Source organism: Pseudorca crassidens, chromosome 12, assembly GCF_039906515.1.
Source record: "Pseudorca crassidens isolate mPseCra1 chromosome 12, mPseCra1.hap1, whole genome shotgun sequence".
NCBI classification, from domain to species: domain Eukaryota; kingdom Metazoa; phylum Chordata; class Mammalia; order Artiodactyla; family Delphinidae; genus Pseudorca; species Pseudorca crassidens.
Window position 1 is genome coordinate 68,902,537 of NC_090307.1, and position 116,476 is coordinate 69,019,012.

Consider the following 116,476-nt stretch of genomic DNA (forward strand, 5'->3'; position numbering starts at 1 on the left):
AGGTGCCCCCGCCCCCCAGTGCTCCTCCTTCCATGGAGCCACTCGATTCCTTGCCCTCTGCGCCCACAACCCTGGGCACGGCCCCTCGTCCAGGCCCTTCCTTCCTCAGGCTTCTTTTTTGGTTTTTCTTTTAGAGGAGGGTTGCATGTTTGAGTTTTCACCCCCAGGCAAGGGTTTCGCCATGAGAAAGGGAGAAGCAGATGTAGGAAGTGGACAGCAGACAGGAGACCAGCACGTGCAGAGGCTCCGGTGGGGAGGCTTGGTGTCGGGGGTTGAGGGGGGTGGACCTGAAGGAAGCGGGTGCAGATGGAAGGTGGAGCCCAAGGAGGGGAGAGGGGAGAGGGGAGAGGAGCCTGGTGAAGCTGTGGGGCCAGGCCCTGAGGGCCCTATGGTCTGGGGTAGGAAGCTCTGACCTTGTCCCAAGAGCAGTGTGGAGCCACACAAAGAGTGTGTTTTAGGAGATGCCCCCAGGGCTGCGGGAAGATGGCGTGCAGGGGCCGGAGCAGAGGGCTGGGGTGTGGGCCTGGCCAGGCCCCGGTTGGTAAGGCGGGAAGGGGGTCCTCGTTTCCTTGTGGGCAGCTGGCAGCTATCGGCCCTTGGCTGCCACCCCGAGGAATGACACAGGTGTACAAGCAAAAATAGTTTATTTGAGGACGGAAGACCCAAAATTGGGGGGCCCAGGGCTGAGGCCACAGCAGCTGCCTGGAGTTGGCACAGACGACCCCAACTCCCTAGGGAAGCCCAGCAGCAAAGAAGCCCTTCCCTGGGCCTCCTAGCTGCCTCCCCAATTTCTTGGAGGAAGGATTGTGCGACCCCCCCAAGAATCATCATCATCATCATCACCATCATCATCATCTTCATCATTAGAACATGGTGAGGTTTTCAAAGTTTGGCCAGCAGTTTTCGGCGTAGTAGTTGATACTAATCGTAATAATTACTCTGACAAGCACAGTGACTGTGCCGGGCTTGGACCCACCATCCAGTGGTGAGTGGGGTCTGTGATGAGGAGAGGCAGGCAGGGACAGGAGGTGGGTCTCTCTGGGAGTCCCCATTCCAGCCTCCAAGGTGGCCCTGCAGGAAGACCCATCTCCCCCGACAGCCCCAGAGGCTGCCCACTCTCCCCGTTTTCCCATGGCCATGGGCCAAGGCTGGATTCAGGCTGAGGCAGTCCCGCGTGGTCCCTGTGCTCCCTCAGGTCTCAGAGACCCTTGCCAGGCTGGTCTCTCCGCCAGAAGCCCCGGCGGGCAGCCCAAGAAGCCACGAACTCGCAGTTGTGGTAAAGGAACATTCCTGAAAGGGTAAGCGCAATGCCCACATAGCTGAGGGTGCTGAGGCGGCTGCCAAACAGGAGCCGGGAAAGGATGAGGTTGCCCACGACAGTGAGGTTGCCCAGGACGTGGACAGTGAGGGCTGAGGTGAGGGCCAGCAGGGAGAAGCTGGCCAGGTTGTAGAGCACAGACAGGAGGCAGCTGAGCAGGATACAGACCCAGAGGCGGGAGTCGGTGGGGGCGGGCGGCGGTGCCACGCCAGCCTCCAGCACCAGGGCCGCGCCTGCCAGCAGGCAGAAGCTGGGCAGCGAGGTGGCATACAGCAGGGTCACCGCATCCAGCCTCTCCTCCTGCAGCAGGGCACCTGCAACCAGGACAGCAGCCATCAGCACCTGGCGCGAGACAACCCCCACGAGGCCAACCCGGCACAACCTCCTCCTCGGCCCATCCTCCAGGAAGCCTGCCTGCCCCAACCCCTCAGGCGGAATTAGTGGCTCCGGCTCTGTAACGAGAAGGTCACGAATCCAGAGTCAGACTGCCTGAGTGGTGACCCGGGTCCGCTCCTGACTACCTGTGACCAGGCACTTAACCTCTACAGGCCTAGGTTTCCTCACCTGCAAAATCGGAGGATAATAAAACCTTAAACATGCAGGGTTGTTGTAAAGATTAAAATAGATAATGTACACAAAGCCCTTAGAAGGTAAGTGCTCAGTAAATGTAAAAAGATAAAACAAATAAGCGTTATCACCTACTCCTCCCACAGGCTGAAACAATAATCTGCTTGTGATGTCCCACTGATCAATAACCGTGAAAAAAAAAATTCTTCAGGGGCTCCCCAGGCCCTGGAGAAAAACATCCTGGGCTCTTAACCAACTTTGAAGGCCCTGAACCAAGCGGCCCGACCCACCTTTCTTGGATTCAGCCCTTCTCGCACCCTCAGCCCCACAGTGCAGCTCCCATGCCAGAGTAGGGACAGGCCACCAGCAGGCCAGTTCTGCCACTTACTAGCTATGTGGCCTTTAGCTTAAAAAAGATAGAGAGTTTGAAATAATAAAAACCGTTTGAACCAAATGTTCAATCACTTATGACCATTGGGATGACAGGGAACAACAAGGTCACTGTTTGCTCCCGGCTGTCACTCACTGTTTATCGCTGATAATCAGCATCTTTTGCTACCAACGCTGGGGCTTGTCAAGATGAATCCAGGACACAGAGGAAACCTTAGTCTTTGCGAGGGAAGAGGGGATCCTACCACCTTGCACATGTGTGCCTGTGTGTGTGTATTCATATTACCACCCAGCTGGTTCACAAAACCAGTGGTGCCCATCATAGAATCACACCCGGCTCAGATGAAATGATAGTACTTGCATGAAGGCAACGAGACAGTTTCTGTGGAGAGAGATGAGTCATGGCTCCCCATCCCCTCCCAGGGCTCTCTGAGCCTCTATGCATTTTCTGACACACACTTTCCAAAGAACCACAGAGGCGCTTACTCATAGGCTATGCTTAGAATAGGAAATCTTATTTCTCCCTCCATTTCATTCTGATGTTTTGGCTTTGTTCTCTAGGCAACAGTCCTTCTGTCAAGCATTTCTAGAAATGAACAGATAACTGGAATGCCTCCTGTTCGTCCGCTCCAAATTTAGCACCATTACGAGCTGCCTGTGGCCTGCCTGTTAAAGGTGCGATCACTGGAAGGTGTTTAGGATTTCAGGTGAACTTCACCTTTGGCAAATTTCACCCTCTGAGAGGCAGCCAGGCAGGAAGGTCCTAACTTCCTCCCCCTGCCACTTGCTCCTGTTCTGCATCCCACCCAGCCCTCTGCCTCCCTCTGCTGCAGTCCAGGGAAAGAGCAGGGATCCTCTGCCAGAGGCCACCCACCCGGGGCCCCAAAATGCCAGCCTGTCATACTGCCTCCTCAGCGACCCCTCCTCTGCCAGCTCCCACCAAAGCCTGCATTTCAACCTCTCCTGGGACTTCCCTGGCGGTCCAGCAGTTAAGCCTCTGTGCTCCCAATGCAGGGGGCGTGGGGTTGGGGAACTAAGATCCCACATGCCACACGTGTGGCCAAAAACAAACAAAAAACAAACAACTTCTCTTCCTCCAAAGACACTTTTGTTTCAGCATCTGAACACGCCAAGCTTCAGTCACCTGTGGACAAATGTTCTCTAGACCCCATTCCGCTGGCTTCTGGCTTATCCCGTCTCTGCTCCGTCACGAGCTGTGTGATATGACACAAGCCGCCCTCTCTCTATGCCTGTCCTCTTGTGGGAGCATGGGCAAGGTGACAACATGCCCCTCACGGGGGCCTGTGAGGTGCTGAGCGCAGGGCCTGGAGCCCAGCAGCAACTGCTGGCCACCGCAGCTGTCACCATCCCCCACATGCTGCCCCGGCTGGCTGACACCCGTGCCCTGGCAAGCCCTGCTTCCCCCTCCCAGAACGCCCTTTCCTACTCTGGCTGTATGAAGAGCTGGGCATGGTGTGGGCACACAGTGAGGGCTCAGCAAGTGTTCGCCACTATTATTACATTATTGCCACCAGCACTGCCTGCCTCCTCCCCCAGGCAGCCTTCTCTGGTTTCCCCTAGAAGTAGCCACCCAACCACAGCTATGCCCACCTTGGCTCCAGCACTTCTCCCCTGCCTTGTGATCTCTACTTCTCCTCACCAGCCTGAGAGCTCAGTGGGCAGGGTCAGGCTGTTCCCTCATGCAGGTGGATGTAGCTGAGGACAAGTCTCAGCACACTGGCACCCCACTTCCCAGCCTTTCTGTGAGTGGGAAGGTGGCATCACTCCTCTCCCCGTGTAGCCCCCCAGGTCCACAACTGGCCCAGGAAGGAGAGAAACTGCTGGACCTGCCCGTGGCTGCTGGGCACTCCTCTTTCTGGACTTTCATCCTCTGCTCCCATGGAGTCTGCCCTCAGGGAAGGAGCTGGTGTCAGCCATTCACACGCTAGTCTAAATTTGGCCCTGATGACTTTCCTGGAAAGTCTGGCAGTAGAAACCTCCTCTTGTCCAAAACCCATCTCACCCCTTATCTCTAGTCTGTTCTTCCCCACCTCTGCTGGGCTCCCATCTCTGTTGGTGGGGCCTCCAGCCTCCTAAGCTCCCTCCTTAGCACCCTGAGCCAAGGAGTTTAACCAGCCTGCCAATTCTGCCATCAGACCATTAATAAATCCACCATTTAAGGGGTACCTTACCTGGGACAGGCCCCAGGCTATGTGCTGGGGACATGGAGCTGCCTCAAAACCAGGCCATGCCCTCTCAGAGCTCCTGTCTGGTGGGAGGCAGACAGGTAAACAAGAGGCTATAATACAAGGCATGTGGAGTCCTGATGGAGGAAGCAGAGGATGCTGTGGGCACCTGGAGCAAGCAACCAACCTGCCTCAGGGGCAGGCAGGAGACAAGGAGAGAGCTGGCAGAGCCAAGGAGCAGCCTGATGCCAGGCACCTGCCACCCCATGTCCATGTGCCTGAGGCCTGGCCGGCCATAGCCTGTCCTGCAGGCTGGGGCTCCTCCTGTGTGAGAAGCACTGGGCCTTAGCAGGCGTGATGTGAACCCTGAGGCTGGGGCCTTCCCAGCCTTCTGGCCCTGCCCAGGGCAGGGTACAAGGTCAAGTTTCCCACTGACTCATGCCCAGAGCTCAGGTCCCAGCTCTCATGTAACCTGAAGGCAAAAATAGAACTGGGCTCTGGCCCTACCTCAGGGCCCTGGAGGATGGGTACAGGGACTCTGGGTCCTGGCTCCGATGACTGTAAGGCAGGGCTGAGCTCTGACTTCAACCTTCTCTGGCTGCAGGCTGCCCTAACCCCAGCCCAGGGTCCTTGGAGCAGCCCCTTCTCTCTCCCAGGCCTGGGTCACAGGATCTCAGAGCTGAAAGGGAGGGAGACCAAGAAAGCCCTGTGACTATCAACTCTGACCTCCTCCACCAAACAGATGGGGCCCAGACAAGATCCAGATCTCCCCTTCTGCCCAAGGTTGCCCAGGAAGCACAAGCCCAGGTGTGGCTGGAACCCAGGCCTCCCCAACCTGAGTGGGCACCCTTGGGTTGAGGCAGAGAGATGGTGGAGGCTGTGACTCAAAGGACCCTCAGTAGGACAGGCAGGAAGGTGGTCTCCACCCTCAGGCAGAGTGATTTAGCAGGGTCTAGGCCTGGAGCCTCCACCTTACCCTCTGTCCAGAGCCCCCAACCCCCTTTCATCAGAGCTGAGGTCCAGAGTCACATGGACTAGGATTCCAGTCCTTAGGAGCTGTATGCCTGTGGGCAAATCATGAACCTCTCTGGGTCTCAGTTCCAGCATCTTGTAAAATGGGGATGAAGGTGGTAGTTGCCATGAAGACCCAAGGTCAACACCTAGCATGGGACCAGTTACACTGCAGCTCCCAGTAAACACCAGCCCTTCCCAGACTTAGCAAAAGCCCTCAACTTCCAAATCCCAGCTCATGGCCTTGCCCTCTTTCTCTTTCCCTAGTCTCCACTATCAGGCCTCCCTCGGGTCCACAGCCTTATGCCACATCACTTGGACGGCATGAAGTCTGCCTGCCTGGGTTCAAATCTTGCCTCTGCTGCTCACATGGCCCAGGGCAAGCCCCTCTACCTGTCAAATGGGGACAATACAGTGACTTCCTCGATCAGGTATGGAGATCCAGGCTTGACAAAACATGGACCACAGATTTATGGCAGCCAACTGGATGAAACACTGGTTGGGCCTCTAGAGCCTAAGTCTGGGGCCTGGAACTCACTGAGCGGTTGGCCCTTTCTGAGCCTCAGTTCCTGACTCTTCCCAAGCCATGCGCCTCAGTTCCTTTATCTGTAAAACTGGATAATGGCCATAGCCCCTCACAGGGCCACCCAGGCCACACTCCCACCCCGATCCCCAGCTCCTCGACCAGTGTCCTGGGTACTCACTCTGCTGGATGGACTTGAGCCCACGGAGGCAGGTGGCCGCCAGCAGGAAACCACAGCCAGCTGGGGGTGTCCGGAGCTCTCCCGCCAGGCTGCAGGCGGCCCCCAGGCAGAGCGGGCCCATGGCGGCGAACTGCAGTGGGTGGTGGCGGCGGCCGAGCAGCAGCGCGGACAGGGCCAGCGTGATCAGTGGCGTGGTGGTGGTGGCCAGCTGCGCCAGGTCCAGGGGCACAGCGCTCAGGCCCACATTGCCACAGGCCATCGAGGCGCCCAAAGTGAGGCTGAGCAGCAGCACTTGGCGGCGTGTGCGGCCGGGCATGGGGCGCCGTGCCCCCGGGTGGCATGCCAGCGCAGCTGCCAGCATGTGCAGTGCCGAGAGCAGCAGGGGCCGCCCGAAGCCGTGCACCGTGAAAATCCACTTGTTGAGGCTCGACATGCTGGCTCCCGCCAGTAGCCACACCAGCGCTGCCACGGCCACCCAGGCCCGGCCAGGCCGCCGCAGCGCCTGCGGGGTGTCAGGGGGCCACTGGGGGATCCCGGCCCACCGAGCACCGCCAGCCACCGCCACTGCCTCAGCTGAGGTCATCCTGCCGTCATGGCGCTCCCGCGGGCAGCGGCACATCCGTACCAGTGGGGCCGGGTCAGGAGGCCGGCTCCCCAGCGACCAGCTCTGGGCCACCAGAGAGCCCCACTGTAGATCCCGCTCGGTCTCAGGTGAGGACACTGCTTCTTGTGCCCGGCCTACGACAGCCGAGGTCCAAGAGCTATGCTGTGTCCCCGGCTCAGGCAGGGCAGAGCCTAGGTCGCTTCTGCTGGGATGCCAAGCTCCCTGGTGCTCAAGCCTGGCCTAGTAAGCGCCGGGCACCTCTGCCCCGTGCCAGGCGAAGTCTCCACTCTTCTCCCCTTCTAGTGCCCACGCTATGGTTACATGTAATCCTCCATCCCTTTTCTCTTCAGTCCAAACCCCAGGTCCTCCAGCGTGCTCAGGCCAGGCCTGCAAGGGCGATCCGGGCTCCCGCGCCCGGTGGTGCCGGTGGTCCCGGTGGACGGGCTCGCTACCTCCGACAGTGCCCAGACCCTGCGGCGGGCTGACGCGCCGGCCTGCGCTGCGGCCGGTGTCAGGCGGCGAGCTCGACTCAGCTCGGCTCCGGCAGGGCCTCCGCGCCAGCTCCGGCTCCCGGCGGCTCAGGCTGCGGCGGGGTCTCTCGCCAGGTTCGGGCGGAGAGCGAGGCTCCGTGCTCTAGGCCCCGCCTCCGCGGCCGCCCCTCGAGCCTCACCCGGAAAATTGGGCTGAGCCCCAGGCGCCACCTCCGTCCAGGCTCCGCCCCCGAAGCCGAGAGGGATGTCTCGCCCCTCCCCCACGCCGCCCGCTCGCAGCTCCTCCTCCATCAGCCTAGCTTTACCTCCGTCAGCAGACCTCCTCCTAGCTGGAGTGGTCAGCCTGTCTGTCCCCCCTCCCCACACCGGTGGGGGATCAGGCCCCTCCCCACGCAGCGCCAAGGCAGGCCCCCCATAGAGATGAACACAGGGCGGGAGACCCTGGGGTATCTTTCTGAGGGAGCCTAATAAAAAGCCCTAGCCTCTCAGGAGATTTCATTTTCAAGGACACCCTCCCCCCAGGAGACCTCATCCTAGGACCAGTCTCGGAACCACCCAATCTCTGGCCACAGTTATCCCGTGGGGCCTCTGCATCCGGAAGAGTTGGACCACGGGGCCCCTTAATACCCCTCCCTCGCCCCTCCCTAACCCGAACACCTCCTCCCTCTCCCAGCCCAGGGCGGGCCCCCTCTAGGCAGGCAGAGGGAAGCTGAATCACCAAGGCCACCCACAGCTGCGGAAGCAGGGTCCCGCCGGCCAGCATCTATCCCTGGCCAGCAGCCCCTGTCCCATCCCCTGGGCACTCAGAGCTGACTCACAGCTGAAATTCCTGGGGTCCACCCTCTGCCCCCACCCCTGACAGGACAAAGAGCCCTAGGTGGGCTGGGAGCCAGAGCAGCTGCCACTATGCCTTTGCCCCTGCATCGGTGTTGGGTAAACAGCACACTCCAGAGCAGGACAGGCTGATAGGGATTCCAGGCTGGGCCCTGGCCTCTCTGAGCTCAGGAGTCCAAGTGTGCAAGAATCACTGCCCACTGTGAGCCTCTTTCCTGACGTCCAGCTTCCTTCTCTATGGAAGCTCCTTCCCACTGGGACACGGTTCACCCCTAGCCTGTCGTCTGACCAGCAAGTCCTTGATGGAGGAACCAGCAACCTGTCTGGAGGAACAAGACCGCAAAGGGAGACCGCTCATCCCGGTCCACGGCGCCCTCTGGTGGACAGAACACAGAATGGCTGCAAGTGTCCCCTAATCCCCATCACAATCCTTGGACTGGGATTAAAATTCCCCAGCCTCACTACTGTTTCAGACCTGCTGAATTCAGATACCCTCTGGTGGGCCCAGGGATGTGAATTTTTTTCATTTGCCTCTGGTGATTCTGACACCCGCATAAGCCTGCAAATCACTGCTGAATAGTCCAAACTGTAGGGCAGGAGATTTCCAGGTGAAAGACCAAAATATGCAGGTATTTAGATGGCGTTTTTCCAGGAGTGGTTGTGGGAGGGAAACTGAGCCAGCCAAGGGGGAAGCCCCCCTAGCCCCACATTTCCTGAAGAGGAGGAATCAGGGCCCCTAAGGGTTAGATTCTTTTTGAGATTTTGTCAGTTTTCCAGTTAAGCTTCCTTTAATTAAAAAAACAGCAATGAATTAAAAAATAGTAAACACCCCCCAATCTTCTAAGAGCTGAGCTACTGTGGAGTGGTAGGCAGTGTCTACACCTCCTCCAAGACTGCCAAAAAGCACTCCCACCTGCCCGGCCTGGTGAGGGGTGAGCTATGAGGAATGAGGATTAACCAAGATGAGGCCTGTGTTGGCCTTGGTGGGAGGGAGAGCGCTGTACACCCTTGTGGGGGAGCGGGGGCGAGGGGGAGGCTGAGGGCAGAGCCCAAAGCAGGGATCGTGCAGCTTGAGTGGTGGTGGGGGATTCAGACCACATCTACCTGGCTCCCGAGCCCCAGTTTTTACCCTGCCTTGACCTGCAGGCAGCAAGACTCTCCATAGGATGTTCCCTTGTGGGAGAATGGTGGGGGTGGGCACCCAGCTTCACAGAGGGCAGGGCAGCAGGGGCTCCTTCACACCCGTTGGGGTCCACCTGAATGCCCAGAGCAGCCCCGAGCAGCCTGCCCCTGCCCACAGGCTCTCATATCCCTCCGGTCTGAGTGCTGCCCTTCACCTGCCGGCCCCCACCGCTGCTGCGGGAAGCAGGTGATTCGGGGCGGGACCCTGAGAGGCACCAGGAGGGAAGAAGAACCCATTTCCAGCAACTGAGCTGCAGAGGCTTGGGATGGGTCTCTTCTCTTGTCGCTGCATGTCTCTAGACTAGTCACTTCACTGCGGGGCCTCAGTCTCCCCACCTGTGATCTATGATGAGCTCACAGGCATGAATGTAAACCAAGGCGCCACCCCACAGATGTGAGTTAGGAACAGGCTGCACGAGGGGACGGGGCTTGTCTGGAGTCACACAGCTCTAAATGCAGGCCAGACGCAAACCTGGGCCCCCATTCCAGAGCGGCCGCTGCTTGTCAAACTCTTACTGTGGACATGACTGTCCTCCCACCCATGCCCCTTCTCGGGGTCCCTGCTGATGGAGCCAGACTAGACACATGACCCAGGGCCCAGAAGCGGGCTGTGCCGGTCAGACCCCTCTCCAGGCTTTGGGACACAGGCTAAGAAGATAAGAGGGCCTGGGGAATTAAACTGGAAGTCAGCAGATTCACTGCTGGGGCCACGTTCAGAGGAAGCTGACAGAGGGGGAGGACACGGAGAGGAGAGAGCCTGAGGGTAGTGGAGGGATGGAGCCCTGAGCCCCAACTTCCATTTCCCTACTGCCCTTGGCTGCCCTTAAATTGGTGCGCTGAGTCTTTTCAGCAAATATCCTTTTTTATTTTTTATTTTTTTGCCACCCCGAGCAGCATGTGGGATCTTAGTTCCCTGACCAGGGATCAAACCCATGCCCCCTGCAGTGGAAGCATGGAGTCCTAACCACTGTACCGCCAGGGAAGTCCATCAGCAAATATCCTTTGATTTGAGCAGGATTCAGTAGCTCCCTGTTGCTCAGAGCCAAACACACCCCGACTAAGACAGTTCCTTCAGAGGGAGGCTCACATCCAGACCATGGACGCTGAAAGCCCAGTGCAGGGGTGCTCCCTTCAGTTAAGTCCACCCTCCCCCTAGCCTGGCCTGGGACCTGCCACAGCTGGCCTCTCCTATATGGGAGGGCCCTGGCTTCCTCAGGAGGTGAGGAGGCAGCAAGGCGGTGCAGGGGAAAGGGCTGGGGTCAATGGGTAGGGACCTTGGCTCTGACACCCACAGGCTGTGTGACCTGAGGGAAGCTGCAGGTCTCTCTGAGCCTCCACCCTTCTGTGAGGAGAGGGTCCCAGGGCAGGTCCTGAATCCTCTCTAAAGTGCCCTTGGCCGAGATTAAGAAAGGACAGGCGAACAAGCACTCTGGGGATCTGAGCAGACATCTCACCTTCAAAACGGAGGCGGCGGGCTTCCCTGGTGGCGCAGTGGTTGAGAGTCCGCCTGCCGATGCAGGGGACACGGGTTCGCGCCCCGGTCCTGGAAGATCCCACATGCCGCAGAGTGGCTGGGCCCGTGAGCCATGGCCGCTGAGCCTGCGTGTCCAGAGCCTGTGCTCCACAACGGGAGAGGCCACAGCAGTGAGAGGCCCGCATACCGAAAAAAAAAAAAAAAAACAGGCGGCTTTTTCATTTGGCTTTTAGGTACTTGGATGTCTGTAAAGCACTTTTTTTTTTTTTTTTGCGTTACGTGGGCCTCTCACTGTTGTGGCCTCTCCCGTTGCAGAGCACAGGCTCCGGACGCGCAGGCTCAGCGGCCATGGCTCACGGGCCCAGCCACTCCGTGGCATGTGGGATCTTCCCGGACCGGGGCACAAACCCGTGTCCCCTGCATCGGCAGGCGGACTCTCAACCACTACGCCACCAGGGAAGCCCTGTAAAGCACTTTTTAAATCGCTTACTTCCCCTACTTGCCCAGACCCTAAATATCGGAGGAAGAAGCACATGTTTAATCCATGGCGTGGACGGCCCTGTGAGAGTCACTCTGAAACCTGACATGCTGCCAGAGGGCCCCTCCAAGGGCAGACCCCTTTCCTAACCTCGGTGGGGTGGGGCTTGTGGGGTGCCTGCCTGGCCTGAACCCTACTTCCCAGAGGGCAGCCCAGAGCCCAGGCCCTCCCACAGAGAGGCAGGGTCCCCACCCCACTGGCCGCTGAGGCCTGGGGTGGCGCCTGACTGTGCCTTAGGGAAAAGCTCTAGGGTCCTGGGCCTCCAGTTGCATTTGGACTCTGCCATGTAATCCTAACACTTGCCAACTAAAACTTGTCAACCGCCATCTGCCTCTACGAGGATTAGGTCACTAGCTCCTGTAGCCGCTGACCTTCGACACACCCTGAAAGGAGTTCAGGGTGGAGATCAGGAATGAGGCACTCTGTCCTCTGGGAAAAACAGGCAGAACAGGCAGATATTTTTAGGAGAAGATTTTATGAGCCCAATTCTTGCATCTTCTCTTATCTAGAAAAGGACTAAAATCATTAATGGAGCCTAGCAGTAATGGTGACTAGCAGTAACCTTCACGAGACGAGCAGCAGATCTCTGCCCAAATGTGTGTTTGACCACATGTACCCCCTTCGCTAAGATCATATATAGTGCTGACCCTTCCCCTACCTCTTCAGAGCAGTTTCTCAGAGCTATCTGAAATGCTGTCTCCTGGGCTATAGTCCTCATTTTGCCCCAAAGAAAACTTAACTCGCTACTCTCATGTTATGCTTTTTTTTGTTTGTTTTTTTAAGTCGACACAATCATGAAAGCCCCTGATTTTCAGTGTTTGAGTGGAGGAACCAGGAGGCCTCCCCAGGCCAGGTCTGTCGTCTCCTAAGCCACGCCCCCCCCACCAGACACTCTCCCTCTGTAAAGCAGAGAGGAAAACAGAAACATCAACAACCTCAGAGTTGTGCAAGAGAGCGTCCAGCAAGTACACACTCCCTGAACAGTAATCAGCGTCACCACCGCCAGCACCGTTCCTGTGCACCCCTCACCCGTACCCAGGAGAATGCTTACCCCCCTCCTCTGCTCCCCACGGGCCTCTCTCCTCCTTCTCTGCTCCCAGCCCCCGCACTGGCTCCAAGCATGAGACATCAGGACCCTGGGGCATGTGCACAATCAATTCTTTAATCATTTTGGAAGTGGGCTGACAGCAGCCCCGCAGAGCCCTCGCCAGCTGCTATGCCGCAGTCAGCTCTGGGGCAGCAGCCCCGATGGAGTAAAGAGTGGAAAGCTAGGGTCAGGGCCACAGAGCTCTCCTTGCGGGACCCCCATCCCAGAGCAAGCGGTACTCACAACGCCAGCGGCCGGTGGCCTCCTCCTGCCAAGGAGTCAGATGCTCACGCCCTCCAGCCTATGAGTGGCCTTCATGGGACACCTGCGGGGCCAGGTGGGGCCAGACCTGGGCAGACAGACCTGCTGCGGAAGGTGCTGGGCTCCCTGCTCCAGGGTGGGTGGTAGTTTAGGACCCCCGCAGGGGTGGTGGCTGTGGCGATCCGGGGACAAGTGCACAAGAGGAGGCAGCAGGGTCAGGCGTGTGCCTGTTACAGGGATGTCTGGAGGGAGGGCAGAAGCCCAGGAAGTGTGGGAGGCAGCTGGGGTGGTGAGCCTGGGGTCTACCAGCCAACCAGCCTCAGCTCGATGGTTTCTCCATCCCTGGGTCTGTAGTCAGCAATACCTGCAGAAATATTGTGGGCTGGGAGTTAACAGGGCGGAGTGTTCCCCCCACCAACCTCACCTTCTGGACCCCTGCCCTGAGGCCACGGTCTGTAAGATGGGCTCAGGGCTTGGTGGAGGGAGACTGGGGGCCTGTCCAGAGCCAGTCTGGAGACTCTGAACTCAGTTGTGACCTCAGGGTCGCTGAGACCCACAGGCTCATTTTGCAGTGGGGGACCCCCAGAGGGTGTGGGAGGGTATGGGACAGCACGCCGGAAAACCAACATGGGGCCAAAAGAACCAGAGACCCTGACAACACCTGACCAGCAGGGTCACTGTCTTCATAGTCCCCCAAAGGGCCATCAGGAAGAGGGACCTGCTCGGTGTGGTCTGGGGACCATGAGTGAAGTGAGCCTTTGCTCACTAGGGACAATCCAGGCTCCAGCATGACACCTTGGTCAAGCCCCAGCTCTGCACTCACTAGGGGTGTGACTCTGGGCAGGTTATTTAACCTGAGTGCTGGTGTTCCCATTTCTAAAATGAGGATAATAGTGATATCAACAACCGGGCCCTCCTTTTTCCCCATGGGAGTGGGCTTCCTGCTGGAGTGGGAGTCGAAGGGGGTAGGTAGAGGACACGACCATCCATGTCTGCCTCATGGCCGAGTCCATTGGGCTCTCCCCCTCGGCTACCTCCTCTGTCCAGTCTTTCTCAGTAATAGAGGCCAGATCTGGTCTCTCCATCTGTCACCTCTTGGTTTTATTTCTCCATTTGTCCAGAAGCCAGGCAGGAAAAGAGAATGCTTTTTACTGGGCTCCCTCAGCAAGTCCCACCTTCTGTAAAGCAATTGGCCCAATGCCCGGCCCATGGCAAATGCCCACTAGAAGTTTCAGGTAGCAGGAGTGGGGACAGATGACCCTTAAGAGTCTGTCTGGTAACTGGGCTGATGCTCAGGGATGCTTATGACAGCTTGGGGCATAAGAGTTAAAACTGGAGACACCCTAAAGGTCCAGCAGGAGTTGATAAGCTGTGGTCCACCCATCCCACTCCACGCCAGGGCTGGGCCCTAATTGGCCTAAGCCAGTCTTGCCATGGTCCCTTCTCTCTAGCCAATGATGGGCGCAGAATCTGGGCCATCTCCTAGCAACAGGGATGGGTCCAGGAACGCGCCTGTGTCCCAAGTCCGCCTTCAGGATGCCAGGAGACATTTGCTGGGGGTTTCAGAGACAAGTTTCCCAAGTCATAAAAGGGAGCAGCCCCAGGAAGACACAGAGTAGCCTCTCTGGAGGTAGGAAGCCAGCAAAGAGAGGAGGAGAGTCACAGGGAGGTGGGGCTGAGGCTGAAGTCCTTGCTCCCACTGGAATCTGGTCACATGAGCCAATGGATGAGCCAATGGATGTCGTGGAAACTAGTTTGTATTACATTTCTGTTACTTGCAGCCCAAAGCACCCTGCTGAATGAGATATCCTATGTGGCTATTACAAAGAAAGGGGAAGACCTACATATACCAACATAGAAAGATGGCTACAATATGTTACAGCTGAAAAAAATAAATTGCAAAACAGTATATAGAGCTGTGCCATTCGATATGCCAGCCATCAGCCACATGTGGCTACTGAGCACTTGAAAAGTACAAAAACCAGGCATGCAAAATATGTCATTAATAATTTTGCATTGATCACATCTTGGAATTATATTTTGGATGTATTGGACTAAATAAGATATATTATTAATGTTACTTTCACCAACTTCAGAATTTAGAGTTACACATGTGGCTCACATTTTATTTCTATCAGAGAGCACTGCTATAGAGTATGGCTTCATTTCTATGAAAAAACAAACGTACATATTTTAAGAATTATCTGGAAGAAAATACACCAAAAGTTAAAAGAAGTTATTTCTGGGTAGTGGATTACGAGCAATTTTAATTTTCTTATTTTTTGCCTATCTGCTTTCCTAGAGTTGCCACAATAACGTATATAAAAATTCTTCAGAATACAGTTAAATATATTATATGCAAACTTGAGCATCAGTGGTTATCTGAGGCTGAGGCCCAGGAAGGTTCAGGGGAAAGCTGGCGTGAGTCGACAAAGCCTCAGTGCTGGGACAGGGCTGGGCTGGGGGACACGTCCAGAGGGGGCTGGCCACCAGACTCACCTTGCAGCAGGGGGGTGTCGGGGGCTCGGAGGAGTTGCCAGAACTCACGTTCCCCAGCTTTGTTCCCCATCACAGAGGTCAGGTAGGGGCCTGACAAGGAGGCCTGTGTTCCATACCTACCAAAGCGACAGGCAAAGAGGGAGGAAAGGTGACTTTTGCTCCCCTCGACCCAAGGGCAGAAGTAGAACCACCCACACAAGGCAAGTCCTGCCCTCGCTCTCAGGGCAGCGCTAGCCAAACCCTTCCTGGGCCACCTCACCATGGGTCTCTCCTCCACGCCTCCTCTCCAGCCCGAAGGACACCGCCCACTCGGGGGACTGCATCCCCTCTGGGGGCTGACATTGCAGGGGGTGGGAATCAGAAGCTGACAACGGCCCACGAGAGACAGGGAGGCCAGCGTGAGAAAGAAGCAGGAACAGGCAAGACAGAGGCAGAGACGCCCAGTGGTGGCTCTGGGTCTCTGGTTCCGTAAGTTTCTGTGGCTCAGGGGCACCCCCATCGTTATGGCTGGGTTGCTCAGTCTTCTCTCCGACTGTACACACCCCATGCTCCCCACTACCAGAGAGGCTTGGATTAGATTCCTGGCTTTTGCAACCAAGAGACTCCTTCTTCACGCCACCCCTCCCTGACGCCACTGCCACAAACACAAAGGGATCCCGGATCCTAGTTCCCGGACGAGGGATCAAACCTGCACCCCCTGCAGTGGAAATCTGGAGTCTGAACTACTGGACCGCCAGGGAAGTCCCCAAAGGGATCCTCTTAAAACACTGTGGCCCTGTCCTTCCTGTCTCCTTATCAATGGTGTTGTTCTTAGAGAGGGAGGGTTTTCGTAGTTTTAAGAAACAGAAATACCCTCAGGGTGACCTGGTCAAAGGGAAGGTTTTAGGGAGCAGCCCGTCCCCAGTCCTCCCTTAAGTGCGGGGCCACATGGCTGCCCGGAGAACCGCTCTGGACCAGCCTCTCTCCGTTTCTCTCTCTCCTCTTTCTGTCTCTTTCTCTCCGTCTCTCTCTCTTTTCCTCTCTCTTCTAGAATCCAGCTTTCTCTGCTGTGCACTTACATGCCTCAAATGTGCCTCCACACCCCCTCCACCACCAAGAGAATTATTTCTCAGATTGGTATCCCTGACGTTTTCTCAGAGGTCCTGGAGTTCTGAATAGAAATGTTAAGTTCAAATTTTTTTCCATTTTGATGACAATATCCAAACACGAATACCAGCAGGTTCTAGGTAATCCCAGGGCCTGCCGGACTAAGGCCTCCCAAGGGTGCCCAAGGGTGTGTGGCCCCCAGAGGACTGAGGTCGGCTTGGTAATAAGTGGCATGTTCGGGGCCAGGGAAGAGTGTACAAGCTGCAGCTGCCTGTGCAAACTCCGCCTGACAGCAGCTCAAACCCAAGAAAGTGCTGAGCACGTCGGGCTCACTGGCACTGGTGTGTACACCTGCTCCTCAGCAGACAGTCCCTATTTGAATGTTATTGGTTTCACAGTTTTCTTTGTACTTAATTTGCAAAGCTATTTAGGATTTATAGCCGTCTAAGAGCCAAAAAGAGAAAGGACTTTAAATAGTAAACATTAGTACACATCTAAGTCATATTATTACAGAAATAACCTGGGGTCTGGGAGAATTTTCAGCCTTTATAGGGGTTTTTGCATATCTCTGGCCTGAAATTCCCTGCCCCAGATGACCCCAAGGTGCCAGCTGTGGGTCCTCCCTGGCAGCAGGATGCTGTCCTTTGGGGGCTTCAGTTGGGAACGGAAATTGGGACCCTCTCAAACTGAGGCACATTTTTCTAGAAGAGAAGTCTGGGGTCTAGTGGGGTCTGGTGGAAGGTACTCATTCTCTGGGCCAGATCCCCATTGGTGATCCCTCCCATCTTATTTAGGCACAGACACAGCTGGCACAGAGCAGTGCTCTGGAAATGCTTGTCCTCAGATCTGTCAAATCTCAGGGTGAGAAGCAAGTTTAAGGCTGTTGTCCCACCTCCACATTCTGCAGAGGGCTTGTTGCCCAGGTAATTAAATAATCACAGGGATTAGACCAAGATCGTTTGATAATAAAAATTCTTATTCTTCTGAAAGCTAACATGTATCAAGCACTTCTAAGTGCGGGACCCTGCACACAAAAAGCATGTACCATGTCCTCTCTGCGCACTAATTCCTGGACTCCTGCATGGTCTCTGGTGGATGTGGGGAGCACAACTGCCATCCTCATGAGCTGCAGGAAAATAACTGGCCTGGTCCCTAGCTGGACAGAGGCGGAGCTGGGATTCCAGATGTGGAGGGTTTGCCTCGGGAGCCTGCTCTCCTAATCATGATGCCTGTTTCCGCCACAGCGTGGGTGAGTCGGCAGCGGAGAAGGTGGAAGAGAGCCCGGGCCTCTCCCAAGGGAACCCTCTCTTCATCCCTTGCCCCATCCACGTCCCATTTTGGGGATGTGGGGTCGAGTTGGGTGAGGGCTGGGAGATGCGGGGGGTGGGGGGGCAGTCTCACGTGAATCTGCTGTGCTCCTGGGCCTTCTTCAGGACATCTTCCAAAGAGGAGCTGACAGGGACAGAGACGGAGTGTCTGTACGAAAGAAAGGTGCTGGAGACCTTCAGCGTGACATGGATGAACTCTGGGACTTGGGTCTGTGAAGGGGTCTCCGTAGCTGGTTCCAACAGGACTGTGCCAGGGAGAGGGGAAGGGGCAGCTGATCTGAGGGCAGGGGGCAAGGCCTTAGTCCTCCTTTCTTCCCTGGAAGACACTGTGGCCCATCGAGACCTCCTCCTTCCCCTCGGTCCCATTCCGGTCAACACCACCACCATCTGGCTGCCTTCCCAGCCTCCCGTCTCTCAGCTCCCACCACCCTCGCCACCCAAGGTCAGGCCCCTCACTGGTTTTTCTGCCTCTAGTACCCCCCTCCCACCTCTCTGCCACAAGCACCCCCCACCCAGGGTTATTTCTAGAACATACATGTTACCTCTGAGGGCCTCCCCTCCTTTTCACCCTCCTGCCTGCCACTCCAGCTCATTCTCTCAAACCCCACTCTTTAGTGAGACCCTTCCCCCCAACTCCAGTCTTGTACACCTCTGAGCCTTTGCCCTTGCTGCCCCCTCCCTGCTCTGCCTTTCCTCCCCTCTTCTCCACTGGCAAATCTCACCCACCCACCCCAGTCCCTCTCCCAGATGAAGCCCTGATTCAAGCAGCTAACTGGGACTCATTATGATGTATCAGAGCTAACAGAAATGTGTCTCTCGCCATTCATTCATTCGAACACTTCTGTACTGGGTATCACACAAGGGGCTGGAGATTCATGGCCTGCCCAGAGCTCACCATTTGATATCTCCCTCCCCACACTGTGAGCTTCTAGCATCTGTGACTGCATTCTAGCTGCCTGTGTGTCCCATGCACACCTGCAAACCCCTGTTGACTCAGCAAATCAAGATGGAGCAAGTTCCCTTCCTGGGACAGGCAGACCTCATTGCAGATTGAAAAGAGCAGGGCTTCTATGAAAGGCCCGGCTACCTCTTGGTGCCTCACAGTCTGGAGAGATGAGATCCACATAGCTCTTCTGGTTCAGGATGGGCAGCAGCTGAGAAATCATGAGAGGGTTCTGGAAGGCCTTGTGCTGTAGGCTGGCCAACAGAGCAGCCTTGGCCTTGAGGCATGCTGTGCCCAGCTCCACCGTGGGCCTAAGGGAGGCCATCAGCAACTGGTGATGGAATGGGGAAGAGGAGGTGGGTCAGCCAGCGGGGAGGGGCCAGGTCTTCCAGCATTCCACCAGTCCACCTCCCACCAGCCACCAGGGTGGAGCCCAGCCCAGAGTCTCCTTCCCACCTGCAGTGCCAGAGGGGTGCTGTAGACATTCCCAAAGTGGCCCTCTGGGGTCTGGGCCTTTAGGATCTTCTCTTGCACTCTCCCGAGGGCCACAGTGCTCCGGTTTCTCAGATTGCGGTTGAGGTTGGATAGCTTCAGACAGGAGAAGGCCAAGCCCGCCATGGCCAGTGTGTCTGCAAGGGACAGAGCCAAGTGGGGTCAGCCCGGGCAGGACCTTGGGGCAATGGGCAGCCACAGGAGGGCTGGAGGTAGGGGGACAATATGGTCAGAGCAGCATTTCAGAAAGTTTCCACCAGCTAGGGGGACCAACAACCTAGTCTTCCCAGTTTCCAGGATGGCAAACTGGGATGGGTGGTCACCGTATCCCTGTCTGCTGCCTGGGGGTTAGAGGTTGGGGAGAGAGACTGGAGGAGGGAGGGCCAAGAGGACTTTAGCCTACACACTTGTTCCCAAACCTGCCTGCACTTTAGAATCACCAGGGGAGTTTGTTTGATTTTTCTTTTTTTTTTTTTTCTTTTTTTTCTGGCCGTGCTACACAGCTTGTGGGATCTTAGTTCTCCAACCAGGGCTCAAACCTGGGCCCTCGGCAGTGAAAGCACAGAGTCCCAACCACTGGACTGCCAGTGAATTCCTCACCAGGAGATTATTAAAGGAGCAGGTGCCTGGGTCCACCCCCAGGTGGTCTGGTTTATTAGGTCCAGGGAGCTGCTTGGGCCCTGGGGGGTTTTAAGCTCCCTACCCTGGGATGATTTAATGTGTCCACGGTGGGTTTTCTATAAGCCTCTGAGGCAGAACAAGCTCTCTGCTGGCAGGGGCCCTGCTGCCTTCTTCTCTCTGGGTACCTACCCTCCCCACCTCCAACCTACTCCATCCTACCCCGCCCTATGCGAGGCACACACACTCACAGAACACAGCCAGGCCTAGAAGAGACCTTGCAATCATGATGACAAGAAAGGGCACTGGAAACCCAAGGTCACACAGTGAGGAAGCAGATCCAGTATCCAGGCCTCAGGCCTCTCAGCTCATTTGATGAGAACATCATAGCTGTGTATCCAGGACTTTCTCCATGCTGAGCACCATGCTATGCCCTTTACATGTAAAGCATCTTTTACTGAGATGCTGCTGGGGTGTTATTTTATCAGAGAAGCTGAGCCAGAAAGGCCAGCTGATCTGTCCAGGGTGACCTACAGTAAGTATGTGATGGAGGATGGGGTCAGGAAGCCAGTCCAGCCCCAGCGCTGGCTCGCAGCCCTTGCACCACAACAAACCCTCACCATTGCGCTCCTAGTGGACTCGATAGGAGGGGTCCCAAGGAAAGGTGAGCATGGGACCAGAGGTGGAGGCCTTCATTTGGGGTCGGGGGCTGGAGGAGTGCCAGCCTGGCCTTCAGGGTCTGGCCCACTCACCCACAGGGAGGTGGCCCTGCTGGAGATGCTGTTTGTGTTCCACAGCATACAGGAGCTTGCCCACCACGCTGTCATGGACCCGCTTCTGGTGGACACACAGGGCCAGGATGCCCAGGCCATACTGGTAGTAGCTGGTGTGAGGGTGGCCCTGGTGATTATGCCCTGGGAGGGAGAAAACCACAGGGTGGGGCTGTCATGCTGGGCTTGAGGAGTGACCTCTCTGTCCCCTCCCAGCAACCAGCACAGCCAGCACTGGACCCATTGCCTGTACTTCCCGACACCGTCCTTTGGGTCGTGGGATCCATCTTTCCTTCATTCCCTTGACTCATACTTGCTGAAACCCCACTAAGTGTCAGACGCTGTGCTTGGAGGTATGAACAGTGATGACAGGCCAGGCACAGTGCAGCCAGGGCCTCCGGAAATAACACAACCCACGCTCACGAGATCGTGATTATAACTGAACTGTGGACCGAGGTCCACGTGGCCAAATAACAGAGGTCTTTGAGTAGCTGGGGAGTCGGGGAAGGATTCTCTGAGTCAGGGATGCTGGGGAGAAAGGGCGGGAGAGAGGTAAAGGTGGAGTAGGAGTGAGCTAGAAGGGGAAGGAAACCTTCCAGATAGAGGGAACATATGTCAAGACGCTGGTTTGTGAGCTGAGAGAAGGCCAGGGTGGCCGGAGCCCACGGAGGGGCGGGCGAGTGGGTGAGCCAGAGGGTGGGTGGGCAGGACTGGGCCTGAGGGCTGTGACCACAGCAGGCAGCAGCTGCTGGAGGATTTAAGCAGCGCTAACAAGATCAGATTTATATTTAAAGGCTCGCTCTGTGTGTGCCAGATTGAGGTAGGAGGCAGGAAAGTTAGTGGAGAGAGGTAAGGAGTGAGTAGTAGGGAGGCTGTGCAGCTGTCCCAGGGGTGGGTAATCAGGCCAGTCTTGGTGGGTGAGCAGCAGGGCTTGCCAACAGAGTGTATGTGGAATGCAGGAAAGGCTTGATCAAGAATGGCTACCGGGACAGGCCCAAGCCTCTAGCAGATATGGAGACAGGCAGAATGGAGGGCAGGAAAGAGGCCTGGGGAGAAAACCCGAAGTTCTAATGTAGACGTTTCACCAGACAATGTTGTCTGATGTGCCCTCCCCGACACCGGCAGACCTCGCCTCCTCACCAATGGCCCCCTTCTCGTCCTCCAGGAATCGCTTCAGCTGTGAGACCAGGCTGTCCCCCTTGCGGCCTCTAACAAACTCGCAGTTGGCCCGGAGAGCGAGCAGGTAGAGGGCCAGCTGGCCCATGGAGGGCTTGGCCTCGGAGTCACTGTTGTCATTGCTGGAGGCAGACATAGGACAACGCCAGTTAACAACACTTCAGTGAGAAAGTGCCACCCTGGTAAGCCTGGCTTGGAGTGCCCCCCCACCACCACTACAAAGCGGAAAAAAATCCTAGCAGTTGGAACGTTTCCAAGACCTGCCAAAAGCAGATGTAGTCAGTTATGTAAGTTGTGTATGTCACGCTTATTTCATAAAGATGAGAAATTAAACTCAAGGATAAACTCTGAGGGCTCTTGCATCCAAATGACCTGTTTGCCCCACCATTTTGGTCACACTTCACCCATACACTCTCCCCTTTCTTTCCTCTCCCTGCCCTGCATCCACTTCTCAAGAGGGAGTCCAAGCAGGAGATGCTCCATGGTGGTCCTGACCCTTCACCTCTCATTCAGACTCCTGTGCTGGACCTCAGAACAGGCTTCCTCTTAATGCCCCTGGAAAGGGAGCACGGATAGTCCAATACTGCTGCTGGGCTCAGTATGAAAGAGTGTGGCCATGGATTAGTAATGTCTGCCTCAGGTACCGGAGGGTACAGTAGCCGCCCAAGGGCCCCAGATTGGCATCTCCAGTCTAGTCGGACCAACCCCATTCCACAGATGGAGAAAGGCCCAGAGGAGATGAAAGTTGCCCTAAGGTCTCCCAACAAAGCAGTGACAGGCCCAAACCGGAACACAGATCTCCTGTCTCTTAGGATGTGGAGCACGCCATGGGGAAAAGAGGAGAGAGAGCATGGCCAGACCTCAGGAGGCTCTGCTGGTAGCTGAGCTTGAGGCTGTGCAGGTAGTGGGCCTCCTTGGCCCCAGCCTGCAGGCTGGAGAGGCGCAGGCCCACGTAGATACTGGGGTTCAGCTGCTCCGGGGAGAGCCGGTCCATCCAGGGCAAGAGGCGCTGGCCCAGCCTCTCCACCAGCGTGCTGTCCACCTCTGTTATTTCTTAGGAAAGAGAACAGGCCAAGTGAGGTCGCAGGGCCATGCCACCAGTGACACCTTACCAGGGTCTTCTCCAGGGAATAAACATCCCCACCTTACTGTCACCTGGCACACACCCTACTCGTATGCGGGAGTCCGACTGTAACAAGAGGCAGCGGTAACAGGAAAAGCCGGTATCCTGAAAGAGTGGCCAGAGTGGGCCAGGGAGAGCTGGTGGGCCCAGGGCAGAGGAAGCGGGTGCCAGGCAGCCACTCTGCCCATCAGGAGTGACAGAGAGACTGGATGCCGAGCAGCGTGGGGTGCCGCAGGCACTGCACCCCACCTCCCTCGGTCCTCAGGCCAGCTCTGTGACGTAGGTGCTGTCATCATCGCATTGCACAAAAGAGGAAACAGAAGTCCAAAGTGTGGGAGTGTTCTACCCATTTACAAAAACTTCAACTCACACAGGGAACAGGTTACAGAACCAGTTTTAAAACAGAAATAGAGTCACAGATGTAGAAAACAAACCTACGGTTACCAGGGGTGAAGGGGGGCGGATAAATTAGGAGACTGGGATTGACATATACACACTACTATATATAGAATAGATAAGTAATAAGGACCTACTGTATAGCACAGGGAACTCTACTCAATACTCTGTAATGACCTATATGGGGAAAGAATCTTCAAAAAACGTGGATATATATGTATAACTGATTCACTTTGCTGTATACCTGGAACTAACACAGCACTGTAAATCAACTATATTCCAATTAAAAAAAAAACAAAAACAAAAACACTGCAGCCTGCCCACTGGCTAACTGGGGCTGCCTGGTGAACTTCCTCTGGGCAGATCTCAGAATAACGCTTTCCCTGCCCCCTCAGTTTAGGTGAAAAGGACCTGAGATTGTGAGGTGAATTGTTAGAAAGCCATCATCCTTGTGTGCTTCGGGATTTACCCACGAGGGAAGCAGAAGCCCTTAGGGGTGTTTCCCAGCTCCAGCTGACTGGCGCTTTCCTCCCGAAGGGAGGGAACCTGAGCTGAGTAGGTGGCCTTGGAGCCACTTTAGACTTTTCCCCATTTACTGCCTCCCAGTTGCTGTGGGGCTCCAGCTGCTGGGCAGGTCGCCCCTCCCAGGGGACGGAGCAAAGGAACTGGGGAGGGGGCTGTTTCTCTTTTCCTTTCTCTTTCTCAGTGCTTTTCTGTGTGCCTGCCCCCATTTCTGTAGGAATCTCTCTCTCTCTCTGGATCTATCTCATTCTCTCCATCTCTCAGCCTGTCTCTCTCCTTATCTCTCCCTCCACAGTTCTCTTTTCCTCTCCCTTTTCTTCAAACTGGAGAGGGAGCCCCGCCCCCACCTTGGGCTCTGACCTCCAGCGGGTGAGTCAGCCCTGGGATTAGCAGGATAGGAAGAGGAGCTGGTGCTGTAAAGAGAGGTGGGTAAACACAGTTCAGCTTCCTTAGCAGGAAAGAGCTGCTAAGGTTCACCCAGGGTAATAAAAGTGAGCCTGGGCGAGCTCCCTCCCCTCAGGGCCTCCAGCTCACAGGGCCGCCCAGCTCTGCCTGCTGAGGACTGGCTTTGACAAGAGGAAGCACGGAAGCCCATCCTGCATGGGCACTAGTGCAGATCTGTGTCAGTTTCACAGCCACACAGGGCTTGAACCTGGTAAAGCAGGTGGTGGGATCCTTGCATCACACCAAGGAGGAAGGCAGGGGAGCATTCTTAGCCCATTTTATAAGTGAGTGAATGAGACTGGGAGTGACTAAATGGCCCAGCAGCAGTGGGCTGCACCCCCAAACCCAGTCCAGGGCTCTTTTGGGGTCAGGCCTATGGACCAACTGTTGAAAGGTTCATACCCGCTGAGGGTGCCGGGTCTGCCCTGGGGACTGCCTGGACAGGAACCAAGAGCCAAGGGCTGAGGGGTCTGGTGGCACTTGTGGAACACGCCGGGCGGGAGGCTCCTGGTGCCTAGGGAAGACCGTGACCTGGAGTTCTGAGAACTGAATCCAGCAAAGCCCTGGAAAGCTGGGGCGCCTTGGGCAGGTCACCTGGCCCCTTCAACCCTTGACTGCTTCATGAGTCACCTGCACACGACTGAACCTGCCTCTCGGTTTCTGCAAGGGTCACAGGAGACCCTGCTGGTGTAGGCAGAGCGAAATGCTGTGGGCAGAGGACGACCAGGAATGAAGAGAGGCGGGCGGCCCACCTTCCCTTCCTGTCTCTGCTTCCCGTGGGGCTCCGGGGCACGAGCAGCCCTGAGCCTGTGCGCTCCAACTCCCAGACAGGTCCCAAGAGTTCCCGAGATACTCCCAGGGGCACCGGAGCAGGCAGGCCCCTGTATGGAACGTAAAGCAAACGCCTTGCCGCCACCGTGACCCGCCAGGGTCTCCACACGCTCGCTTTCCCTCTGCCGGGGTGCCCGCCCCTCACTCCTTTCCTTGCCAGCTCCTTTTCCTCTTTCGGGTCTTAGTTTCTGCATCACTCCCTGGTCCTTGGAAATCCTTCCCACCCCTTCTCCCTGAATTGGCATTCCCCCACCCCCTCCAGGCCTTGGGCTTCCTTTGGCACTCATCACAGCCCCCAACACAGCACTGACTTGCCTCTTGACCACCATCCCCTTCACTAGAATGGAAGCTCTAGGAGGGATGGGGGGAGACCTGTCTTGCTCTTTGTTCTTTCCCCAAAGCCTAACATGGTGCCTGGCAAAGAGAAGGCTCAATCAATGTGTATTGAATGAATAAATGAACAAATGACTGAATTAATGGAAGTGATCTTGTCTGGCGGCGAGTCAGACATACAATTCATCTCAATAAAATGTGCTACAACACTGAGGTCCAGCTAAGTCCAAACTGCTGTGGGAGCCCAGAGGGGCAGCTAAGTCATCCCTGCCACACACACACATCTGAGCCTGTTTCTCCAGCTATATAATGAGGGGCTTCGACAAGACGGTCCTCTCTCCTAAGGACCCAGCAGGCAAGAGGCACGGAGTAGATCCAGGTACTCACCGCAGATCTGGGCGAGAGCTCCCAGGCCCCCAAGCAGGAAGAGGAGGGCCCCAAGGCACCCCATGGCAGGAGCAGGGGTAAGCAGCAGGCGGGGAGCAGGACAGATTCCTAGGGCTGGCCTGGCAGAGGCTCTCCTGACCACAGCAGTCACTGCTCCGAAAGAGGCAGCTTCCTGTCACTGATTAATCCCTCCACGCCCGGCGGCACGCTGCTAAGTCAGCAGAGAGAAAGGGGAAAAGGTCTGTAGCTGAGGGGAAAGGAAGGCCAAAGAACAGAGGAAGGAAGGGCAGGGCAGAGCAGGCCTTCCTGGAGGTCGGGGACAGGGGGAGGGGGAGGGCAAGCAGTGGTGGTGTGCGACATTGCGAAGCCAACCACATTCTGTCCCTGCTGCCCAAAGAGCCCTGGACCAGCACAGGAGGTCTGACTTCTGATCTGCCCAAGTCTGTCCGACCACTCCTGTCCTGTATCCCCTTGGCTGTTCCAGCGGTGGACGGGCAGGGCTGGGGTGCCTACCTGGTACCCCTCCCAGAAGGAGACCCTGAAAGTGTCCACTCTGGCCTGGGACAGGGAGCAGGACAAGGAGCTGTGACGGTCACATGAGCAGCGGCTGGAGTCAGCTGTTCTCTGCCAGCCCGCCCCAGCGGTGGGGTGGGGGTGGGGGTGTGTGGAGTGCAGCCGAACCGGACCAGACAGGCCAGTTTTCTCAGCCGACCAGAAAGCTGGGAGCCTCCTGGAGACAAAACAAAGCCATTTAATGAACAAGACTTAATCATCTGAGACACAAAGCCATGGTTAGCAGGGCCACTTGTCAGGACTAAGAAAGTAACCTAAAAAAACTCTCTTCAAGGAGGAGAGAGAACAAAGGATTCCCCACCTGCCTAGGTCCACAGGAGAATCTATGTCCAAGAGTTAGCTCTGGAGGTGCTGTGTTACCTTGGCCAGGTGACTTAACCTCTCTGAGTTTGAAAGAGTTTCTCCTGTGTGAGCTGAAAGGGTTAGAGAAGATCATTCTAATTAAGCTCCCTTCCAGCTCAACTTGTGAAGATGTTACGACCTTAAAACATCTCTAATCACTTCTAAATAAAATTTTTACTGCAATCATTTTATGGCAAATTGCCACAGTTCAGTCTTTCAAGATAATCCAGTTTTGTGCCTGACTTATCACAAGCCAATAAATACAGACATAAATAAATAGAGACTGCATCTGTTTACGGAAGTACCTTATAAATATAAAATTAGATCGTCTAGTGCAAGGAGGCTGGGCATGGCCCATCAGGGTGAAGTTCCAGGGAAGGAGGGATGCCAGCTAGAGGCCCAACTTCTGCAGATTCTTGGGTTCAGACTTCCACGGGGGCCTTGGAAATTTGTGGGCAATGGAGCTGCCTTGGTTTGGGATGGGACTGCCCCGCTCCCCAAACCTCTGCCTGTGGCCAGTGTCAATGATTCTGTTTCCTGCCACCTCCAGGACAGCAGCCTCTGGTGAGAAGCAGCTTCCTTGGGAGAGTCACCTCTGATCCCTGAGGACTCGAATGTACCACAGTGACCAGTGGGGACGAGGTGCATTTCCATAGCTATCAGAAACAGAGTGACTGATTGGGGGTGGAACTGGACTGTTTCAGGTAATGCAGTCAGGGGAAGTGAAAAAGAAAAACGACTAAATCATTTGGTTCAGGACTTCTGTTTGGGGGTCTATAGCTGAGAAAGTAAAGATTAGCTTGGAATGAGCAGGTAAAAGTTTGCCTGTCCAGACAGGCACAGACAAAGCCAGCTGCAATGTAAAAATGAAACATTATTTCTCCCAAGGTCACGTTACAACAACTGTAAAGTGTCCCGATAACCATGCTGTGTGAGTGACTATTACTTGTACTTTTTTACCGGGATTTCTTTTTTCCCCTACAATCACAAACTATCAGGAATTTGCTGCCTGAAATTATGTTAGTAAGAAAGAAACAACCCCAGAGGCGCCAAGTCACTTTGACACAGAGAAGTTGCCCCAGTATGGAATTCCTGGACTCAACGTTCCATGCCTGTCTCAACTTTGTAGTTTCCTCTTACACAGGATACTTTGCTGTCCAAACCTGAAGCTGACACTTCTCACGCAGCCCTGTGCTGTGCTGAGCCTATCAAAATACTGCTTGGTTGGGACTTCCCTGGCAGTCCAGTGGTTAAGACTCCACATTTCCACTGCAGGGGGCACAGTTTCGATCCCTGGTCAGGGAACTAAGATCCCACATGTTACGTGGCACGGCCAAAAAAAAAAAAAAAAAAAAAAGCACTGCTTGGTTTACATTTCACCTAACCTAACCCCACTCTTCACCCAAATCCTGTAATCACCTTGCCCTCTGTGTAGTCAGATGCCCTCAGTTCCTCCCCCTCATTGCAGTGGATCAACTGAGCTGACTGTCAGACTAAAGGTTTGTTCTTGGTGGTCTCAGGACAACTGGACTAGGATACAGCCTAAGAAAGAATCCAACAGGAAAAAAATTAAATTTTATGCATGAACAAGGATATATTGTACAACACAGGGAATATAGCCAATATTTTATAAGAACTATAAATGGAGTATAACCTTGAAAAATTTTGAACCCCTATGTTGTACACCTGAAACTTATATAACATTGTACATCAAGCATACTTCAATTTTTTTAAAAAAAAAGGTGAAGTGAAAAAAATTGTATGTGTGAAGGTGGCATGAGAAGAATAAATACATGGCTGTATCGTTACATATGGAAAATCCATTTTCTTAATTAAAAATGTAAATATATTAAAATCTTAGACTCTATTTAACGTAGAAAGATGTTCATAATTAATCTTAAATTTTAAAAATTATATAAGTAAGATATGTGGATTGCATGAAAAATCAGAAAATGTGTTAAGGGAGAAGAAGGAGGTAGAGGAAGAAGAGGGAAAGAAAAACCAGAAAATCACTGATAGTCCCATAACCCAGAGGATTGTTCTCAAAGTGTGGTCTGTGGATCCCTGGAGGCCTCCAAGACCCTTTTAGGGGGTCTGTGAGTTCAAAATTACTTTAGAAAATACTAAGACATTATCTGCCTTGTTTGCTTTTTGGGTATTTGCACTCATGGTGTAAAGCAGTGGCATCTAAAACTGCTAGTGTCTTAGCAGGAATCAAGGCAGTGACACCAAACTGTACTAGTAGTCACTGTATTCTTTACCCCCGTGCACTCCAAGGTGGGGAAAACCTGGTTTCACTTAAGAATGTCCTTGATAAGGCAAAAAAAAAAAATTATTAAATCTCAACAGCAACACCAAAAAAGGGGTCATCCCACAGACCTGGATTCTAGTTTTGCCTCTGTGACCTTTGGCAAGAGACACCTTTTCTAAGCCTGTTTCTTGTAAAATGGGCGTGTGGCACTGTGCTCATACGTTTCTCATGAGGATCAAATGAGAATGCTTATAAAATGCTTACCACCGGTGCCTAGTGTGTGGTTCGAGCTCATAACACTTTCAGCGCTTATCAATAACTATCTGTCAAAATCCAGGAAAGAATGTTACAGGGAACAGTCAGTGTCCACTTAGCAAGTTTCCAAATTCTAAGGATCTGGATTCCAGCTGAGTAAGAGAAAACAGCCTTGCATGTAACACAAGACTGTTGGACCATCTTAAGCCATGCAACTGAAGAGGTTCAGCTCCAGCCTCCCCCAAACACGCCATGGCATATGGATTCTTTTGAGCTAAAGGAAATCAAGACCCTGTGGGCTCAAGAGAAACATCTGTCCCTCCCTTAACTACCTGGAAGAACTTACATTGGAAGTCTCTCCCAAAATGAGAATTATTACCAGAGATGAATCTTATCTGAGTGACCCATCTGTGTGGCAGGGCAAATATCTAATTACCAAATGTTTGCTCTTTTGCTTCTTGTGCCTGTGAATTGCCCTCCTTCCTGTTGAAGCCCCAGGTCCCTATCCCATTCCTTAGCTCAGGATGGCATAAATACCTCATTTTACCTATCTTTGAACCTCTCATGTATGTGGGGTTCTCGTACTTACAAAATTAAATTTGATTTTCTGTTACTCTGTCTCATGTCAATTTGATCATCAGACCAGCCAAAAGAACCTTTGAAGGGTAGAGGAAAATTCTTTCTCCCCAACATAAGGCTGGGAAATATCAAATGATGCTGTGGCAGGATTGGAGTAATCCTGTCCGACAGTCTTCCCCTCTTTCCCCTGCATTCCCCCTCCCTCTTCAAAGGCTAGCGGTCTTGACAGGACCTCAGGAGGGGACACACTGGATTCCTACTTGCAGGTCCCAGGAGAGCTGCTCAGACAGATCCTTGGAACTGTTCTGAATTTACAGGCGACTCTTGCAGAGGTCTGGGTCCAGCTTCAAAGTAAATATAGGGCTCATCTTCCTTTCCTTTGGCCACTTATCCAGCCAAGGAGAGTATTCCAGGCAGAGGGAACAGCATGTGTAAAGGCTGGAGGTAGCCGAGGAAAGAGGATCGGCAGGGAAACAGTGGAAGAGGCAATGCCTCCAGGTCCTGGTGATCAGAAATGGCAGAGCTAGGGACTTCCCTGGCGGTCCAGTGGTTAGGACTCCGTGCTTCCATTGCAGGAGGTGAGGGTTCGATTCCCAGTCGCGGGAACTAAGATTCCGTATGCTGCACGGTGCGGCCAGCAATGGCTAAGCTAGAAGGACACTTGGCATCTGACCAACTGAGCTCAGACGCAGAATATGCCCTTTACTTCTGTGTAGACTTGGGCGTGTTAATTTCTCAGCCTCTGTTTTTTTAATCTCTAAAGGGGTCATAACAATACCCACATGTGGGAGAGTTTTTATGAAGATTCAAGTAGGTCAAGAAACTGGCCTGCAGTCTATGTTCATGAAACAGATTCTGACTCAAGATATAAAAACTGAGTGGCCCCTGTACCAACGGACATACATCTTTTTCAATTAGCCCTCAGAACAGCTCCATCATCCTCCAGTTTGTTAATGAAGAAACTGAGGCTCTGAGGAGACAATTGACAGAGGTCATGGCAGGCAGTGGCCAAGGGACCTTCCTCTGCTGTTGCTCCTGCCTTTCTGGGAGCGCTTCCATTCCCACTGTTAAGACCTTCAATAATAATGAAGACTATGGGCTTCCCTGGTGGCGCAGTGGTTGAGAGTCTGCCTGCCGATGCAGGGGACACGGGTTCGTGCCCCGGTCTGGGAAGATCCCACATGCTGCGGAGTGGCTGGGCCCGTAAGCCATAGGCCTGTGCTCCGCAACGGGAGAGGCCACAAGAGTGAGAGGTCCGCGTACCACAAAAGAAAATAAATAAATAAATAAATAATAATGAAGACTAAAGTGATTTATTATTATTATAAATAATATTTTAAAAACCAGCCTGGTACATGGCAGAAAAAAATGATATCTCTTTCATAATGTACTTCAAACCTATACCTCAAAGAATCCCAAAGGAAGGGGAGGGATAAATCAAGAGTATGGGATTAACAGATACACACTATTATATATAAAATAGATAACCAACAAGAAACTACTGTATAACACAGGGAACTATACTCAATACTTTGTAATAACCTATAAGGGAAAAGAGTTTGAAAAAGAATATATATATATATTCAGTTATATATATATATATATATATATATAACTGAATCTGTGCTGTATGCCTGAAACTAACACAACATTGTATATCAACTATCCTTTAATAAAAAAAAAAAGAACCCTGGAAAAAAAATTTAAAAAAAAATCAAAGAAGTTCTAAATAAATGGAGAGGCATTCTGTGTTTATGGATTGGAAGACTCAATTTTATTAAATGTCAATTCTTCCCAACATGATCTATAGTTTTGAATAATCCCAATCAAAATCCGAGTAAGGTATTTCGTGTATATTGACAAATTGATCCTAAAGGTCATGTGGAAAGGCAAAGAAAAACCAGAATAACCAGCAAAACACTGAAGAAGAACAAAGTTGGAGGACTGACACTACCTGATTTCCAGATTTACAATAAAGCTGCAGTAGTCAAAATGGTGTACTATTGGTCAAAAAATCAACAGACTGACCAACAGAACAGAATAGAGAGCCCATATACAGACTACCTCAAAAATAGTCAACCAGTATTTTGACAAAGGAGCAAAGGCAACTGACAATAGAGAAAGGACAGTAATTTCAACAAAAGGTGCTGGAGCAATCGGATATATCAAAAAAAAAGAATTAATCCTAGGCATATACCTTTTACCTTTCACAAAAAACTAATTCAAAGTGGACCTAAATGTAAGAGACAAAACTAAAAACCTTCTGGAAGAGGTGATGACTTTTAAGATACAACATCAGGGCTTCCCTGGTGGTGCAGTGGTTGAGAGTCCGCGTGCCGATGCAGGGGACACGGGTTCATGCCCTGGTCCGGGAAGATCCCACGTGCCGCAGAGCGGCTAGGCCCGTGAGCCATGGCCACTGAGCCTGTGCGTCCGGAGCCTGTGCTCTGCAACAGGAGAGGCCACAACAGTGAGAGGCCCGCGTACCGCAAAAAAAAAAAAAAAGATATAACATCAAAGGCATGGTCTATAAAAGAAATGATTGCTAAGCTGGACTTCATTTAAAAAAAAAAACACTTCTGCTCTGCTAAGGACACAGTCAAGAGAATGAGAAGACAAGCCACAGTGTGGGAGAAGATATTTGCAAATGATATATCTGATAAAAGATGGTTATCCAGGGGCTTCCCTGGTGGCGCAGTGGTTGAGAGTCTGCCTGCCGATGCAGGGGACACGGGTTCGTGCCCCAGTCCGGGAAGATCCCACATGCCGTGGAGCGGCTAGGCCCGTGAGCCATGGCCGCTGAGCCTGCGTGTCCGGTGCCTGTGCTCCCAACGGGAGAGGCCACGACAGTGAGAGGCCCGCGTACCGCAAAAAAAAAAAGATGGTTATCCAAAGAACCCTTGAAACTCAACAATAAGAAAACAAACAACCCAATTTAAAAATAGACCAAAGACCTGAACAGACATCTCACCAGAGATGATATATAGATGGCAAATAAGCATATAAAAAGATGCTCCATTTCATATGTCACCAGGTAACTGCAAATTAAAACAACAATGATACCACTATATACCTATTAGAATAGCTCAAATCCAAAACACTGACATCACCAAATGTTGGCAAGGATGTGGAACAACAGGAATTGTCACTCACTGCTGGTGGGAATGCAACATGGTACAGCCACTTTGGAAGACAGTTGGCAGTTACTTACAAAGCAAAACATAGTTTCACTATCAGATTCCACAATCGTGCTCCTAGCTGTTTACCCAACAGATATGAATACTTATATCCACACAAAAATCTGCATGTGAGAGTTTATAACAACTTCATACATAATTGCCAAAAACTGGAAGCAACCAAGGTGTCTTTCCATAGGTGAATGGATAAACACATTCTGGTACATATATACTATGAAATATTATATAACTGAAAATAGCAATTAAAAGAAATGAGCTATTGGGGCTTCCCTGGTGGCGCAGTGGTTGAGAGTCCGCCTGCCGATGCAGGGAACACGGGTTCGTGCCCCGGTCTGGGAAGATCCCACATGCTGCAGAGCGGCTGCGCCCGTGAGCCATGGCCGCTGAGCCTGTGCGTCCGGAGCCTGCGCTCCGCAATGGGAGAGGCCACAACAGTGAGAGGCCCGCGTACTGAAAAAAAAAAAAAAAAAAAAAAAAAGAAATGAGCTATTGGACTTCCTTGGCTGTCCAGTGGTTAAGACTCCACACTTCCAATGCAGGGGACGCATGGGTTTGATCCCTGGTCAGGGAACTAAGATCCCACATGCTGAGTGGCACAGCCAAAAAAAATTTAAAAGTAAAATAAATGAGCTATTAAGCCACAAAAAGACAGGGGTGAAACTTAAATTCATATTGCCGAGGGAAGAAAGGGGCAAGACTGAAAGGTCTCCGATTATTCCTATTACACAGCATTGTGGAAAAGGCAAAACTATGGTAAATAGTAAGAAGATCAGTAGTTGCCAGAGGCTGGGGGGAAAGAGTAGGGGAAGGGAGGGTTGAATAGGTGAAGCAAGTATGGCAAAACTGTATGAGAGTATAATGGTGGATATATAATACTACATATTTGTCAAAACCTATAGAACTTTACAGCACACACAGTGAACTTAACGCATGCAAATTAAAAAAATATTATTCAGGAGACGACGGGATCCCAGGATAGAATGCAGAATGTGACAAACAATCTAATTGTATTACAAATGTATGAAGCAACCTCACCAAAAGAGTGGGGGAGGACTTCCCCAGTGGCACAGTGGTTAAGAATCCGCCTGCCAATGCAGGGGACACGGGTTCGAGCCTTGGTCCGGGAAGATCCCACATGCTGTGGAGCAACTAAGCCCGTGTGCTACAACTACTGAGCCTGTGCTCTAGAGCCCACGAGCCACAACTACTGAAGGCCACGCGCCTAGAGCCCGTGCTCTGCAACAAGAGAAGCCACCGCGATGAGAAGCCCGCACACCGCAACAGAGTAGCCCCCACTCACCGCAACTAGAGAAAAGCCCGCACACAGCAAAGAAGACCCAGCACAGCCAAAAATAAAAAAATTTGTTAAAAAAAAAAAAAAAAGAGTGGGGGAAAGAGTGCTGGCCTAAGAAACTGTGATGATGAGTCGGGTCTGTAGAATAAAGGCAAGAAGATCTGCACATAAGCACTATATCATGAGGGTGAGAGTTAATAATTCTGATGCTAGCAGACATGAGTATTGGAATTGAACAATTAAGCAAATGGATGGCAGGTTACAGAAGTCAGGCTTCTCACTGTTGGAGTCGGGGTTTACAGACAAGCAAGGGGAGGAGGCTAGAATGATCTGTGTGGTGACGGTGTGGTGGAGACATCAGCATGAATTCATGTTTAGCTAAATGCAGACAAAGATGGTTACATCCAGAAATAGTTATAGGTATGTGTGTACACAACAGAACAGTATACACAAACATACTTTTTGCTGTCAGCTGAGAGGGTCTAGAAGCAAAGACAGCACAGTAGCAATAAGATTACTGAGTGCCCAGATTTTGATTTATAATAACCATTCTCCAATAAAAGGAACCAGGTTCCCCTAATATGACTGATACTAGGACTGGGACAAGAAATATGCAAGATGAGCCTGGAGCATCTTATAGGTCCAGAAGGTAAGGAAGTACACACATGCACACGTGCACCCACACTGATCATGTCAAAGGGATACAGGAGCAAACTGAAGGGGGGCCCCTAGTGGCCAAAGCTGGAATAATTTGAGCAACAAAAGTGATATTAGACTATAACCCAAAGTAAAAAATAAATATCCATGCTTACATACTGATATAAATAAATGATTCAACAAATAAATAAACACTGACATACACTGAATGTTTGTGTCCCCCCAAATTCATGTGTTGAAACCTAATCCCCATGCCATGTTTTCTGGAGGTGGGGCCTTTGGGAGGTAATTAGGAGCCGTCATGCATGGGATTAGACTCCTTATAAAAGATACCCCAGTAGATAACTAACAAGGACCTACTGTATAGCACAGGGAACTATACTTAATATCTTGTAATAACCTATAATGGAAGAGAATGTTAAAAAAAAGAATATATATATATAAATATATCTATAAATATATCTATATAAATAAAATAACTGAATCACTTTATTATACACCTGAAACTAACACACTATAAAACAACCATATTTCAATAAAATTTTTTAAAAAAGAGAGACCCCGGAGAGAGCCCTCACTCCTTCAGCCATGTGAAGACACAGTGAAAATTTGGCTGTCTATGAACCAGAAAGCAAGCCCTCACCAGACACCCAATCTGTCGGCACCTTGGTAGTGGACTTTCCAGCCTCCAGAACTGTGAGAAACAAATTTCTGTTCTTTGCAAGCTACTAATGGTATGGTATTTTGTTATAGCAAGTCTGTGGTATTTTGTTATAGCAGCCCAGACAGACTAAGACAAATGGATAAGAGACAAATCTCTCATGCAGAAAAATTCCCAATAATATATGCAGATACTCTGCCTTCAAGGAGGGGGAGCATAACTCCCCACTCCCTAAGTGTGGGCTGTGCAGAGTGACTTCCTTCCAAAAAATACAGTACGGAAAGTGGGTGGGAGGAAGAGCATCCTTACAATCGAGAAGCCCAACAAGCAATTCATCAACCAAATGACCAAAGCCAAGGTGAACAATCATGTTGACAGCATACACCCTTGATAGGATGTGATGAAAATGGCACTTCGCCTCTGTGGTCTTCTTCCTCCAACCCACAGTTTTTAAAAAATTTATTTATTATTTATTTTATTTATTTATTTTGGCTATGCTGGGTCTTAGTTGCAGCATGCATCTGGGATCTAGTTCTCCAACAAGGGACCCAACCTGGGCCCCCTGTATTGGGAATGCGGAGTCTTACCCACTGGACCACCAGGGAAGTCCCTCCAACCCCCAGTTTAACCATGAGTAAAAAAACAAATTCCAAACATCCTGCAAAATACCTGACCAGGACTCCTCAAAACTGTCAAGGTCATCACAAATAAGGAAGGTCTGAGAAACTGTCACAGCCAAGAGGAGCCTAAGGAGACATGACAAATGTAACGTGGTGTCCTGGAACAGAAAAAAAAAAAGATATTAGGTTTAAAACTAAGGAAATCTGAATAATGTATATTAATAATAAAGTATCAATACTGGTTCATTAATTGTAATAAATGTACCATACTAATGTTAGATGTTAATAATAAGAAAAACTGACTGTGGGATATATGGGAATTCTCTGCACTACCTACGCAATTTTTATGTAAAGCTAAAGCTGTTCTAAAAAATAAAGTCCTGGCGACTTTCCTGGCAGTTCAGTGGTTAAGACTCCACGCTTCCAATGCAGGGGGTGTGGGTTCGATTCCTTGTCGGGGAAATAAGATCCCACATGCTGTGTGGTGTGGCAGGGGGGAAAAATTAAAAATAAAATCTATCTATCTATCTATTTATTTATTTGGCTGCACTGGGTCTTAGTTGCGGCTCGCAGGCTTCTCTCTAGTTGTGGCACGTGGGCTCAGTAATTGTGGCACGTGGGCTTAGTTGCCCCGTGGCATGTGGGATCTTAGTTCCCCAACCAGGGATCGAAGCCACGTCCCCTGCATTGGAAGGCAGATTCTTAAGCACTGGACCACCAGGGAAGTCCCCAAAATAAAGTCTACTTCTTTTAAAAAAAAAAGGAGGAGTCCTTAAAATCATCATCTCATCATTTCTGTGGACTTTGAAGGTATTTTGCTGGTGTCCTTAAATAAGTAATCCTATGTTCTGGAGGGTCTATTGATTTTAAGTGTAAGTTAAAAATTTTGGATAATCATTTAAAGAACAGAAACAGTATGTAAACTAGTAGAAGGACAAACAGAATTATTGTGGGGAGAATTTAATCTAAAAGAAAACAAAAAGGAGGGGGAGAAAAAAGAAACCCAGAAAAACTGAATAGGTAGAACAAAAATAAGACAGAAGACAGAAACCCAAATATATCAGCCATCACAATCCATGTAAATGGATTAAACTATCCAGTTCAAGGGCGAAGACTATCAGGTTGGTTTTTAAAATACCCAGCTATATTCTGTTTTCAAGAGAAATTCCTATAACATAAAAATGCAAAAAGATTAAAAGTGAAAGGTTAGAAAAAGATATACCAGAAAAATACCAACCAAAATAAAGCTGGCTTAGCTATATTATTATCAGATCAAATAGTCTTAGGCAAAAAGCATTAATAGAGACAAAGAGCATATATCAGATTGTATTTTGCAATGATGGCTGCAACAATACCCCATCCCACTGTGGTCTTCTATAATTTTGTCATTCATTCACGAAGTCTAAGTCCTCTCCCTTTGAATCTGGGCAGATTTGTGACTTGCTTGTAAGTTGCAGAATATACAAGAAGTGATAATATATGACTTCAAGTCAGAAAAGATAATGCACTGCCACCTTGCTCTTGGCAACACTTGAGAGCTGTTGTGTAAACAGTCCAACCACCCTGAGGCTGCTATCCTGGGTGGAAGCCTAAATTGGCCCAGGAAAGTAATCCACATGATTACCTGAAGAAGCCCTGTGATTACCTGAAGAAACAGAAGCATGTCCAGCCAGCCCCCAGCTTCTCCAGCCCTCAGACTATTCCAGCTTTCATGATTTCAACTGCGTAAGACTTATAGACAGAAACAGTGAACTGACCCCATCCCCAATTTCTTTTTTTTTTTTTTTTTTATGGCTGTGCCACACAGGGATCTTAGTTCCCTGACCAGGGATTGAACCTGTGCCCCCTGCAGTGGAAGCACAGAGTCCTAACCATTGGACTGCCAGGGAATTCCCCCATGCCGGAATTTTTTTTTTTTTTTTTTTTTTTTTGCGGTACGCGGGCCTCTCACTGTTGTGGCCTCTCCCGTTGCGTAGCACAGGCTCCGGACGCGCAGGCTCAGCGGCCATGGTTCACGGGCCCAGGCGCTCTGCGCCATGTGGGATCTTCCCAGACCAGGGCACGAACCCGTGTCCCCTGCATCGGCAGGCGGACTCTCAACCACTGCGCCACCAGGGAAGCCCTAAAATTATGTTTTATTCAGCAGACTTTCTGAGGACTTAAGCCCAGGATACAGCCTCTCAGATAACTCTAAGGGACTGTTCTGAAGAGGTAAGGGAGGAGCCAGGATACATAGAGGAGTTTTTGCAAAAAAATAAACAAAAAACACACAAAGAAACAACAAACAAACGAAAAACAACAAAAAGCCCAGGTAGTTGGAACATCAAAAGATTACTGTTAATTAAAGAGAAAACAGACATCTCAAGTTAATGAATTTAGTGCTTTTCTATGTATGGGAAGATGCAAGAGTCTGGGCTCATTGAAATCATTCCTTTGATATGCACTTTAGCTATCTAGGGCTAGTATCCTGTTTTTCTCCATCTGAATCCCTTCAGGGTGTAATAGGGAATTCTATTACAAGTTAATCACTAAAGGGATGTTGCCTATAAGCTTGAATTATAATGACCCTCCTCTGGGACCCCTGCCTCCCAGGTGATGAGCACTAAGCTAAAATCCCTTTGTTTGGCTCACATCCAGACCAGGCCCACCTGTGAATGACTACAGGAAGGAGGAAACTAACACATCCCCTCCTGAGGCTGACCAGAACCAGGAAATGTTTGACTTTACTCCCTCCCCTTTTAGTATAAATGAAGCCTGAATTCTAACTCAGGCAAGATGGTTCTTTGGGACATGAGTCCACCATCTTCTCGGTCTGCTGGCTTTCTGAATAAAGTCGCTATTCCTTGCCCCAACAACTCATCTCTCAATTTATTGGCCTGTCGTGCAGTGAGTAGTATGAGCTTGGACTTCGTAGCAAGGATGCCCAGTGAGGCTGCTGCAGTGGCTGATGGCCTGATGGCAGGAACATCCTTTTTTTTTTTTTACTGATACAGCAGGTGACATTTTTTTGTCCACAGAGAGTTGAAAAATAGGCAAAACTAAGGTAGGATGTGGGAATTTGATTAGTGATTCTCTTTGAGGGATAGGAACTGGAAGGGGGCACTGCAGGGAGGGCTCATGGGCGCTGGTCACGTTCTGTTTCCTGAGCTGGGTACTGCTTATATGGGTGTATTTGGTTTGTGAAAAATCAAGCTATAAATCTATGACTGGTTGTGTTAGTCCTGGTCCTCCAAGAGCAGATGCCAAGATGGTATTAGATGTGCATAGGATTGATCGGGGAAAATTCTATGAGTATAAAGGGAAAGGGAACCAGAGGAAGCCAGTGGACCTGTCAGACTATGGTGCAGGTCTGACCCCTGTGAAGGAGAGAGGGAAGGAAGGAAATAGGTAAGGGAGGTCTGAGACTGCTGTAGAGATATTTTTTTTTAATAGATCTTTACTGGAGTATAATTGCTTCACAATACTGTGTTACTTTCTGTTGTACAACAACGTGAATCATCCATATGCATACATATATCCCCACATCCCCTCCCTCTTGAGCCTCCCTCACACCCTCCCTATCCCAGCTCTCTAGGTCATCGCAAATCACCAAGCCGATCTCCCTGTGCTATGTTGCTGCTTCCCACTAGCTATTTTACATTCGGTAGTGTATATATGTCAATGCTACTCTCACTTCACCCCAGCTTCGCCCTCCCACCCCATGTCCTCAAGTTCATTCTCTATGTCTACCTCTTTATTCCTGCCCTGCAAATAGGTTCATCAGTACCATTTTTTTTGTTTTTGTTTTTAGATTCCACATATATGCGTTAGCATACGGTGTTTGTTTTTCTCTTTCTGACTTACTTCACTCTGTATGACAGACTCTAGGTCCATCCACCTCACTACAAATAACTCAATTTTGTTTCTTTTTATGGCGAGTAATATTCCACTGTATATATGTGCCACATCTTCTTTATCCATTCATCTGTTGATGGACATTTAGGTTGGTTCCATGTCCTGGTTATTGTAAATAGTGCTGCAATGAACATTGTGGTACATGTCTTTTTGTTTTTGTTTTTTGAATTTTTGAATTTATTTTTTATACAGCAGGTTCTTATTAATTATCTATTTTATACATATTAGTGTATATATGTCAATCTCCCAATTCATCACACCACCACCACCACCCCTGCCACTTCCCCCCTTGGTGTCCATACGTTTGTTCTCGACATTGTGTCTCTATTTCTGCCCTGCAAACAGGTTCATCTGTACCATTTTTCTAGGTTCCACATATATGCGTTAATATACGATATTTGTTTTTCTATTTCTGACTTACTTCACTGTATGACAGTCTCTAGATCCATCCACATCTCTACAAATGACCCAATTTCGTTCCTTTTTATGGCTAATATTCCATTGTATATATGTACCACATCTTCTTTAATCATTTGTCTGTTGATGGGCATTTAGGTTGCTTCCATGTCCTGGCTATTGTAAATAGTGCTGCAATGAACATTGGGGTGCATGTGTCTTTTTGTTGTTGTTGTTGTGGTAAGCGGGCCTCTCAGTGTTGTGGCCTCTCCCGCTGTGGAGCACAGGCTCCAGACGCGCAGGCTCAGCGGCCATGGCTCACAGGCCCAGCCGCTCCGCGGCATGTGGGATCTTCCCGGTCCGGGGCACGAACCCCTGTCCCCTGCATCGGCAGGTGGACTCTCAACCACTGCACCACCAGGGAAGCCCACATGTGTCTTTTTGAATTATGGTTTTCTCTGGGTATATGCCCAGTAGTGGGATTGCTGGGTCATATGGTAGTTCTATTTTTAGTTTTTTAAGGAAACTCCATACTGTTCTCCACAGCGGCTGTATCAATTTACATTCCCACCAACAGTGCAGGAGGGTTCCCTTTTCACCACACCCTTTCCGGCATTTATTGTTTCTAGATTTTTTTTGTTTTTGAATTTTATTTTATTTATTTTTTATATAGCAGGTTCTTATTAGTTATGTTTCTAGGTTTTTTGATAATGGCCATTCTGAACGGTGTAAGGTGATACCTCATTGTAGTTTTGATTTGCATTTCTCTAATAATTAATGCTGTAGAGATTTAAGAAACTTTCAGCAAGGCCTACGGCAAGCCCTGGGATCAAAGTTACTGTAGTGGGGCTTCCCTGGCAGCTCAGTGGTTAAGAATCCGCCTGCCAATGCAGAGGACATGTGTTCGAGCCCTGGTCTGGGAAGATTCCACGTGCCGCGGAGCAACTAAGCCTGTGCGCCACAACTACTGAGCCTGAGGTCTAGAGCCTGCGAGCCACAACTACTGAAGCCCACGTGCCTAGAGCCCGTGGGCTGCAACAAGAGAAGCCACCCAATGAGAAGCCTGCTCACCGCAACTACAGAAAAGCCCGAGCGCAGCAACAAAGACCCAATGCAGCCAAAAATAAAAATAAATTAAAAAAAAAAAGTTACTGTAGTGTAAGTGCCTGACAGTAAGCTTTTTTTTTTTTAATTTTAAGTGCCTGACATTAAGCTTTCGATTGCTGAGGCATTCATTTCAAAGACACGCACCTCAAACATTTTGTGGAACACAGTTACTAGTTAAACAAATAGATAAGGAGACAGGCTGCCCCCACCCAAGAAGTCCCTCCCCCACTTTTTTCTTTTAGCCCAGCGGCTTGTGAGATCTTAGTTCTCTGACCAGGGATTGAACCTGCCTCTTCGGCAGTGAAAGTGCAGAGTCCTAACTGCTAGACCCCCAGGGAATTCCCCAAAATTCCCCTTTTAGAAAGTCCTGGGTAACCTACATAACTGACTGCTTGAGTGACCCCACTTTTCCCTTCCTGTGTCCTAATTCTGGCTCTTCTGTTTTAAATTTGCCAATAAAGAGTGAACCTGTGAAACCCTAGGCACCTCATCCTCAACCCCAATAAAGGCAAAACCCCAGGTGCATGCTCTCTCTCTCTCTACCTGTGACCTTGCTGTGTGGCCCCAGACGTGCCAGGTACCCTCCAGGACTTGTAATAAACCTTTTCTTTTCCCCCCAAAGTTCCCTAATGGTTGTTGCTGAGGTGTATCTTGCAATCACAAGGACTAGTCCATCCACGACACTGGCTCCAGTTGGGGAAACGTCTGGGGTGTGGGGGGCTCCCACTGGTAGTACAGGCCCCCCAGGCACTCCTAGCCAATAGCATCACTATCGATGATAGGCTGAGACTGACACAAAACAGTCACCCAACAGAGGAGCCCTGTGACTCCAAGGACCAGGCCTCCATCAGTATCCTTGCTGTGCTCAGTCATTGGCTGGGAGCCCATGGGAAGCACAGCCTTTGCACTAGCACTCGATGGGTTTCAGAGCACAGCTGGGGCGATTGGGCAATTGTGCTCCCCACAGTAGGAGGCCTGAGAGACATGTTTTGAATCCACTACAGTCTACCCCTTGCACCACATACATTTACTTCTCCACACAGGTTCAGAGATAGTTCCATGGGCCTCGCTTCCTGAGTGGAACCTAAGAAAAGGGATGCTACTATAATAAACCATAACCTCCATTGCTTTGGTTGATCCGTGACTCAGGGCTGCAGTTGGTATTCATCTTCTTCCACCATCCATCCTAAACTCACCTGAATCTCAGCTCTTACCTCAGCAGGTCTTGATAGCATAACCCAAACCTTATTGCTGAGGGTCGTGAACCCTTGGTATGTTAACTCTTTTCATGCCAGGGGTAATTCATGTGTCCATTCTCAGTTGCAGTGGGCAATGGAGTGCCAGGAGGCTCCCAAGCAGCTCACCTGGGTTCTGCACGTGTTGTCCCATCCCCATTGTGAACATTGGGGTGCATGTGTCTTTTTGTTGTTGTTGTGGTACGCGGGCCTCTCAGTGTTGGTAACTAAGATCCCACATGCTGCGTGGTGCGGCCAAAAAATAAAGAGGATCAGAAACACTTCTCATTCTCATGGAACTGACAATAATATTCATTTAGTTTTACGTTGGGGCTATGTTAACTCTCCTGCCCTCTGTTATAATACTAGTCTGAAGAGATCTGGATCATCGGAACAGCCCACAGATGTGACACTGATCTGTTACACTGATATCATGCTGATCAGACAGGACATGTAGAGAGGGCTCTGAAGCAGGTCCTGGCTGCAGAGCAAACCGTGCGAAAAATTCTTCAAACCTGCTGGTCCCTGTGCACAAGAAGGTCAAAGTACCCATGTGGTAGCCACAACTTATAATTCAATGGAACCCTTTCTGTGTCCCCTGGGAAAAGCATGTCCTCTTTGAGGACCAGGGTCTCCAACATTGCAGAGCTCAGAGTTACAGGAATGGGAAGCACAATATTCTCCCAGTGAGTCATTGGGAGTAAGTGGGTTGGCTTATCACAGAGTATTTCCTCCAAGCTGGTACCTCAGCTATGCTTGTAGAAGGCTGTTCCAGCATTCTGTGATGCTGGATGTCTCTGGATGGTGCAGTAGGTGGTATATCCATGGGATCCCAAGGCCATGGGCCTACTCCTACACCTCCCTGCATGTAAAACAGGTCCCTGGTTGAAGGCTATGATACGTGGGATTCCATGCTTGTAGATCAGGCATTCCATAGGCTGCTGAATAGTGGCTCTGGCTGAGTCTGCAGGCAGACAAGGCAGACCCTTGCCCAGGTTAGGTATCTCTCTCTCTCAGGACAAACTGGTGACATTTCCAGGACAGAAAGGCCCACTGTAGCTGAATTGTCAAGTGGCCAATTGGTCTCCTCAAGGAATAGTGGCATACTGGGGGCTCAGTGTTTTCTCTATTTCTCTCATCCAGCCATATGCCTCTACCTCAGATCTCCTTATCTCTACATTCTAGTCCTTTTCCTTCCAGATCCCCTTCCAGACAGCCAGACCACTGACCACTGCTCAGGAACCTATCTGTATTTTCAACTTAGGTCACTTTTCCTTCCATAAAAAGCGGATGACTGCTTGCAGCTCCACCTATTGGGAAGATTTTCCATCTCCACTGTCTTTCAAGACCAACTCTGAAAGTGGCTGCTATGTAGCTGTGGTCTATTTTTGCTTTGCACCTGTGCACTGAGCCAACCTGTCCATAAACCAAGCTTGAGTCTTTTCCTCCTCGTTTTCAGCTAGTCATGTGGGACCTCCATACGGGCTTAGGGGCAAACAGGGAAGGGATTTTGGAGCAACTGTTGTGTGCAATAGGGGTCCTAGGCTACTCGCTCATGCAGCTTACTTGTGCCCTCTGGTCCCAGGAGGGCTTGATTATATTTACAATGACCTCTGCTGGGCCCATTTACTTTTATTCCTCACTGGGTCCAAAATAACCCAACTCATAATTGGAAGTTCTGAACTTGGTCACTTGATGACAAATGGCCAACTGTTTTATACCAGGGCTCAGTAACAAGCCTGCAGGTATTTCTTCAATGGTGTACACTTCTCTGCAGTAGGTGGCATGACCTTGCCCAAGAATTCCAGAGTTCTGCATTGTGATTCTCCCACTGGGGCTTGCCATAAGCTCTATACTGAATCTTTCCCTCCGCTGACTCCACCAACACCATAGGGTCTGCTGGATCCGATGGTCCAAGTGAGGCACGGTTTGCTCTGCAGCCAGGACCTGCTTCAGAGCCCTCTCTACATGTCCTGTCTGATCAGCATGATATCAGTGTAACAGATCAGTGTCACATCTGTGGGCTGTTCCGATGATCCAGATCTCTTCAGACTAGTATTATAACAGAGGGCAGGAGAGTTAACATAGCCCCAACGTAAAACTAAATGAATATTATTGTCAGTTCCATGAGAATGAGAAGTGTTTCTGATCCTCTTTATTTTTTGGCCGCACCACGCAGCATGCGGGATCTTAGTTACCAGACCAGGGATCGAACCCGGGCCCCCTGCATTGGAAGCGTGGAGTCTTAACCACTGGACCGCCAGGGAAGTCCTGATCCTCTTTTCTAAGTGGAATGTAAAAGAATGAACTTGCTAAATCAATGGCAACAAACCATATACCTCAAGCCTTATTAATCTGCTCTAGCAATGAAACAATTTCAAGCGCATCAATTGTGATCAGGGCTATTACTTGCTTGAGTGCACAGTAATCTATAGTCATGCTCCAGAATCAATCCAGTTTCTGCAGGCACCAGACTGATGAATTAAACAGAGATGTGATAGAGACCACCACCTCTGCACCTTTTATAACTTTCATGGTGGCACCAATCTTTGCCATCCTTCCTTCTCTACTGCCCCACTTCTGGAACACTCCTTGGTCTTCTGCTGGGAGCACCACATGACCCTGGTTTTCCTCACACCTCTCTGGCAAGTTCATTCAAAGTTCTGCCAGCTCACCTTCCCCTAGCTGGTTTTCATGTCATTTCATTTTTCGCTGTTTGTAGAATCACTAGGTTTTTACTTTACTTTAGCTTTAATTGAAAGTACATAATAAAATGCACATTGTTCAAAACAAGCACTAGCCAGTGTTTAATGTCTGTATTTACCTTTAAAGGGTGAGTTCTATCACTACAACTTTGGGTCAGGTCACATTCACAGGGCCTCAAATTCAAAATTTTGAGGCAGGGTCTTCCCTGGTGGCGCAGTGGTTGAGAGTCCGCCTGCCAATGCAGGGGACACGGGTTCGTGCCCCGGTCAGGGAAGATCCCACGTGCCACGGAGCGGCTAGGCCCGTGAGCCATGGCTGCTAAGCCTGCGCGTCCGGAGCCTGTGCTCAGCAACGGGAGAGGCCACAGCTGTGAGAGGCCCGCGTACCAAAAAAAAAAAAATGAGGCAATCTTGTGACTTCCCTGGTGGTCCAGTGGTAAAAAGTCCACCTTACAATGCAGGGGACACAGGTTCAATCCCTGGTCGGGGAACTAAGATCCCACACGCTGAGGGGCAACTAAGCCGGTGCGCCACAACTATGGAGCTCTCGCGCCTCATCTAGAGCCCATGTACCGCAAACTACAGAGCCTACACGCTCTGGAACCAGAGCGCCACAACTAGAGAGAGAAAAACCCTCATGCCGGAACTAGCGAGAAGCCCACGCACCACGACCGGGGAGCCTGTGAGTTACAACGAAAGATCCCCCATGCCTCAGTGAAGATCCCATGTGCCGCAGCAGTCAAAAATAACTTAAATAATTAATAAATAAATAAAAATTTGAGGCAATCTCCAAATGGAGTTTAGAGGCCTGAAAGAAGAAAACATCAAATTTTACAAATTTTACCTGCTTCCCAGACCACACCACTTGGTGTGAATATTTGTATAAATTTGTAATTATTCTTTGAGGAACACACTACGAAATTTGTGTATACATATTAAAAGCTCAAAACGTCTTAAATGTGCATTTTAAATATACCACGAGTTCTGTAATTCTGCTTGGTCTTTCGTCATTTTTCAACCCTCCGCTAAGGCTCAGAAAATATAAGTGGCCTCTCGAGTCTCTCCACCCCTGTGAAGAAAAAAGTCTGCTTTTGCTCTGTTTATCCCGGTAACAGCGAATGGACAAACGTAAAAGCCAATAGCCAGCGGCGAAGCGCGCCCAGCTTCACTTACCGCCGAGGCGGCCTCTCAGACAAGGGAGACTCGTACTCCCACACCTCTGAGTGCTTCTCTCCTCTGCATCCCAGAAGGCGCTGCGTCGCCTCTAAGTCTTCCGCCCCCTTCCATCCCAACAGGCCACGGGGCTTATAACGTCAAACGCTCGTCATCAGGATGATTATAGAAATGCCTGAATATACGCCCATGCTTAAACATTAAAAATGTCTGTAACAGGCTCACCGATGAGAAAGAGCCCAAAAGATATGTCTTAGCGATTTTTTTTCAGAGGATTTAGTTTTAATCTCCAGGAGAAAAATTCCATCTTTCAGTAGACTCGCTCAGGCACCTCCTTGGACAGCACGCGCAGGCCGGCGGCTCGGGGGCCTCGGGGCCCTAGGCAGGGCAAGTGCGAGAGGAACTGGTGGTGTCTACGCGGTGCTTGTAGATTCTTCAGCGTGGAGCCATGGGAGGCCTGGAGAAGAAGAAGGTGATGGGCGAGAGGCCAGGGCGGGTCTGGGGCAGGGGGGACGGGGGTGCCTCAGGAGGTAGGAGACGGGAGCGATGGAGCCCGGGGACTGCGCCTTTCTCCGGCCTTGGATCCTCGTGGGTGCAGAAGCGGCTGGGATCAACGCGACAGGAGACAGCAGGCAGAAGGGGTTCGAGGGTGGGCGAGGACGGCAGTACTTGTTCTGTAAAATAGGGGAAAGAACCCTGGAGTAGAGCTGTGAAAGAGCGTTGAGGTTACCAAGCAGAGCTGCACCCCAAAACAGGCCGAGCCGGAGGATAACTTTACTGAAAGTGATGAACATTACGTAGAGCTCACCATTATTTCGAGCTCATCATCTCTAAAACTTGTGACTCCCTTTTCTGCTGAATCAGGCTTTGTCCTGGACATTGGGGATGGGAGATATAATCAACTAGTTGTGGTCCCTGCATTCGTGGAGCTCACTTTCTAGTGGGGAAGCTGGACACTAAAGTAAATAACCAAATAGAACGATCACAAACAAGCCTGGCAGCGGAAACTAAGTGCCAAGGCCTTCGGGTGGAAAAGACTTGCTGTGTGCAAGGAATTAAAGGATATCAGCTTGGCTGGGGTATAGTAAACCAAGAGGAGAGTGGCATCTGGTGAAGTTGCGGTTGGACAGGGACCAGGTCACGCAAGGCCTGTCAGGCACAGTGAGGAGACTGATTTTATTCAAAAAGCAGTAAGAATCAATTGAAGGGGGAGTAATATCTGTTTTTCAAGGAGTTGTTCTTGTTGCTGTATGGAGAATCACCTTGATGGCATGAAGAGATTAGAGAGGGGATGGGGATGAGGATGAGGAAGATGTAGTTGCCTCGATTGTTTCTGTCAGCTGGAAAGTTCCTGCTGCCAATCTGTTTTTAATCCAGCTGTTGAGCTAAGTGCTAGTGATTGGAACTACAAAGATGTAACATTGAAAACCTGACTTTGAGGTACAGGTGCAGATATGTAAACAAATCATGACAGTTTTTGTCGTTGTTGTTTGTTTGTTTTGTTTTGGCCACGCCCAGCGTCTTGCGGGATGGAACCCGGGCCCCGTTCAATGGAAGCTCGGAGTCCTAACCACTGGACCACCAGGGAAGTCCCAACAAATCATGACAGTTTTTAAAGCAGGCTTTCACAACCGTTTTGACATTTTGAGCCAGATAACTGTTGTGGGGAGGGTTGTCCTGTGAGTTGTGGGATGTTTAGCAGCATTCCTGGCCTCTTACCCCCTAGGTGCCAATAGCATCTAACAGCCCAAAATGCTGAATACACCGCCATACATCCAGGGAGTAAAGTCACCCCAGTTGACTTTAATTATCCCCTTAATGTTTGAAAGAATAAGAATGGTGACAGTGTAGGGCAATAGAAAACAATTTTAATGAAAGAATGAAAGCAACTTCCCTAAGACAGTCTAAAAGTCATCTTTGTACCCTCAGAACTTGGCGCGGGCCTGATCCCCAGTAGACAATGTCTAAAGGGAAGAATGAATGAAGGGCATGTTTCGTGACTGTGGGATTATTCATAAACATACCCCTCAGAAGGCTACAGGTTTGTCCCTTTAGAGCTGGACCTGGCCATTGAGACCTATGCTGTCTTAATCCAGAGGAAGACCTCGTTTGGGAAGGACGTGCTTGGTTAGCATTGCAGGGAGCTGGTACAGTGCACTGCTGCTCTATCAGGGATACAGACGTGTGAGTGTGAGGCAGCGTCTTAGCACCACAGATGTCCAGATGGTTGCACAACACAACATGCTCTTTGGGTGCAGGTAGAGACCAGGCCTTTTGTCTTTATTACCTCCTAGCATCTAGCTAAACACTTGGAACATAGTGGAGGTCTTGTGATTGTCTGTTGAATGAATGAGGAAGGAGAGAGGCTGTGTGGCTTAGAGTGTGCATTTTCAACTGGATGGTGTCATGCCGAAGGGAACAGAAATTGGTTGGGGGACATCTTAGACATTACAATGATGTGTAGCCCTCAGAAGGACCACATTACAGAAACATCTACAGTGTACCTGTGGTATTAACATTTTATGGGGCTGTGAGAGAGGGTGATTAAAGGGGAGAAAAGGTCTAAAAAGGCCTCTGGTGGTGGAGGGGTGGTTATAATGAAAAAGAAGTTGAGAACACTGGCTTAGTGGATGAGGCACTCAGGTTCTGGACTTGGACCTAGGTCTGAATCCAGCCCCAGCTCTTAAAAAGCTATGTGACCTGGGCAGGTTATTTTACTGAGCCTGTTTTCCTCCCTTGTGAAATGAGAATTTTAATGGCACCCACCTCACAGTGTTGTGGGGATTAAATGAATAATGTGTGCAAATCAGTAATCATAATGGTCAGTACTTACAGCCATTACTAAGTGCTTGGCATAGCACCTGATCCACAGCAACCTCATGGTCCTGCATCGTGCAGATGTGTGTGTCCTCCTCTGTGCTGACAACTGCAGGGACAGTGCAGGAGCGCTCCGTCCCCACAGCCTCTTGGCCATTTATCCAGAGTAATAGTCGCCTCTTGCATGAGCAATGTCCAGAGGTTGCTCTCCGTCATTGTAATCATTGCTAATGGAGAATTGATTTTATCCTCCCCAAGTATGAACGAGGCGCTGCTACTAACTACATCACCCGAAACAAAGCCCGGAAGAAGCTGCAACTGAGCCTGGCCGACTTCAGGTGAGGTTGGAGAGGAGAGGGGGACTTCGGGTGCCTGGCCAGTGAAAACTCAGCCACATCCCTCTCTTAACTGCACTGCTGCAAACTCTGTCTGGGATTCTGCTATTCCTTCTCTTTCTTGCCTGGCTTTGCTTTAGTGAGCTGTGCTTTGCCAGGTGTGGTCCACAGGGAAGCTGGAGAACTGGGTCGTGTCACCCTGAGTCATCAAAATGGGCCCACTGGTGCAATGCACTGCTGCTCTCTTATCTGGGTCTTTGTCACCCATCCTCTCCCTTCTGGCAGTAGTGACCCCTGATCCTGCAGCTTGTGGTTCTCAGCTCCTTGGAGAGTCCAGTCCAGACTCTTCCACAGCCTGCGTCCTGCTGCCTGGCTCACTTTTCATCTTCCAAATGCACCCAGCACTTCCCACTCTTACAGCCGCTGTCCTTCTTAAGATTCTCTTCCCTCTGCCCTTTATAGGCAGACCTTGGAGATATTGTGGATTCAGATTCACACCATTGCAATAAAATGAATATCACAATGAAGCGGTTTCCCAGTGCATATTAAAGTTACATTTACACTCTACTGTAGTCTGTTAAGTGTGCAGTAGTTTTATGTCTAAAAGAAATGAACATGCATTAATTTAAAATACTTCATTGCTAAAAAATGCTAATCATTATCTGAGCATTCAGTGAGTGGTAAGCTTTTTGCTGGTGGAGGGTCTTGCCTCGATGTTGACGGCTGCCGACTGATCAAGGAGGTGGTTGCTGAAGGCTGGGCTGGCTGTGACAGTTTCTTTTTTTTTTTTTTTTTTTTGCGGTACGCGGGCCTCTCACTGTTGTGACCCCTCCCGTTGCGGAGCACAGGCTCCGGACGCACAGGCTCAGCAGCCATGGCTCACGGGCCTAGCCGCTCCACGGCATGTGGGATCTTCCCGGACCCCGGCACGAACCCGTGTCCCCTGCATCGGCAGGCGGACTCTCAACCAGTGCACCACCAGGGAAGCCCTGTGACAGTTTCTTAAAATAAGACCACAGTGAGGTTTGCCACATTGATTGACTCTTCCTTTAGTGAATCATTTCTCTGTAGCACACAGTGCTGTTTGACAGCATTTTACCCACAGTAGAACTTCTGTCAGAATTGGAGTCGATCCTGTCAGACTCTGCTGCTGTTTTATCAACTAAATTTATGTAATATTCTAAATCCTTTGTTGTCATTTCAGCAATTTCCACAGTAGATTCCATCTCAAGAAACCGCTGTCTTCACTCATTTATAAGAAGTACTCCTCATCTGTTAAAGTTTTATCATGAGATGGCAGCAATCCAGTCACATCTTCAGGGTCCACTTCTAATTCTAGTTCTCTTGCTGTTTCCACCACATCTGCAGTTACTTCCTCCACTGAAGTCTTGAACCCCTCAAAGTCATCCATGAGGGTTGGAAGCAACTTCTTCCAAACTCCTGTTAATGTTGATATTTTTATCTCTTCTGAATCACGAAAATTCTTAACGGCATCTAGAAGGGTAAATCCTTTCCAGAAGGTTTTCAATTTACTTTGCCCAGATCCATCAGAGGAATCACTGTCTATGGTGGCTATAGCCTTATGAAATGTATTTCTTAATAAGACCTGAAAGTCAGAATTAGTCCTTGATCCATTGGCTGCATAATGGATGTTTTGTTAGCAGGCATGAAAACAACATTAATCTCATTGTACATCTCCATCAGAGCTCTTGGGTGACCAGGTGCATTGTCAATGAGCAGTAATATTTTGAAAAAACAAAAAACTTTTTTCTGAGCAGTAGGTCTCCAGGGTGGGCTTAAAATAGTCATTGACCATGTTTTTTGTTTTGTTTTTTTAAATTTATTATTTATTTTTGGCTGCTTTGGGTCTTCATTGCTGCTCATGCTTTCTCTAGTTGTGGCGAGCAGGGGCTACTCTTTATTGCAGTGTGTGGGCGTCTCATTGCGGTGGTTTCTCTTGTTGCGGAGCACGGACTCTAGGTGCACGGGCTTCAGTAGTTGTGGCTCACGGGCTCTAGAGCGCAGGCTCAGTAGTTGGTGGCGCATGGACTTAGTTGCTCCATGGCACGTGGGATCTTCCTGGACCAGGGCTCGAACCCGTGTCCCCTGCATCGGCAGGTGGATTCTTAACCACTGCACCACCAGGGAAGCCCCTGACGTTGTTTTTTGTAAACAGATGTGCTGTTATCCAGGCTTTGTTGTTCCATTTATAGAGCACAGGCAGAGTAGATTTTAGCATAATTCTTAAGGGCCCCAGGATTTTCAGAATGGTGAATGAGCATTGGCTTCACCTTAAAGTCACCAGCTGTGTTATCCCATAACAAGAGAGTCAGCCTGTCCTTTGAAATTTTGAAGCCAGGCATTGACTTCTCTCTAGCTAGGAAAGTGCTAGAAGGCATCTTCTTCTAATATAAGGCTGTTTCATCAACATCGAAAATCTGTTGTTTAGTTCATTATCTTAACTAGATCTGGATAACTTGCTTCAGCTTCTACATCAGCACTTGCTGCCTCACCTTGTACTTTCATGTCCTGGAGATTGCTTCTTTCCTTAAAGCTCATGAACCATCCTCTGCTAGCTTCAGAGTTCATCCTGCAGCTTCCTTACTTCTGTCAGCCTTCATAGAATTGAAGAGAGTTAGAGTCTTGCTCTGGATTAAGCTTTGGCTTAAGGGAATGTTGTGGCTGGTTTGATCTTCTGTCCAGACCACTAAAACTTTATATTAGCAATAAGGCTGTTTTGCTTTCTTATCGTTTATGTGTTCACGGGAGTAGCTCTTTTAATTTCCTTCAAGGGCTTTTCCTTTGCATTCACAACTTGGCTGGCTGCGGTGCAAGAAACCTAGCTTTCGACCTGTCTTGGCTTTCACCATGCCTTCCTCACTAAGCTTAATCATTTCTAGCTTTTGATTTAAAGTGAGAGATGTGGGACTCTTCCTTTCACTTGAACACTTAGAGGCCACTGTAGGGTTATTTGTTGACCTCATATCAATATTGTGTCCCAGGGAGTAGAGAGGCCTGAGTAGAGGGAGAGAGACTGGGGAATGGCAGGTCGGGTGGAGCAGTCAGAACACACACAACATTTATTGATGAAGTTCACCATCTTGTATGGGTGCTATTCGTGGTGCCCCCAAAATGATTACAATAGCAACATCAAAGATCACTGATCACAGATCGCTATAACATATAATAATGATGAAATAGTTTGGAAATATTGTGAGAATTCCAAAAATGTGACACAGAGACATGAAGGTGAGCAAATGTTGGAAAAATGGCGCCGATAGACTTGCTCAATGCAGGGTTGCACAAACCTTCAATTTGTTTAAAAAAAAAAAAAAGAAAATGCAATTACCTGCAAAGTGCAATAAAGTGAAATTCAATAAAATGAGGTATACCTCCATGTGGCTGAAATGTTGATTTGTCAGCAAGGCCTTTCCTGACTCTCCTTGCTAAAAGAGGTACCTACCAGTTGGCCCCTGTCAATATCCTGATTGTTTCCTTTCTGGTGCTTGGGACTGTCTGCACTATGTTTGTCGGGAACTTGTCACTGTCGGACTCCTGCACTAGAAAGTGAGTTTTCCAAAGGGCAGGGCTCCTGTGTTCTCTGTTCACTGCAGTTTTCCAGGCCCAGCGTGCCCAGTGCTCAGCACGTTTGCTGATAGAAGGAGTGGCCTTTGTCTTCCAGGCGGCTGTGCATCCTGAAGGGCATTTATCCCCATGAACCCAAACACAAGAAGAAGGTCAACAAGGGCTCCACGGCAGCCCGAACCTTTTACCTTATCAAAGACATCAGATTCCTCCTCCATGAACCCATTGTCAACAAGTTCCGGGAGTACAAGGTGAGGCCTGGGCTCTAGGGTCTGGATGGGGCCCTTCCCAGCTCTATGCAGACCCACTAACACTGACCTTGGGCAAATCGTTTGATCTCTGAGCAAGCCTGTACATAGGGTGAGGTAATTCTACCTCAAAAGGGTGTCAGGGGGATTGACTGAGATCTTAGGTGTGGAAATCATTTACATAGAACCTGACCAATGATTAATGCATTACCTGTCATACTTTTCCCCTGGTTCTTTTGGAGAAGGGTAAATGTATTGCCTCTGAGGCAAAGATTGTGGTCTTTCAGGGGCTCTCTGGTGTGTTTTCTGCCCAAATAAACCACTCCTATTCAGGTTCTTTCTGGAATTGTTCCCAGGAGACCAAGCTTTTCATTCCTCAAATAGAAACGATTAAATGCTTAAATACTGCAGGGAAAGAAGAAACTTAATTATACCAAATGCAAATAATTGAAAGTAGACTGCTGTTACTGTAGCCTTTGCCGAGCAGCAGGGCCAGGCTGTGGGGTACACCTGCTGGTAGCCCTCTCGCCAGAGCTGGCCGAGGTGGGCGGCTGGACCTGTCCTGCTGCTGGGTTTTCCAGACACCCCAGCTCATTGCATTGGAACTGGGCCCCTTGTGGGACTGGCTGTCTCAGAGCTGCTGTTTACAGTCTCAGCGCAGGTGGCCTCTGAGCCTCTGAAGAAGTGCTCGGGGGAGGCAGTTGGTCAGTTTAGAGGACTTTCTGGGGCCACCATTGGCCTCAACTGCATTTTCTCGTGTGGCCCAGCCCCACATGTGGGCCCGAGGCTCGTTTCACACACATGCGGACTGGTGTTTCTGGCCCAGCCTCCTGGCCCTGGTCTGTCTCACTTCTCAGTTGGAAAATAGGGCTGAAAACGTTATACTTTCACGTAAACATGCGGAGTCAGCCCGTCTGAATGCTTATCCCTGTTCATCTGTCAGCGGGATGCAGTGGGGTGGCTCTGTCGTCAGTCTGGGTCAGGTTCGCTGCTCTGTGAAGGTGGCTGTTGTGCAAACCCCGGGCTGAGGGGGCAGATCGTGCCGGCAGACAGCCGTGGTCGGAGAGCCCTCCTGCCCCGAGCATCCCTCCTCCACGGAAGGGGTGTACGGGAGCCGTTGGCCCCACATCAGCGGTCTCCTCCTCTCTCCCAGGTGTTCGTCCGGAAGCTGCGGAAGGCCTATGGGAAGAGTGAGTGGAACACGGTGGAGCGGCTGAAGGACAACAAGCCCAACTACAAGCTCGACCACATCGTCAAGGAGCGGTGAGCCGGGGGTTCTGACCTGGTGCTGGGGGTACAGTGGGGAACGGGGCCGAGACCCTGCTCACAGAGCTGGCGTCCTGTTGGAGGAGGCAGACCAGAAAACAAACTGCCAAGTTGTTCTAATGGTTGCAAGTCCACACGAGTGCCACGAGGGATGCTCTCCAGGAAGGGAGCTGGAGGACGCATGTTAGTTACAGCCTTGTCAAAGGAGGTCTCTGGGGGGAGACAGTTGAGCCAGCCAGGAGAGGCATGGTTCAGGCAGAGCAAACAGCAAGTGCAAACGCCCTGTGGTGAGAGAGAGCCGGAGTCCTGGGGGTATGCATGGGGTGCATGGTCAGTCCTGGAAGACGTGACTGGACACCTCTGATCTCAACTGTTTCTTGCCCATCCTTCTCAGCAGTCCCCGTCATTCGTTGACTAAATCAGTGGGAACACTTGGCAATGTCTGGAGGCACTTCTGCTTCTCCTGACTTGGATGGCAGGGGGTCTACTAGTATTTAATTAGTAGAGGCCAGGGATGCTGCTCAGCACCCTGTAGTGCACAGGACAGCCCCCACGACATGGGACAACCTGGCCCACAATGTCAGTGGTGGTAAGGTGCAGAAACTCTGGGCTAACTGAATGTCTGCCTTCTCTTGGTGGCTGTTGGCCCTGGGAACACTTAGCTCCAGGCTGGATGGACTTGGCTTCGTTGAGTCGGGCCAGCCATGGGCTAGCAGGGCAACAGCCTTGGCCTGGGAGCTCGACAGCAGGTGTTCTCACCCCAGCCCGTGGCCATGAGCTGGGCAGTCCGCGAACTGCTCCTGCTCCGAGCAGGTCCTCCTCTAACAGAGAGATGACGCGTGTGACACAGCTGTCCTGTGGAACAAATGAAAAAAAAAAAATGCGCAAGAAAAAAGCAAGTGTCTGGATTCATGTGCACACTAGATGGCAGTATGGTGGCATTCCCATTCTGCGTCACCTCCTTCTCCTCAGCCCTTGCTTAAGAAAGAATGGCCAGTGCCGTTTCTAGGAAAGGCCCGGGTTGTTGGGTTTGTCTGTGAGGTGCAGAGCGAGGAAACTTCGAGGCACAAGAGGGGGCTGATTGAGTCTTTGGCCTCTGAACCAGGAAACCAAGTGCCTCTCTTGTTCTGAGAGGTCCCTGCAGACCTTTCTTCTGTTTTGCTCTGTGTCTGAAGACCTGGCTGGCCCCTCCTGACTCATATTTCTCTGACCTCAGAGCCAAGTGGGCACATCCTGGTTCCGTGTTCCTCCGGAAGCTGTGGGGAGGTTGGCGCTGCCAGGCCCCAGGGCGTTGCCCAGCTCCCTGTTCAGGAGATGGCGGTGGCAGGGCCTGGGGTGGGGCAACGAGTTCAGGGGCCCCTCAGAGCCCAGGCTGTGCGACCCTACGAGCGCCACCCTCCTGGCCACGCAGGTACCCCACGTTCATAGATGCCCTGCGGGACCTGGACGACGCCCTCTCCATGTGCTTCCTCTTCTCCACCTTCCCACGGACCGGCAAGTGCCACGTGCACACCATCCAGCTGTGCCACCGGCTGGCCGTGGAGTTCATGCACTACGTCATCGCCGCCCGTGCCCTGCGCAAGGTGAGCCCGGGGCCACCCAGTGGGGCCCAGCCCCCCGCCCCGCACCCCCATGTCCTCACCACGCTGTCCCCGCTCCACCGCAGGTCTTCCTGTCCATCAAAGGCATTTACTACCAGGCCGAGGTGCTGGGCCAGCCCATCGTGTGGATCACGCCCTACACCTTCTCCCACGATGTGAGTGTGCCCACAGGGAAGGGTTGTGCAGGGACCGTTGCTCCCTCTCTGCTTCCTAGACAGAGATAATGGTGTGGGTGAAGGGGGGCTCTTCCTGTCCTGCAGAACCAGCTGGGTTCCTGAGTGCCAGACAGGGCAGTGGCGGGGGGGTGTGTGGTACAGAATTGTAACAAGAGCCCGAGCCAGCCTGACTCCAGTACCTTCTAGCTGGTTGACCTTGGACGTGTTCCCTTACCTCTCTGTGCCCAGTTAATAACATGCTTCCACCTTCTAAGCCTTGTTGTGAGGATTTGAGGGAAAAAAGCTTTAAAAGTGCCTGGTGCTTGGCCCTCGGGGGTTGCAGAACCAACAGTGAGCGGCCACCGGGGCCGAGCACTGCCTGTGTACACGGCCCTGCCCTCCAACCTGCTAGGTGCTCACCCCGCTCTGCCACCCCCACTCCTGTGCCCCACCCAGAACTGGGGACTGTGTGAGATTGGGGAGGATGAGCACAAGAGGAGTACTACTTATTACTGGCACTATTTCTTACTCATCTTTCTTTTTAAGACTGTGAGAATTTTTGGCAGGATCCGTCGAGAGAAATCTTGATTTGGCCTCCGTATGGGGGTTGTTAGCCTCTAGTCTCCCACAGGGTCTCAGGCTTGGCGCCTGACTTATCCTGCTGTGGGCCTGCATTTGGCCTTGCTTCCTGCTTGTGCCTTGAGTGAGAACTGGTGCCTTCAGTGGAGACTCAGCTGGACGGCAGGTTTGCTGGCCAGGCAGCGGGGGCTGGTGGTCTGGGTCCCCTGGGCCACTGCTGATTACTCTGGGCTGGGGGCCACAGGCTGGAACCCCCGCTGAGTGCAGAGCAGCAGTGACAATTGGTGGCAGCCTGTGGTCTTTGTGGGTGAGAGGTGCTCAGCCCTCAGCAGTCCCTGTGCCCACTCCCTGGGGGCAGGTGTGTGTGCAGGTCTGTGCTCTTCCTTCTTCCCCTCTCTGTCCCTCCTCTCCTCTGTCCTTCCTGCCTTCTCTGCCCTGCCTTCCCTCCTTCCTCTCTGCCCCTCCCTCTCCTTCCTTCTCTCTGATGTCCCACCCCCTCACTGCTCAGACTGGTCTTTGTCTGTACTGCCAGTGGTGAATAGGGCCCTGTGGAGGCCGGCCTCCACACAGCTGGCCCTGGAGGAACGGGGGAGGGCACGGGCCACCCCTTCCTCCTTCCTCTCTGGCCAGCTCACTGCCACTGCTTCCTCTCAGCAAGAGGATGGGGGACCAGCCCTGGGTCATAGTTGGGGCCCCTGTGCAGCCAGTGCTGGGCTCCTGGCAGCAGGACCCAGGCAGGTAGCAGGGCCCAGGGGGCTGCTGTGCTGTGGGGCAGTCACCGCTCACGTGCTCGCAGGCCCGTCGAAGGCCCTGGTGGATGCTCATGGAAGGACTGAGGTAACAGTGGGGGACAGGTGGGGCACCTCTTGGCCCCTTTACCCCCACAGCCCAGTCACTGCCTGTTGGCAGGATGTAGAAACAGCTCAGTGTCACAGGCGCACAGGCACAGAAGGGATGCTGTAATCATTACTGATTTCATCATCGCTTGGCGTATCCCCCTGTCCAGGTCTCAGAAGTTGGCCAGGCTGGCCTGGCCTCTCTGGTATGCCAGGCAGTGCTGCTCAAGGGTCGAGGCACTTTGGTTTGGGTCTCAGATCCTTGCCCTGTTTTGTTTTATCAACTCCTCAAGGTTTAAGACGAGCCCTCCCGTGTCCCCCGCTTGCTCTGTGTTTTTGCCCCAAGCAGGCAGCATTTCTCAGGAGCTCCCTGGGGCTGCGCCAGGCAGCTGCCCAGCCTGTCCTGGGTCCTCGGGTTGTGCCTTTGTCTCCGGCTCGGGCCCAAGGCAGGGTTGCTGAATTCTGAGTATCTGTCCGAAGGCTCCTGCCAGGGCTCGTAGGTGCTGAGTGCCGCCCGCCCACTACCCCCACCCAGGCAGATGGGCTGATCCAGGGCCACCTTTCCCAGCCAGGCCCCCAGGTGCTCATGGGCTGGCCCCAGAAAAGACAGTAAATGGAAATTACGGGATGGCTAAGGGAGCAGGCGTGAGCGGCCTCTGCAAGAACAGAAGTCTGCCTTGCAGGGTGAAGGGGAGAGCTGGGGCAGGGAGCGGGGGCACCAGCCTGTCCCGGGAACCTCGTGACAAAGGCTTCCCTCTTCTCACTCCTAGCATCCCCTTTATGGCACGGGAATCTGGCACTGGTCTCCAGGACAAGCCTTGGGACCCTTGTCCAGAGCCTCACTGGTGCCCAGAATGCTCCTGGGTAGGGCCATGCCACACAGCCTCTTCTCCTGGGGCAGAGCTCCGAAGGCGGGGCCACCCTGGAGGAGCTCCTGGTCCTTGGGCACCTGGAGCCCCCACCCCACATGGGTTGTCAGTGCCATCTTTGCACTGACACTGCTGATGCGTCTCTGTGTCCCCAGCACCCAACAGACGTGGACTACAGGGTCATGGCCACCTTCACCGAGTTCTACACTACCCTGCTGGGGTTCGTCAACTTCCGCCTCTACCAGTCGCTTAACCTGCACTACCCTCCCAAGGTAGGCCCCGGCCCAGCCCAGCACCTTCTCCTCACCGGGCAGAGGCCACGGCCTCTCTCCCCACGTGGAGGTGGGGGCTAGGGGCATCCTCTTCCTCTGACCTTCCCCTTGCCTCCCAGCTCGAGGGTCAGGCTCATGCAGAAGCGAAGGCCAGCGAGGACACCTATGCTTTGGACTCCGAGAGCTCTATGGAGGTGAGAGAGGCTTCCAGCGTTGGCCCTGCATCCCCCAGAAGGGTGGTTCCTGGCCTGGGGGTGGAGGCGGTCATGGCTAGACAGGTGGTCTCAGGGCTTACCCTCAGAACCCAAACCCGCTGATACCCGGCCAAGAACTGCCAGCGCTACCCCTCCCCACCCGCAAGCAGCATCCCTGAAACCCTGCTGCTTTCCCACAGAAACTGGCCTCTCTCAGTGCCAGTCTGGCCCGTGTGGTGGTGCCTGCGGAGGAGGAGGAAGCCGAGGTGGATGAGTTTCCTGCTGACGGGGTGAGGACTGCGCTGCCCTCTGGAAGCGGGGGTTGGGGAGGCGGGCGGACTGAGGGGTTTAGAAGGAAGCTGGGGAGGGGCTCGTCTCCAGCCTCTGCCTCCAGTGGGGTGCAAGCAGGCCTGATAGTGTGAGCAGCCCCTTTTCTCGGCAGGAGATGGTGGCGCAGGAGGACTGCAGGAAGGAGCTGGAGGCTCAGGAAAAGCACAAGAAGCTCTTCGAGGGCCTGAAGTTCTTCCTGAACCGTGAGGTGCCCCGGGAGGCCCTGGCCTTTGTCATCAGGTGGGGAGCCTGACGGCACTGGCTCTGCCATACTGGGCTGGGTCCTGCCGTAGACAGCGCAGCCCTGGACACCCATCGGTAACAATGGGCTGGCGTCAGTATCCGCTGCTTAGGGCTGTTGTGAGGATTCAACAAAATGGGTGTGGAAAACTCAGCACACCCCAAGCACGTGGAAAGCACCCATTAGAGGGCAGCTGGCATCACTTCCTCACCAGCTTAGGACAGAAGGTCTCCCCTGGGCCAGCACTGGAGGCGTCGGCCAATTGAAGGGGGGGTTCCTGGGGTGGGGAGGGGACAGGTGTGTCCTAGGAGCGTGAGCTTGTGGGCCAGTGGGTTCCAGGGTGGGCATCTCATGCCTCAGTACCCTCATGGGCTCCCCCTGTGCCTGTAGGAGTTTTGGAGGGAACGTGTCCTGGGACAAATCTCTGTGCATTGGGGCCACATACGACGTCACAGACTCTGGCATCACCCACCAGATTGTCGACCGGCCTGGGCAACAGACCCCCGTCATCGGCAGGTAGGCCCCCAAGGCCCTCGTCTTCCTCCGCCTGTTTGGGTTTCTGGGGGCGGAGGTCTGTCTCCAGGCCCCTGCAGATGCAGTGGGGTCTCGGGTGGCAACACGGCTTTCTCTGCCCTCACCCTGCGCAGGTACTACGTGCAGCCCCAGTGGGTGTTTGACTCCGTGAACGCCCGGCTCCTCCTCCCTGTGGCAGACTACTTTCCCGGGGTGCAGCTGCCTCCACACCTCTCGCCCTTCGTGTCAGAGAAGGAAGGCGATTATGTGCCCCCTGAGAAGCAGAAGTTGCTGGCCCTGCAGCGGGGAGAGCACCCAGGTGAGTGAAAGGGAGCTGGGCAGGGCGGGGTGGGCAGGCTCCTCCAGGCTGGCCTCGGCTCCAGGGGCTTCACCTGGCTGTTTCCCTTCTTGGCTACAAAGGTGGCAAGCTCCAGAGAACAGGGCAGCAGGGGTACAAAGCCCTTTAAACTCTCATCGGAGTAACGTGGCTTAGGAGGAGGAAACGTTTGTGTCTTATAATCCAGTGTTCCTTGATGTCCAGAGTGACTGAGCAGAATGGTCTGGAAGTTCCACGCGAGGCAGCAGAGCTGAGGGGTTGGGGGCCTGGAGTTTGCTCTGAAGGCAGCTGGGCCTGTGGTGGAGGTGCCAGAGGGCCTGTGGTCAGGATGGCCCTGCTCTGCCTTTGGAACGTCTGTGCCAAAGAGGGTGGTGCTTGGCGCCAGTTCTCACGCCACAAGGGGAAGAGCAGGCTCCCGGGTGTTCGTAATCCTCGGCTGTTTGTAGGAAATTTGAATGAATCTGAAGAGGAGGATAAGGAGGAAGATGATGAAGGTGATGGTGATGAAGAGGGAGGAAAAGAAGAGGAGGAGGAAGAAGACAAGGAGGCTGGTTCGGAAAGGGAGGAAGAGGCCCGACTGACGGCCCCGGAGGAGCCGAGGCTGGAGGGGAAGGTACCAGGGAGTTGATTGGGTTCTCGGCCTGGGAAGCAGCCCCACTGGCCACCTTGGTGCCAGAAGGGTGGGAGCCAGGGGGCTGGAGGTAGAGGGTGGGGGTCAACCTGCAACCACAAGTGTCCCCCCTGTGTCCCCAGAAGCCCAAGGTGATGGTGGGCACAGTGAAGCTGGAGGATAAGCAGCGGCTGGCCCAGGAGGAGGACAGTGAGGCCAAGCGCCTGGCCATCATGATGATGAAGAAGCGGGAGAAGTACCTTTACAACAAGATCATGTTTGGCAAGAGGCGAAAAATCCGCGAGGTGAGTCTCCCCGCCGCCTGAGGCTCCAGCTGGGGCCGCACAGCTGAGCTTCGAGGCCGGCTGGCTCTCCCGGGCAGTCTCTGGGCCCTTTTCTAGCATTTTTCTGACGTTGTCTGCTTGCCTTGGGCATCTTGGTGTCAGTCTCCTTCCTGCACCCGGTGGTTTCTGAGTCTGCTGGGATTGGGGGCCAGAGCTGCTGCAGCAGACTCGGGGCCTGCACTTCACAGAAGTGCGTGAAGCTGGAAGGACTGTGGGAGGTTTTGGTTCAGCTTCTGTTTTGTTTCCTCTCATTCACAGAGCCACATATGCTCAATATAAAAGAAAAAAAATTTTTAAGAGAGTTCTGTGCATGCCAGAACTTTGTAATGGGCGCAGAAGTGGCTCACAGTCTTGCCCTTGGGGTGATCTGTAGTAACAGCCCCCCAGGTTTCTTTGTGCATGTGATAACACAGATGTTACTTGGGGGGCATTGTGCTACACATACAGGCAGAGCTGGTTTTATGGCACTTAGCTTTATTGCACTTCACAGATAACGAGTTTGTTACAGATGGAAGGTTTGTGGCAACTCTGTGTTGAGCAAATCTGTTTAGCACCATTTTTCCAGTATTTGCTCATTTCATGTCTCTGTGTCACCAGTGATGGTAATTCTCACAATATTTCTGACTTTTTCATTATTATTATATTTGTCATGGTGATTTGTGATCAATGTTCTTTGATGTTACTGTTGCAAAAAGACTATAATTCACTGAAGGCTCAGACGATGGTTAGGTTTTTTTAGCAGTATCGTATTTTTTATTAACGTATATACACGGTGTTTTTAGACATAATGCTATTGCCACTTAACAGACAACAGCATAGCATAAACAGAACTTTTATATGCCCTGGGAAACCAAAAAATTCGCGTGACTCCCTTTATTGCAGTATTTGCTTTATTGGGGTGGTGGGTGGAATCCAACCCACAATATCTCCGAGGTCTGCCTGTAGGTTGTTCTGCTGTGTGTTTGTTATTTAACCACAGCATGAACTGTCCGTGGCATCATACAGTGCATGGCCTGTTCCCTGCTGACAGGATTAGGTTGTCTCCCTTTTATAGTCGTTCTCAGAGAACAGTCCTGAGCACCTCTCTTCCTACCTCCAAGTGTCTCTGCAGGGTAAAATCTTAGGAGTGTAATTGCCAGGTTGAAAGGCCACCTGTTTTGGAATAGATAGTGCCACATGGCCCCGGGGAAGGACTGTTCCAGGTCGACCCCACCCTAGCAGCTCCTGGTGAAGGTTTGAATGGCCCCCGGCTTTCCCAGGTGAAGGGGGTCAGTGGGGCAGTTGCCTCCAGCTCTGGGAGCCTGCAATCCTCCTGACTTGCTGTGGGCCCATAACTTCACAGAGTCATAAAGGCAGGGGTGAAGGCACGGTTCCTCACCTGAGGCTCTTCAGAGGGGGTTGCTTTTTCCCCTTGGTAATTTGCCTGTTAGCTTTCCTGGAAGCTCTGCTTTTAAGGGGTGGCCTTGAGTGGCAGAAGGGGGAGTCCCCTTCCCCGACCTCCCCCCATCACAGCTTAATCCTCCCCTTCTTCCTCACAGGCCAACAAACTGGTGGAAAAGCGGAAGGCCCACGATAAGGCTGTAAGGTCTGAGAAGAAGGCCAAGAAGGCAAGGCCGGAGTGAGTGGCGGCAGCCTCGCCATGGGTGAGGCCAGCTCCCGGAGGCTGGACTTGGCACAGGGACCCAGAGGGCCTGGGCTTGGTGACAGACCAGGGTCTTTTCTGTTTTCATCCTTCTCCTCCCTCTGCCGGCCCTGGCCTCCTCTCAAGATCTCTGGCTGGGCCCATGGACAGCCCCAGCCTCGCTCGGATGGAGTTCCCTGCTGGTGGCTGGGCAGAGAGGCCTCTGCCTCTCCTTGACCCCGCAATGCTCCCGGGGGTCAAGCGACACAGGGGGCAGGACCCGACCAGCCCCTCACTGACTGTTCCCATTCACCCTGGCTTTCTGCATCCCCTCCCCCACACGTACGGTTGGACCCACGATTTTCTCAGTGCTCTGATGGGGGGTAGGGTGGGGAAGCATTTGTTATTAAATGGCTGGAGTTCTGCAGCCAGTTGAATTCTGTGTTCGTGAGCCTTTCTGGGGTTGGAGAAGGGCCACCTAGTGCTCCAGGTTGGCCAGCCCTCAGTATTCACTGAGAGGAGCCGGTCACTGCTCAGAGCTTTCTGGCTGCCTGTGGATCCCTTGGGGTCCAAGGGTGCCAGAAGGTAGGTGCACATTCCAGCCCAGAGACTTTTCCTCTGTGAACATGCTTCCTCACGTGTAAGCTAAGCGTAGAAATTCTGGAGCCTTCCTCCCAGGCATGTGTGAAGGGTTCACTGATAATGTTTCAGAGAGTCACTAGTGTCAGGTGTCTGGTAGGTAAAGTACTCAGCAAACACCAACCGTGATTGTCATCACTTCCTGCTGGAGTCAGCGTGGGAGGTAAAAGCCAGTGTCTGAAGGATCTATGGGGCCTGAGTTGAGGGTACCTAGCTTTACCTTGTGGGCTTATGGGCAGAGCTGCCAATGACCCCCAATGTGGCTTTGCCAGCAGCTGGACTTGTAACCCTGGCTGGGCCATCCTTATAGCTTCCCACTTGACCCTGGCAGTGCCCTTGCAGAGGCCCAAGGGGACATGCCCTTGCCTGGACTGCCGGTGCCTCATGGCAGAGCCAGGGCCACTCAACCCCTCCCAGGTCAGGCAGGGAGATTCTGAATGCCCCCCCAGGGTGCTCCTGTGGGCTGAGTGCTCTCAGGAGCAGGGCACAGGATGGGGAAGTATGGGTTTGGAACTGGGCTCCTCCTTTGCCAAATCTAGGCATTTGAGGGCCTTGGCCCTCTGCCCCTCACTCTGTAGAAGTGCCCAGGCTCTATAGAACTCTTTTGGGCAGTGTCTTCAGACCCACCCTGTGCAGGGGGAAGGCAAGAGCTTGGGCAGGCTCTCTGGCTGAGGGAGTGGAGAACCTAGGGCTCCTGTCTCACTGGGCCTCACCGTGGGTGTGCTGTGGGTATCAGAGAGAGATTATGTTCCACTTTGACATGCTTCATGGTGTGTGGGGGGGGTGGTCTTCTAGAGTCAGGGACAGGGTCAGGGTCTCTGGAGCCAAAGTCTGCAGCCCTAGGGGATAACTTGGTCCTGCCTGGGTGCATGTACATCCCAGGGCCACGGCAGGGGTGCCAGGGCAAGGCCAGAGAGCGGGCCCATCAGATATGGAAAAATCCTGGACTTCCCTGGTGGCACAGTGGTTAAGGATCTGCCTGCCAGTGCAGGAGACACGGGTTCGAGCCCTGGTCCGGTAAGATCCCACATGCTGTGGAGCAACTGAGCCTGTGTGCCACAACTACTGAGCCTGCGCTCTAGAGCCCACGAGCCACAACTACTGAGCCCTCATACCACAACTACTGAAGCCCGCGTGCCTAGAGGCCATGCTCCGTTAGAAGCCACCGCAGTGAGAAGTCCGCCCACTGCAATGAAGAGTAGCCCCTGCTCACCGCAACTAGAGAAAGCCTACGCGCAGCAATGAAAACCCAACGCAGCCAAAAATAAATAGGAAAAAAAAAAGATATGGAAAAATCCCTGGCAGTCATGCTAACGTGGAATTTTCCCCGTTCCGGAGTCACCCAGTAATGGCAGGGGCAGTGGGGCTCTGACGTGGCTTATGCCCCACTGGGTGGCCAGCTGGTTTTGCACTGCCCACAGCTGGAGCTGAGCATTCTCAGCTCCAGGCAGGCACTAATCCCCATCCTTGGGCCTGCTCCTCTGGGGTGAAGGAGGGAAGCCTGGGACTGGAAAGAGTCAGATCCTGAATGCGGCACCTGCATCCTGATGGCACTGTGCTCAGTGATGGGCACCTTGGAGGGGGGGCGTCAGCTGAGACCTCCCGGTGGTGTGACCACCCCTACTCCTCTCATCCACATTTCAGATGCTAAAAATGTGTCCCCAGTTTGCACTGACTTTAGAGCCACAGGCCATATCTTCCAGTGAATAAAGTTAAGCAGCTAGTGTAGCCTCCTCCCTTTTCCCAGAGCTGAGCTGCCCTCACCATCACCACGCCACCCCGTTTCCCAGGCACCCTCGAATCCTCTACTGAGCTGGGAGCTCAGCCGAGCCTCAGGGTCCGGCGGCAGGACAATGGCCCCGTTGGCACATCCGAGACAAACGCGCCTTGTTGGGCCAGCGGCGGGGGCGCGACGCTGCGCCCCGGCGCGCTGAATGCGGCTTCTGTGCGACCCGGGCAGGCGCAGAGGGGAGGGGAGGGGGCCGGGCCCCGGGGCGCCCATTGGCCGCGGCGCCGGGGGGGCCGGGCCAGGCTGGCGGCAGCACCTGGCCGGAGAGGTTGCGGCGGCGGCGGGGGCGGGAACATGGTCCAGGCCCGGCCGAGCAGGGGGACCCGGCGGGTACGCCCCGCCGCCTTAGTAAGCGCCCGGGCGGCGCGGCCCGGGCCCGAGCCTGCACGCCAAGGCCGAGAAGGACGGGGACAAGGTACGTCCTGGGGGCCCAGCACCCATCACCAGATTGCGCCCTGCCTCAGTCTACCCCCTGGGGTCCAAGCCCGCGCTGCCCACGCCCGGAACTGGGGCTGCGCACGCCAGACTCTAGACCTGAGTGGTGAGGGAGTGCTACACTACCGCTTTGGGGCTCACGCACCTGTCCTAGCTGACAGAGGGTGGGAAGGCTGGGGCCTGCGGGGGGGCGGGGAGGGGGGTGGCGCAGGTTGGTGCTCGCCCGGCCCTTGGTTTCTTCCCCACGGTCCCATTTCCAGGGTTTACCCAGTCCTTGGTCTTGGGGCGGGTGGGGCTGGAGCTGGGCTGGAACTGGGAGTTCATTAATCATTAATCTTGGACATGGTGCCAGAGCCCTGGGGGAGGAGGGGCAGGGATCTTCCCTCTTCCCACCAGCCCTCCCCAGAAGAGGGGCCGTCAGAGCAGGGGCTGGGCATCAGCGTAAATAATGGATCCCCTCTGCCTGGGGAAGGCCCTGTCCTCTACCGCTTAGGGGGCAAGGCCACCAAGGAAAGGCTTGTGGGAGTGGGATAAACTCTGGTATCCAGGAATGGCCCCGTAGGTAACCCAACAGTTCCCTTGTTCCCTGGACCAGTGCTCAGAAAGGGGGTCCATCTTGGTCTGCCCCCGCTGGTGCCAAGCCAAGGTGCTTTGGTAACATTACAGAACAAGGCTGTGGTTCCTTCCCAGCAGGGACCCCCTCCCACCTGCCTAGAGCAGGAGAGGTGATGGGCACACATCTGGCTGCAGTAACCCACACCAGTGGGAGGGAGGGAGAGAGGGTGGCAGACCTGACACCTGATCACCTGGGTTGCCCCGGTGACAGGTGCCATGGAAATCCTCAGGAGGACAGTCCAGTTCCAGAATCCAACCTCTGCCTTTACAAAGAGGGTGACATAAGGCCCAGAGACGGTAAGGCCATGGGCAGGCCTGAGCTGGAGCAGACCATGTGCTGCTGCATTGTCCCTTGCCCCTCAGAAGAGGCATTGTTACTAACCCATTATCCAAGGGGGGAAACTGAGTTTCAGGGGGATTCGGTGACTTGCCCAAGGTCACATAGTTCAAATGTGGCTAAACTGACTCCAAATTCAGTGGCTTGCCCGAGTCCCCATTTCAGGACCCCAGCGTTGCTCAAGATCTGTCTGCCCTTCTGGGGTCCTAGCCTCTTAGACCTTCCATGGCTGCCCCCAGCCCCCAGCTCAGGACCCCTCCCCCCTTGCCTCCCTAGCTCCCAGCTCTGCCTGACACTCGGGGGGTGGGCAGGCTGCTACCCTGGGAGCAGAGACAACAGAGCCCTGTTCCCAGCTGCCACCTCGGACTGCTTCCTCCCTGCTTCTCACTTGGGCAGAGCCCTGCCTGAAGGAATCCCTGTGGACAAAGAAGCACGCCTGCCTCCTGTGCATCCCCTTGTCTGATGCGCATGGGTCTGATATTTGAGGGCATGGGTCCAATCCAGCAAGTGAGGAGTGTGTCCTTCCCTCTAGGCTTTAAGGGACTAATTGTGTCACCCTGGTGAAAGAGGCAATGATTAACCTGGGAGAACGATACACAGATGTTGGAATTCCAGGCATGGCAACAGGCTTGTGAAGGGCTTCTTGCTTCCCTCAGACTGAGCAAGGAATATGGACCATCCCTGTTTAGGAACCCTGTCCTACTCCAGACAGGGAGGGCAGGATGGAGCAGAGCGCCCATGGGGTTCAGCAGGCTGGGGTCAGGGGAATAGCCAGGTGAGGAGTGATGGTTCAGAGGAAGTGGGGTTCCAGAGGAAACATGCTTTCCTACCTGCCAGCCCCAGGGCAGAGATGGGGTGTAGCTTGGGCACCACCAGATCTGATCCCAGTGGTGCCCAGACTTGCCATGGGACCCTAGGCAAGTCCTTCTCTCTCTGTGCCTTGATTTTCTCAGATGTGAAATCTGGGAGTCAGGGACCTTGGGTCTGGAGCATGGGAAGTATGGGTGCTTGGATGGGGAGGGTGGCCCTCCAGGAGATGGTACTGGCGGGTCCTGCCTCTCCTGCCAGGTGGATCTAGAAGGGTCATGATAATAACCCGAGGTGTGTGCAGAGGGCTCCTTATGCCTCACCCCGTTTGATCCTCACAGCAAACCCGTGAGAAGGTTGAAGTATCCCCATTTGTTAGGAAACCAAGGCTCAGAGAGGGGAGGTCACCTGCCCAAGGTCGCCCAGCTGGGGAGCTGGGATTTATAGGCAGACCTCTCCAGGATTAGTGAGGCGGGCGGGCAGATCCAGGGCATTGTGCATAGCAAGTGCTCAGCACCTTTTAAAAAACCTTTATATTTTACATATTTTTATGCAAACAAGTGCATGATATCCCTTTAAAAAACATTTCAGTCATGCTAGAAGGTAAGGAGAATGATACTACCAACTCTCACATACTCACCTGAGGGCTTCTCAGTGATTTTGAAGCTAATAAAGAAGGGACTGACTACTTGCTTAACATGTGTTTTGCCACTCTTCAGTTAGAGCTACTTCGGGGCGACTCAAATCTGCCATCAGGAGGGGTGGTGATTTTGCCTGGACAAAGCAGCGAGGCAAGACCTGTGGGCTTGCTCGTAGTTCTGAGCCTCGGTGTCCCCGCCGTCACATGAGCTAGCAGGTGACACTAAGCGTGTCTGTGTGGTTGCCATTTGGAACCGTGGAAATAGGTGATTGACCCTGCAAGATCAAAAAGTTTTCTAGTCATCAAAGAACACTGCCTTCTTAATCAGCTGCCAGGCCTGGTACCCAGCTGCAGCCATTCCCCCAGCCAAGGGGGCAGTAGGAGCAAGCTGTCAGGGCTCCTTGACAAGTTTGGAGGTGGTCCTGAAAGCTGAAGTGCCCCTCGGGAGATCCTCCCCATCTCTACTCCAGCACCCCCTCCAGAGGGTCTCAGAGGGGGGAAGCTTCCAGATTCTTGCAAGTCAGTCCCCCAGCGCTCCTGGATGGAGGGCCAACCTCTCCATCTGCACCTTCAACTGTGCAGCTCACACTTTCCAGCTTCTTCTTGGTCCCAGACCCTTGCTGTCTCTTCCCCATTTTAGGACACTGAGGTTCAGAGAGGGCAGCATGCCTGCCGTGGTCACACAACAAGGTGGGGCATGGTTCAGACTAGCCACGTTTCCCTCCTCCTCCAGCCAGACTGCAGTTTTTCAAAATGGAAACGTCGTTATTTTAATTTTTTCCAAAGTAATACAGACTCTTTGTAAAACAAAATTATATGTGTGTAAGTATATATTTATGTGCGTGTATGTGTGTACATATATGTGTGTATATATGTGTTTTTTTACTTCATTATATATTATGGGCATCATTTTAATGAGGACATATTAGACCATTTGGATGAATGTCACATATTTTTAACCATCCCCTCTTGTTGGACACTTAAGTTGTTTCTATTTTTCCCCTTTGCTAAATAATACTACAATGAACATCTTTGTGCTCCGTCTCAGATCTCTTGTTAGATTTTCTTCTTTGAACAAATTTCCACAGGTAGAAGTGCTGGGTCTGAGGACGGACACTTTTAGAGCTATAACAGTTGCTGTCAAATATGCATTCTAAGCACTGTAGGGAGAGTCTTTCTGCTCTATTCTTAAAGTCTCCTCCATTGTCCCCGTAAGATTCCCTTCCAGCCACAGGAAACAGCCCTAAGACACCCTCACTCCACCACCATCTCTGCCAGAGCCCTGTTCCTATGTGTGCGCACTGAACAAACAGCATGGATGCCCATCAGTCAGGGAATGGTTCACAGGAGCAGTGGTTCCACAGAATATTCTGTAGCCGATGTCTTTGGAGGCCCTTTATCTGCTCATTCTGCTCATATTCCACTGGCCAGAATTCAGTCACGTGAGGACACTGAACTGCAAGGGAGAATGGGAAATGTAGTTTAGCCATGTACCCAGGGAGAAAGGGAACTAACTGCCTTTGGAAATTGGAAAACACACTGTAGCTTCTGCCGCTGGGGCCCCCTACCCCAGCAAGTCTCCCTGGCCACGCTCCTCCCGCCTCCAGGCTGGATCAGGTGTTTTCTCTGTGCTCCAGGAAGCCCTGCCAGTGTGTCCTCTATCACAGCATCTGCAGCTGTCAGCTTGCTCCTCTCTCACGTCCAGCACTGAGAGCCCGAGCTCCGTGCACCGGGCATCAGGCACCCCAGTGCTGGGCACAGTGCAGGTGCTCAGTAAATACCTGCAGAACAGATCAATTTAAAACTCATTGTGATCACAAAACGATGTCCATAATCTATTGACATGTGAAAAAAACAAAATGTGCTCCCCAACAGAGACACCTCCTATTGCCTCTATTGATAGAAAAAATGTGAGGAGGCTTGTGCTGAAGCTTTAAGGGTGCTGCCCTCTGGGGATGGAGCTCTTTATATTTTTCTGTAATTGTCTGAACTTTTTTTCATTGAGCATGTGCTGCTTTTATAATTACAACAATTTTTTTCCGGTGGGGGCAGAACCAGCCGGAGCCGACGTCACTGACACTGGGGGAAGAGACCCCTCTGGCAGGGCTGGAGGCGCAGGTTCTGCAATCAACGCTCCCACTCTGGAAAGCTTGGCTTCACGTGGCTCTTCTTTTCCTTTTTTAAATTTATTTTATTGAAGTATAGTTGATTTACAATGTCGTGTGAGTTTCTGGTGTACAGCAAAGTGATTCAGTTATATATATATATATATATATATATATTCCTTTCATATTCTTTTTCCATTATGGTTTATTACAGGATATTGAATATAGTTCCCTGTGCTATACAGTAGGACCTTGTTGTTTATTCATTCTATATATAATAGTTTGCATCTTCTAATCCCAAACATTTCTTACTTTAGAAAATGCTTTTATTGAGGTGTTTTCTTCATACTTCCCCAAACTGCTTACTAAATATGTAAAAAATCAGAGTAGTGTTTTATATCATAGCTTTTGATAAAAGCAATGAAAAGAGCCAAAGTTCTTGAGATTTTTTTTTTATTATTATTTTTTTGCGCTACGCGGGCCTCTCACTGTTGTGGCCTCTCCCGCTGCAGAGCACAGGCTCCGGACACGCAGGCTCAGCGGCCATGGCTCACGGGCCCAGCCGCTCCGCGGCATGTGGGTTATTCCCGGACCGGGGCACGAACCCGTGTCCCCTGCATCGGCAGGTGGACTCTCAACCACTGCGCCGCCAGGGAAGCCCTTGAGATATTTTTAAAACAGTAATTGAGTCACATTTTCCTCTTTACCGTATCAAGATGCTGTTGTTTTATTGAGTTGCCCTTGTCTCAGACTTAAACTATCTTGAACTATTATCATGTTGTAATTGAGATAAAAGAGGAATTTGCTTTGCATCAGCACTAATTGGTTTATCAATATCCTGTACCATTTACATTTTAAAACTGAATGTCTGTAAGATGGTAAGGCATATCTGTACAAAGCCTTACAACTGGTAGTGTATAGGAAGCTGTTCAGAGTGTTATGTCTGTATTATAGCCAGTTTTAGGCTATGGTCACTTATCATAATCGAAAAACTAGTTACTAGTAACTTGTCCAGCCTCTAGACTAATTTTATGGGAGAGGAAATGTAAATTTCTGGAAGAAAAATTGCATACAAAATTAATTGGTGTTGACATAGGATTAGAGCATTAGTATGCATTTGCATCTTTAGAATTTCATCTTCGTTTTTCTGGATGTTAATGAATATATAATAAAAAAGTAAAAGCCTATGTTATGCTACACTGAAATTTCCCTCTATCTTTGCCAGTTTATCTTATATTCCGCTTCTTACTTTGAGTGTCACTGGATCCGAATGTTCCTTAGGCATCCTCTGGCATTCCTCAAATAATTTTCCTAGCAAAACTCTTATTAGATGATCATTTGCCATTCTAAAATGAAGTTTTCATAGCATTAGTGCTTGTGTAAGTCTAACCCCAAAGGCCAGCTAATAAAGAACTGTATGAAAATCAGTTGAATCAAATTAATTGAATAAAATGTATACAATGCAATGCATGCATTGGCTACTAGAGTAGGGTTGTTATCAAAGAGGAAAGGAAGTGATCAAATTCCAAATAGAAATATTAAGAGCAGAAGCAACAAATAGATTTTTCCTTATTGTTGGCCTTGATCTACTATGACAAAAACAATATTTAGAAATATGAAACTTTCAATGTTTAATTTTTTCAAAACTATATATTACTGTTACAGATATATATGTGTGTCAATAAAATATTTATGTGGCTCTTCTTTACTAGCTTCCCACTCTTCCCACGATCTCACCTCTTGCTCAAAAGCTTTCACTCCACTCCTACATGGACGAGGTTCTTACCCCTCTGTGACACTGGGCTTGTCACGTCCCCTCCCTGTGCCTCAGCTTCCTTATATACAACAAAGTGGGGGATCTAAAGGGCTCTCTGCAAAGATTATGAGGGTGCGTGATGCATGGGAAGTCCTGAGCACAGAACTGGGCTGTGGTCCAGAGTCCACGCTCATAAACCAGCATGTCTGCTATTTGATGCCAGCTCTGCCCCAACTTTCTCCCATGCATCCGTCTTCAAGCTAGCTCAGCCCAGAAAAGATAAAACATCTCTATCCCATGCCCTGGACCTGGTTCAGCACTCAGGGAGATCAGGACTCTGGGCCTCCCCTGTTTCGTGGGTGCTTGCTGGGCTGCTCCCCGGCTGGGTGGGGCTTTGGGGGAAAGAGCATTCAGAGCACACTGTCAGATGCCTGCTGCTCCTTGGGAGGGACTGGCAGCTGCTCATCCTATGAAAGTGCTCGATGTGGGATAAATGACCGTCAGAGTAGGGAGGGTGGGAGGGAGGGAGACGCAAGTGGGAAGAGATATGGGAACATATGTATATGTATAACTGATTCACTTTGTTATAAAGCAGAAACTAACCATCGTAAAGCAATTATACTTTTATACAATTGGAGCAATTATACTCCAATAAAGATGTTAGAAAAAAAAAGGAGGGTGGGAGGTAGATGTAAGAGGGAGGAGATATGGGGATGTATGTATATGTATAGCTGATTCACCTTGTTATACAGCAGAAACTATCACAACATTTTAAAGCAATTACATTCCAATAAAGATGTTAAAAATTTAATTAATTAATTAATTAAAAAACTGATGGTGATACCTGGGTTCCTAGAGCCCCACGCATGGGCCATGGTGGGAGCTCTGGGCATCAGTGCTGACGGAAGGATGTGGGGGGCTTTTCTGGGCACCCTCTGTCCATGGACAAGGCTGAGCGAGAACAGACCTGAACCCAGCAAAGAACAGGATGCGAGAGATTCCAGTGCCTGGGCTGAGCCCGAGGGCCTCTGGCCCCAAGAACTGCCTCTTCCTAGGGAGACCTTGGGAAGGATCAGCATCTCTGATCAGCCCAAATTCCTCAAGGCTGGTCCAGGGTGTCCTGTGCCACCATCCCTCACACAGGGTGGAGGCAGGACAGGCAGGATTCCGTACTGTACTTCTTTGATAAAGGATTTGGAGGTCAGAGAGGTGGAATCTCATCAGACTCAGTACCTCCCAGCCCTCGTCAGGTACTCTTCCTCCAGCAGGCCTTCCAGGTTGAGTTGCTTGCTCTCTGGGCTCTCACAGATTTTAGGCAAATCTTGGTCTCAGGTTGTGTCTTGGCATCTTTAAGCCCTAGAGTTTGGGAAGTCCCTGTTTTGACTCTGGTTCTATCTGCTCTTTGCTAACTGTGTGACCTTGGACAGGTGATTTCACCTCTCTGAGCTTTGGTATCTTTACCTGGGGAGTGGCTAACAATGGTACTTGACTCATAGGGTAGCTGTGAGATTTAAATGAGATGTGATTGGAGGAGAAATTAGCTTCCCCAAACTCACCTGCCTCCCTGTCCCTCCCATGGCCTTCAAGCCGGTCCCAGGCTCTCTGCCGGGCTCTGCGGCTGCTTGTCCTTGGCCCAAGGACGCCAGGGGCCTTGCTGAGCCATTGGATAAAGGAGCTGCCTGGCTGCTGAGGTCCAGAGAGGTTTGGGGACCACCCAGGGGGCAGAGGGCCAGGGCAGCACCTGCAGGGTACAGGGACATGCCACCTGCTCTCCCCAGGGAGGGAACTCATGAATATTCACACCCACTAGAGCATGAGGGAGCCAGCCAGCACACTCCTGGGTGTCATTGGAGCGTCCCTGTTTCCCAGTGACCACAGAGGCAGCCTGGGAGTCAGATGTGGCTCAGTCAGGGAGAGGAAAGGGGCATCCAGACACGGCCGGAGGTGAGTGTGTCTTCCTCTGTCTCGCGCACAGGCCCCTGGGGGGAGCAGGACACCCTGGGACTGAGGCCTGCCTGGTGGTGATGCTCTAGGCAAGAAGGTTCACCATCCCGGGCTCGGTTTCCCTGTGTGCATGCTGTGGGGGATGAGTCCTGTTTCTCCTTTGTTCCCTGGAGTGTGCTGGTCCAGCCAAACAGGAGGATTGCTGGGCCTGGCCAGGAGCCAGCCATTGGCACAGACGGAGGGTGATGTGGCTAGGGTAACCCAGAAGGAGAGGAATAGATAGGGTGAGCTAGGGAGGGGGGATGGTCTGCCCTGAGTGCCTGGGACTGTCACCACCATAGCAGAGGAAAGAGACTCAGGTTCTGGCCCTGTCTTTGCTACTGCTGCACTGTGTGACCTTGATGGTGGCTCTGCCGTTTCTGAGCCTCAGCCTCCTTGCTGCACTGTCTTCCAGGCTACAGGCCGTGAGGCTTGGGCCAGGCTGAGATTGTCCTTGGTACCCCATGGACTTAGACCTGGGACCGTCAGCTGCCTGCAAGCCTCAGCCTTCTGTGATGGAACATCCAGCTGTGCACACCCTCCTTCCCACGGGCTTGGGCTGGGCCTGGGACATGCCAGGCAGAGGCCGCCATGGACAAACAGGAACATGCACATTTCAGGCCAACAGATCTGAACTCGAATCCCAGCCCTGCCCGCTGCCTTGCTACCCTGGGCAAGTCACATCACCTCCCAGAGCCTCGGTTTCCCCATCTGCAAAATAGATGTGACAGTGGGGTCTGCCTCCCAGGATAGCTGGGTGGAGTCAGTGAGATGCTCTGGAGGAGACCCCATCCCAGGGCCTGGCTCATAGCAGGGCTCAAAAGTGAAATCAGGGGCTTCCCTGGTGGCGCAGTGGTTGAGAGTCCGCCTGCCGATGCAGGGGACACGGGTTCGTGCCCCGGTCCGGGAGGATCCCACGTGCCGCGGAGCGGCTGGGCCCGTGAGCCATGGCCGCTGAGCCTGCGCGTCCGGAGCCTGTGCTCCGCAACGGGAGGGGCCACAGCAGTGAGAGGCCCGCGTACCGCAAAAAAAAAAAAAAAAAAAAAAGTGAAATCAGAGGGTGGAAAGGGCCCAGGGCCCAGCACCTATCAGGGCAGGGCCCGGCTGGTTTTGAGGAAGCCAAAGTTGGGGAATGAACAAATGAATGAGGGAAGCAGGGATGGGGGTTGAGGGGGCGGTCCTGGGCGGGGCCAGGCAGAGCCTGATTGGTGGTCCTGGGAGGCAGGTCTGCCCCTGCTGCCTGACCTGCACCCAGAGCCTTGCCAGCCGCCTCCCAGAGTTCCAGAAAGTGTCCTGGTGAGTGGGGCTCCTGGGGCAGGGGTGGGCCCCGGGGTTTTTTAGAGGGCAACAATCCGAATCCCTCCCCATTTTAAAGTCAGAGAAACCGAAGCCCAGGGCCCCACTCAGGGTTGGGGCTCACATCTGAGGCTCTGGCCTGGCCCAGGGCTCTGTCCTGATATTTGCTGGGACCCCTGAGGAACAGGAGGCTGGTGGGGTCACTTGAGGCAGGGGGCAGGTCTGTGCTTGGTCGGGTTGGGGGCAGCCACTCCTTGTTCAGGGGGAGACTACCCTGAGGGCGACAAAGACAGGAACCCAGAGCAGGTCCCCACGCTCTTTGAGCGGTAACTATGCGCTAGTCGTTTTGCCAGCAGGAAAAGCCAGCACTACCAGCTTCCCCACTTAACAGATGAGAAACTGAGGCTCCAAGGGGTTCCTGTGATTGAAACACAGGCCCGGGGCTTCCAGGTTGGCTCCTCCCCTCTCCTGAGGCCTCTTCGTGACCAGACCTTTGCCAGCTGACTTTACCCACCTCGCAAGCTTTATCTACTATTTAAATATAGTAAATACGTGTTATTGCCTTTTTCTGATTAAAAGTAATACATGCTTCTTAAAAAAAATGCAACCCTTACAGAAATGCATAATATAGAAAACGATTACCTTTTATACCCCTCCCCCAGCTACGCAGAGAATACCACTGTTAAAACTTAGAATATGCCCCTACAGTGGTTTCTTTCTGGGCCTATGTATATTTACCTATTGCCTATATGGATTTGGGGGCATAGTGTTCCAGAACTTTCTTTTTCCACATTAGTAGATCATGGTGTGTTTTCAAGCAAGTCCACTCAGCTCCACCTTGTTTCTTTTTCTTTTCCTTTTTTTTTTTTTTTTTTTTTTGTTACACGGGTACAGATGCCTCCATCTGGGAAGGGGCCTTGGTTTGTGGAACAGGTGCCCTGCTGATGGACACTGAGGTTGTTTCTAACTTTTTTCTGACCAAACCGCCATGAACACCCTTGCATGGGTGACTTTGCCCAAGTGTTTTTGCAGAATAGTTGGAATTGGAAGAGCTTGTACCTTCCTCCTTTGATAGGAGTACCGGAGACTCTCTCACACTTTCGTCCACCCTTGACCCTGTCCACCTTGCCCACCTAAGAGTGAACAGAGATATGTCATTGTCACCAGGGAAGCCAAATTCCCTCTTATATAGTTCCTTCCTCTGCAAATTTCTTCTTCATGTCCTTTCCTGTGAGGACAACTTTCTAGATGAGAAGCGGAAAACTCAGGGGCTAGTCAGGCAGACCTGGAGTACCCATTCTCTGGGAAAGGTTTGTGGGTGCCTCCGGTCACTTTTCCAGGGGGAATTACATAGGGTCCTCCTCCAGGCTGACTGGCTGACCTCTGGCTGCAGGGTCAGTGGTGACGTGCCATGCGTGTGATCACGGGGCAGCACGCGTGATCTCTCTTGGCCTCTGGGGCCCAGGGCCTAGTGCAGCATGCACCACAGCAGCAGTGGAAAGTTTTGGACCTTGGCTTTGTAGCTAAGGGGCAGTGGGAAGGCTCCCAAGTCCCAGCTCTCTCCTGGACCCCCCATGGCTTAGCCTGAACTGCCCCCATTACAGCTCAGGCCTCAGCCCCCTGCCGACAGGGTTGCCACAGTTAGACCTAAAACCTACTACCCCCCAAACTGAAAACAAAAAAACCAGGACATCTAGTTAAATTTGATATTCAGAGACATATTGAATAATTTTTAGTATAACTATATCCCTGGCAATATTTGGGACACGTGTATACTAAAAAAAGTTTTATTTGTTGTGGGTTTTTTTTTAATTTTATTTATCTTTGGCTGCTTTGGGTCTTTGTTGCTGCACATGGACTTTCTCTAGTCGCATGAGCAGGGGCTACTCTTCATTGCGGTGTGCAGGCTTCTCATTGCGGTGGCTTCTCTTGCTGTGGAGCACGGGCTCCAGGCACGCAGGCTTCAGTAGTTGTGGCACACAGGCTCAGTAGTTGTGGCTTGCAGGCTCTAGAGCGCAGGCTCAGTAGTTGTGGTGCACGGGCTTAGTTGCTCCATGGCATGTGGGATCTTCTCAGACTAGTGCTCAAACCCGTGTCCCCTGCATTGGCAGGTGGATTGTTAACCACTGCGCCACCAGGGAAGTCCCTATTCGTTGTTTATCTGAAATTCATACTTACCCGGTTAACCCTGCCTGCCGGCAGTTGGAGAAAAGATGGGCATGTGGGCAGAGGCCGGGCTGGCTGTGTGATCTGAGCCCTCTCCTTCCTCGCTCTGAGCCTCAGTTTCTCCATCTGGCTCCCCTACAGATCCCATGGGCACGGGGGCCAGAGAGATGAGGAGCCTTGGCCCCTCACTGGGAAGCTGGGAAGGGTGGCACGGGGGACAGGTGGGCTGGCTGGGCCTTCTGAAAGGTGAGGGATTCGGGCTCAGGCCCCTCCCTGTAGACAAACCTGGCCCCAGGCCTGGGGGGACAGAGCACTGGGAAAGGGTCTTCTTTTCCTTTTTCCTTACAACATGATTTCATCATGAAGCCCCAAAAGGTGTAAAAAATAAACTAATGAACACCCACGTACCCACCACTCAGCTTAAAAGTTAAAACAGAACCAGGCAGCAGAACCTTCTCCCTGCCACACTCCCTAGCCTCTCTTTGCATTGGCTTTGCCCAGCGGGTCCATCTGCAGCCGAGAGTCTTTCTGTCCCTGTCTGGACCTGCTGGGGGGCCACAGGGCTGGCAAAGGCAGGTCCCAATGTTGAAGGCTGCCTCTCAAGCCAGCCAGGCCTGAGATGGTGGTGGGGGCTCCCTGCGGCCAGCCCCTTAACGCTTTCCCTGCTCTGTACTCCCCACAGGTGTCTGAGATGCCGCTGCCACAGAAGAAGCGCTGGGAGTCCATGGCCAAGGGGCTGGTGCTGGGAGCACTCTTCACCAGCTTCCTGCTACTGCTGTACTCCTACGCCGTCCCCCCGCTGCACACTGGCCTGGCCTCCACGTGAGTGGCCCTGCTGGGCAGCTGAGGGCTGGGGGTGGGGGAGGGTTGGCTCCTGCCCCCGTGACCACGGTTACCTCCTGGGTGGCCACCCTGTGCCCTTCATCATGCTGTGCCAGGCAGAAATCCCACTGAGAGCAGAACACCCTGTGGAACCCTAGGCCTCAGTGTCCTCATCTGTGAAGTGGGTATAGTAACAGAGCCTGACATGGAGCATAAGAATCAAATAACACCATCTGCACGGTGGGCTCCAATGGGGCCAGGAGGTGGGGAGGACCTGTCCAAGAGCACACAGCTGGCACAGGCCTGGATTCAAACTGGGGTCTGTCTGCCTCCAAGCCTGGCTCCTAAGCATGAGTCCACCCCACCTCCCCACAGGGCTGTTCTGCCCAGGACGCAGCACAGCCTGTGCCCTTAATTGGAGGTATTAAGTTGAACTAGAGGAAACTGCTAATAACTGACCATTTTCGGCCTGCAAAGTTTCATGTGGTCCTACCTAATGCTAATTCATGATAAATGTACTTAACAGTGGCCATGAATGAGACGTGTTATTGTCCTCACAGCAACACCATGAACAGGCTTATTGTTCCCGTTTCACAGATGAGGAAAGTTAAGGCCAGAGAAGCCAAACAACTGACCTAGGCCTTGCAGCCTGAATGCAGGCCCATCTGGTCCCTGGGCTCCCCTGCCACACACCCCACCCCCAGCAGCCCGCTCTCTAGACCTGGGGTAGCAGAGCCCAGGGTGCTAAGTCCTGAGGCTCTGCCACCACTCCATCCCAAGCAGGACCCCCGAGGGCGCAGCACCCTGCTCCCCGGCCCTGAGTGAGCCAGAGGCACTGACCCCGGCCAACGGCTCGGTGGGAGGCTGCCAGCCGAGGCGCGACATCGTGTTCATGAAGACGCACAAGACGGCCAGCAGCACGCTGCTCAACATCCTGTTCCGCTTCGGCCAGAAGCACGGGCTCAAGTTCGCCTTCCCCAACGGCCGGAACGACTTCGACTACCCGGCCTTTTTCGCACGCAGCCTGGTGCAGGACTACCGGCCCGGGGCCTGCTTCAACATCATCTGCAACCACATGCGCTTCCACTACGACGAGGTCCGGGGCCTGGTGCCGCCCAACGCCACCTTCATCACTGTGCTCCGTGACCCCGCCCGCCTCTTCGAGTCCTCCTTCCACTACTTTGGCTCCGTGGTGCCCTTCACGTGGAAACTCTCGGGCCGCGACAAGCTGGCCAAGTTCCTGCAGGACCCAGACCGCTACTACGACCCCCACGGCTACAACGCCCACTACCTCCACAACCTGCTCTTCTTCGACCTGGGCTACGACAGCGACCTGGACCCCGGCAGCCCGCAGGTACAGGAGCACATCCTGGAGGTGGAGCGCCGCTTCCACCTCGTGCTCCTGCAGGAGTATTTCGACGAGTCGCTAGTGCTGCTCAAGGACCTGCTGTGCTGGGAGCTGGAGGACGTGCTCTACTTCAAGCTCAATGCCCGCCGCGCCTCGGCAGTGCCGCGCCTCTCCGGCGAGCTGTACCGGCGCGCCACAGCCTGGAACGTGCTGGACGCCCGCCTCTACCGCCACTTCAACGCCAGCTTCTGGCGCAAGGTGGAGGCCTTTGGGCGTGAGCGCATGGCCCGCGAGGTGGCCGCCCTGAGGCGTGCCAACGAGCGCATGCGCCGCATCTGCATAGACGGCGGCCACGCGGTGGACGCAACCGCCATCCAGGACTCGGCCATGCAGCCCTGGCAGCCGCTGGGCACCAAATCCATCCTGGGCTACAACCTCAAGAAGAGCATTGGGCAGCGGCACGCGCAGCTCTGTCGGCGCATGCTCACACCCGAGATCCAGTACCTGATGGACCTGGGCGTCAACCTGTGGGTCACCAAGCTCTGGAAGCTCATCCGGGACTTCCTGCAGTGGTGACGCCCGCCCGTGGAGGAGGGCTGAGCAGGGGCCCGCTGGCCTCCCCCCACGGCCCTCCTGGTGCCACCCCAGCCCCTGGGGTGAGGCGGGGCTACTGCAGGGGTGCGACCAGCCAAGGACTGGGCCCACTGCACACAGGGCCTGAGATCAGTATTTGACTAATTATAGTTTTTGGTTTTTGGTTTTTCGTTTTTTAAATTAAATCCCCTTCCCTCCAAAAAAGAATGTTCTATTTTCTGGCTCCCCTTAAAGGGGAGACTTCAGAAGTAAAAGAATTTGATGTGTTTTTGTTAATCAGCCTCAGTGGTGCTGACTGGCGGGGCCCTGGTGTGTGTGGGATGACTGGTCGGGATTGGGGGAACCCAAGGGAGCATGATGGGCACCTGAGCGTGTCTGTGGGGCAGAGCCCAGTGGTATGGCAGGGTTTGGTGTGTATCTGTCACATGCTGAAGCCCTGTGTGGTTGAAGGGGTCCCATGAGCTACCAAGACCTGGAAGATTGTGTGTGTGTGTGTGTGTGTGTGTGTGTGTGTGTGTGTAACAGGGAGGTGGGGAGAACTTGGTGGAGCCGTGAACAGCAGGCCCAGGGCCCAGGCTAACGGTTCCTCGTGCAATCTCATTAGTCCTCACAATAATCCTTTGAGGTAGGCACAATTACCATCCCATATTACACATGTGGGATTTGACATTCTGAGAGCAGGAAGGAAATGCTTGAGGTCATGTTGCAAGATGTACCAGACCCAGTACTAAGCCATCTCTCTGGGAACCCAAACCCTTTCCATAGCCAATGTCTGTTCACCCATCCCTGCCTGCCCCCTTTCCCCTACTGACCACTCCAGGCTGCCTCACCATCTGCTTGTGCTCTAACCCTACCTAAGCCCTGGGTTTTCCCCTTCCACCCTGGAGTTCAGTTTAATTAATCCAAAAAACATTTTATATTCATTAGATGTCTGTAGTGCGCCCCAGCCTTGAGCTGGCCCTGAGCAGACAGCAGTCAGCAAGTTGGCTTAGACCCTCCTGGAGCTCATGTCCAGAGAGCAACCAAGGCATGTCGGGTATGATCAACCATGGCAGGGGTGTGTCAGCTCTAACCATCTGCTTCCGTCAGCCTCCCCGGGGAACAGAGGCCCTTCCTCAAGTCTCTAACCAGTAGCCAGCAGCCAGATATGAAAGGCAGAAACCACAGCCAGGAGATTCTTTACTGGAGACCTGTTTGTGCCAGGTTCCAAGCCAAGTGCTTACATAACTTATCTGAATACCTACAACATCCTAGCTTTATAGATCAAAGCTCAGAGAGGTTGAGTGACCTACCCAAGGTCACACAGCTAATTAGGGCCAGGGTCAGAATTCAAAGTCAGATCAGTCAGCCAGATCACTCAACCTCCCTGGGCTTGAGTCAATCTTCCTCCTGGGAGGAAGCTTCTGGTCCAAGGAGGGTAGGAAGGAGTTAGGGTGACCAACTGTTTCACTTTTCTAGAACTGTCCCGGTTTTAGCACTGAAAGTTCCCACATTGAAGGAAGTGCCTCAGTCCTGGGCAACTAAGACAGTTGGTCAGTATGGGACAGGTTTGACCCCACCAACCCTCTGGGACCACTGCCTACACCCTCATAATATTCCTTGTGGCAAGAAATTAGCACAGCCTTGGAGTCTTTATTTAATTCATAGGGAGAAAAATAAGCAAAAATAAATAAATAAAACTGACAACATCTAAGACTATTTGCAGGAAAAGATGTAACTGACCCCACATTTATTAGAGAATTCTCCCTCCTTTTATTAATCAAAGAGAGACGTGACTCAGTGCAATATGATAGCTTCCTGGGTTTGTGGAACCCCATAATTCTATTTCCTTGGACCCCTAAGGGCCTAGAAATGCCCATAATAATATTATATATAATTACATTATTTATTATTATTTCCAAGGAGAACAGTTCTGGCAGTTAGTAGATGCTAAGAACATAAATTACTTCATCAGCATTTACTATCTGCCTGGTTTGTTTTAAAAGCATTATAGTTATTAACTCCTTTATTAATGTAATTAATACTTTGATAATGAGTAGTTGCCAGGTACTGAGCAACCACTCTGTGCTCAGCCCTGTGCCATGTGGGAACATGCACAATTCCCTTTGCTCCCCCAAGGAGGTGACTGACATGCAGAGAGGCAGAGCAACCAGCCCAGGGTCACCCAGCCAGCAGCCATAGAGGCAGGATGCAAACCTAGGTCAGTCAGATGCCGAGGCTGGTGCTTGCGGCCTCCAGACCTTCAGCGCCATTCCAGTTGGCCACCTCAGCCTCAGGACTGAGGGCTGTCCCATGGCTGAAGAAGTATGAGGTCTCCAAGGGGCTCTGCAGGGGTAGCCTTCAGGAACCAGACTGCTCTTGCTACACCTGAGCAGCAGAAGGCGCCATGGTACCAAGTTCGGTCTTGCCTAGTTCTGACCTTCCTGGCCAGTGGGAGCTGGGGGCGCCCATGGTGACCAGGCATCTGTAGACCGGACACATGAGAGCCAGGGCAGGGATCAAGGCTGCCCCCTGGGAGAAATTAAGTGAAACCACATGTTCCTCTCCATTATGGGTTGAACTGTATCCCTTAAAAAGATGCATTGACGTCCTAACCCTCAGTCCCCTATGACTGACATTATCTGGATATAGGGTCTTTGTACATATAATCAAGTGAAGACAAGGTCATTGGAGTGGGCCCTAATCCAATATGGCTGGTGTCCTGATAAGAGATGGAAATGCCATGTGAAGGCACAGACACACAGGGACAACACCATGTGAAGACAGGCAGAGGTTGGCATGATATAGCAACAAGCCAAGGAACGCCAAGGGTGATGGCCACCTCCGGAAGCTAAGAGGCAATGAAGGAGTCTATCCAGAGCTTGAGGGAACGTGACACTGTCAACACCTTGATTTCAGACTTCTAGCCTCCAGATCTGTGAAAGAATAAACTGTTGTTTTAAGCCACCCAGTTTGTGGTACTTTGTTACAGCAGCCCCAGGACACTAACACACTCTCCTGGGTGAGGCATCTCCCCCTCACCTGAACCCCTCCTTTCCTCCCTCCCCCAGGCTCGCCCCTAGGAGCCACCCTCCACCTGTAGCCAGAGGCTGTCCTCTGCTCCAAGCCCTCCACTATCCTCCTTTCCATTGAGGAAAAGCCAGGCAGCTGCATGCCTCTGGGGCTTCGCACATGCTGTTCCCTCTACTATAAGGCCCCCTTACTTTTGCAGGCCTAATACTGCTACGTGTTTTCAAAGCAAGTTCTGCCTCTTCCTCTGGGTGTCCTTCCCTGACAGCCCAGCCCGCAAGCTAGCTTAGGGCCACCAGGCTCCCCATCTCAGCTCTGCTTGCCCAGGGCCAGAGCCGTGGATTTGCTTGTCTGAGAGGCCCTCCAGGATGCGGCACGGGTCTTATGGAAACAATAGGCCTCCAGTGCCCAGACCAGTGCCTGGCACACAGTCAGTTCTTAATAAATGTTGAAAGACAGAGGAAAGGGACTTCCCTGGTGGTCCGGTGATTAGGACTCTGTGCTTCCACTGTAGGGGTCTCTGGTCTCACTCCTGGTTGGGGAACTAAGATCCCTCATGCCATGTGGTGTGGCCAAAAAAAAAGAGGACAGAAAAAAAGGAAATAGGGAGAAAGGAAAAAAGGAAGGAAGAGAGAAAAGAAGAAAGGAGGGAGGGAGGGAACAGGTAAAAAAGAGAGAGTGAAAATAGGGCAGAGGGGAGAAAGGGAGCTATTTCGCCCTTGAGGGCCTTCTTCATACTTGTCCTAACTGACTGGGGCCTGTGTCCCTGAGAAAGATAATAGATTAGCCAAGGCACACAAGTGCTGGAATGAGTTCATTAGCTGAAGGCTCACATGACACTGGGGCGGGACACAGGTCAGGTAAGTCTTGACACGGGCAGGTAGAGGCAGAGAGTCTGGAGAGTGGGTGGCCCTGGGCACCCACGAGCACAGAGAGCCATATAAGAACTGAAAAAGGAGAGGTGGCCACTCCCAGCTTCCCTGGACATCACATCTTTGGCAAACTCTTATTGAGTACCTACTGTGTACAGCGTGCCACAGTGGGAGTGCTTTTCTCAGACAAGTGCCTACTGTGTGCAAGCCCCGTGCCCGCCGCATTCACTGGACTGGGACTCACTTCCCAGCAAATAAAACCAATTAGAAAAGACCTTGCAGAAGAGGAGGGCTTTGATTATAGGCCTTGAGGGAGGCAGGGATTGGATGCAGGGTGTTGCAAGGAAGGGCATTCCAGGGAGAGGGAACAGCATAAGAAAAACTGGACAGGTAATAGTGGAGAGGCAAGGGGGCTGGAATAAGGAGGAGAGCAGGAGAAATCCGCTCAGCAAGGACAGCAAATGATCTTGCGCTCTAGGCTACGGAGTTTGCAGTTTCTCCTGAGAGTGACAAGGAGCCAAGGGAGGCTTTGGAGGAGGCGCAGGACTACTCAAAGGTGGGCTTCGGAGGTGCTGGGGTGGGGAACCAGGGAGAGGAATGGGGGCCTGAGCCAGGGAAGGAGCAGGGGAGGGTGGCCCACACTTGCCCCTTGTGGCTAAAGCTCTAGCCTATGGGTCTGTGGGGTTCTAGGGAGACCTCGCCCTACAAGAGAGGCAGATCCACTCCAGTTACTCCCGTGCAAGGCTAAGGAGGGAGCATCTCGGGCTCAGCGAGGCGCCCCAGGTGTGTGCTCTGCCTGGCGCCGTCATGTGAGAGACAGAGTCCTGAGTAAGCTCCAAGTTCAGACGGTCCTGATTGTCACCCAACTGCTGCACGGCTCGGGCACTCCACTTCCATCTTCCAGGCTCCGGGAGGAACAGTAAGGGGTTCACAGAGCAGGGATGCCTTTGTCCGAGAAGCAGGCACAAAGCCCAACACGTGGTCCCAGATTAGAGGTGAAGCTGCTGGTGCCCTGCCCGTGTCCCCTGCCCTTATCCCCTCAACTTCACCACCCCCCGAGGCCTTTCTCCAGCCTCCAGGGCCACAGGTGCCAGCAGGATCGTCAGCCCCTGGAGCAGCCCTCAAGCAAAGGTGTCTAAAGACCCTCAGACCCTGGGCGGGACTCTGAGGTGAGCGTTCCACACTGTCTCCCATTATCCCCATTGGGATCGACTTGTCCTTATTTTCTTCATTACTTCCCCGTACAGCCACCTCCCCACCTCTGTCTCACTTCCTCACTCTCCTATTTGTGTTTCCCCGGATCACCTCCGGAATAAGCTCCTTGCACTGGAGTGCTTATCTCAGACAAGTGCCTGTTGTGTGCAGGTCCCGTTCATGCAGCATGATCCCACGTGTCCTCGTCTTGGGCTCTGGCTTTCTGCTTGTCCAGGGGTGGGGGAGCTGACTGTAGCCAGGAGTCTCCTGTCACCCCTCACCTGAAGGCTGGGTGTGGCCCAGCTCAGGGTTGCACATCCATCCACCTGCTGGGTCTGGGTCTGGGAAGTCTCTCCTCACCCCCGATGCCACATGCCCTAAAGGCTGTGATGAATCATGGGCAGTTGCTCCAGACACGTGGGGTGGTAATTGGAGCCTGGGACATGTCGGGGCACAATGACAGTGGTTTCAGCCTCTGTTGGGTGTGAGTGGTGGCCTTCCTGGCTCAAGGAAGCATCTGATGGGACTGCAGGAGTAGAGGGTGGGGACTGAGAGGCAGGGTAGAGAGCAGCCCCTGTGTGCGTGACAACAGGCGGTGTCACTTTCAACATGCTGTGGGGCAAAGATCGCTGTCTTCATTTCACACATGAGGATTTGAATCTGGGCCAGTCAGGTCAAGGTTTGGTGCCTTAGGCACCCAGCAAGGAATGGACCTTGCCATGTAGGGACAAGAAGCCTGGCAGGAAGAGGCGGGGCTTCTGGGCAGTGGTAGGCATGGGCGGGGCTGCCAGCTGGGCAGAAGACGGGTGGTCTGCAGGGAGCCACAGAGTGGGGCCTGCACTCGGGACCAGCCAGCTGGACCCCATACCCACCACTGTAGGGAGAATGAGCAGGCAAGAGGGTGAGCTGAGCCCATCGCAGGAGAGGATGCTAGCCCAGGTGAGGTGGGGGAGAGAGCCCTACACCTGCCTCAATTTCTCCTTCTGCCCCAGAAGAGGTAGCCCCCAAGGCCCCTGAGGTTCCTCTGAGCTCCGCACTCCCGGGTCGCTTCTCAACTCTGAGGGTCTTGGTGGCCAGAGTCCACACTGGCGCTGTCCAATAGAAACATAACACAAACCACAAATGCAAGCTACATGTGTCATTTCAAATATTCTAGTAGCCACGTGAGAACAGGGAAAAGAAACAAGTGAAATCAATTTTGATCATATATTTTATTTATTTATTTTTTGGCCATGCAGCACGGCTTGCGGGATCTTAGTTCCCCAACCAGAGATTGAATCCTGGCCATAGCAGTGAAAGTGCCGCGTACCAACCAACGGACCACCAGGGAATTCCCAATAATATATTTTATTTAACCTGACAGAGCCAAATTGGTATCACTGCAACATGTAATCAATATAAAAATGATCACTGAGATTTTTTTGCACTTTTATTATTTTTTTAAATAAATTTATTTATTTATTTATTTTTGGCTGTGTTGGGTCTTCGTTGCTGCGTGCGGGCTTTCTCTAGTTGCGGCGAGCAGGGGCTACTATTTGTTGTGGTGCGCAGGCTTCTCATTGCAGTGGTTTCTCTTGTTGCGGAGCACGGGCTCTAGGTGCGCGGGCTTCAGTAGTTGTAGCATGTGGACTCAGTAGTTGTGGCTCGCAGGCTCTAGAGCACAGGCTCAGTAGTTGCGGCACACGGGCTTAGTTGTTCCACGGCATGTGGGATCTTCCCTGACCAGGGCTCGAACCCGTGTCCCCTGCATTGGTAGGCAGATTCTTAACGACTGCACCACCAGGGAAGTCCCAGGGTCTGATCTCTTAACAACTTTTTTGGAGCATCAGAAAAAGGGCCGCGGGCACAGCTGGGGTCCCCAAGGCCTTGGTAGTGGCCGTGGGTGTGACAGGGACTCAATGTGCTGTTTCTCTGGACACCTTCTCTTCCTATCTCCCTCCTGGGTGGTGGCTTCTTTCTCTGCTTACCACCATCACCAAGGCCCGCCCAGGGGCACACCCACTGCCATCAGCCCAGGAACTCAGGGGGCCTATACCCAAGTCTTCCTGGGGCTCTGGGTACCTCAGCTCTTACCCAAGCCACACTGTGGTTCCCCATGTCAGGAAAGGAACACTCTGAGCAAAGCGGGTGGGAGGGTGGAGTGGGGCCTCTTTCTTCAGACACCTGGAACAGGCCCCCAGGATTCTACAACAACAGCCTGTCCCCTTGTTGCAGCTCGGAGCTTTGACCTGGAGAAATCCGATGACATGCTGCGGAAGGTGAGGGCAACGCCTCCCTGACCGGCCCTGTTTCCTACCCCAAGTCTTCTGAGATCTTCCTTTCTTCCTGTCTTCCCTCCTTCCTCGCTCCCTCCCTCTCTCCCTCCCTCCCTTCCTTCCTTTCTTTTTCTTTCTTTCTTTCATGCAATGACTGTTTATTGAGCCCCAAAGGTGAGTCTAGCTGGTGCTGGCACTGGGGAGAGTGCAGTGGTAGAAAGAGAGAGAAAAGAAACCAGATAAATAAGTAAACAAGACGCTTCCTGAGAGTGGAAAGTTTAACAAAGACAGTGGGATGGAAGGAAGTGAGGGAGGTCAGGGAGGTCTTCCTTGCTGAAGGGTGACATTTTGGCTGTGTCACGAATGCCTGAAAGGAGGCAGGCAGGTGATGATCGGAGGCTGAGGGCACAGCCGTGCAAAAGCCCTGAGGTGGAGGCAAGCTGGAGCAATCCAGGAGCACAGGAGGTTGTGTTGTAGAGAGAAAGGGGAGAGATGCAGCTGCATGGGTGGTGCAGGCCCATGGTGGTGGCAGTGGGGTGGGGCTGCAGGCCACCATCGGAGTCTAGGTTTTTGACTAAGGAGGACTGGAAGCTAGGGGGTGAAGTCTGACTCCCAGAACTCCCTGGGAGACCATGTGAGGAATGGAGGGTGGCAAGCAGGTGGAAGGATGCAGGGAGAGGCAGCTGCACCTGTTGGCTTCACCCATTCCTTTCTGAGATTTTTTTCCCTCCTCATCCATGTCAGACCCACGTCTCCTCTGTCCCACTCCTGTCCACATCCCCAGTTCTGTGCCCGTGGAGCCCCAGATGCCCTGGCAGGCCCTCAGTGGTTGCAGGCAGAGGGGCCTGGCCAAGTGTCCCTGGGTCCCTGCAGAGGCCTTTGGCTCGGGGGGGTCTTCGGCTCCTCCCGTGTCTCTGTAGCAGGTGAAGTTCCGGAAGCAACAGGATCTGCACAACATCCTTGCATGGCAGCCTCCAGAGGTGAGATCCCCGGCCCCCCAGCCGCCTCGGAACCCAGGTCTCCCTCAAACCCACACCCCCTCCCCAGCCCTCTCTCTCGTGCATCCAGGTTGTCAGGCTATACAACGCCAACGGCACCTGTGGCCACAACAACGAGGGCAGCCCCATGTTGTACCACATCATCAGAGGCCTGGACCTCAAGGGCCTCCTCCTCTCCATCTCCAGACAAGAGCTGCTCAGGGCCAAGTCCCAGAGCTGTGGGCTGTCCCTGAGGGAGTGTGCGAGCAGCGGAGCAAGGAGGCAAGGGTCCCACGGGGCCCTCCCAGCCCCCGGGGCAGCCACAGCCTGGCAGCCTCCAAGGCAGCCCCCAGCACTGGGCACCCAGAACCTACCTCCCTGGTCTCCTCGGCTCCTCCCAGCACCTCTGAGCGTACACAGGGTTCAGAGGCCAGTAACCCGCTAAGTGGTCCACACTGGGGCTCACTGCCCCAAAGCCCAGCTCCACGCACCAGGCCACGCTGCTCTCTGTGGCCTCATTTGATGGAGAAAGACAGGTATTTCAGCCGCACTGGACAGAGGAGGAAACTGAGGCATGGCGACCTGCCTTCCCATGGACAGATGTGGGAAGGGCGCCCCTTGGGACGGCCCCATCCCCCTGCACCTGGCTTCCTGGCGTGAAACCTCCACGCCAGGCGGAGCCGGGATAAGCCAGGCCAGTGCCCTGGGCTCAAGCCCGGCCCCACCTCTGGTGGGGTGTCGGGGGCACTGACCCTCATGGGGGTCTCACTTCCCATCATTCCCTTGCACCTGGGGAAGAAAGTGGAGAAAATCATAGCTGTTTTCGATTTCGAGGGGCTGAGCCAGAGGCATCTGTGGAAGCCAGGAGTGGAGTTTGCCCAGGAGGTGAGGGAACCCCACCAAGGGGGGCAGGGTGTCCGCCCTCCTGGGCCTCTGTCCCTCGCTTGCTGATGTGGAGTGTGTATGGGGGGGTCCTCGCTCCGCCCACAGGTTTGCAGCTCCTTACTTGCTGTTTGCAGGGATATTTTCAAACCCACAATCTCTTGGGGCTGTGCTAAATCATACTCATCACCCCAATGTCACCATTTCAAGTCCAGCAGGTCACAACAACAGGTGACCTGCTGGACATGGTCACCAGGCCTGCCAGGGTCCCTGTCGATGCCCTTCCCTCTCATACTCCCTCCCCGCTCCTCCCTACCGGCCCCACCCGCTGCCCTTGGCTTGAGCCCCTCCCCCCATCCCATTTGCTGCTTTGTCTGGGAGGCGGCTGGAAGCAAGTCTGCTCTGAGAGCCCTAAGGAGGGAAGGGAGGCCCTGACAAGACCTGGGCCCCCCGGGGCAGCCAGCCTGCCTTTTCTTTTCTTTCTGCTCAACCCAGAATAGCAGAGAACCTAAACTTTAAAAAAGTTTAACAATCATCAAAACATACTAAATTGAGGAAGCCAGACACAAAAGGCCACATATGGTGTGATTCCATTGATAGGAAATACCCGGAATAGATAAATCCATAGAGACAGAAAGCAGACTGGTGGTTAACCAGGGCTGCAGGGAGAGGGAAAGGGTGGGGGTGGTGACTGCTAACAGGTACGGGCTTCCTTTTGGGGTGATGAGAATGTTCTGAAACTAGACAGCGGTGATGGCTGCACACCTCTGTGAATATACTGAAAACTACTGAATCGTACACTTTGAAAGGGTAAACTTTATGGTATGTAAATTCTATCCCAATTAAGAAAAAAAAGGTATGTCTTACAACTTTGAATCTTTCTTATGCTAAAAGTTTTTGTTTCTGAAGCTGAACTATTGTCTAAACCACATGGAGGGGAACCTTCCAGAGTCCTGAGGGGGATTTTCTTACTCTGCAGTAGGTGGGGTCACCCCCTTGAAATCTGTCAAGAATTTTGCACTAGTGGCTTCAGGAGGGTCTGTGACTGGGACCCAACAAACTGGAAAGCAGCGGCTTCTCTTGTCTGGGTGGGTTCTGGGTGTCTGGGGGGCCTTGGGAGCCTTAAGGGGGCAGCATTTAGGCACCTGTAGCTTGTGCACTGACCTGAGTTTGGCCTCACAGTTTCTCACAGCACTCGAGGCAAATTACCCTGAGATTTTGAGGAATATAATTGTTGTGAGAGGTGAGTGAACCAGCCCGGGATATGCTGAGTGGGGGGCAGGGGATGTGGAGGCAACAAGGCAGGGAACTGAGACCCCAGGAGACCCTGAAACAGTGCCTTTCTCAGCTTCCAAGCTGTTCCCAGTGGCCTTCAACCTGATCAAGCCGTACATAACTGAGGAGATGCACAGGAAGGTGGTGATTCCTGGAGATGAGTGAGCAGCTCTGGCCTCCTCTGCAGCCCAGAGCCTGAGCTGGGGGCTGCCCCTCTGCAGACCTGACAGCTCCTGCATCTGAGGGCACCAGGCTCGGGGACCCACTCCTCCAGACCCACTGCTCTGGAGGACCCACTCCATTATGGCATCAACGTTGAGGCCAATGAGTCCACCTGCCAAAGGGCAGAGGGGCCAGGAGGGGTCCGTCCCCGGGGGCACCAGGAGGATGTGGGAAATAGGGGGAGGGAGCCATACGGCACAGGACAGCCCTGGGCTTGGCCCAACTGCCCTCAGTCGAGCCTCCCCGATCCCACATGGAACCCCACTTTCGCCCCCACAGACAGCTGGAAGCAAGAGCTGCCTAAGTTCACCAGCCCCGACCAGCTGCCTGTGGAGTTTGGGGGGACCATGACTGACACCGATGGCAACCCCAAGTGCCTGACCAAGGTACAGGTGCCCAGAGGATGGGGAGGGAGGGGAGACAGCCATGGTCTAGTGCCCTCTCACCCACCCTCGCCCACAGATCAACTACGGGGGCGAGGTGCCCAGGAGCTACTACCTGCGCAACCAGGTGAGGGTGCGGTACAAGCACCAGGTGACCGTGGGCCCTGCAGGTGGAGAACGAGATCCTGTTCCCAGGCTGTGTGCTCAGGTAGGGATGGCGGCCACTCCACACCTGGGCATGGTTGGGAGGGGCCCGGAGCCCAGGCAGGTGGTTGTCAGTGGGGCCCTGTCCCCTATAGGTGGCAGTTCGCATCGGACGAGGTGGACATCGGCTTCGGGGTTTTCCTGAAGACCAAGATGGGGGAGTGGCAGCGGGCCGGGGAGATGATGGAGGTTCTGCCCAGCCAGCGCTACAACACCCACCTGGTGCCCGAGGACGGGAGCCTCACCTGCCTCCAGGCCGGCGTCAGTAAGATCTATAGGGTTCGCTGGAGTCATTTTCCTCCTCATGGCGGAGAAATGATCTGACGTCTCTTGCCAGTCTGACCTCTCTGTTTGCTCCTATTTCCAGATCTCAGGGAGGGTGTGGGAGTCTGCGCTAGCTCCTAGATCCCACAGGCACCAGGGACATTGGTTTCAGGTGTTGGATCTTATGAGTGGCCCCCAGGTGTGGATACAAAGGCAGAGACACATGGTGGAGAGCACGGTTCACAGCCGCGGACTCAGCTCCTGGAAAGCCCCCTCACTGCACTCAACAGGCTAAGTAAGAGACAGCTGGAAAACAGCCATGGGCTCAGCATCAGGGCTCCCAGCCTGTCCACATGTGTGGACCACCCCACTTTGGGAATCCTGAGGAGATGACTCTTCCAGGTTTTTGTTCCCCCATTCCCAGGCCTCCCAGGCCAGATGCAGTTTGGTCCACTTTAGCAGAAGCGACGTTGCCCAGGACCACTGCTGACCTCCCACCTCTGTGGGGAACAGAGCTAGGAGAAGGGAAACCCAAAGCTGATCTCCCCTGGAGAAGAGAATGAGTTCTGCTAATGCTTTAGTTCATCCACATCTAGTTCATCTTCGTGGCAAAGGGAGAATTAGAAGGGTGGAGACAGAGAAATCTGGATGAGTCACCACGTCCCAGCATTCATGTTGGACCTTGGTGTCAAACAAAATGCCTCTAAAAAAGGCATGATGAGAATGTGGCTGATGGAACTCAGCCCTCTCTTCTGGGGAAAGCAGGGCTCCCCTCTGGGTTGGAACATCAGGATAAGGGAATCCCAGTCCCTCCCCTCCCTTGCTCTGGAATCATAAGTCTAACCAACCTCTAAGCCCATTTCCTTATCCATAAAATGGGGGTGATAGTGCCTTCTGTGGGATTGCTTTGAGGATTCAGGGAGCTGTGAGCACCGATGCAGTGCCCGTAGACGGGGCTGATGCACGCTGCTGGTGGTTACCATTATTCCTTTGGTTGGCACAAGCATCGGCCAAGGAGATAGTCGGAAGTGATGGGCTAGGGCAGACCCTCCAGCCCCACCCACAGTTCTGGGCGGCCCACTCCCAAGGGCACTGGGCGTGCAGATGTGCCAGGCTCGCTTTGCTTGCTTACTTCTCCGTCCTTGCAGACGTCCTGCGCTTTGACAACACCTACAGCCTGATGCATGCCAGGAAGGTCAGCTACACTGTGGAGGTGCTGCTCCCCGACAAGGCCTCCGAGGAGAAGATTCAGAGTCTCGAGGCAACAAGACAGTCCCCACTGCAATGAAGACCCTGGGCGCCCCTGTGCCTGTGCTCTCCAACCCCTTAGCACCCCTCCCTGTCCCCTGACCCTGCCCGCCGCCCCCAGGAAGGGCGGTGCTGGAGGTGACTGCAGAGAGCCACCCACCTCAGCCATCACTGTCTCAGCTCCTTGTGGGCCAACCTGGCTCTGTGGCCGAGCAGGAAGGGGAACCCTGGTGCATAGGCCACGCTGAGGATTCAGACGGACACCCCATCCCCTGTTCGCAGAAAATGAGGATGAGAACCCTGAGGATAAGCTTGTGTCCACTGAGGAAGGGTCCTACCTGCAGAAGCTGCCCTTGTGTCCCTCCTGACAAGGTCCCCCCCATCCCAGGGCTCACCCACACCTGGCATCGTGGTTGGAGGACATGCGCATGAGCGCCAGGGCCTGCAGGGAGCACAGCCTCAGGCCTGAAGAGCAGGGAAGCCCCATTCTCCACATGCAGGGGGTCAGCAGGGATGGGCAGGGCCAGCTGTAAACAGCTGGGAGGAAGGACGGGCAGGGCTGAGAGTCTCAGTTCTGACAGAGCATCAGCCCTCCAGGGCTGTTCTACTGCATTTGGAGGGAAAATCAGAAACGGAGAGCGAGAGCCGGCAGGAACAACCATCAGGAGGAAGAGCCGCGCTCAGCCTTACGCAGAGCTGAGTGGGTGTGACTGAGTCTCCGGGGAATTCCCAGTGTCTCCCCACCCCCAGCCTGCTGTGATCCAGCCCACCTTCAACTTGGGTTCTTTCCGGCTCTGATGGGGGCTGGGACCGAAGCAAAGCTGGAGGGAGGTGGAATGAACATACTGGGGTGCAGGGTGGAGCTGCCCTCCCAGGGTGCTCATCCTAGACTCTGACTTGCTTCTTGGAGAACCATCAGGTTTTTCCTCCATCTTTGTGTCTCACCAAGGGGACAGCTGAAGGCTGGTTGCCAACCCCCCTCCTCCCCCACCCCAAATGCAACTCAGTAGCTGGCCAGTGAAGGCTTCATTTCTCAATGGCTGGCCCTCCTGGACACCACAGCCCACAGTCAGGACCGCTGCTGGCCGCACTGCACGCAGCAGGGCAGCCCATGCCTGGAAGTGAGCCGAGGAAGCCGCTGAGATGGCTGTGCCTCTGCGGTTGACTCTAGGTGGCAATGAAGCCCTCAGCCTGGGCCTGGGAGCCCAGGCTTTGCTGCCCTGCCCCCTTCATCCTGCTCCCTGCCCTCTGGCTGGGCCAGGCCACTGGCCCCCAGTACCTCTGAAGACCCAACCCCAGGGTGGCTCGGCCCTCGGCTCTGGATCCCTGCGCCTGTACTACTGTCCCACGGGGTGGAGTGCTGGCCACCCAGGTGACGTCCCTGGGAGTGAGTGGTCAGACGTACGTGTAAAAGGGGTCCTTGCTGCAAAGCATTAGCATCCTGGCTGCCCAGGCCCTTCCCAGGGACCGGAAGCCTCCGCGAGCCCCACTATCCAAGTGCTTTACCAGCAAGAAGCCCAGCTCTGGTCCCTTTCCCACTCTCAGATTCTGTGCTCTCATCTTCTCCAGTTAATAAAAGGTTTCTCGATCTCCCAAAGCCTGTTTTAGACAAGAGCATGATGAGGCTTGGGAAGGTGGGATCTTCCGGTGAGCCAGGTAAGGTCCTTGGGTCCCCAGCCCTCCATCCACCACGAGTGATGGAGCACAGAGTCTGAGCAGAGGTTCTGCTGCTATAAAAAGCAAACTAAATAAAACCAAATGCCATAAGCCAGCGCCACGAGGCACTCCTGGCCCAACAGTGTTTGAATAGTTTGGCAAGAAAAAAACTGCATTCCAGCACCAAAGAGATGGCCTGAGGCTGTCAGGCAAAAATCACATGACATTTCTGTGTCCAAGGTCCTCTCCTGCATCCCAGATGTGGCAGGCTTTCCCGTCACCCCAGTTGCACTGCACAGCCACCCTCTGTGCAGCCTCCCAGATGCAGGGATATCCAGAGCCCCCAGAGGTCCTGGCTTCCCAGGGCCATCTTCCCACTGCCCATGGCAGGCTATGGAGGGCACGGCCAACTGGGGCTGGGAGGACCCTGTGCCAGGTTTCACTGCTCCCAGCTGTTGTCATGATGGGGGCTCACAGTGCCTTACTTCCACCTTCATGCCCCCCACGTAAAGACAAGGGGTTCATAGATGTGAACAATGACCCTTGCCTTTCTAACCACTCATAGCCAACTTCCCACCATCAGCACTGCCTCATGTGGTTTTCTTGCAGGCAGCAAAGACTCCTCTGCACAGGGGTTTCCCAAGGCTCTGACCACAGAGAATTTATACAAATATGGCTGTGATAAGGGGGTCAGGTGTGGGCACCAGCGACACTGAATCCCAGAGCTGGCAGAGCACACTTCTGTTAAGCCGGCAGGGCAGCAGTCACCTGCAGAGGTGAGAGCAGAATCTCCTACCTGGCAAGGGGGGAGGGGCACTTTGGGAGATAGAAAGGGAGCATGTCTTCAGCAACCTCCATCCCTGTGTCTTAACACTTTAAGAAAAAAAAAGGTGTGTGGGGGGGAATTCCCTGGCCGTCCAGTGATTAGGACACCATGCTTTCACTGCCAAGGGCCCGGGTTCAATCCCTGGTCGGGGAACTACGACCCTACATGACCCTGCATGCTGCGCAGCAAGGCCAAAAAAGAATTTTTTTAATTTAAAAAATAATAAATTAAAAAAAAAGGAAGTAGCCAGAAAGGGGCTGTTTACCCGAAGCTTGTTTCTTTGTTTATCCATTCATTCATCAACGGTTATTGAGTGTCTGCCCAGCGCTAGGTACTGCAGGCCCTGGGGACCTCGGGGAGACTGGGCTGACGCTAATAGGAAGCTCACCTATATTGAGGGAGGCAGAAGTGACTCCAATGATTATCAAGTGGGCGTGTCATCACCACGTGTGCTTGGAGGGGCAGAAGCCAAATTCTAGGGGAGCTCTCAGCAAAGAAGCCTGATGGGGAATCAGATGTACTTTGTCCAAGGAAGGGACCCTTGAAGGGAGAACTGAGAGATGTGGGAGGGTGACCAGGTGTGGACGAGTCTTCCAGACTGAGGAATGGGGTGAGGGTGGCTGTGGGGTATTTGAGGCCGGAGGGGTGCCGGAAGGGCTCTTGGGCGGCGCTCTCTGATGTTTATGATTTCTTTGTGAACAACTGTGTGTACACATTTGATAATTATTAATAAAACCATTTTATAAGGCACATTACAAAACAGCCGTGTTGTTTGTCAGGAAAGAATGGCAGAATCTTGGCAGGAGGCCACAGATCAAAACTTACTCAGAATGAGGTGGTTGGAAATACCCAGGCCTCACCTGTCCAGAGGAACGGAGGCGGGGCCTCCCGGTCCCAGCACATCTTCTGGGATGGAAAGCCCCACAATCTTCTGGTGGCGGGAGAGGGGGGGATGCAGGTGAGGGACCTATAGGGGTTTTTTCAATGCAGTTGGAAAGGCTCTCCTGCCCCCCAAATTTCCACCCCAGTCCAGCTCACCTTCCAAGAGTCCAGGTTGGAGAGGACACCACTGTGGGACAGTCACGGCTTCACCAGAGTTCCACGGCACAGCATTCCACAGTTTGCACAGCCCCTTTACATGCAACCTTGAAGGAGATGGGAATTATAGCCCCATTTTACAGGTCCAGTAACCAGAAAGGATGGGCTCGCCTAGTCGTGCTCTTGTCCTGGAGTTGAAGGCAGGCTGGGTGAGCAGCCCAATAATAACCATAAAAGCCAACACTATTGATTGCTTACCATGTGCCAGGTGGTGGATGATGTACCTTATTGGCCTCTTCTAACCATCCCATTAACCTTATAAGAAGGGAATGTTATTAGCCCCAATTTACAGATGAGAAATCTGAGACTCAAGCTCACATAGCACATTTGAGAGGAAGCCAAGATTCAAACCCAGTTACCCAAGCCGGTGTTTCAGCATCATACATTTTTTAACTATTAGAGAATTATTTTCTCAATGTTGGGAGAGGAATTACAGCTGCTTGGCAGTTTGTTTGCAATCACCCCCAGACTCAGCCTCCCCCACAGTAGTCTTGGGCACTCCATGTTGCCCAAGAATGGCGATGAAATCAGAGACCAGTTTGGCATGAAGAACTTGGAACACTGCATGCCCTTAGGGTACACCCTGGTATTGTGAGAAAGGGTGTGCTAGCTCCAGCCCTGGACAGTGTACAAGCTTCTCCACTTTGCAGCCTCCTTAATAATCCTCCCCCATGCTCCTATCACCATAGCAACCCATTCCTATGGTAAGCAACAAGGGCATCTTGGCAGAAAACATAAGGGGAAAGCTTCATAACAATGGATTTGGCAATGATTTCTTGAAAATGACACCAAACACAAGAAACAATAACAAAATAAGCAATAGATGAATTGGACTTCATCAAAATTTAAGACTTTTGTGATTTAAAGGACCTATCAACAGAGTGAAAAGGCAACCCACAAAATGAGAGAAAATATTTGTAAATCGTATATCTGATGAGATTAAAATCCAGAATATATAAAGGACTCCTACAAGTCAATAATAACAACAACAACAGCAACAAAAACTCATTTAAAAATGAGTAAAGGGGACTTCCCTGACAGTCCAGTGGTTAAGACTACACGTTTCCACTGCAGGGGGCACAGGTTCCATCCCTGGTCAGGGAACTGAGATCCTGTGTGCTGTGCTGTGTGGCCAAAAAAAAAAAAAGGGCTTCCCTGGTGGTGCAGTGGTTAAGAATCCACCTGCGAATGCAGGGGACATGGGTTCAAGCCCTGGTCTGGGAAGAGCCCACATGCTGCAGAGCAACTAAGCCCGTGCGCCACAACTACTGAGCCTGCACTCTTAGAGCCCACGCCACAACTACCGAAGCCCGTGTGCCTAGAGCTTGTGCTCTGCAACAAGAGAAGCCACCGCAGTAAGAAGCCCGTGCGCCCGCAAGGAAGAGCAGCCCCCGCTCACCGCAACTAGAGAAAGCCCACGGGCAGCGATGTAAACCAAATGCAGCCAAAAATAAATTTAAAAATAAAAAAAAAACAATAAAAATGGGTAAAGGACTTAAATAGACGTTTCTCCAAAGAAGATATACAAATGGGCAACAGCACATGAAAAGATGCTGAACATTACTAATTATCAGGGAAATCAAATCAAACCCACAATGAGACACCACCTCACACCCCTGAGGAGGGCTATTATCAAACAACAGAAAATAGTAAGCATTGGTGAGGACATGAAGAAACTGGAACCCTTGTGCATGGCTACAGGGAGTGTAAAATGGTGCATCCACTATGTAAAACAATATGATAGTTCCACAAAAAAATTGAACATAGAATTACCTTATGATCCAGAAATTCTACTTTTGGCTATATACCCAAAAGAACTGAAAGCAGGGACTTGAACAGATATTTGTATACCAATGTCCATAACAGTTTTATTCATAATAGTTAAAAGATGGAAACAACCGAAGTATCCATTAACAAATGAACGGATATGGACTAATCAAAATAAGCCACATGCAAATGGACAAATGTTGCATGATTGTACTTACAAGAAGTACCTAGAGTAGTCAAATTCATAGAGACAGAAAGTAGGATGGTGGTTGCCAGTCTTACTGGCCCTTTCTAGTCGGGCCCCAACAGGGGTCCCTCTACCTGGTGTCATTTGAGCGAAAAGATTGAGACCGAGTCTGGTTGTGAAGCAAAGGAAAGCTTCGTTCTTTGATCAAAGAATGGAGAGGTGTGAGCTTGGTCTAGAGTACTCTCCATCAGGCCCTCCCCAATAGGCCCTCAGCGGGGCTGCAGGATAGGGCTCTCGTCAGTGGGAAGGGGGCGGGGTTTTCACGAGTCTGGCGCAGGCGTGTTGCTCACGGCTCCAGACCGCCGTGCTGGGCGTAGCATCTCTGCGCACGGCCCCCTGCCGCCATCTTGAATTGAGTGTTGCGTGCAGCACTTCTGCACGTGGCCCACCGAGCTGAGGTGTCCGTGCAGCCATTTTGCACCGGGAACTCTGGTCTGAAGTGCCGGGTGCACGGCTTCTAAAGGCGGCCCCCTGTGAGCGAGTGAAACGAGAGTAAGAGCAGAGGAAAAGAAGAAGAAAGGTTAGACTTTATTTTATTATCCAGATTCTATTTTTATTTCCCGAGAATTGTTCATGGGCTTTGCCGGTGACACCAGGGGCTTCTGGGGAGGGAGAAGTGGGAAGTTACTGTTTAATGGATACAGAGTTAACGTTTGGGAAGATGAAAAAGTTCTGGAGCTGGATGGTGGTGATGGTTGCACAACAATGTGAATCTACTTAATGGCACTGAACTGTACTTTTAAAAATGTCAATTTTTTGTTTTTGTTTTTGTTTTTTGCGGTACGCGGGCCTCTCACTGTTGTGGCCTCTCCCGTTGCGGAGCACAGGCTCCGGACGCGGAGGCTCAGTGGCCAGGGCTCACCGGCCCAGCCGCTCCGCGGCATGTGAGATTCTCCCGGGCCGGGGCACGAACCCGTGTCCCCTGCATCAGCAGGCGTACTCCCAACCACTGCGCCACCAGGGAAGCCCCTAAAAATGTCAAATTTTATGTTAGGAATATTTTACCACATTTTTTTTAAAAAGTTAAAAAAAACCAAAGACCTAAATGTAAGAACTAAAACGTAAAACTCTCAGAAGAAAACATGGAGGTAAATCTGAAACAGGAAAGAAGGGATCAGGGCACAACCTTTAAAAGAATGACTTAGCCATTGTGGATACAACGTAAACTGGTTAGAACTGACTAGGCCCAAGCTGGCAGAAGATTCGACTTACAGTTGACCTTGAGCCTCATTATGTGCTCATTGTAAATATTAGCATACGCTAAACAACATGCTCACAGGCGCCATGACAGTTCCAAGGCCAAAAAGTGGGTGGTGGCCCAATTCCTGGAAATCTCCGCTCTTCTCCAAAATCATTGGAAAAATCCTCCCACTCCTTAGCCTATGAAATTTCCCAGACCATAAAAACTAACCACTGCATATTTCGGGGCCACTTTCAATCCTTTCTGTCTATGGAATGTGTATCTCCCAGGGCCTCTCACCTTCTGAGATGGTCCACACTCTGTGTGTCTCTTTTTTTTCTAATTTATTTATTTATTTTGGCTGCGTTGGGTCTTCGTTGCTGCACGCGGGCTTTCTCTAGTTGCGGCGAGCAGGGTTTACTCTTCGTTGTGATGCGCAGGCTTCTCATTGCAGTGGCTTTTCTTGTTGCAGAGCACGGGCTTTAGGCTCACGGGCTTCAGCAGTTGTGGCACATGGGCTCAGTAGTTGTGGCTCACGGGCTTAGTTGCTCCACGGCATGTGGGATATTCCCGGACCAGGGCTCGAACCCGTGTCCCTTGCATTGGCAGGCAGATTCTTAACCACTGTGCCACCAGGGAAGTACCTGTGTGTCTCTTTTTGAATTACGGTTTTCTCTGGGTATATGCCCAGTAGTGGGATTGCTGGGTCATATGGTAATTCTATGTTTAGTTTTTTAAGGAACCTCCGTACTGTTCTCCATAGTGGCTGTATCAATTTATATTCCTACCAACAGTGCAGGAGGGTTCCTTTTTCTCCATGTGTCTCTCTCAATTAACCTACTTCTTACCTATCGCTTTGCCTCTCACTTTGCCTCTCACTGAATTCCTTCTGCGCTGAGGCAAAGAGAACCTGAGCTTCATTAAGTCCTAAGACCAGGCATGTGATTTCAGTTAAAAGACAAGTGGGTTTGAGTCCCAGCCCATGGGTTCAAGTCCCAATCTTAGTTTTAGCTGGGTTTGAATACCATCTGAGGTGTGATTGAGTTCAAGTCCCAGTCTGATCTGAGTTGTGCTGTTTCAGCCAATCTGAGACCAGGTGTGAGGTTTCAAGTCTACGTGACCTTGGATTTGGCAGTGCTTTTTTAGATATGACACCAAAACCATAAGCAATAAAAGAAAAAGTAGATAAGTCAGCCTTCATCAAAATTTAGAACTTTTGTGTATCACAGAACACTGAAGAAAGTGAAAAGACAACTCACAGAATGGAAGAAGATATTTTCAAATTATATATCTGATAAGGGATTAAAATCCAGAATATATAGAGAATTCTTACATGTCAACAATAAAAAGACAACCCAATTTAAAATTAGGTAAAGACATTTTAAAATTTTGAATAGATGTTTCTCCCAGAAGATATACAGATGGCCAATAAGCTCATGAAGAGATAAGAGGTTTAGTCATAAGAGAAATGCAATTCAAAACCACAATGAGATACCACGTGACACCCACTAGGATGGCTATAATAGCAAAATAAGAAAACAGAAAAGGAGCCCTCACACATTGTTAGGGAGTATATAAAATGATGCAGCCACTTTGGAAGACAGTTTGCCAGTTTCTCAAAAGGTTGAACATAGAATTACTGTATGAGCCAGTAATTCCACTCCTAAAGATACACCCAAGAGAAGTGAAAACATGTTTTTACAAAAACTTGTACAGGGCTTCCCTGGTGGTGCAGTGGTTGAGAGTCCGCCTGCCGTTGCAGGGGACACGGGTTCGTGCCCCGGTCCAGGAAGATCCCACATGCCGCGGAGCGGCTGGGCCCGTGAGCCATGGCCGCTGAGCCTGCACATCCGGAGCCTGTGCTCTGCGACGGGAGAGGCCACAACAGTGAGAGGCCCGTGAACCGCAAAAAAAAAAAAAAAACTTGTACAAAAACTTTTCATAGCAGCATTATTCATAATAGCCAAAAAAGTGGAAATAACCAAAATGTCCATCCACTGATGAATGGGTAAACAAAATGTGGTATATTTATGCAAAAGAATATTATTCTGCCATAAAAAGGAATGACATAACTGGTACCTGCTACAACATGGATGAACCTTGTATACATTATGCTAAGTTAAAGAAGCCAGTCACAAAAGATCACATACCGCATGTGATTCGCTTTCTATGAAATATCCAGAATAAGAAAATCTATAGAGATGGAAAATAGCTTAGTAGTTGCCAGAGGCAAGAGCAGGGGTGCAGGAAATGGGGAATGACTGCTAAAGGGTACAGCGGTTTTCGGGGGGTAATGAAAATGTCCTGCAATTAAGCAGTGGAGTTGGTTGCACAACTTTGTAAATATACTAAAAATCACTGAATTGTACACTTTAAGAATGGTGAACTTACAATATGTGAATTATACCATATTTCAATTTAAAAAGGAGATGAAACTGCCCAAGGGTAAAAGAGGGAAGGCAGACGGTCCCAGGGCGCAGCTGAGATCATCACTGGGGCTCTGACAAGGCGCCCCTCCCCGCCTCCCATCCCCGCAATTCCCCTCTCCTGTCGGCCACCCCACCTCATCTCACTGTGCCCTGAACCCCACTCCCACTTGCCTCGTCCCAGCCACGTTTGCCCCATGGTGAGGCTCCCTCACCCCCGGGGCCCCCTCTGTACTCACCCAGCTGGTTCTGGTAGGACGGCATTTCACATTTCCTAGTAACCAACCCCCAGAAAGGAGGGGTTCCTGGGTGTGGACTGGGTGGCCCCGTCTATCCCCCTGAGGTTGTTTGCTGGTGTCCTGGTTGTAGACATGGTCCCCTGAGAGCCTGACAAACTAGGACTTGGAGAAGACCGAAATGGTGGGTGGGGGTGGGGGTGGTTTTCCTCTGCCGAGGCCTTTGTTTCAAGAGCGGGAAATGAATTCTCCTGGCCTCAAAATACCCTGCAGTCCGAGGTGGGTGGATCCAGGCTTCCTAACACACAATGGATCTTAGACCTTTTATCCAGCACTTACTGTTCTAGGTACAGTGTTAAGCCCTCCGGGGGAAGGCACATCTGGACAGTGGCTCCACTACAGGTTCCAGAGTCAGACAGGCTTGGGTTCAAATCCTGGCTTCCCATTTCCTGGCTGTGTGACTTCAGAAAAGTTTCTTTATCTCTCTGATCTTTCATATCTTTGACTGTAAAATGGAGATACCCCTACCTGTTTCCAAATGGTTTGATACCAATGTAATGTTCTCAGCACAGAGGAAATGCTCAACAATGGGAGACTGTGAGTTCCGTGCAGGCAGGGACCCAATCCATCTTGTTTACTGTAACATCCTCAGCTCTGCCCTCCTTGTGCTTTTCACTTGCCCACCTCCACACCTTGGCCCATGCCGTCCCCTCCACTTGGGATGCCTTTTCCTCTACCCCAATCTCCACTAATCAATATCCTCCTTTTCTTCAAGGTCTGGCTCAATGCCACCTACATCCCATTGGGGTGACTTCTGTGCCTGGGTCCTCTCCCTGATTAAGGTGGAGGCCCCCGGAGCTGAGATGGCCTCCAGTGTGACAGCAGAGTGGTTAATTGCATGGGCTTAGCTCTGGATAAGATACTTAACTTCTCTCTACCTCAGTTTGCTTGTCTGTAAAATGGGCTTAATAATGGTAGCTAATCCCAGGGGGGCTCTGAGGTTTAAATGAGGTGATGCTTTTTTTTTTTTTTTGGCCTCACCATGAGGCATGTGGGATCTTAGTTCCCCAACTAGGGATTGAACCTGCATCCCCTGCAGTGGAAGTGCAGAGTCTTAACCACTGGACCACCAGGGAAATCCCATTGTTTTCTTTTCTTTTTGGCTATGCTGTGTGGCATGCAGGATCTTAGTTCCCCAACCAGGGATCAAACCCGTGCCCCCTGCATTGGGAGTGGGGAGTCTTAAGCATTGAACCACCAGGGAAGTCCCACAAGGTGATGCACTTAGAGTGGAGCCTGGCATGTAGTAAGCCTCCAATAAATGCAGTAGATCTGTGCTAATATGGTAGCCACAAGCCACATGGGGCAATCTATTATAAAATTAATCAAAATTTAATTTATTTAAAACTTGAGTTCCTCAGTCTCACTAACCACATTACACATGTGACAACTGGCTACCAGTGATGTCCAATAGGACACAGCCCAGATACAGAACATTTCCATCACTGCAGAAAGTTCCATTAAAGGGGCTTCCCTGGTGGTGCAGTGGTTAAGAATTCACCTGCCAATTCAGGGGACATGGGTTCGAGCCCTGGTCTGGGAAGATCCCACATGCCGCGGAGCAACTAAGCCCATGCCCTACAACTACTGAGCCTATGCTCTAGAGCCCGCATGCCACAACTACTGAAGCCTGCGTGCCTAGAGCCTGTGCTCCACAAGAGAAGCCACCGCAATGAGAAGCCCACGCACCGCAACAGAGTAGCCCCTGCTCACCACAACTAGAGAAAGCCCCTGTGCAGCAATGAAGACCCAATGCAGCCAAAAATAAATAAATAAATAAATGAAAGTTCCATTAGATAGCACTATTGATGATGATGATGATGATGATAATGAAGATAACGATAATGATGCTGTGGGCACACAGTATGTGCTCTGTGTCTTTTTGTGGTCTGGGTCAGGAGAAGCACTTAGGGGTATCTCTGAAGGCTCAGAACTCCTGGGAGGACCTCAACTCCTATTCCTGGCCCTGCCTTCCCAGCCTCTGATAACCCCAGAGGTAACTGGGGCCCCTCACGTTAGAGGGATTAGGGCGAGAAAGGTGACTGGTGAGAAACAGGCAGGATTAGGGGCTAATGAGAGGGCAGTGGAGGAGCCAATCTCTGCATGCTGCCCACCTGGCAGGAAGTGGGTGTAGGTGGCAGCTGTGGGCTTTGCAGAAAGAGGCTGGAATGTGAAGTGAGGCGGGACCGGGGTGTGGAGAGGTACCTAACTGCTCCTGAGTGCACGTGGCGGGCACCCTGGATGGAGGGAGATCGCCAAAGACAGCCCCCCTTCTCCTTCTGGACCCAATTCTATCAAGGCCCAGAGCAAGGAGGTGTCAGCGCTAACCCACATCAGCGTAAAGAGGTCCCAAGACAGCCCAGGGGTGAGGACCAGGAATGCCCTGGGGGTAGGGGACCTGGGACAGCACTGGGAAGAGGGGCTTGAGTTAGCCCAGCTGTTGGGTTCGAGGCTAGACCAGGGGAAACTTTCAGCCCATGTGGACCCCCTCGAGGCCTGGAAGATGCGGCCATGTGGCTGTACTGTGGTCTCAAGCAGATGCACTCCTGGTTTCCTTATAAACAGTCATTGACAATGTGGCCTCTGCCCTCTCGGAGCTTCTGACAGCTGGAGAATCCCTTAGACGTGCATGACCCTTGACAGTCTATATATCTCAAAGGACAGGGAAACCTTCTGGGCTTCCCTCATCACCTGGCACAAGTGGTGGACGCCCCTCACTGATCAGATGTTTAAAATCCCAAGAAGCACCCTTACCGCCCCAAGGGCATCAACATGCCCCACCTCTCCCTTAGGACCCAGGGGATGCGAGGTCCTGGACAAGGACCCTTGTGTCCCCATGACCTCTGCGATGAGAAGGGAGGGCAGCAGGGTTGGGGGAACTCAACCCATCCCCGTATTGAAGGTGAGGGACCAGCACCACAGGATAGAATTTGAAAGACAGGAAAAGCAGCATCAGCCCTGTGGGGAAAAAAACCTTTAGCAAGGACACCTTTCGAGTTCCATTTTTCTGCCCCAGTCTGTCTCCTCTTGAATATGGACATTTGTTGCAAAAAGACATGAGCCTCCCACCCCGACAAAGTGAATGAACTGTTTACTAGACTAAGTCCCTGACTCCTAGCCATCACAGCTGGGTGAGGGTGACGTTTGCAGAACCGTAGGTGCAGGGTCTCTTCCTTAGTGAGATGGGGAGACTGAGGGTTGGAGAGAAGGGGTGCCTGCAGGGAGCAGTCCTCACTCCCCCTGAAATCCTGCCTTCCCTGGAGGCCTGGGGAGCACTGAGGGGGGTTCTACAGGTACCTAGCCTGGACTCCCATGCCATGGGAAGCCAGCCTCATTTCCTCCCAGCCTCTTCCACCTGGCAGGGGACCTCTGACACGCCCTCCCGTGTACATCTGCCTCCCCCACCCCAAACTATCGCAGAGCCAAGCACGGGACCTCACTTAATCCCAATTATGTAATGTGCAACCCAACAGCTGGCCAAGAAGGAGGCTCCTGGAGCCACGCCCAGGAGTGGGGGCAAAAGGCTCCGCTTGGTCAGGACCACAGACCAGACTTGGCCTCTGCCTGCAGTGGCCTCCACTCCTCCAGCCTCACCCAGCACCATGAGTGGCCGAGTCGGAGACCTGAGCCCCAAGCAGGCAGAGACCCTGGCCAAGGTGAGAGCCAGGGGAAAAGGGCTGAGAGGAGGAGGGAGGGCGGTGGCCGGAACACTGCCCCATTCTTTTGATTCAGCATGTCCTTGACATTGTCTCTTTGTCATCACCTCACTCAGGGTCAGGTCTCCCAGTGCCTGGTGACATCAGCCCTGTCCAGGGCAGAGGTTGAGGGAACAGCACCACTTCCGGGCAATAGTGTGGGTGCCAGATCAAGCCTGACTTCTCATCCAGGAGCCAGACCCAGAGACCTTTACCTGACGTGCCCCTCCCCACCTCCCCTTAGGTGGGAGCTGAAGATGGTCTGCCCTCTGACTCTGTTCCCTTTCCCTCCCCAGGACCCTGACAGATGACCTGTCTGTAAGAGCTGAGAGACGGAGCAGAGTATGTTATCCCCACGGTCAATGGGGAAGAGGACGCATAATCACTAACAATGTTTTTGTAGAAAATGGGATGGAAAAAAAGACAGAAGCCTTGGTGGGCTAACACATGAAAAGAGCTAAGAATACATTCATACTCCAATCTACTTACCCACCCATCCACCCATTTATCTTTTCTTCCATCCATCCTTCTACTCCCACCCACCTGTCTGTCTGCTCACACACCCATCTCTCCTTCTGTCCATCCACTATTCATTGATTTGTCCTTCCTTTTTTCCCATCCATCCATCCATTCTTTCTTCTTTCTATTTACTCACCCATGTATCCTTCCTCCCATTCACCTACCCATCCATCCACCCACCCATCCTCCATCACTGTAGGCCAGACTGCACTGGAAGAGAAGGAGGCAAGACGAAAACAATCACTGAGTCTGGGGCAAAGGCTCAGTGTGAAAACCTCTTCAATCAACGTCTCTTCCCAGTTCTGAGAAAATGTCCAGGATGTGTTGCCTGCCCTGCCCAACCCAGATGACTATTTCCTTCTGCGCTGGCTCTGAGGTGAGGGCAGAGGTGGGGGAGGTCACGGTGAGGGGGCAGTGAGAGGGCCCTTGTCCCAGCTGCTCCAGAAGGACCCAGGGCTCTCAGGATCCTACCATACCACCTTGCTTCACATGTTCAGGTGCAGGAGAGGGGAGGGGACAGGAAAGGGAGGTCCCACCCAGGCCCCCAGTGCCCTCCATAGCCCCCCACTGCCCTCCATAGCCCCTCACTGCCCAGGACCAGGGCAAGATGACTGCAAGGCAACCTCTTTCCCACCCCATGCCTTCTTTCCATCGTCTCACAGCTCAGAATTTCGACCTGCAGAAATCAGAGGCCATGTTCCACAAGGTGAGACCCATCCCCTCCCTGGAAATTTGGCGAGGGGCTTTGTGGGGGCAATCCTTGCCTCCAGCCCCTACCTCCAGCCCCTCCTCAGGGGTGCTGGGAGCCCAGTGAGACCTTACCACTCAACTCCCTTTCAGTACATGGAGTTCCGGAAGACCATGGACATTGACCACATACTGATTGGCGGCCCCCCGAGGTGAGCCAACACCTGCACAGCCCCCAGTCTCTTATAGACTTACCACCCGAGCAGTCTCTGGATCATCGGGACCGTGAGTGGAGGGTAGCAAAGACCATGAGTGTGCAGGCACCTCTCCTATAACAATTATGACTATTTCCTGGGGGCTTATGAGGTCCAAGCGTAAGTTAAGACTTTATCTGCATGATCTCATTTAATCCTCACAACCCCATGAAATGGGTACTGTTGTCCCCATTGTACACGTGAGGACACTGAAGCCCAGCAATGGTTAAGCAGCCCACCCAAAGTCCCACAGCCCCAAGGTGGAGCTGGGATTTGAGCTCAAGCTTGTCTGTCCTCCAAATCCAGGCTCTTCAACACCAGAGTTAGCTCGTGGCTCTGAGCCCTCACCCCTAGGGTCTTGGTTAAAGCATCCTGTCTAGGTGGGAAAGAAACTTAGCTCACCAAGAAGTTGGGGAGAAGAGTCCCACCACCGGCATCTTAGTAAAGCAGTGGTCCTAGTTTCATTTGTGGAGCACAAGCTCTGAGTCAGGCACTGTGTGATCTTGGGGACTTTCCCTAACAGAGGAGAGGGAATGGGGCTCAGATAGGTGGCATCACTTGCTCAAGGATGCACAGGAGGGAAGCAGTAGCATCTGTTTTTGAACCAGGTCTGTGACCTTCAGAATCCATATTCTTCATCACTAAGCCCAACTCCTTTCCATGGAAAGGGACACAGGAGACATTGGGGGCAGAACTAAGGAGCCCAGAGGCCTCAAGCAGGCACGGCTGAGACCTGCCTTGGCCATGTACCTGCTGTGAGCAAGACCTCCTCCTGCAAGCCCCTCAGTTTTCTTAACTGGACAGTAGAGCCGCCCTCTAGTAGAGGGACAGTGCTTGTACCACGGTGTGTGTTGGCTCAGGCCACCCACGGCAGCCTGGTCTGGGTATCTCTGGGAGGTGCATGATGCCAAGTTTCGTGTGTTTGTCCATGCCCAGGTGATCCAGAAGTACATGCCTGGGGCCCTGTGTGGCTGTGACCATGTTGGCTGCCCTGTGTGGTATGACATCGTCGGGCCGCTTGACCCCAAGGGCCTGCTTTTCTCTGTCACCAAGCAGGACCTGCTCAAGACCAAGATGAGGGACTGTGAGGGCATCCTGCACAAGTGTGACCTGCAGACAGAGCGGGTGAGGCTGCCAGGGGACTTGGTCCCAGGAACACACCTGTGCTCTGCGCTGTCACAGTCAGAGGGCTCTGTGGTCAAACACCAGCTCTGCCACTTCCCAGATGGGTGTACTGGTTTTCCACCTTGGAAAGTGGTAACTTTGGTGGTGGTAACTTTGCCACCTTGGAAAGTTACCTCACCTCCCTGAGCCTGTTTCCTCACCTATAGAACAGGGACAATAATAATGTTTGCAAAGATTAAATTAGATAATGCAAGTATATGGCTGGCATACAGGGCCTGATTCATATTTCTCAGAATGCTATTACCTACTGTTATTCCCTCAGAGTCTTTACCCCTGTTGTTCCTCTGTCTGGATAGCCCGACCTCCAGCACACACACTTCCCTCCCACACTTCCCTTGGCTCTCTCCTGTCTATCTTTCAGGTCTCAAACTGTCACTTTCTCTGAGGCCCCCATCTGGGTTAACGTGTGTTCCCACAGCTCCCATGTTGTCCAGCTCTCACTTCAGGACCATGGGGATCTGGTTGCTTGTCAGTCTCCCCAACCAGCCTGTGAACTCTTTAAGGACAAGAACTCTGGATTATTGAGCTACATGCTATACTTACAGTGTCTGGCTCAAAATAGCTGCTTAATAAATATTAGTTGGACAAATGGAGGAATGAATGGCTGAATAAACAGCAGTATGAAGGGATGGATGGGTGAACTGATGAGTGGGTGGGTCAATTAATGGGTGGATGAATAGACATGATGGGTGGATGGGTGGATGGTGGATGGATGGGTAGTAAATGCATTCACTCTTTTGTCCACTCATTCATCTGAGGGCAAAGTAGGAATGTGGGAGAAGCCCTGAAGGGTCATGTGCTGGGGTCACCATCTCCCAAGTCCTGAGCCTGCACCCTGATCCTTGCTCTCATCCTCACAGCTGGGGAGGAAGATCGAGACCATCATGATGATATTTGACTGTGAAGGCCTGGGGCTGAAGCACTTCTGGAAACCCCTGGTGGAAGTGTACCAGGAGGTGGGGAAAGGCCCCTGGGCACCCCTGCTTGCTTTAACGACCAGCTTGGCCTGCTGTGACCTTGCTGCTAACTCAGAGCCAGGATCTGGTAAAAGGTGGTGGCCTTCCTGGGCCCCATCACTGCAGCTCAGGACCCAAAGATATGTTGGCTGGAAGATCCCACAGAACAGGCCTCAGGGACAACACTGTACTGAGTCCATAGGGGCCAGCTTCAGACAAACCCCGCCCAGCCCTGTCATCCCTAGCTCTGTGACTCAGGCGAGTCGCTTTATCCCTCCAAGCTTTATTTTCCTCACTTACAAAATGGGGATACTGATTGCACTTCAAAGGGATGTAGGGATATTTCAGTGAGTTGTTATGTAAAGTGTATACACAAGTGCTTGGCAAGTAGCGTTTAATAAACAGTAAATGTTTTATTTACTATTATATAAATTATTATTATATACTACCATTGTTATAACATTTGCTCTAAAAATGATTATTGTTATGTAATAACAGGTTATGGTTGCAATAGTCTGGGGTGAGATTTCCTCCAGGGGCCATGGAGGTGATGGAAAGAAGGGAAACCCTCCACAGCCCTCTGAATCCTCCAGAGGGGAGGTTGCAAAGGGAATGGGGGTAGGAGAAGAAGAGGTGTGGGCTCTCATGGGGTCTTTCTTGGTTCCACAGTTCTTTGGCCTCCTTGAAGAGAATTACCCAGAGACCCTGAAGTTCATGCTCATTGTGAAAGGTGTGTGGCAGGTGACTTCACTCCCCTGTGCCTCCAATTCCTTATCTGCACCCTGGGGACAATACTAGTGCCTTTTTCCCTGGATAGCAGTGAGGCAGATTGGTTGTTTGGCTGCATGCAAATCAGAGTGCCTGAAACAGAGTAACTTCTTCATAAATGGTAACTTCTGTGGTTGGCTTTACTGCAAGAAGAGGCAGCTCCCACCTCAGTTCTTCCAGGAATCCCCCCTCACCTTTCCCACCCATGTTGATCTCTCCCTCCTAAACTGCCTCTGGCACTGGCAGCTGGTGCAGCCCAGTCTGGCCTTTCCTGTCAACTGCTTTCTGGGGCCTCCAGTTGTCTTGTGTGTATTCATCCTGTTTTCCTTGGGTTGTCTGCTCGTTGAAGGCAGGGCCTCTGATTCTCCACTTCTGTTGTATCCCTCACAGGCCTGGGGCCAGGTGGAAACTCAATAGGTATTTGGGTGGTGGTTGTTTGGGTGGGTGGGTGGATAGAAAGATGGATATACGTTTGATGGGTGACTGGTTGATTCATTGCTTAGTTTTTGTCTATTTGGCCAGTTGTTTAGCTGACTGGTTGACTGGTGGTTAGTTGGATATCTGGTTGTCTGGTTGGGTAGTTGTTAGCTTGGTAGACTGAGTGACTAGTTAGCATTTTGATTGCCTATGTGGGTGAGTGGCTAGTTGGCAGATTGGTTAGTTGGTTGGCTGATTTGTTGCTTGGCTGTATCTTGGATGGTTGATTGCTGGTTTGAATGGTTGACTGACTGGAAGAGGCGGTTGGTTGGGCAGTTAGCTGGTCGTTTAATTAGCTGATTGGTTTACTGATTGGCTGACATGTTGATTGGTTGTTTGACTATTTGGTAGGTTGGCTGTTTGATTGGTAGGCTGACTGATGGGTTGGTGAGAAGGTGAATTGATTGGCTATTTTTTGGCTGGTTTGCTGGCTGTTTGATTCATTGGATGATTGATTGGGTGGTTGGTTAGTTGGCTGCTTGTTGTTTTAGTTGACCGATTGGTTGGATGGTTTGTCAGGTGCAGGGCATTGGAACTTGCCGAGGTAACTCATTATTCCTCCACATTGTTGGCTATGACTGTTACGGAGAGAGTGGCCCAGTGGAATTATCTTTTCCCCATTATACTTGCTTATATCTCTCCAGCCACCAAACTGTTCCCTGTGGGATACAACCTCATGAAGCCCTTCTTGAGTGAGGACACTCACAGGAAAATTATCATGTTGGGAAATAAGTAATTCCAGCTCCATCCCCTAAGCTCTACGTATGAACTTTGGAGTAAGTTTGGTCCATCACCCCCTCCAGAGATCCACACATCACCTAAAGTCAGAGGCTCCTCCTTCTCAAAGATGAAATGGGTCTTACACTATAGAGTCTATCCTGTTACCTCTGTCTTACTCCCTGCCATACCTCTTTGGTGACTAAAACCTCCACATCTTTCTCCTTTTCAGTTTCAGTTTGGTTGCTAGTCAACCTCTGGGCTATGGGCATCAGTTTCTTTTCAACACTCATCGCCTCAGTGCTTCTAAAGGCAATTTGGGCTGAAGAGGATGAGGAAGAAGAGCAGGAAGAGGAGAAGTGATTCAGAGAAGGAATGCTCAATAAGGACGGACTGGATAAGTAAGTAACAATGCATCCATTTGATGAATGATTGGGCAGCCATGAAAAGTGATTTGATGTCATGGGAAATGTCATTAAGTTAAAAGAAAAATAGATTATAAAGTGGTGTGGATAGTATGGTCTTATTTTTATAAAAACAATATATTTCTAGAAGGAAATACAACAAAATAATTTGTGGTTAGCAAGAAATCAGGTGGTTTATAATTTTTTTTATATATTTCTAAACTTTCAGAATTACATGTATTACCTTTATAAGTGGGCAAAAAAATGTTTTAATGATAAAAAAAAAGAAATAGAGAAGAGAAATAGTTCTTAAACTCAACCGGTGACCCTGAGCTTGGAGGATAACATCTCATAGTCAGAATGGTCAGATCATCAAATCAGGAGATCTGAGGATCCAGGGGGATGGGGATGAAGCTAACAAATCCCTGTTTTCTCTCCCTTTCTGATACCTGAGTCTCTGCCTCTGCCTAGATCCACTGGGGTAGGGAGCTGGGTGGATCACAAGGTAGCCCCCAAATCCTGGAGCAGTGTGGGTAACTGCCACACTCCAGACCCACGTCCAGGCCTCTGCCCCATGTGGTGGCGCACAGGGTTCTGTGCATTTGACTGTGAGATGCCAGGCATTATGGTCTTCCTTCTCATCCCACTGGTATCTCCCATGGCCACAGCAGGGGATAACTTGAATTGGTTATAGGTCTGGGGCCATGGTGACACCCCAGGATCCAGAACACTTAGAGCTTTGCATAGGGCATGAAGAACAATAATGGGCATTATGATTGTGGTGATTAAGCAGCAGAGAGGGGGAGGTCCTTTCAAAGACCCAGGGCTATCCCTCTCCACCCAGAGGTCTGACTTGTGTATGCCACTTGCACACAGTGTGGCCCCTGACATGGTCCTTGACCTCATTAGGCTCCTTGAAACAATTAGACAACTCTAATTGTGACTGCTTATGACTGGGAGACCCTCAAAAATGTGCAAACCCATCAGCCAGGGAAAACGTGTTTCCATAGCAACACAATGCTGGAAGACATTTCTGCAGCCTAAGGCCTGGGGGCCCAGGGAATGGGCCCTGGCAGCCTAGCTCCTGTAGGGCTTCTCCCCAAGGTCAGGTCCTCCTGGTAAGAGGGGGGCTGATGGGTCCCCTCCATGCTCAATAGTCCCCCTTCAACCCCTCTCCCCACAGACAGCTGGAAGGAAGGTTTGCTAAAACTCATCAGTCCTGAAGAACTGCCTGCCCAGTTTGGGGGGACCCTGACCAACCCAGATGGGAACCCCAAATATTTAACTAAGGTATGAAGAGCCCCAGAACAGGGGAGGGTAGAGGAGTAGAGCTCGGTTCCTTTCTCACCCTCTCATTCATTCCACAAATGTCTATGGAGAAACCCCTGTGAGCCAGGTATTGAGTTAGTCCCAGCCCTGCCCTGACAGAGCCCTCAGCAGCTGTGCAGGCAAACAAGAAATGGGGAAGTTTTGACCCAGAGGGATGAGCTGGGAGGGGAAGTTCCCAGAAGAGGCCCTGATTGAGTATGGAGGGACACAGGAGGCTTCCCAGGATGGGGGGGATGGGTAGGGGAGGACAGGATGAGCAGGATACTTCCAGGAGATGGGGAAATATCTCAGGCAGGAGAAACAGCATGAACAATGCAAGAGGTGGGGAGCAAGCCCATCTTGCTCTCTGTCTGCAAATCAAATGTGGTGGGGAGATCCCCAAGTCCATGTACGTGCAGGACCAGGTGAAGACTCAGTACGAGCACTTGGTGCAGATCAGCCGCGGCTCCTCGCACCAGGTGGAGTACGAGATCCTGTTCCCAGGCTGTGTCCTCAGGTAAGGAACAGGCCACCAACCCACCCCTGGCTGGGCCCTAGCCCCTCAGGGACCCTTCAGCCTGAGCAGTGACCTGTTCCCCTCCTTCCCCCAACACAGGTGGCAGTTCTTATCTGACAGTGAAGACATTGGCTTCGGGGTTTTCCTGAAGACCAAGATGGGGGAGTGGCAGTGGGCTGGGTTGATGACGGAGGTGCAGCTCAACCAGCGCTACAACGCCCACCTGGTGCCTGAGGATGGGAGACTCACCTGCACGGAAGCTGGCGTCTGTAAGTCTGCCCTGGCTGGGCCCCAGCCCTGGAAGGTTGGAGCCACCTGTGCCATGGTTTATAGGAAGAAATAGAGGGGTAGTGACCACTCCCCCACCAAGGAACATACACCCTAGGTCAGTGCCATTCATCCATACAGTCACTCTTTCGGTTCACACTTGAGAGCACCGATCGTGTGCCAGAAGGGGCTGAGAGCACTCAGGCCGCAGGACACAGGCAAGGGACAGTAGGGCAGTGACATTCCCCAGGAGGAAGCTGGGCCTCTGAGAGGTAAATCAGCTTGTCCAGAGGCACACAGCTGAGTGTGGTACCAGGGTCCCACTTCAGCCTCGTGGTAGCTGCATAACCCTGAGCAAAAGTCTTACTGAGCGCAGGTTTGCTCACCTGTGAAGCAGAGGCTACAACTCCTACCTCTCGGGTGCCTGTAATGAGGCAGAAGGCATGCACAGGCCTCGCCCTGCACCCCACTTCATCAAGGGGCCTGGGAGGCCTCTGATGTTCTGAAATGCCCCCCTCGCATACCTATCATGTGACTGTCCAGGTGTGGACACAATGGGAGGCAGTGGCTGTTGTTCTCATTGCCAGTTGGTGCAACTAAAGCCAGGCTGGGCACATGCCAGGAGGAGGTCAATTTCTGTTTACAGGCCCTGCTCAGGAATGGCAGTTCCCATGGGGAAGGGAACAGCAGTTGGGGGAACTTGGTCCAGCTTGGCAAACACAACAGGTGGGAACACAGCCTGTTCTCCCCCATGGCCAGGGCGCAGGGAGTGTGTGAAGCCAGGCCAAACTACCTGTCTGTCCATCTATCCCCCTAGATGTCCTGCGCTTTGACAATACCTATAGCTTTGTCCACACCAAGAAGGTCAGCTTCACAGTGTAGGTGCTGCTTCTGGATGAGGGCATGCAGAAATAAGACAAGGAGCTCACCCCTGTCTGGGCAGTTCCCTCACTTCCAAGAGACCCCTGACTGCTTTCGGCCTATATATCCTACTCTTCCCCCAGAAATTGCTCAGTAGTCCTCTTGACTCTGTGACATTAGTAAGTAAAGAAACAACTGCCTTGGGGAAAACGCATATGCTGTGGTCAGATCAGGAAAGGTACGAGGGCACAGCTTTGGAGAATGCCGAGGTTGCAGAAAAGGAAGAAACAAGGGTAAGAACAAGTGGATGTCCCTGAAACCCAAAAAATAGGAAAACGAGTCTCCTAGCCTTTGTCCTCACTTCTGAGGCATTTGTGTGCATGTATTTTTTCTCCATGAGTTATCAGCAACCTGGGTTGGATGTGTATCTAAATACACATCCAATTCTTTTTGCTGCTACTCCTTATATAGTATATGCTCAATATATACTTGTGAAGTTGAATGGAGGTAGGGAGCAAGTGATTCATGGGTGTGCAAATAAGAAGTACTAGGGGAGATTTCAGCACCTCGGACAGGGACAGAGCCCTGGAGGGGATGGACTCTCTTGGAGACCCAGGTGACCCAGCCCCCAGACCTATGGCAGTGGCTGCCCCCTTGGGTAGGTAGGAGCTGCCTAGAGAAGGCTTTGTCTGACTCAGCACACAGCTTCCCCAGCCCATCTCTACCACCCTCACTGCCTTCCCTTGCAACTCACAGCTTATATTTTAAGCAATTAAAGGCACTTTCCTAGAAGCAAAGGAAGTCACATCTGGCTCTAGCTGCTGCCTGGCGATAATAAAAAAAAACAGCTGTCATTCGTTGAGTGCTCTCTATGTACCAAACACAGTGCCAAGTGCTTTATGAGTTTAGCCCATTTCACACGCCTACCCTGAGGCCACGTATCATGGTCACCTATGCATAA

General features: G+C 52.0%; 6 protein-coding genes across 12 annotated transcripts; 4 read left to right on the plus strand and 2 right to left on the minus strand.

Annotated features, from left to right (window-relative positions):
• Positions 1–627: 627 nt before the first annotated feature.
• Positions 628–10,823, minus strand: SLC35E4 (solute carrier family 35 member E4). The gene is made up of 2 exons (XM_067700245.1): positions 6,177–10,823; positions 628–1,632 (listed from the first exon to the last, which is right to left on the minus strand). The coding sequence occupies exons 1-2, from the start codon at positions 6,793–6,795 to the stop codon at positions 1,199–1,201; spliced, it is 1,053 nt and encodes a 350-aa protein (XP_067556346.1). The 5' UTR covers positions 6,796–10,823; the 3' UTR covers positions 628–1,198.
• A 1,617-nt stretch (positions 10,824–12,440) lies between these two features.
• TCN2 (transcobalamin 2) lies at positions 12,441–46,654 on the minus strand. Of its 5 annotated transcripts, none has more exons than XM_067700249.1 (13): positions 46,535–46,654; positions 36,074–36,182; positions 27,930–28,052; positions 26,109–26,325; positions 25,596–25,803; positions 22,420–22,612; positions 21,524–21,681; positions 20,366–20,527; positions 18,960–19,132; positions 18,648–18,834; positions 17,634–17,805; positions 15,147–15,262; positions 12,441–13,011 (listed from the first exon to the last, which is right to left on the minus strand). In XM_067700249.1, the coding sequence occupies exons 5-13, from the start codon at positions 25,657–25,659 to the stop codon at positions 12,950–12,952; spliced, it is 1,287 nt and encodes a 428-aa protein (XP_067556350.1). In that variant the 5' UTR covers positions 25,660–25,803; positions 26,109–26,325; positions 27,930–28,052; positions 36,074–36,182; positions 46,535–46,654; the 3' UTR covers positions 12,441–12,949. The 5 variants fall into 5 exon arrangements, with proteins under 5 accessions (XP_067556350.1, XP_067556351.1, XP_067556352.1 ...); XM_067700250.1 differs by having other exon boundaries at positions 25,596–25,806; XM_067700251.1 differs by lacking the exon at positions 25,596–25,803.
• Positions 46,655–46,846: 192 nt separating this feature from the next.
• Positions 46,847–63,724, plus strand: PES1 (pescadillo ribosomal biogenesis factor 1). The gene is made up of 15 exons (XM_067700248.1): positions 46,847–47,006; positions 49,610–49,689; positions 53,369–53,522; positions 54,673–54,782; positions 56,197–56,368; positions 56,452–56,541; positions 58,981–59,097; positions 59,217–59,291; positions 59,492–59,581; positions 59,734–59,861; positions 60,253–60,378; positions 60,510–60,694; positions 61,159–61,325; positions 61,466–61,627; positions 63,205–63,724. Exons 1-15 carry the CDS (start codon positions 46,983–46,985, stop codon positions 63,286–63,288), a joined length of 1,764 nt encoding a protein of 587 aa, XP_067556349.1. The 5' UTR covers positions 46,847–46,982; the 3' UTR covers positions 63,289–63,724.
• A 2,244-nt stretch (positions 63,725–65,968) lies between these two features.
• Positions 65,969–81,127, plus strand: GAL3ST1 (galactose-3-O-sulfotransferase 1). 3 transcript variants are annotated; one of them, XM_067700256.1, is made up of 4 exons: positions 65,969–66,130; positions 66,977–67,062; positions 78,538–78,677; positions 79,461–81,127. In XM_067700256.1, exons 3-4 carry the CDS (start codon positions 78,547–78,549, stop codon positions 80,599–80,601), a joined length of 1,272 nt encoding a protein of 423 aa, XP_067556357.1. In that variant the 5' UTR covers positions 65,969–66,130; positions 66,977–67,062; positions 78,538–78,546; the 3' UTR covers positions 80,602–81,127. The 3 variants fall into 3 exon arrangements, with proteins under 3 accessions (XP_067556357.1, XP_067556356.1, XP_067556355.1); XM_067700255.1 differs by lacking the exon at positions 66,977–67,062; XM_067700254.1 differs by lacking the exons at positions 65,969–66,130; positions 66,977–67,062 and adding an exon at positions 74,074–74,354.
• Positions 81,128–87,913: 6,786 nt separating this feature from the next.
• On the plus strand, positions 87,914–93,592 carry LOC137204156 (putative SEC14-like protein 6). The gene is given in 11 exon segments (XM_067701435.1): positions 87,914–87,952; positions 88,870–88,929; positions 89,018–89,206; positions 89,716–89,811; positions 90,991–91,051; positions 91,157–91,244; positions 91,589–91,691; positions 91,768–91,850; positions 91,852–91,896; positions 91,988–92,157; positions 93,305–93,592. Coding segments are annotated over 11 exon segments (1,047 nt in total). The 5' UTR covers positions 87,914–87,940; the 3' UTR covers positions 93,445–93,592.
• A 12,910-nt stretch (positions 93,593–106,502) lies between these two features.
• Positions 106,503–115,536, plus strand: LOC137203658 (SEC14-like protein 3). Its single transcript, XM_067700257.1, is given in 13 exon segments — positions 106,503–106,556; positions 107,415–107,490; positions 107,777–107,805; positions 107,898–107,994; positions 107,997–108,013; positions 108,992–109,180; positions 110,101–110,196; positions 110,866–110,926; positions 112,086–112,173; positions 113,750–113,852; positions 114,221–114,387; positions 114,487–114,656; positions 115,472–115,536. Coding segments are annotated over 13 exon segments (1,212 nt in total).
• The last annotated feature ends 940 nt before the right edge of the window (positions 115,537–116,476 follow it).

Excerpts from the sequence above, each read along its gene's own strand:
- SLC35E4 (XM_067700245.1), bottom strand. The coding sequence starts at position 6,795 with ATGTGCCGCTGCCCGCGGGAGCGCCATGACGGCAGGATGACCTCAGCT. Across the intron at positions 1,633-6,176 it reads GCTCAAGTCCATCCAGCAGA|GTGCCCTGCTGCAGGAGGAG; the intron begins GTGAGTACCCAG and ends TCCTGGTTGCAG.
- TCN2 (XM_067700249.1), bottom strand. The coding sequence starts at position 25,659 with ATGGGGTGCCTTGGGGCCCTCCTCTTCCTGCTTGGGGGCCTGGGAGCT. Across the intron at positions 18,835-18,959 it reads GCACCCCTCTGGCACTGCAG|TTGCTGATGGCCTCCCTTAG; the intron begins GTGGGAAGGAGA and ends TTCCATCACCAG. Across the intron at positions 13,012-15,146 it reads CGACACCCCCCTGCTGCAAG|GTATTGCTGACTACAGACCC; the intron begins GTGAGTCTGGTG and ends ATATTTCTGCAG.
- PES1 (XM_067700248.1), top strand. The coding sequence starts at position 46,983 with ATGGGAGGCCTGGAGAAGAAGAAG. Across the intron at positions 47,007-49,609 it reads GAGGCCTGGAGAAGAAGAAG|TATGAACGAGGCGCTGCTAC; the intron begins GTGATGGGCGAG and ends ATCCTCCCCAAG. Across the intron at positions 59,292-59,491 it reads ACTCCGAGAGCTCTATGGAG|AAACTGGCCTCTCTCAGTGC; the intron begins GTGAGAGAGGCT and ends GCTTTCCCACAG.
- GAL3ST1 (XM_067700254.1), top strand. The coding sequence starts at position 74,307 with ATGTGGCTCAGTCAGGGAGAGGAAAGGGGCATCCAGACACGGCCGGAG. Across the intron at positions 74,355-78,537 it reads GCATCCAGACACGGCCGGAG|GTGTCTGAGATGCCGCTGCC; the intron begins GTGAGTGTGTCT and ends TACTCCCCACAG. Across the intron at positions 78,678-79,460 it reads CACACTGGCCTGGCCTCCAC|GACCCCCGAGGGCGCAGCAC; the intron begins GTGAGTGGCCCT and ends CATCCCAAGCAG.